Source organism: Dryobates pubescens, chromosome Z (genome assembly GCF_014839835.1).
Source record: "Dryobates pubescens isolate bDryPub1 chromosome Z, bDryPub1.pri, whole genome shotgun sequence".
Classification (NCBI taxonomy): Eukaryota; Metazoa; Chordata; class Aves; order Piciformes; family Picidae; genus Dryobates; species Dryobates pubescens.
Genome location: NC_071657.1, coordinates 91,028,940 through 91,150,786, shown reverse-complemented (window position 1 = coordinate 91,150,786; position 121,847 = coordinate 91,028,940). Strand labels below are relative to the sequence as shown.

Sequence of the window (121,847 nt, the reverse complement as noted above, 5' to 3'; positions counted from 1 at the left end):
AAAGTTTAAAACTTTTTTTTTTTTTTCCTTAGAATGCTGTATTGCACTAATGCATTTTCTATTTTGTAGCTTCAGCTCCAGATCTTCTGCTTCAAAGTGGTACAACACTCCTTTCTTCCCAGCCTTCAGCTGTCTTTGCACTATACAATAATGTATACCATGGGGATATCTCTTTCTACTAAACACTAAATGTCCAAGCAGTTTGGCATGTGAAATTAGAGGTAGTAATTCTAACTCCTTGAGAACAAATTACTCTTTTAATAGTCTTTATTGTGTTATCCTGCTGCCTGTCTATTCTTCAGAATCCACCCAACAGGACCTTCTCTACAAATCCCACCTGGGAGTACAAGGTGGGGTTTCTTTGGTGGCAAAGAGAAACCCAAGGAGTTTTTAGTGCCGCTAATTCTACCTCTCCTTTATCAGACATGTGATGCAAAGAAAGCTTAAATGTGCTTCAAGGAGTATTTAGAACAATCATCTTTGAAAAGCCTTGTTTTCACATATGTATCTTTAGGCAGCTGTAATTGTAACATTTCACTGTGTAAACTTCAGACTGTGGAACTCGTTAATTTCACTGGCTTATAGAAAAAAAAAAGTGCTTTCTAACTTACCTGTTCTGTAATGTAAACCACATTGTTGAGAAGTCAGATGTTAAAAACCTTGATCAAAAAGTGTGTCTGTAAAGTCCTAACTGACTCTTTTTAAAGTTCCAAATTGCTTACCTACTTTGTGGTTTTTTGAATAATTAGGATAGGGGAGAGGTTGTTTTAAAAAAGACCCAAAACCAGATACAGAGGCTGAATTGGCTAAGCTGCTAGTTGTAGAGGTGTGAGAGCAGACCAGGAGGATGGCTCATTTGGCAGACATTTGGTCTCCAAAACATGTCATCTGGCCATCATCCAAGCATTTGGTTAATTGCACTCACCAATGGCGCAGTTTCAGATGTTGGTATCTCTCTCCCATCTCTGTAGAATGAGTATACAGAGGGATTTCAAAACTGACAAAAAGACAGAACACTAAATGGCATCCAAATAATTTTCATTAACAACTGCCACTGTGTGCCCCCTGGAAGAGTAAACTGTGAAGACAGTATAATGGATCTGATTGCAGACCTGATAGAGTGCAAGGTGTGTCTGAAAGACCTGGCAGAGCTGCAAGTGAGAATACAGACAGGCAGTGCAAAGAAATGGTGTCTGTCACCAGCCACCACTTCAACTTTCATGCCTAATCCATGACTGCCTATTATTCAGAACACTAAAACAATACAGAAAAGGATGCAGTTCTGCCCTTTGTGCTCAGAAGCTGTGAACTGGCTAAATCCTAAGAGTAAAACCCTTTCTCACAGTATCTCTTTTAGAGCAGATTTCTTTTCACTAGTGCAGATTTGGCTTAATGTGTTTATTGCCTAAAATGAATTCTAGATTGTGCTGCCTTTTTTTTTTTTCTTCTAATTAAAAACAGATGTCATGGCCAGAGGTTCTGGGTAGTGGTTTGGGGGTTTTTGTGAAGCAGTTTCTCAGTGCAGAGGAGCAATCAGTATTGTATGGTTATCCAAACAAAAAAAAGCCTCTGCAGCCGAACAGCTGCTCATGAAGGGCAAGCATACTTTCATATGTCTGTGTATTGCAAGAAACAAAACTGAACTGAGGTTGGAGAGTACTAGTAATTTTTAATCTGCCAGACTGGAAGCTAGGGCAGCTACAGAGAGCACACAGAAGTCACAGTGAGCAGGCTAAAATCCATCAAATGCTTAGAAAACCATTTAAACACAAGCATGACATACTCAGGTTATCTTTTATGCTGCTCCTTCTATTCAGTAAAGGCAACAGCATTTTTAATTACTTCATTTCTTAGTGATTAAGTAGGGAAAAGGTCCAGAACTACAGGGTCTGCCTCGATGTTGTTAAAGCACTCTCATCTAATTACCCATCCTTTTTTTCAAAACAAACAAAACAAAACCCAAACAAACAAAACCAAACAAACAGCTTTGACCATATCTTTTGTTTGACTGGTGTTCTGACTTTCAGGATGCAGGGCAAAAGAGTCTTACTAATAGCAATGGCTCACTATACATATCATCTTGTATCAGTAGCAGAAGAGTGGGACAAACAGGGGAGTGACACAGGCTCATGCAGTACATGTAGCATCATTAATTTTTGTTCACTGATTATGAAGCAGTAAGCAGCTTTTGTGCCAGCACTTACAAGCTCAGCTGCTTCACCTGTGTGGTTTTGTTTGAGCTATCCATTGCTGCCATTGAGGACTCCTTACAGATGCTTATCTTCCATCTTCAGCAGCAAATCCAAAATCAGTATGGGGTAGCGAGAGGTTGTGTGCTAATTTAGCGATCATATGGAAGACACCCTTATGTGCATGGAGCAGAACAAGTGAGTGACAGGGACCGTCCAATGGGATGGACTTGCTTTCTGAGTCCAAGTGCCATGTTAAACCAGTGACACATCTTTAGGAATGTCTTCATATCAAATTAACTTTCAAAGTACGGTGCTTGTTTAGCCTCTAAATTCATTCATAACAATTCCAAGACTGAAACTTTAGGCTTCAGAGGAGATCAGACTCCTTGTACTAGTGCCTTTGGGCTTCTTGGTGAGCCTCTTTAGCAAAACTGTTTCTGAAAAATGTCTTGGGAAACCTTAACTATTACATTTTCTAAGCATCATTTTTTGAAAGATCTTACTCCTTTACTGAGTATCTATTTTGTTTTAGTTCTTTCAGTGGTTTTATTTTTTTTTTCTCTCTGGAAGACTAGAAAGTTCATCTTTTTTTTTAAAAAAAAGCAAAAACACAAACCAACCAAAACAGCTTCCAGAAAGGATATTACCAGAAAGGGATTGCGTCCAAGACACTGTTAATCCTAACTCAGTGTTTCAGTCCCCCAGCTGGATCAGTGTTCAGAGATGCAAGGTGTTAGTGCCAAGCAATTTCTTCCTAAAGTGAATCATCAGTGCTGCTGCGTTTTATTTTTGAGCCATGCCTGTCATATGTGACACTTTGGGGTTTGTAATAGATTTTTGCACTGTTCACTGTGTGCATGGAACGTCAGTCACGTTTCATCTAAGTTTGTGCATATTCATTATTTGACACATCCATCGGTTTTGTTTTCTGACATGTGGAGGCATCTGGGATCTTGGGTTTGTGTGTTAAATTTTGGGATGGTAGAGCTCCATGTGATATACCTCACAGAAGTACTAGTTAATATATCAGCAAAACAGTAAGCTAATATGACAGGCTGGCAGTGAACTGCCTCCCTTCCTGCACAGTGGCTGCATAGGCAGACTTGGGACCTAGTGACTGATGTTTGCTCTGGTAGCTATCTTTATTCTCTGTAGTTGCTGCTTTTGTGGGAAAACCATTTTTAAAGGGAACCAGTAGCCATGTTGTCTGTTAAAACACAGATGGCAAATATGCTGTTTCTTAGTCTTTGGTTTACGTGGAGGACAATAACTTTCCTCTGCTGGGAACTCGGCAGCAGCAAGCTGCTGCTGATCCTGAGTTTTGGGCTGCTCTGAATAGACAGTGCCAAGTACACTTGCCTTTTTTTTTTTTTTTTTTGGGTGGGGGCTGGGGCAGGGTATAGTGTTTTGGTTTTGTGTGTTTGGGTTGGGGTTTTTTTCATATGTTGATCTGGGTAGGGCTTAGAGCTGCAGTGTTTCCTGTGATCGTGTTCTCTGGGATGCTCAGATGAACATGAATAGAAGCAAAATGAAGGCAATTGGATACTTTGGAGGGAGAAGGTATTTAGACGTTGTTCTGCAAAGGCAGTGAGAAATTGTGTGCTCTTTATTTTTAGACATACTGCTTTGTAAATAGAGTATTTGTATACACCTACAAGCAGATAGAAATACAGCAAAGGAATTTGAAATACATAAGAAAACATTTCGTATTTAAAGAATCAGCTTGCTAACAGGGCACCACATACCATAACTCTAGCAAGAGCTTCCCATGTAAGTAGCAGCCCCTGATCTGCCACAGACTTTGACAAAGCCTTCAAACCAAATGACATTTTTTTAGCACTAAGCACGTATGTGCTTTCATTATGTACCTAGGTGCACACTGCAGAAGAAATTTGCTTGCAGTTTCCAGTGTGATTTTTTTTTTTGAGAGCCCTATACTTGAATAAATGACTTCTGAAACAGCTTCCATCTGCACTTCTGCCAACACACTACACGGAGTTTGGGCCACAGTGCATTAAGCAGTGCCCTGTAGGTAGTTCACAAGTTTTGTGTTAGGTTTTTTCCCTTTAGCAAGCCTGGAAAAAGAGTCCCAGACCTCATATGCCAGACACAGATTCAGAAAAGTTGGAAAAGTTAATTTCCTCATGCTTAGGGCTGTCTTAAATTAAGTCTCACTTTAGAAGCTGTAAAGCAGTTTCTTCCATAACAATTGCTCTTCCTCTCCTCCCCCATTTATATAACTCTGGATTTTCCCCAGTGTTTCTAAGATAGCCAGTATTTCTTTCCTTTTTTTGCATGTTATGCAACCTCAGATGATATTGGCAGAGGTTTCTGTTACTTCACAACTTGTCCCAGGGTGCATGACCATACTTTTTTTTTCCCCCACAAAAACATCTATTAATTCCTTCTGCTTTTACAAGAGTCTCCAGAGAACTTTGCTATTTCAGAGGGCAGGGTCTCTGTGCAGGTGAGCTGGTCTAATGTCAGGGAGCTTCATGAGAGGATGGGGTTAAGCCATCCCCAGTCCTCAGTCTCTCCTTGCACCAGAGCTGCCCAGGTGACTGTGGTGCAGTAGAGCAGATGACATTATTATTTTTTAACGTGATGCCAAACAGAATCCCTAGGTGAGTTTTTGGACAGTCCCAAGTCTTTGCCTTGTTACATGAAAGCAAGCTCCAGTGGAAGTGTGTGCATGGCTTCCATGAGAGGGTTCCAATATCTATGCAACACATTTAGTCTCATGATGTGCTATATATATAGTAAGTAAAACTTAGCCAGTGACAAAGCAAAAAATTAAATGTGTTCATTTTCATTATTTGGGCTGGAAAAAAAGAAATTAAAGAGAAATAGCTTGATCAGTGTAAAAGAGAAAAGGGCAAGATCTCACTTTCTGTAGTAGGAATACAATAAAAAAGAATCACTATGTCAATGTTGCCTAATGTAATTCAAGAGTGGCTTAGGATGAATGACATTTTATGCTTCATAGCATATCAGAAAAGTTTATCAAACAGGGAATAACAAGAAAAAAAGAAAACTGAATTGACTTGTGTTTGAAATCCCACTCAAAGCTAACAGTAATTTGGACTTTGATCCTGTTGTGGCACACAAAACAGCGGAGTTGGTGGAGTCATACAGATCACCTGAAAAAAATATGTTGTACTATAATGCTGTAACTTCTAAAACATATACTGTGAACAGGTTCAGTGGGGTTTTTTTAGCTCTTTTTATACCATATTTTTTACAGCATAAGTAATTTGTTTAGAGATGGTTTTATGTTCTGTTTTTACAAATATTAATGGACTTATGTTTTATACTAGTGAAAATACTGTTTGCCAGTTTGAAATAGCCATCTATAGAGATTGAGAATAAATCAATAAATCAATCTGACAAAACAGTCTTCCTAACACACTAAATCTATCAGTCATTTAATACATTTCTGTTGCTGAATGATTCTGAAGTTTTCCCATGCCAAATCCGCTATGAAATTTCACAGCTTAAGCAAAATCATCACAAAGCACTTTAGTGAAGTTGTAGCATACCACCTAAAATACTGATTCAACATGAAAATGTATTAGCTAAGCAGTTAAACAAATGCATGCTTGAAAAAGGAAGCGTAGGATCATGTTGGGAAAATAATATTCCAGGGTGGCAGATGACATTTAAGACTAACCTAACACTAAGATACCAATTTTGCATAAGCTTTAAAACTAGTTTGCTTGGCTGTTGTAACTCCTGTTGTATTGCTTGGGTGTCTAAAAATAAGCATGTATTTAACAATTTTACCATAATACTACCGTGGAGTTTAATAAATATATTTTCTTACACTCTTACATGTTTTCATATTCCTTGCTTGCATGTTTGTTTGGTTTTTTAAGAGTTAAATTCTGCTCATGCTACAGTACAGAGTTGTTATCATTTTGTGCCAGAGTAAATAACCACAGGATCTGGCAAGCACAGCCTTGACTGCTTGATTGGCAGGATGGATAGCAGCACTTGGTAACACAGATACTGTCTGAGCAGCTTCTAAGCACAGCATGCTGTAGCACATATGTATGTGGCTCACTGAAGCCTTCCTGTTCCTGCCTTGCGATATGATGATAGGAGGAAGGCTAGTTGAGTTAACAATGTCCTCCTTTGCTTGGGCTCTAACACAGCTGAGGATTTGTTACTTCCCTGACAGCTTGGGCTGAGAGCTTGCAGAGATGAGCAACTGGGGGCTGTCCACAGTGCACAGGTCTGTGTGGTGGACGTTCATATTCTAGGATGAAGTAGCAGGAAGGGACTCAGGCTTCAAACTGTGGGGTTAGTTTGAGTGGCTAAGGACAATTCCTCAGTGTGTTTTGGTGGAATGGAGTTGATCAGCTTCCTTATGTTTATGAACATATGTTGCAGCATTAAGTTGTCCTAGTGGCAGCCAAGGAACTTCGTGGCTCATCCAACCATGGCATCTGAATTAGGGAGTGACACATAGGCTTAGTAGCGTGTGGATAGACAGGTGCCGTAACTCAGCACAACACATGAAGCATGGTGTCACTGTGATCTTCCCGTCTGTTTGGAGGCAATCTCAAAAGTCAGAGAGTTGGTTCCCTGTCTTGAAATAGAAGATCAGTGCAGCTTTTTGGTAGGGTAGCAACTAGACAGGATGTGAGAGCTCCACTGTGCACTGAGGATGTGTGGGATGAAGGGTACTAAGTCCTTTAAGCAGGGCTGAAGAGTGCTGCTTTGATAAGATTGACATGCATAAAGCTGTGGAAATGAGGAAAGGCTTTGCTTGTTCCACAGGTAAAATCCCACAGGTGTGCTATCAATCCCTACAACTGGCCAGTGCACAAACAGCAGGGATGAGTTCAAGACATGTTTCATGTCATCATCTGTGCCTAAAAGAAGTAGAAGGATAATGGTGTGGCAATGTCCTCTGAAGATACGGTAAGTTGTTCAGACACAGCTTGTTCAAGCCCTGGCAAAACCAAACTAACCCTCTTGGGTTTGGTATTTAACACAGCTCAGAAAGAGCTGTGGCCCCTAATCCACTGGCATAGAAGTATTCATACTCTGGCAGCATCAGAGAAGCACAAAAGTAGTGGGTTTCTTTGCAGATGCAGAGCCAGGTCATATACACAGTGGGTGCAGAGCAGTTAGCTGGGGGAGCTCTGGCAGTTGGAGAGGTGAAGTGAATCTGACCTCTCAATGCACACCATCAACCTTGTCCTGGTGCAGGATGCTCAGCTGTGGCAAACATCCCTGCAGCATACATTGCCTACATGCAACCTCTCACCTGTGCTGGTTTACCCCCATGGCCAACCAGGGCAAGGATCTCCAGTAACAAAGACAGCCCAGAAAGCGGTAGCTGACCTTATCCTGCCATGTCGTGTTTACAGTTCACAAACACTATACATGAAATACCCTAAGCCAGTTGTGAGCTGGAGCTTTAAATTTTGGGTACATATATGAGGCACTCCTACAACAAGAGAAAATCACAGTCTGAGCTTCATGTAGCATTGCAGACAATCCAAGAAAATACGCTGTGCTACAAAATCACAGCAGTTGAGCTTAAAGATTGGGTAACAATGACACTTGTGGACTGCCCTTTTTCTCAACATAGGGGTGGGAGAGGGAGTCACACCATCCATGTTTCCTGCCTCTGTTCCAGCACACATCCTTCTGCTTCACTCTCCTTGTGTTGCTCCTAACATGCCACAGGCTGCAGCATTAGCATCCATCAACCACATAAAGTTACTTCCAACACATAAAGGTTACACAGTGCCTCTATATGAGACATTTGTTAGTTCTTAAAACCAAGCCAACCAACCAACCTCCCCCCCCACCCCAAGACCCCTGTCTTTTGGTAAGAGTAATCAGTTCAAATGAAAACTGCCCAAACATTATGATAAATTGGTGATTGCTTCTTTGCTCACACCAACATTAAAAGCTCTATCAAGGAAGACCGAAGGAAAAGAAAGGGCACTAGAAACTATTTAAGGATCTACAAAACAAAAGGTTGCAAAGCTGCTGGGTTCTGAGCTTGAATGTCATGCTTGTGGCTCCATTTCTTCTAGGACATTCGCATACCCCACAGTAACCTGTGGTGCTGAAAGACACAACCTGTAGGGATGGGTGTTGAAAGAACTGTCACCATTGTTTTCCTAGAAAGACTGAAAGAAGCTTTAAAAAGAAATAGCTGGGGGAAGAGGAACAGTGGTGTCTTTGTCCTGTGCACAATAAGCAAAGGAAAAGGCTCTGACAGTGAATGGATAGTGGAGAGAAATGGCAGCTGACACTAGCACTGCCAGGCAGCCTCCATCACAGGGAGGCTGAGAAGGTACTCACAGCAAAGTTGACTCCCGTCCATGGGGATGCAAAGTGAGGACCTTACAGAGCTGCAGCAACTGCAAATGCTAGCACCAGCCTGTTGATCATGTGTGAAGTGCCTGAGTGCAGGGTCGGGGACATATGATCGGCTGAGCAGGGAACAAGTCAGGCTTGTGGTGCCTCAGACCAGTAGAAAAGGCAGCCAGTACCAGAACAAGAGGACACAGTCTCAGGCTGCACCAGGGGAGGTTTAGGCTGGATGTCTGGAACAAGTTCTATACAAAGAGAGTGATTGTCCATTGGAATGGGCTGCCTGAGGAGGTGATGGAGTCACCATCATTGGAGGTTTTCAGGAGACTTGATGGGGTGCTTGGTGCCATGGGTTAGTTGTTTAGGTGGGTTGGATTGGTTGATGGGTTGGATGCGGTGATCTGGAAGGTCTCTTCCAACCTGGATTATTCTATTCTGTTCTATTTCTAGTCTATTCTAAAAATGCTGTGGGAGCGAGGGATGTGCTTGCTGGAGCAGGCGATGCCTTAGAATACATAGAATAAACCAGGTTGGAAGAGACCTTCAAGATCATCGCGTCCCACTCAGGTGTCACAGAATCACAGAATGTTAGGGGCTGGAAGGGACTTTGAATGATCATCTAATCTAGTCCAACCCCCATCTTTGCCAGAGCAGTATCACCTACAGCAGATCACACTGGAATGCATCCAGACAGGTCTTGGTCTCTTCCAGAGAGGGAGTAAGGTGTTGCTTTGGAGAAGAGAAAACCCCACTGCCTGCACACCAAGAAATAATATGCTGATAGAAAGACACACCTGACTGATGGGCTGTGTCTGTAGCTCTCTATGAGTAAACCACATCTGCATTTTATCTAGACCTTTGCAGTGAGATTTACCTGATGAGGGGCAATGCTGCCATGCAGGGAGATGCATGTGCAGACCTATAATGATGCATTTCTGTAATAAAATCTATCTTTTTACATGTTTTACTACTTAATATCTTGGGCGGTGGAATCTTCAAACACCGCCATAACTTATTTACAAAATGAATTTACAGGTTCTGTTACTCAGTTGTGAGTGATACATTTCGCATATGAAGACAGTTAAATGATTCAGACACTGATCTAAGAATTTCCAATAGAGCAATTCAAACAGGAAATACAGGTGCTGCGGTCTGCAGTTTCCCACACATGGGATTCTGTGGCAGATTAGCTGAGTGCTCACAACTTGCTCCTCTGTCTGGTGTCTTCCCAGATGCTGTGACTATCATTCGAGTGGCTCTTGGATTGGAGAGGGCTAGGGGCCTCTTTTGCTCCATCACTGGGCTGTAGCCTTTCCATGACTCCTCTGGAATTCAGTTCTCTTGGAGCTTTTCCCCTTTATGCCTTGGTCCAGGTGCAAGGCCCAGATGTAGTTCTTGCCTGTTAGGACAAGCTCTTCAGCTGCTACTCTCACAGCATTTGGCTCTTGCCTCCTTCGTGGTAAGAACAAGGCCCAGGTTGCTCTGCTAGGGCAGGCCTTTCGGCTGTCACTCCAGCAGCATTTGGCTCTTGTTGCTGTCTGGGGGAGAACAAGGCAGAGGCCTCCCTTCTCAGCTGGTTTAAATGCTGTCCCAAGACAGCCAATGCCCTTTGGTAACAGAGAAACCTGGTAACTGGACCTCCAGGATGGGGCATATCCAAACATGGCCAGGGGCACACACAGTTCACAGCTGTGTTACAAAGTTAATTACAAGTGCTACATGTTTATATGGACCCCAGGAAGTGTCCAGATTTGCACATTTATGGGTGCTTACAAGGTTAATTACATGTACTACACATTTGCCTTGACCATCTGTACCCCAGGAACTGACCAGGTTAACACGTTCGCAGGTGTTTAGCCCATTGCCTGAGCTAGGGCATGTTTTGGGGACTGACCCTTCAGGACAATTTCCTCCTTGGTTTATTTTGCTTTAGCAACAGAATGAAACTATTTTTGCAAAAGCAAATCCTGGCTGTCAAAAGAGTAACTTTTATCAGGCACCTGTGACAGGCTAATGTGCTACAGGGGACAGGACAGCTTCCCAGCCCCGTTAATCCCTCCTCCTCTTTGCTGTTTTGCTCCCTGGGGACATGCTGGGAGCACTGGAATGGAAAAGAGCTCCCAGGCGCCACCTCTGTGCACTCAGGGCACACCAGTGCAGGAAGAATTTGCCTATCACAAGGACCAGCACTCTTATCTGTGTTTAGATCCCTTTGACATCTCTTTTACTTTCTTTTTTGGTTTTGTTTTGCTTTGCTTGGTTTTGGTTGGTTGTTTTTTTTATTTTGTTTTTTTACTTTAGGATGACTTAAGTAAACTTCAACCCAGGAAGATGGAGGAATGGTGGAGAGCAGCAAGATAAGCTGTGACCTGGGAAGGGCAAGGGGCAGGCATAAAGCAGCTCTGCCCAAAAGCCAGTGCCTAGCACAAAGTCTGACCCAGATTATCCAAGGTTGGCAGTGAAGGGAATATTTAGTCCTGGAAAGTGGAAGGAAATGTCTTACAGGATTAGTGTGGAAAATTAGGAAGAAAGCTAAGAACATCAATTTTAGGAAAGGGGTTAAATATCAGTAAGAGGCACTGGTGATTTGCAGAGGTACCCATGGCAAAAAAAGGACACAGCTCTGTCAACAGGAAAGAGCTCATCCTGTAGCACCACCAGGGTCGTGACGAGCATCTAATAAGGCCTTAGCAATAAATAACATGATTAATAAACAACCTTGAAGACAGTAAGCAGCACATCCAGGCCAGTTCCTGGGAAAATGACTAAGCACTCTGCCATGCACTGCCTGCCTTTCCCTTCTCCTTTCCTGGCCCAGCATCAGGGGGTGGGGTGCCGGAGGTGGCATTGCCTTCACATCTGGTCAGATGTGCCTGAGATTCTGGCACCTACTTCCTGATCAGGCACTTGAGTGGAAGCCCCTGACTCTCACCCAGCCCCAAACCTCATCAGGTAGAGTCAAGATGTGGATGCAGGATGCTTTCCTCTTTGGAAGTTTCTCAGACTTTCTTTTAGAAGATGCAGAAAGGATTTTTTTTTCCTTTATTTTTTTTTCTTTTTAAAGCCTCAAACCCCACAACATCTTTGCTATTCCCCCCCGCCTGGACGGCACCATGCAGCTGTGCTGCTCGTGCTCCATATACGCTGCAGCAGGGTGATGCTGCCAGCTCTGAATTCCTGCGTGGTGATACACACAGTTGGAAAGAGACATTTGGGGAGCTGCTGTTTGTTGCTCTTCTTTTTCCACAACAACAACGGAGGTATTTCCTACCCACTCCCCTCCTCCCTTGCCCTGCATTTCAAAGGGCAGCTTTTGTTCTTAAGAAACAGTGCCTTGTACCAAAACACCTGTTATTCTGCAGTAAATTATCTTAAAATAGAGACCTCTCCCACCAGATGTTTGTCTTGGAGCCACTCTCCAATTCTTGTGACAGAAATGAAAGGATGGGAAAGGCGAGACATATGTGACAGAGTGTAGGCTGATGCCATTTCTGGAGCAGTGCTGTGCCCGCATCACTGGCAGAATGGCAGGTCCCCATGACTAGAGGTACAGCCAGCCAGGCTGTCCCTACCCTGTACCAGGTCAGGACAGGTCACTGGCATCTGGGAAACCCCTCAAGCTCATAAAACATGAGCCTAACCTTGCCAGCAGCCAGCAGCTGAGACACAGCCCAGTCATCACTGCCGGGCTGCTGCAGTGGGCAGCCTGCAAGACCTTTGGCTTCCAAAGATTTTAGTTTTTCCCCGTTAAAATTCTGCACATTTCTCTTTTACATCACATGGCATTAATTTATATTAAATTTAATTAATTAAAGCCACATCCTAATCACATATACTTTATCCTGCTTTGTTACAACTATGTGCAGATTTCTCTCTCACCATGAGGTTCCCCAAGCTTAGCTTCACCTGGAAGGACATTTGTGAGTACCTCCAGCTCCTCCACAACCTGATCATATCTCTTACAGACAGTTTTTCTGAAGTGTGATTGAAACAGTGGGCAGAATGCAGGTGTATATTTCAGGGTAGTACCACCATGTTTTTTCAGTTTCTTTCTACTTTTAACAAGCATTTGGTTTTGACCACTGCTGCAATACCTACAAGGAAGGAAAGATCTTTCACCTAAATGATCAAGGTGTGCCCTCTAGAGTGTACAAGAGGTCTCTTTGGCAGTTATTTGCACATGCCATTACCTAGTACCACCCATTACTTTTTCCATTCAAGCCTGCAGCTGCTCACAGTCAGCTGTAGCTGGGACAAGTCTCAGGACCATGTTTTAGCTCCTAGAGAGCCAGGAACACTCTGGGCACAATGAAAATGCAGCAGAAACCTCTTAAACATCATTGCTTTTGCCATATCAGGTCCTTTTAACTCGTTCAGAGGAGCCTGTGCTGCTGAGGTTTGTGCCTTTCCTGATGCCAACACATTGTGAACCATGGGGTGCCATGCTGCATGGTGGGTCTCTCTTCTTTCTGTAATGGTTCATTGGTCTGCTTTGAACAAAGAGTTAAGGAAGAAAAGACTTTATGAAATTCTGAACCATTTCCTTAGTGTCTCGGCAGCACTCTGTTTGCCTGCTTAAATCACAGTTTGGCAATCAAGATTGCATAAGTGTTGGTCCAGTGCCTAAAAACCATCTTATTATAAGAGGACTGTGGCCCACCAAGACCTCTTGCACATCCATTTTCTCATTTTTCAGAAAAAGAAAAAAGGAAAAAAAAATAATTATTTGCAACACCACAGTAGAAAGCTTTTGCTCTATTTTTTTTCCCCTTAATCTTTTAATCTGTTTAAGACAGGAAAACACAATAATGTACAATTTTGAACTGTCAAAATTTACAAAACAAAAAGATTAAGATTAAAAACTGGTCATAACTCACAAATATCCCCATCAAGACTGTAAAATACAGACATTGAGCTTCTCATATAACAAATTTAAACCACAGGTCACTGCTATTTTTAGGAAAGTGTGCAAAGGGCTAACTGTATAGGAGGTCTAAATGTTAAAAGTGATACCACTTAAGCAGGTCTGCTTCTGCTATAAAAAATATACAAGTATAAAATTACTTCTACAAAATTGGTTCATTGATTTTGTTGCTTGTAATACAAAAGTAGACTTCAAGATCTTTCCTTCTCAACAAACAACAGTATTTTTAAACCAGTCACTGTAGCTGTTATTTACACCAGACAAAACATAATTTAGCTAAATCAGAGAGTGGCATAGAGAACTACACACCCCAGCACATAAATCTGAATGCATAGATGCACTGCCTGATGGTGTATGTGCTGAAACAGTACAGTCATTGTACTACTGTAGGCTGGGATGAACACAGGTGTTAAGACTGCTTTCTTTGGTACTACAAAAGATAACCTAAATACCACAATACAGTCATTGAGCTACCCATAATGTCACACATTTTTTTTTGCCATTTGCATCAATGCACAACCTTTAGCATTTCTTAAACATTAAAGGGTAGAGGGGACACGTCCTACACAAAATACTCAGTTTAGTTTGGCCAGGAAAGGAGAGGAAAGGAGATATTTTGGGGTTTTTTTTGGTGTTTCCCTTTGGCTTTGCCATCTTCCCATATGGGAAACATGGGCTCATCATAGAGGGCTGTGAAGCCAGCTTGCACTCAGCCACACACACAAGCACAAGATGGGTCCTCAGCACCAGGATTCCTCTCTTGTCACTTGGTCCCACATGTGTTGATGTTCTTCCCGTCGGTGGCATCCTCCACAAGTGAGATGTGGTAGTCGGTTGAAAGTGTGAGGTGGGAGATGCAGCCCACCAGGCCCCTCATGTACTGCCTGTTCGTGTGCAGGGCTATTTCCTTCATGCCACCTGGGAGAAAGGCAGTGATGAGAAACTCTTCACCAGCATAGGTGTCTGCTCCTGCTTGGCAGACTGCACAGCCAGGAAAACTATTAGCATTCCCAGTGCACCTCAGAAGTGAATCTTAATTTACAGGTTGCTCCATGGTTTGTTTTTGTGTGTTGTTTTTTTTTTTTTAATACATCTTTTAAGGACTCAGAATTGCAGAGGGGAAAAAGCATGAGGTAATCATAGAATCACAAAATGGTCCAGGCTGGAAGGGACCTCCAAAGGTCATCTAGTCTGACCTCCCCACAGTCAGCAGGGACATCGCAACTAGATCAGGCTGCCCAGGGCTTTGTGGAGCCTCACCTTTGCTATCTCCAGGGAAGGGGCCTCAACCACCTCCCTGGGCAACCTGTTCCAGTGTTCCACTACCCTCATAGTAAACAACTTGTTCCTAACATCAATCTAAATCTGCCCTTCCCCAGCTGAAAGCCATTGCCCCTTATCCTGTCACTGCAGACCTTTGTAAACAGACTCTCCCCATCCTTCCTTCCTCTCCCCATCCCCCTTCAGGTAGTGGAAGGCTGCTGGTCCTCCTGTCCTCCTCTTCAGGCTGAACAACCCCAGATCTCTAAGGCTGTCTTCATAGCAGAGGTGCTCCAACCCCTTGGTCATTCTCATGGCCTGTTTTGGACACACTCCACAGGTCCATGTCCTTCCTATATTAAGGGCTCCAGACCTGCACACAGTACTCCAGATGAGGTCTCCCCAGAGCAAAGTGGCAGAACCACCTCTCTGGATCTGCTGGCAACATTTCTTTTGATGCAGCCCAGGATGTGAATGGCTTTCCGGGCTGCAAGCGCACACTGCCTGCTCATGCCCAGCACCATCGGCACCCCCAAGTCCTCTTCCTCAGGGCTGCTTTCTAACACTGTCTCCTCTAGTCTGTACTGATATCGAGGATTGTTCCGGCCCAGGTCCAGACCTCTGCACTTGCTCTTATCGAACCACATGAGGTTCACCAGGGCCCACCTCTCCAGTTTGCCCAGGTCCCTCTGGATGACATCTCATCCCTCTGGTGTATTGACAACACCACTCAGCTTGGTGATATAGTAGGATAGTAATTATTTATTCCAGAAAACGTAGCATCAGTAAAACCTGATAAAGCTTGTGCCCAGAGACCCAAAAAGGTGCAGGGTTTGTGGCTACCACTCACTTTATACAACTGCTGAATGTGCCACAGTGCACCCCAGGGTGCTGGTTCTTTCTCATACCAGTTCAGCCCAGTTTCACCAACAGAGGCCTCCCCACAGAAATCAAGCTCTAATGGACCAGAGGCTGCCCTCTGAAGTCTTCACCTTGAGATGGGACAGAGCAGGGATGCCCTGTCTTGCAGCCAGCATCACAAACACAGAAATATATCCGGGTCCTGACTATGAACGGTGAGCACTCACCTACATAGAGATCTCCATTGATGTTTAACTGCCTCATCTTTCCCGGGGATTTACCAGTCCTAGCACCATAATCATCCACAGTTACTTTGCCAGACTGTCCATCCCTGAAACAAAAAACGAATCACTCTCATGCATCCAGCATACAGTTAGGTTGGAGGAGGAGTAGCAGCAGCATCTCCCTCTCACTAGGACAGCAGGGCAACTCAATGCTCTGCAGGTTCACAGCAGACATTTGGGTCTGATGTTGAGAAGCCTCACAAACACCACTGTACTACAGCATTCCAGACCCTTCAAGGTGGGAGTTTTCAGGGCCTAAGGTGTCAGAGACTTGTGAAGGCCATGGAACACAATCATAGAAGAGAAAAAATGGGGGGGAAATTACATTGCACATCTAGGATAGAGGAGAGGATGAGCAGTTCTGATATGCTGCTAAAAATCAAATATAATATAAAAAGTAAGAAGCAAAAGCTTCCTTGTAAGGGAAGAAGCAGGCAAGCTAAGGTAAAACATATTTACAAGCAGTTTTGTTTTTTACCAGAGCTTTTAGAACACTGCCATTTCATACATGGTCAACAACTGCACTGAGAGAAGAGCTATTTGATGGTCATCTGCTTTCACTGAAATTTTGTAACAAGTTGTGCTAATATCAGACTGTGATTTCCAGGGAACCAACATCTCATCAGGAGAGGGACGTGTACTTTCTCTTCTGGGCACACTTGCCTCCCATGAGGTAATAAGTTATAAATAAGAGTTATATATTCAGTGCAAGATGTCTGCACCTCCTCCAAATAGAAAAAGTAGGCATACCCTGTTGGTGCTCCAGTGTTTGTGCCAACCCACAAAATGCTCAGTAGGGAATTTCAAAATGCAGACATTAAAGAAAATACTCTTAACCCCAATGGTATGGGTTTAATAGAATGTCTGTCATAGCCCCAGAATAGCCCTGCATGACTTTGGCAGCCTGCCTTGGGCTGTTCAGAGTTGGCACTGTCACCTCTAATACAGAAATCTTTGTTGTCCTGAAACAGTCAAGCTGCTAACTTAGGGAGTGCAACTCCTAAACAATGTCAGAGCATGAAGCCACAGTGATTCACACCTGACCACCATCAAGACACTCTAGTCAGCACCTTTAACAGCAAGGGTAGCTCTGAAACACCTCCCAGATGAAGCATGGGTGCTTACCGAACAGCCTTGACTCTGTGCCAGCGGCCGTCACTGAAAGAGCCATTCACCATGATGGAAGCAATGCCACTGCCCAAATTGTAGCTACAATTGGGAAAAAAAAATATTAGATTGTTACTGCCTCCCTTGGAAAGATCAGATGCATGCCAAATTGTTCAGATGCTCTTACTCTGAGGCACTCTGGGCCTCACTTGCTCAGTCCCCAAATCTCCCCTTATGGCTCAAATTCTGAGGTGACTGGTGGTATCATTTGGAAGCCCAGCAGCAATACACTTATTTTGCAAAGTCAGACTTATGGAGCTATGGGCAAAACTCCCTCCTTCCCAGATCAGTGAGCACCATCACTACCAACCCATGGGAGCAAGAAAAGGACTTCTGCATAGCAGTTCCGCTCTGAAACAGGAGGTTATGAAGGTCAGTGACTAAGAAATGCCTAATGCAAGAAAGAAATACGAGGACACAAATGCAGTTAATAAATAATTACAAGAGCAGATCTACAAATCATCTGAGTTATAGGAAAGCTAGAGACCTGTTATGTTAGAAAGGACAAAGTCTATTAAATAAATGCAGAAATGAGCATGACACTGCTTCTGTTGCAGCTCAGTTTATTTCTTTGTGTTCGATGCTACAAATATTACTCAGTAGACACAGCATCATCATATTTAAATTTTAGGCACCTTAATATCTGCGTCCCAGAAATTTGGGCTGACCTTCATGAAGGTGAAGTAATGCTACAACAAAGAGAGTCACTGGGTACACAGCTGCCTAAGTAAGCATAATGAATTAACTTAAGCTATCTTGCTGGCCTTCAGCCTCTACCGAGCTAGATAGATTAAAACAAACACTATTACTTCTTCAAATACAGCTGAACCTGGAATTAAGCTCCTGGCCAGGGCTAAGTACTTAAGAACAGCATGCTAAGTCATGAGCTGGCCAGAGCAATATGGTTGACTTAAATCTGATTCCTCCCTAGAGGTTTAAGTGAGTCTCAAACAAGCATTACCTTATACTCAGGATGCAGACACCAGTCTAGATCAAGAGATACAGGGGAATTCAGGTGTTTGGGATTGCACCTAAGTGTTAGATCTTTGGTTATAAAAATGAGATTTATATCCCTAATGACAGAGGATCCCCCACAACAGTGAGGTCATCTTTTACAGAAGCAGAGTGCAACAGAGAGTATTTACAGCAGCAGTTACAGTGTCCAGGGAACCTACTCTGCAAGGCCAGAGAAAATGGAGACGAAAAAAGTATGTTTTGAATTTCAAACTGGACCAGAGCACAGATACCTAATTTTGGGTTGCAGGAAAGTACTTCTGACCATTTCACAGCCTTGATACAATCCTGAGCTCACTTCTCAAAAGGTGGAAAAGTAGCATGAGAAATAGTCTTTCTGAAAGAAGATTTTTTGCTCTTTTCACCATCTTCTTCAGTGCTCTCTTTTCAGTACACAGGGATCTATGACAGTGTTACTTTGGGATCTTAATTTCCCACCTTCCTAAATGCATATGGAAGGTACAGATATTTCACTAAAAGTCATCTGTTTCAGACTAAAACCTATGTGTATTTTAATTTCTGGGGAAAGTAATAACCCTATTAAAAAGTCAGTGTGTCTAGAAAATCAACAGAATAGAACAGTGGCCACTTACTACCAGCCTCTCCCAAAGACATTTTAAACTAAGGAATTTTGCAAAGTTAATCACACAAACTCACATGGAGGGAAAAAAGCTTAAAAAAACCCCAACAAAACAAAACAACAAACAAACCAACCCCAGCCAACCAAATAAAAAACCCAAACAAAACAACAAACCACCAAAAAAAACACAAAACCAAAACACCAAAACAGCAACAATGCTTACAATACTGTAATTTAAACAGAAGTGTGTAACCTGTCTATGTGTCCACAGCAGCAAACAACAACCAGGTACATCAAGTAAAAGGTAGCTTCAAATTAGCACAAATTATTTAAAAAATCATTGTTATTTAATCAATATCATGTTATGCCTCAATCAATATGATGTTGTGTTTCACAACAATCCATAATAATGATGGAATTTCTAGTTTGTTGTTTCAGTATTTGTCTACCACAACCCAAAAGGGGATTGTGAGGAATGATAGGGCTTTCAAAAGTAAAAAGTTGCATGGAGTCTACCTAAGAATCTGCAAGGGAGAAAGAGATTCTGGAAAAAGAACCAAAGTTCTGCTTAATGTTTTCCAACACTTCTCAATTTCAGCTCTTCAACAGTTATATTACTTGTTTCTTGTTGTAAGTATACTGGTGATTCTGTGATTTCTCAAATAAGTAGTTCTGTTGATGGTGGCAGTAACAAAGCTTGAAAACAGCTAGGTGTGTGACCCTCAGTTTAGGAAGGATGTTGACTTACTGGAGTGTGTCCAAAGAAGGGCAACAAAGTTGGGGAGAGGCCTCGGAAACAAGCCCTATAAGGAAAGACTGAGGGAGCTGGGGTTACTTAGCCTGGAGAAGCGGAGACTCAGGGGTGACCTCATTGCTCTCCACAACTACTTTAAGGGAGGTTGTAGACAGGCAGAGGTTGGTCTCCTCTCTTGGGCAACCAGCACCAGAACAAGAGGACACCGTCTCAAGCTGTACCAGGGGAGCTTTAGGCTGGAGGTTAGGAAGAAGTTCTACACAGAGAGAGTGATTGCCCACTGGAATGGGCTGCCTGAGGAGGTGGTGGAGTCGCCATCACTGGAGGTGTTCAGGAGCAGACTTGATAGGGTGCTTGGTTGCATGGTTTAGTTGATTAGGTGGTGTTGGATGATAGGTTGGATGCAATGATCTTGAAGGTCTCTCCCAACCTGGTCTATTCTATTCTATTCTATTCTATTCTATTCTATTCTATTCTATTCTATTCTATTCTATTCTATTCTATTCTATTCTATTCCTATTCTACAGGATTGACTATTTCAGGGTTTGAGAAGGCAGGAGCCCTCCTCCCACATGCAATCTCCTTTGAAGAATGAGCCTGCAGTGAGAACAGAATTTAGCAGAGCTTTTCCTTGATCCATGCTCTCTCTGAGAAACCCTTCACCCATTCTGCTTAACTGAAATCACAAGTGTTTCAAAAATCATGGAGGGGAGTTACTGACAGTACTTTTACCCTCATAAGGTGACCGAGAAAATCACAGATTTCTTAAAAATGGTAGGGGGAGGGAGGAAGAGAGGGAGTGAGCAGGAGCAATGTAAAGCTTGGTTCACATTTACCTCTTCAAATCCCATCCTTTCCTGGACAACAATGGGTCCCATGCACAAAGTCTTGAGAATATAGCTGTCTCACACTATATCAAAGGATAAACATGCAGCAAGTGTTGTGGCAATTTCCTTGAGCCCTGTCTGTGCTGTCTGCAAGAAAAATAAAGGAGAAAAAGTTTACCTGAATATTAATGCTCCTTCTTGAAGGCCAAGAGAAATGAAATCACTGTTGTGTCGCATGGGACTGTCTCCCCTCCAAATCAAAAGGCCTTCCTTCATTGTGGTTTTGAACCTCATGAACACATTTGTTCTTGATCCTGACACCCTGTTTAAAGGTATAAAAAGGAAATAATAGTAAGCTTTTGAACTAGGACAGGCTTCATCAAAACAGAACAAAACAAAAAAATCCCAACATAAAAGATGATGCAGCGTTTCTTCTCCCTGGTCTTCTGGGCTATTGTCTTGCAACTCTGTTCTATTCTATGATAACTCTCTTGAATGATAAAACATGAGGAACTCTGGTTAGCATTCCCATTTCCAGCATTTTGGAGTAGCAGAATTGAACTTCTTCCAGAATCTTAAACACTATAGCTACTCAGTCACTCTACACAAATAAGAGAAAACCCAGTCTAACAAGCAAATTTTGAGAACATCCAGTAGATCTGGTGCTCACAGAAACACAAGCAGGGCAAATCAGAAAGTTCTGTTAGATGAGAGGTACTGAGCTGTATGTGAGGGTATTTGTGAATCCTCCTCTAAGCTAGTAGCTTAGTATTGAAACAACACACAATTCACTGGAATTTGTGCATCTTCAAGGGGTACAGAGCAGTAAAAGAAAAAAAAAAGGTGAGGACAACAATTTTAGTCTAAAGCAAGAACTAAAATCCTTCGTTTCCTTACAGATACAGGTCCTGTATTACTGTTCTTTGCTCTCTGAATGTGCCTACCTGTCCTCCACCACACCAGATATACAGTGTGCATTCTATTTCTCTACAAGTTGCAATATGGTCAGATATCATAACAAACTGAGCCATAAGAGTATGTGTAGAAAACACACTTTTCCCTGAAATTTAGAAATATGGCAAGTACAGTTTAAAACATCTAAATACAACAGCCTCATGCATAAGGCTCCTAGCACTATAATGGCTAACAGAGTATTCATATTCACAGGAGAAACATTACCTTTTTAATATATCTGGATTATCATATGTGAGGTAACTACGACCAATAAATTGTGGGACTTCAATGGCTTCTGTAATGGCTGAAAAGTAAATAAAGATGAGGTCAGATAGCAGACACAGAAATAGATGCAAAGGTAAAACCAGACAAAGCTGTTTTGTTGATTTATTTCCTGCATTGACAGATGCTTGTTGGTGGCACAAGACTGAGCTGGACTCACACTGGTTTACAAAAAGGCATCACCAGTTGCTACTTAGATGCAGGGGCAGTAGCTGAGATAGTTTAAGCTGTGGTCAGCTGCTCTTCTTCCAGCCTTCATGTCACATGCCTAATGTACTTCTCCACATAAATGTTAGCGCTGGAAAATATGAAGTACTGGCAAAAAAACATTGCACGTTTTATTTTTATGTCTGTTTCCACATTCTCTGATTCTCCATGTGGTTCAAGGCAACTCCTGCCAAAGCTTATGCATTATCCACCTTTTGCTCTTAAGTTTAAGGAACTCCTCCCTGGTTCCTAATGCAGCATCATGTGCTAGGACCTCTGACTCCTGCAAAGCAAAGCTGGGAGGAAGCACATGTGGCCTCCCCACTTTCTCTTCTTTTATATGTGACTTCACACATAGAGTCTACTGCTCAATCAGGGCTCATCTCTGGGGTGCAGTGTCAGGGGAGGCTATCTCCAGAGAGGACATACAAGGGTGCACCTATTAGTCCATATGGACTATCAAAAGCAACTGAAACTACACTGAAGACTGTAGGACAGAGGCTGCAAAATCTTTTGGTGTGTGCATTCAACATGCTACAGTCCTGCCTTGAAAGGTGTTTTGCTTGGCGGTCATCAATATCCCCCCCACAGCATTTCTTATTTCTCCAGGGAAAGCCTCTGGTACAACTGTGGTATACTGCTGCTGGGACAACAGCAGCACAGATTGCAGCTAGGCCTGGAGTTGCTGTACTGCTGGCCACGGAGAAAATTTTGGCGAAATAGCTCTTGTGTGTGATATACATTACTGAACATCCCTCATACACAGGCTTTGGATGGCCATGAGCACTGGCCTTAACAGATTTTATTTCAAGTGAACATCTTAAAGTTTGCTGATGATCTCTTATAACTGACAGATACCTTAATACAAGCCAGTTTTACAAATTCCTTTACATAGCTGCCTTCATCCTATTTTCCTCCTGAGAATTAGTTCCTTCAACCTACAGCTAATCCTATCCATGTCAACTTCAGTCTTTTCAGAGCAGGGCTGCTTGACTTCTTTAAGCAAAGCAGAGACTGGCTGCACTTTAAGAGCTCACTGTAATATATATATATATATAACAATTGGCAGCCAACGACAGCAATGTGAAATTTAGCTTTAAGTGCCAAGACTGAGAATTTTAGGTAGTGAGAAACACCTATTTTCATCTGTAGTGAAATCAGGAAAGTTGCCTAATGTGTCTAAAGAAACAACCACAGTTAGTCACAGACTGTGACCTGCCATCATTGTTGGAAGATTGCAAAAGACAGACTCCTTGCCAGGTCTGACTCTTTCTGCACTGGGCTGCCTCTAGCATGGTGGATGGCAGCAGAGTGTGAAAGAAGCCCATATTTCCCCATCACATCCCATTCTGGCAATAGAGCCCTGTTCTTGCCTTGAACAGGGGAATGTGCCCATACCATGCAGCAGCCCTTACTCTTGTGCTCTGATTTCCTCTACAGAGATTTATGAGCATTTACCTCTTGCTCTTCGGTATGCTTTTCACCTGCTGCACTGAATCTGACCACAGAAAATCAAGGGAATATTAGCAGTACCCTTGGATGCATGGAGGATCTTTGCAACTGCAACAAGGCCATTAATGTGATCTAGGACCAAATACCTTCACTATCTGCTCATCACAAGCTGGCAAACATGGACCAAAGCTCTCATGACAAGTAGGAGTGAGCTCTGACCTGCAGTACAGCCTAAAGTAGCACCTGCACCAAAGTGCTCAGTTGGCTTCCTGTCCCTGACGCTTTGTGGATACAGCAACACTGTACAGACACTGCTTCACACTTGGCAGGTGCTATGGATGCATTTATAGTAAAACAGGACAAGTTTTAAGGAAGTACTATATAATCCCAGAAAATGTCTTGGCTTATTGACAGAAGCTTGCCCGGCTTAATGGAAATCCAGCGATCAGCTTGCTAGAGCAGATAAAGATGCACAATGACAGAGCAGTTTTCACATCATTTGCAGTACTTACTGTTTAGGCAGTAGCTTCCACACTCTGCAGTGAGTCAGCACAAAACAAAACAAGAACATTCTGGTTTTATTTTGCTATAGCATTAAAAAAAAATCTCTCCTTTATCCAATTTCACGCCCACCTTTCTGCAAATGCATTATCTGTGCTTCCCATTTGCATAAGCAACTACAATCACCTATGAAGGCAGCAGACTTGTATTATTGCTTTGCCCGAAGTATTTATATTTGCCTGCTCAAAATACACAAAGGTGCAAGACAGGCACAGGCAGGACCAGGACCAAGCCCCTCTGCTAGCTTCAGTTTTCAAATCCCAGTGACTCATCATGGGTTACCCAAGGATCAGCTCTAATCAGAGGAAAGCAACAGCTTGCTATTCTAAATCATCTTGTGATTAAGTACAAAAATATCTTTAACATTCCCCATATCTTGGACAGAAGGTGTAACACCTAGCAATGCCACCAGAAACTACTGAATCCTCAGTGAATGACCCATTACAATATAAATTAATATCTCATATACCTCATAACAGCATAATTTGAATTTTATAAGTCTCATGTACAGTTCTGGAGAATCAGATGCAGGACCTTACAAGAACTTTGTTTCTTTGGGGTGTGGAGTTACAGCAGCCCACCATCAAGCAGTATGGAGATGGCACCTTCAGCCTCTCACATACCAGCTGAGTGCACTAACAAAAGCACTGTTCTGAAATAGAACACACGGGAGCATCTTGTCTTAGTTCTGCCTACACCCTGCTGAGCAGGCACAGGTAAGGATTATTTTGAGAAATCTATTCCAGGTTTAATAAGGATGTCGTGGACTGAGGTTCAGGAGGGATCTCCATGTTCCCTGCACATCCATCAGGAAAAACGTGAATCTGCACGAGCGCAGAGGGTCTGAGCAGCACCTGAACTGCAGCCACAGGAAGCAAGAATGGAAGCAAGCATCTTGTGCTTTAGGACATCCTTAAACATGAATTAAGGTTGGATACACATGGGAAATTACACCCAGAATCCAGCCTAAATCAAAGGCACAAGTCACTTCAAACTGTCCCTGGAAGGCTGGATGCACATTCAGGTTACAAGGAGGAAAATGGTGGTATGCCAGCCAAGCAGCTGCACTGCCCATGCCACTAGGCAGGTGTACTGGCAGGCTGCCAGGCACACTGCTTTCAGAGCTTAGCATAGGTCAGAAATAGATGAGTGGTGAGGAATTGTGGCCTGGGCTATGCCCAGAAGCTCACTGAATGAGCAGTCACACACCCAAGGTGCACAGCATTCACTTGCCTTGGCTCTCCCTGGAGACCTAGGTACTGCTACAGATGCTATCTTGAAGTCAGGAGTTTAACAACCTGCACATGCCTAGAAAACCAAAATCACAGTTCCCCCTCCTTCCCACAGAGAATGACATTGCTTCAATTATTAGTTAGACCACAACAATTTAAGAGAAGGGGTTTCTTGCATTGTATTTTAATTTTTTATGTTCTGAGATACTGCCATTTTTGGAAGAAAAGGCCAATTACTCACAATTTAGCCAAAACCAGTGACTTTGAAGTTTGTGCTTGTGAGAAATGAAAGAATGGGTGAAGGTAATAACGTCAGTCAGCTCTTTTGAACTGAGATTGTTGTTACATTTCTAAACCTTAGGAATGTTTCGAGATCAGGCATGACAAAAGGGAAACATCTCCATCTAGTGGAATAACCCTGCGCACATGTTCACTTTCATGCAATTTGAACACTTCCCCAAATCTAAGGTTTGAACTATTAAGAGTCGCTTGGTGGAAGGAAGAAAAATGTGCATCTGGGCAGATTTTCCTCCGTTGCGGTACTCATTGCCATAATAAGGTAGAGCTTGTACAGATGGTGGAACTATCATCAGAGTTGTCAGTGTCTGAAAAAGGGCTGGACCCTTCTGTACACAAGCACTGCATTTCTTGTGAGGCCTAGGGAGGATAAAATTACAAGTGTTATCAGTATTTGTGCTTCATGATGCAACAGGGAGCACGTTAGCAGAAATTCCCCCTTTATATAGCGTTGCATTATCAGGGAGGTGTATGAAGTGTTCCGTATTGACCATCACAAGCAATCAGATACAAGGCTGCTATCTAAGGATCATAGCTCTCTGCTGAGACAACAGTTACCACGGTCCTAAATAACAAAACAAATCCTTCCCTGGGTACACGAAATGTGCTTGGATGCAAAAGGAACTCTGGCTTTCAGGGTTTCTATTTCAAGGGATGTGTACAACAGCTGCTGTAGGTTCTAAATCTCTCTTAGTTTTTGTGATCAACTCCAAATGTCTGGATTGCAATGCAGCCATTGTTACCTTTTTGGCAATGCTGCCCATCAAAGCCCAGAGGACAGTCACATTCATAACTGTCCTTCTTGGGAACACAGGTGCCTCCATTTGCACATGGTGAGCTCACACAGGGGTGGGCAGCATTCACTAGGTTGATTCCAAAAGTGAAATCCCGTTTCACATCAATTGCTCGATCATTCAAGATAATCTGTGTATTAAAAAAGAGGGAAAGAGAGAAACATATGTTAAAAAATTCCACACTCCCAGTACTGCACTGCAGTCAGAAGACTTCTCTAAGAGACTTCAGAAAAAAGTAACCTTCAAAACTTGGCCAAGACTCTACTTCTAATGTGTGTTTTCCAGACACAGTGGAACAACTTACTCTGCTGCACACTCTGAGCCACTGAAGAAGAATTTCTTTTGTGTTTTGTGACACAACCTGAGGTAACCCCTATATGACATGAAACTGTGTGGACTTCACCAGTCTTGTGTTTGAACACTGCTGCAATGCTTTGCAGATGAGCTGTGAGCTCGGACAGTAAAATCAGACAAACACTGCTGAGGAAAAGCATTGCTGAGATGAGGAAGCTTCCAAGGAAATGAGTGTTGACAACAGAAATATTAAGCAGAACACTTTGATTTTCACATTTTCTGTTGCTTTTCAGTATTTCATCTTGCCTGAAAGATGATGAAGTAAAATGGATGAAAAGCATAATTAACAATTTCACAATTTCACAAAATTATTTGCATGTATACAAACTGTTAGAGATTTTTCCAGTGTGTCAGCAACATACGATCTCCAATATAAACAGACATTTGAATAATCTTAGCTGGGAGATGACATGATGGGTACAGCTTCTGATCACAGCTACATCAAAATAAGAAGTTCATTTACCCCCAAAAAATAAAAAATAAAAAATAAGACCAGAAGTGTTAACAGTGACACTTACTCTGGCTCCTGCAGAACTTAGATGATGGACATTAGGGGGTCCTAAGAGGAGATGGGGTTGCATCAAGCATATTTATTCTGTTTGAAAACTACAACATAAAAATATCCAGTCCTGTTGTAAAAAGAGACCATGGAAAACACCACTACCTTTTCAGTTTCTTTCTGACTGCACTCTTAAAAATATGCCTCTTATTTCTGTGCTTAAACTTACACTTAGCTTTCAGACACTGCTTCTCATTGTGTCTTTTTCTGCACCATTTCAGAGAATTCAAAGAAACCTCACCCTTATGTAGGAACTAGTAAACCACAATAAAAGCACTTCATAATGTTATCTGAGTAAATAAAATAGATTGAGATCTTAGGTCCTTTTATACACTGCATATTTTCTAGTATTTGGTGATGTTTGTAGCTCTAGTTCTTTACAACTCTCCAAAACCCTGCTATGTGTAAACACAGTAGTCAATACCATTCCAGTGTCAAAAAAACTGTCGATACTCTTCCTTAATATCCTATTCAGGCCTCAGAAGAGGCAAAACCACCTCCCAGACTGAATCACAGAAGTAAAGGCTTACACTCAGCATTTCCTAATCCTTATCAGTGCCTCTGTGCTTTGGGATACAACCCTCAACTTGTAAATTGTTAACTGCCAATAGGCTCCTTATCTTGTACTCTGTAATATCTGTATTTGGCCAAGCCCACCTTTCCAGTGATGTTTGTGACCAACCTGTTCCCATCACTATTGCACACTTCCCCAGTTTTCTTGAACTCCCATGTTCCCTCAGACAGCTGACAAAGATAGTTAAAAATGTTGGACCAAGTGACAAAGGCATTTACACTGAATTGTAATTACCTTTCTGTTCCTGAGCCATTGCATTACTAGAGATTTTTCCCTTATTAAGTAAATTGGATGCAATAATTCACTAATTTAAAACTCTGAGGATTCAGCACCAGCCTTTCAGCTTATCCAGATTACTTAAGTATGCCTAGGGAGAGAAACGCTGTTTCTGATTGAACTAAGACTTACCTACTAACACTTACCAAGAATTCACAGATCTATTCTCCAGAAGAGAAGTACACCCATGCACAGCTGACCCCACTGAAACATCATCCCTGGTATCTGCCCACAATGAAAAATACCTCCTCCATTCATATGCCCCATATAAAACTAAGTGGGAAAGGTAGTGAGTTAGGTAACTGCTGTGTGATGTAAGAATACACTGGCTGGACTCACTGGCTTAGCAATAAGGTCTTGACCATGGGGGTAGTGGAACACTGGAACAAGTTGCCCAGGGAGGTAGTGGAGACCACATTCCTGGAGATATTCAAGATGAGGCTCAGCAAGGCTCTGGCCAACCTGGTCTTGTTGAGGATGCCCCTGCTTACAGCAGAGAAGGCTGGACAAAACAACCTTTGGAGGTGCCTTCCAAACCATTCTATGATTCTACAATTCTATCCACTTTAATTTCCACCTCCTTTATCACTCATTGTATTGGTTAAATCGGATTTTTATCTGCCTCATTGTGCAAACACTGAAGTATTTGAGCATTTCTTCTGTTCATTTATTCGTATATGATGCTACAGGGCACTAGCAGGAATCTACTCTTGACATAGCTTTGTGCATCATTCTGAACTTAGAAACACAGAATCATTTAAGCCAGAAATTACTTGTCAAATCATCAAGTCCAACCATTATCTAACTATACCAAGTGTGGTTTAAAACTGTTTCCCTTAGCACCACATTTATGCATCTTTTAAACACCTCCAGGGATTTTGACACAAACAAATTTGGACACAATCCCAGGGGTGCCTATTACAGCATTTGACAACCCTTTCAGTGAAGAAATTTCTTACAATATCCAATCTAAACCTCCCATGGTGCAACTTGAGACCATTTAATCTTGTCCTAATGTTAGTTACTTGGGAGACCAACCTCTTTCTCACTACAACCTTCTTTCAGGTAGTTTTAGAGAGCAATTATGTCTCCCCTTAGTCTCCTCTTCTCCAGACTAATACCAGTTCTCTCAGCTGCTCATCATAAGATTTGTTCTCCAGACCTCACACCAGATTTGTTGTCTTTCTCTGGACTCGCTCCAGAAAGCCAGTGCATTCCTTGTAGTAAGTGCTCCCAAAACAGAGTGAACTGTCAGCAAGTTTGCCAATGACACAAAACTGGGTGGACTGGGTGACACACCTGAGGGCTGTGCTGCCATTCGGCAAGACCTGGACAGGTTGGAGAGTTGGTCAGGGAGAAATTTAATTAACAAGGGCATGCATAGAGTCTTGCATCTGAGAAAGAACAGCCCTAGGTACCAGTATAGGCTGGGGGCTGATCTGTTGGAGAGCAGCTCTGGGAAAAAGGGCCTGGGAGTTCTGGTGGACAAAAGAGTATCATTAGCCAGCAATGTGCCCTCGTGGCCAAGAAGGTAACAGCATTCTGGGGTGTTTAAGAAGAGGTGTGGACAGTATGTAAAGAGAGGTTCTCCTCCTCCTCTACTCTGCCCTAGTGAGGCCACATCTGGAATATTGTGTCCAGTTCAGAGCTCCTCAGTGCAAGGACAGGGAACTGCTTGAAAGAGTCCAGCACAGATTCACAAAGATAATAAAAGGAGTGGAACATCTTCCTTATGAGGAAAGGCTGAAGGAGCTGAGTTTGTCTAGCTCGGAGGAGACTGGGAGGTGAACTCATTAGTGTTTATAAATTGGTGAAGGGCAAGTGTCAGGAGGATAGAGTCAGCCTCCTCTCAGTGATGTCAATGATAGGACAAAGGGCAATGGGTGCAAGCTGGAGCATAGGTGATTCCATGAGAACACATGGAAAAACTTTTTCACTGGGAGGGTGACAAAACACTGTATCAGGCTGCCTAGAGAGGTTGTGGAATCCCTTCACTGGAGACTTTCAAAACCTGCCTGATTGTGTGACCTGCTATAGGTGATCCTGCTCCAGCAGTGGGGTTGGACTGGATGATCTTTAGAGGTCCCTTCCAACTCCTAACCTTCCATGATTCTGTGAAAACTGATCATACCACTCAAGAGGTGGCCTCCCCAGTGCTGAATACTGGGGAACAATCATTTCCCTCATCCTGATTGTCACACTATTCCTGAGACAGGCCAGGATGCTGTTGGCTTTCTTGGCCATCTGAGTACACTGCTGGCTCACAGTCACCTGGCTGTCCACCAAGACTCCCAGGTCCTTTTCCACCAGGCAGCTTCCCAGTCATTCTTCCCCAAACCTCTAGTGTTGCATTGGGTTGGTGTGACCCATACAGCAGGACCTGGCACTTGGTCTTGTTGAATTTCATACAGCTGGCTTCAGCCTATCAATCCAGGCTGTCCAGGTCCTTCTACAAAGCAATCCTCTCCTCAAGGAGATCAGCAGTCCCTCCCAGTTTAATGTTTGCAAACTTACTGAAAGTGCACCCAATCTCTTCATCAGATCATTGATAAAGCTATTAAAGAGGGCTGACCCCAGTACTGAGCCCTGGTGACTGGTCATGAACTAGATAACTCCATTCACCATCATTCTTTGACACCAGCCATCCAATCAGTGTTTGACTCAATGATGTGCCATAGAATCACAGAATCATTAAGGTTGGGAAAGACTTGTCAGATCATAGAATCATATAATTGTGAGGGTTGGAAGGGATCTCAAGGATCTTCCAGTTCCAACCCCACAGCCATGGGCAACGACACCTCCACACTGCTGCTCAGAGCCACATCCAGCCTGGCTTTAAGAAACCTCCAAGGATCATAAAGTCCAACCATCAACCCAACACTACCATGCCCACTAAAACATGTCCCAAAGTGAAATGCCTACACATTTTTTTAACACCTCCAGGGATGGTGACTCAGGTAGATGCAGAGAGCAATAAGGTCTCCCCTTAGAATCCTCTTCTCCAGACTAAACAATCCCAGTTGTCTCAGTCGCTCCTCATCAGACTTGTTTTCCAGACACCTCAACAGCTTTGCTGCCTTTCTCTGGACCTGCTCCAGCACTTCAATGTCCTTTTAGCGAGAAGCTCAAAACTCAACACAGTACTCAAGGTGTGGCTTCAATAGCACTGAGTACAAGGGGACTATCACTTCTCTGGTCCTACTGGCCGCACTATTAACGACAGAGGCCAGGATGCTGCTGGCCTTCTTGGCCACCTGAGCACATTGCTGGCTTATGTTCAACTGGACATTAACCACTACCCCAGTACTTTTCTGCTGGGCAGTTTTCCAGCCAAGCTTCTATAAGCCTGTAGCATTATGTGGAGTTGTTGTCACCCAAGTGCAGGATTCAGAACCTGGCTTTGCTGAACCTCATACAATTGCCTTTGGCCCACTGATACAGCCTGCCCAGATTCAATCCCACCCAAGCCACTTTCTCCAGGAGTATGCTGTGTCAAACACTTTAATAAAGTTCAGGTAAACACTCACAGCCTTTCTCTCATGCACTAAGCAGATCATCTTGTCATAGAAGGAGATCAGGATCATCACTAAGGCCCTGTCCTTCATGGACCAGTGCTGACTGGGCCTGATCTCCTGGCTGTCCTGCACCTGCTACACAATGGCACTCAGTATGACCTGCTCCACGACCTTCCCTGGCACTGTGGTCAGACTGACAGGTCCTCCTTCTGGATCTTTTTGTAGATGGACATCACATTTACCAAACACCAGTGAACTGGAACCTCCCCAGTTAGCCAGGACTGCTGGTAAATGATCTCATGTGGTTTCTGATCACTTACTGGTATAGTATGGAATGTAACAGGGAGACTGGTAGTGATAATACATAATGGTATTAAAGTCAGAATGGCTTGTGACTGTGAAATATGTTTAAGAACTTTGCCATGAGTTGTAGGATTCTTTCAAAAACTGCCAGTGCTATAACAACAGGTTTGCACCTACAGCATGCACAGGATGAGAGGAAAACATCTGCTTCCAGTGTATTTCTCTGGGCATGTACCTTTTGGATGCTCCCGCTGAAGGGTCTCAGGATCCCAGAATTCTTCTTCACAGCATCATAACTAGGGACTCCACCAATAAATATTTCAGAGCTGCACTTAATTTGAGTGAAAGCCCCCTGTGACAATCATAAGAATAATATTTTATTAGAGTAGCTGGAACCATGCTTATATCTTCTCGTTAGCCAATACTAAATATTATATCTTACTTTAATGTCTTTTTACTTCTGTTAATTAGATTTCTTTGCAAAACTCTCTCAAAAATGCCAGTGTAAGACACTTTCTCCTGACTGTGCTTTATCTTAATCAGAATTAGCTGAAAATTTTCAAACATTTTGAAATAGAGATACTGAAGAGAGAGAGAAAGGTGACAGACTTGTGATTTCTAACTGTCCGTCTAGTAATATTTTAATGACTTGAGGGACACTGATGTAAATATAGCACAAGAATGAGGTTCACAAAGTTTACATCATAACAAACCACACAACAGAGACTCATTTAATGTTTTCAACATCTGAAAAAGATAACCCACAGCAAGTTAAGGGGCTAAATGAAAGAAAGATTGAGTTAGTATTAATCAATTAGTAGCAGTAGCAGTTGTTCAGGGTACCTGATGGGACTAGTTAGGATCCTGGAGTGACCTGAAAGATGTTTACCACCTAAGGACAGGATAACCCTGTAATTCCAGTTCAGCAGACACTCCTGTAATTATTTTTATTTTCATTTTTTGGTATTTCACAGCCAATCTCCTTTTGCAGCTGCACTGCAGCACTTTTAGAGAAAAAATGAGTCTTCATCTTGACCCATAGGTCTAAAGAAGTCTCAACTGCTCTGTTTCCCTCTCAATCTGTTTCTTGACAGAGATCTGCAATTTCAATGTATTTACATTTTTGAAGAAAGGTCTAAGCTTTAAATAGTTTCCCAGTTTACAGAAAAATCTGCACATACTTCTGCTAACTGAATATGGAGTCTGGTTTTCTGGGTATTCTTTGCCACTAGGAAATAATAGAAGACATTGTCTAAACAGTTCTTGCCTCGGGTTCTTGGGATAAAAAAATACCAGTGAATGCATTTGAGTGCTTAGAGTGACTACCCAGCCCAGTACAGGCAAAATTTCACCTTATTACAATTGACTCACCATGACCTCTTGGTGATTGAAGGACAAAATGCAAGTCATCAACTGTCTGAGTATTCCAGGCCTTGATATGTCCTGAAAATTACTTTTGTGAGGAGTAGACAAAGAAACAATTCTCCTTTGGCCTACTTTTCCAGTACAATATTCAGAGCAAGGAAAACGTGAGCCTCTGTGCGCATAATACTCAGTATCATGCTTCTCCAGATGATGCAGTGCACATGCTCATCTGACTTAGCCACAATCCCTAAGTACCAAGAAAGGAACCTCAAGAACGTGTGTGAACCAAGCACAAAACTGTGAGTCTAGTTACACAGCAAAAGCAGATAAGGTTGTACTTCAGCTGCCTTTGCAAGAATCATTGTCTTCAGAGGGATGAATTCACATGTGAATTCCCAGTTCCAAAGTTAAGGAAAGCACATCCCTAACACATATACTGTTTTAAGCTTACAAGAACTTTGAGAGCACCCTGTGTAGTTTACCATGCAAACATTTCATAATTTAACAGCTCTATTCATGACAGGCCATGTTGTGTGCTTACCTCTGCCATCCCTTCCACTGGCTTTTGTTTGTCCACTTGTAGGATACCATTCTTTGCTGTGCGAGACACTCGCAACTCATGCCATTGACCCAGACTGACAGGTTCTTCACTCCTGTTTCAAAAGGAACAAAAACTGCAAGTATTTTATGCTTCTGCCTTTCTGATATTTTTTAATACTGTGATGTTGAAAAAATCATATCCTCTGGGATGATTTGCTAAAACAAAACTAAAAATAACTCACTGTTTCTTTCTTTATAAGCACTCTACTTCTATTTATAAATTAAATGTTTCTGTGATTGGCATGCGTTTCATCTACCTCTGAGCTAACTTTTATGCTCAGCCATTTATAACACATGAAGACAAATTTTTGTCTCAGGTGTACATCCTCATTTCACAATGACATCAGCCTTGAGATAAAGCTTCCCACTTAATGCTCAATCTAGTCCCACATTCTTTGTCATCTTCTAAAACAAAACTGCTTTGTGTTGGCTTGTCAGGTCTATTTATGCAGCCTGTTACAGTGACGCATATTTGGCCTGTCTGCCATACATTAAGGGGAAGTAACTAAAATGTGATCTTAATGATGTGATGAGATCCTGCCTAGGAACAATTATCCCCAGTTGTGCAAAGAATCTACCAGTCTCAAAGGAAGCATTTAAAAATTTCTCATGCAATCTATATTAGTTGAGCACTAACACAAATGGCAGCCTATATAAAGGGCAAAACCACAACTGCCTTTATAAGTTCCACAGAAATTTGTATCTTTATTTCAAATGTCACTTGACACTAGTTAAAGTAGTTTATGTCTAAATGCTATCTTGCAGCCTGTCCTCTAGGAACAACAAAAACCTGTGTTTGATTCAATGGTCAATCAGAAATTGTGTTATCTAGGACACCTGAATACCTTCTAATTTTCAGTGAAAAAATACCAAATTGTCTGAGTGAAATAATGTTTTGCATTTTTATGATACTTACATATAAAAATGAAAGAAAGTTGCATTTAAAAATGAAGGAACTGGAAAAAAAAATTATTTTAAATAGTAATCAACAATGACTCAATGCTAATTTAAAAATGTGAAAACAACAGTTCACTGTTTTGGTTTTTTCCTAAACAGTCAACTATTTGGACAATGTTGGTAATATTACTTTGATTTGAGTCAGGAAATCTCCATTAGAAATATATAACTTTTCTTACATAATAGCATTTAGGGTTTAACTGCTTCAGGTAAATCAATAAGTAACAAAACATGATCACCTTGAATAAGTCAGTTTATACATATATAGAAACCAGATAGGTTTAGGTAACTACTAAGTGGCAATATATGCATTTTATCTCCTCTTCTGATTAGCTTATCTTCCTGCTCTTGCTAGCTTTAACTACAATTAAGGATGATTAGGCTTTATAGAGTCATCACTTTAGAGCTGCCACCCGTTTCTTGGATCCACAGGCTTTTAGAAACCAGTACGTTTGCTGCAGCCATTTTGAGTACTTCTGGCTCTTCATATGCTGTGGGGTTAACAATTACTTTTCCTCATGTAAACTAAACCTTAAAAAAAACCCAAATGATGATGATCCCAGTCCTGCAAATAACAAATCCTCACCAGAGATATCCTGATAAATAGCTCCAGTTCTGCATCCACCTGCCCACTTGACATCCCTGATCACTCCTGTGCACATTGTGCTTCTTCCACCCCAGGACACCACTGACAAAACTCAAGCTTCAATAGTGTTAACTTTTCAACTGGTCTCCTGATATACATAAATGAGCTTGGCTCATCCTGTTCTATGGAAGAGATAGGCAGGATGAGCAGAGCTGAATGCCTGTTTAGGAAAAAGGATAGGTATGAACTGGTATAATGAAGATCAAGAAGGCTATTAATTAAGCAGACATGAAAAACAGGGAATCTATTTATCTTATTTAATCATTGACAGAGCTGGTGATAGGGTGCAAGTTGCACATGTTATCTAAAAAAGGAGCTGAACAGGACATACTGATGGCTTTCTACAAAGCCTGCTGAGTCTCTGCCATCACCTAGATAGCTCACTACACCCTTTTTTCTGTATTTCAAGTGACCCAAATACTCTCTTCTGCTTTCTAATAGAAAAGACCAGTTGCCAATTCAGGCACACGGCTGTGGCTCTTACCACATTTTACAAGCCTATATCTCAGTTAAACTTCAGCCCAAGGTGTTTTGAGGCACTACAGTATTCTTGGGTGGGAGAGGTGGAAATTATGCAACTATGTCTTATGTTTGCCAGTAATAGGAATTAGATGACTGTCATCAGCAAAAGATTGAGCGCTATTGTAAGAAGGGCCACTTTGGGTTGGAGCAAAGGTCTCTGACATCAGCTATTTCTGCCACTTTTCAGAAAGAGAATGAACAGGGCAAGTATGGAGTGATTCTTCCCTTGATATATCCTCTCAGCTTCTGGCAACTTGTTATTTAGCAATTTCCTGAGTCAAAGGCTGCATCTGTACAATTGTGTTTGATCTCTCTCAATGGAGCTTTATTCAAATATATCTTTTTTTTCTTTTTTTTAAATCTATTTATAGTTCTGGCATCTGCAACATGCTGTGACAATTAGTTTCCATAACTTATTTATATGCCATCTGAAAAAGAAAAAAGAGTCTTATTTTCTACTTTTGCTACATTCTGGGTTGCAGTTTCACTGGGCTCCTTCTAATTCTTCCATCTATTAAAAAAATACAGATTTACCACTCCTGATTTGTCTCCACGTCATTTGCAATTTAAAGATCTTTATCATACTTCTGAGTCTTGGTTTTCCAGTGTGAAGAGTCTCGACGTATTTATGGAAGCAGTTTCTTTCCCTCCCCTAGATACCAACACTACTCTTCATTTATTAATTTTTCCTAATTTATTCTGAAATTAAGTGACCAGAATGGCAGCAATTTTTCAAGGGTGCATTGTGTATTTTTGCAGAGACATTGTTCCTTATTCTGTTCTTAATAATTCTCTGCATTGTATTTACAGTCCTGTATTTGTCTCTAAGCAGTCAGCTGTGGCTTTCACAGAACTATCCATGATGACTCCAGCATCCTTTTCTGACAACACTAACTGTATCACCACAGCTGTGCATTGTTAGATTTGTGCATTATCTTGCTTCCCATGCAATTTCATCTCTTACTTTGTCATCTGAATGGGTTTGTTTGCCCGAGTCCTCATTCAGTGGAAATCAGTACATTTCTCCTAATTGCTCCATAGCCAAAATTCCTGATGTCCAGCTACAAGTAACATATAGTATACAAGACCTGCAGGCAGTGTACACATTTCGCCTAAGCTTTGTATAGATTATTTCTACATATGAGGTCAGACTGCCAGACTCTTGGGTCACTTGTAAGGTACTGAGTGCCTCTCTTTGGCCCGTTACCTTTTCAGAAGAACCCAGTGAACAGTTGCCCAGAGACCGGGAACTCAGTTACACAGACAGACAGAGAGCAGCCTTTTCTGAGGCATTTATTTCATTGATCCTATCCTAGACTTAATTTTAGGATGAGATTAATTATTTTCAGAAGGTCTGTCTTTGGGAGCCTGAGAGACCCATTTAGATCACATATTCATCTTTCAAAGTGCTTAAGTTAGGTATGTTGGGCATTAGCCTCAGATCCCCCAAAACCCAGAACTCTAAGGGAAGAGCTTGTATCTTCTTGTAACACCCCCAGCCCAACACTTACTCATTGAAACTGCAGAGCTGGGGGAAGGATGCCCACAAAAGGTCCAATATTGTGCTATCCAGCAACTAGATTTTTTGTAGCTACGTTTTTTTTTTTAATGTTAATGCATAAAATGTTTACAGAGCCCCTAATTAGCTATGGCACAATGTCATGAAGGCAGGAATGACATTCCAATACAGAAACAAAAGTAACATCTGCAATGAGATGATGGTGTGACACGGTAACACTGAAGCATAAACCTATGTAGGAAGAAAATCCTGTCCCCTTGAACGCAATTTTAGAGTTTCTGTGCTTTTATTTGAAGAAGAAGGCACTAGAGACTGGTGGGTTCCCACACTTTTTTATAGGCTATTACTCTTTCCAGCACTTCTTCTCTTGGGTGGCATTGCTGGAAGGGAAACACAAGGGGCACTGTTTACCTGATAACAGCTGTTCCTGAGCCACAGTCGAACCTGAACTCCACGTAACTAGCCACCATGATAATGGAGAGGAAGTCTTTGCTGTCTGTGTCATAACTGTACAAAAGGACACCAGTGTCTAAATCTGGACGAAAAGTCATCTCAAACTCCATGAAGGAAAGGTAATTCTGTGGTTCCAAGGGCCAGAATGTGCTAGCAAATGACTTTAAGGACTCGTTGAACTGAGGTATGGCCAACGTGAATGCTGGAAATTCAGAACACACAAGAAGGTAACTTGAGACTTGAAAGTAAGGGACTGACTCCTACCAAACAGTATCAATTTCCTTTGTCAGGTACTTATAGCTCACATTAAGAAAATCAACCTAAGAATTTAATTTGCCAATTTACTTTTTTTTTTTTTTTTAATCTGAGCCAAAATTGCATCCCTCCTTAATCCCTTCCATTTCCAGGGATATATTTGTATTATCAAGCTTTGTCCTTCTTTTCTTTAGTGACTCACTATCGAGGTTTTCAAGGCATCAACCATGCACACAATAGGTGGTGGCATAAAAAGTTCTGCAGCTCAGAAAATACTTCTGTATGACTGTTTGTTTGTACCTCTGAGATTTCAATAGGAAATTGATACTGAGTTTTTACATTTCAGAACATACAACTGACACCAGTGTTAAGAGAATAATTGGGAATTTTGGGGGCGTTCTTGTGCACCTGGGGAGTGTTGGTTATTTCAACTTTTGAAAAGTAAGCCTGAGATGCTTCATTATAATTAGTTTAAATAAGCAAAGTCTTTGAGAATTTCTGACTACATCGGAGCTGGATGTAGCCCCCAAGTGAATGGTGGCAGAAGGTTTCATCATGTGATTTTAAAAAGATTAAGTAACAGGTACTCTTTCCTACCAGTGTAACAGCATAAGGCCTCCTTGGGTATCCCTATATGGAAAACATGTTGAACACTACATCATAGAATTGTTTGGGTTGGAAGAGACTTTTAAGGTCATCGCATTCAATTGTTAACCTAACATTGCCAGGTCACCACAAAACCGTGTCCCTCAGCACATGTACGCATCTTTTAAGTATTTCCAGGGATGGTGACTCCACTGCTCCTTGGGCAATGCATACAAATAAAAAACACATACAAATAAATATAAGCAGCCCAGCTTCTTCTCACCTTCTTCACAATGATGACCTTTAAATCCAAGGGGGCAAAGGCAAATGTATGAATCTGCTTTGCTTGCAGTACAGGTACCACTGTTGACGCAGGATGCTTCGTCACAGATGCCACTGCTACACTCACCTAAACACAGAGGCAGAACATAGATTAAACAGAGCAGACTGTCAAAGAAGGTTGATCATTGCTATTAACTTATAAAATTTTCTCTTCTCTCTAGGTTCTTTCCCAGTTTGTCACATGCTGCACAATTCAGAGAAGGTGATGCTATTTTTAGCACCAGACCAGCAAGAGACCTTAAAAATAGTAAAAAAATATTGCCCTTACTAGCAAAACATGACAGTTGTAGCTTTCAGTCATCCCCTGGATTCCTTTTCTTTGACTCTTCTCCGTATCTTTATTTCCTCACAACACAGAAATCTCTTTAGACTGTTTACAAGCACTGTGACTTACTTAATTTCCACTACCTTATGTGGTTCTTTGGTCACTGTGAACTCACAACATGGTAAGCATGGAAGGTGTTAATCATCATAAGCTAATCTTATTTACTAAAATAATGTTGTCAACCCTCTTGTCTGCACTAAAAGGGATCCTTACCATCAGCATATGGGCTTTTTAAGAGGCATCAGCTAAAATGACAAGATTATTTTTTCTTGCTGGAATTAAGATGAAGTTGTTGTAGATGAAATATAATTTACTTTTTTACTTTTAAAGACTAATATCAATAAAGTTGGATTATGCAACAGTCAAATGTACATCTGATGGAAATGCTTGTTGATTTTGTTTACTTTCTCATTTATATTAGTTGCTGATTAAGCAATTCTATCCTCATTGATAGTAACTGATTTTACACATTAAGAAAGCCCAAATAAGACAGTTGTGGTGTACAAGTGTAAGTATGGCATTTGGAGATACAAACTGTTTCTGGTAAACTAATAACTGCACATTTATTTTGAGGCACATTGAAATGTCACCTCTAAGATGACACAGGTTAGAGCTGCTCTAACAATAAAAGCTGGAGAACAGCTTTGTTATTTGAGATAACTGATAGAAATCTTGCAAAACTACTGCAAGAAGTAGTTATGCCTTTTCTGTTCGTTTAAATACAGCACTCTGATTGTAAGTCCAGACCAGGACTCAATAATTCATCAGTAAAGTACTGGTGTTAGTACAGCACCGACTTTAATGGTTTGATTTCCCATCCCACAGCCAGAAAGAAAAGCACAAAGAGGTGTAAATGGCTGATGTGCTGGTTCATCCCAATCACACTGCTGTCCATGGTAGAAAATAGCTTTTTGTCTTCAACTCAGAACTGAGACAGTAAAACCTCTCAGGTCATCAGGTACAATTACCTGTCAGACCAGACTACCTTGTATTGCACATCTACAGATCTCCTGCAAACCCTATTTTCAAGAAATCAGGCCCAGCCAGCATGAGTTTAGGAAGGGCAGGTCCTGCCTGACCAACCTGATCTCCTTCTATGATCAGGTGACCCGCCTGGTGGATGTGGGGAGGCCTGTGGATGTAGTCTACCTGGACCTCAGCAAGGCCTTTGACACTGTTCCCCATAGAAAACTCCTGGCCAAGCTGTCAGCCCATGGCTTGGATGGGAGCACACTGCGATGGGTTAGGAACTGGCTGGAGGGGCCGAGCCCAGAGAGTGGTGGTGAATGGTGCCACATCCAGCTGGCAGCCAGTCACTAGTGGTGTGCCCCAGGGATCAGTGCTGGGCCCCATGCTCTTTAACATCTTTATTGATGATCTGGACGAGGACATTGAGTCCATCATCAGTAAATTTGCTGATGACACCAAGCTGGGGGCAGGAGTTGATCTGCTGGAGGGTAGAGAGGCTCTGCAGAGGGACCTCGACAGGCTGGAGAGATGGGCGAAGTCCAAAGGCATGAGATTGAACACATCCAAGTGCCGGGTTCTGCACATTGGCCACAACAACCCCATGCAGAGCTACAGGCTGGGGTCAGAGTGGCTGGAGAGCAGTCAGGCAGAGAGGGACCTGGGGGTGCTGGTTGATGGTAGACTGAACATGAGCCTGCAGTGTGCCCAGGCAGCCAAGAGGGCCAAGGGCATCCTGGCCTGCATCAGGAACAGTGTGGCCAGCAGGAGCAGGGAGGTCATTCTGCCCCTGTACACTGCACTGGTTAGGCCGCACCTCGAGTACTGTGTCCAGTTCTGGGCCCCTCAGTTTAGGAAGGATGTTGACTTGCTGGAGCGTGTCCAGAGAAGGGCAACAAAGTTGGTGAGGGGTTTGGAACATAAGCCCTACGAGGAGAGGCTGAGGGAGCTGGGGTTGCTTAGCCTGGAGAAGAGGAGACTCAGGGGTGACCTTATTACTCTCTACAACTACCTGAAGGGAGGTTGTAGACAGACGGATGTTGGTCTCTTCTCCCAGGCAGCCAGTACCAGCACAAGAGGACACAGTCTCAGGCTGCGCCAGGGGAGGTTCAGGCTGGATATTAGGAAAAAGTTCTATACAAAAAGAGTGATTGCCCATTGGAATGGGCTGCCTGGGGAGGTGGTGGAGTCGCCATCACTGGAGGTTTTCAGGAGAAGACTTGATGGGGTGCTTGGTGCCGTGGGTTAGTTATTTAGGTGGTGTTGGATTGGTTGATGTGTTGGACGCGATGATCTTGAAGGTCTCTTCCAACCTGGTTTATTCTATGTATTCTATGTATTCTATGTATTCATTATAGAGAGGGAATGTCTGAGTACAGCAGCCATAAAGCAGGGTTCCTGGGCTAACCCAACAAGCAGAAGGAAAATATATGAGTCCCTTAGAAAGTATCAAATTTTACTTCTCCATGGAAGGGGACAACTACCCCTTCAAATGGCTGCCTCATGCCCAGCAATGGGAACAGGGGATGTTCACAGTACTCACTGAGACATCTTTTGCTGTTCTGGACTACATAGCAGTGGTCATGATGAACCAGAGCAGGACAGGTAGCTAGTTTCTGAGATCCCTCACATACTCATCAACTACTGCAAGAGTGACAGAAATGCATAGCAATAGCTCTGTTTTATAGATGATGAAGCAGGCAAGACATCTGGGTAAACAAGGCTCTAGATGTATTGAGTTTGAGACACAAAGAGAAAACTAAGACAATGCTCATCTTTACTGCATCTGCTAGACTTAGCCAGCACTGGCAGTATATTCAAACAGATCAAAGTTAAGCAAAGTCCTTCAGAAAGAGAAAAGGACAAGGAAGATAACGATAATGGGACAAGTGGCAGGCTCAGTGGTTTGAGCAAAACTTGAACTGGAGCAGTATTAGTACTTAAGGACAGGCTGCTCTCACACAGTCTTAGTAACTTATCACAGCCCTTGGGTCAGCACAGGTGACTACACCGAAAAGGTAAGCCATGGGGATGATGGCTGCATCTCTTGGCTGCAGTGGAAGGAGATAAGCGCAGTGGGAATATAGTATCTTGCTGTACCTGCTCTGAACAATGAGCATTGTATTTCCCACCAGTCTCTTAGCTCCCAGTCTCGTGGGACTTCCAATGAAACAAACAGAGATGGGGCAGGGGCAGGATGGATGCCTGTCCTTCTCACCTTTGAAGTGCAGTCCATGTACCACAGCACCCCTGATGTACACACTGCGCCAGTCAAAAAGAAACAAGTGACTGCATATAAAAAATCATCCTTAAACTGTTATGAGTTTCACTTGTAATTTGTTTTAAACTTAACTCATACAGCATATTCTTTGCAAGTCTCTCCTGGTGCAGTTTCATGTAAGTATGTACACTCATATAAGGATAGTAAGGCTCTCATTCAGTTTCAAGTCACACATGACAGAAGTCAGCATTTATTTTCATTGACGTTGATTGTTAATACAGTAGTATGTGGAGCACTCATGGATGTGAATGATGCTAGATGCAACCCAAAAGGCAACAGAGATTAGGGCTCAGAGAACTTCAGCAGGGTTTTCATCAATCTAGCTAAACCTCACAAATTCTCACTCTATCGTGAAATTGCTCTCTGCAAAGTCTTATTCTTTTCAGCATCTGTTTCTTGGGTCATTCTGTTATCTTCCTATATTGCACAGAAGTTGGGTCATGATATCTAGAGAATACAGAGCAATTGTTAGAAAGCCTCTCATTAATCACTCCCTCCTTGGGATGTCAATACACAGCTACAGAGAGAAGAAAGATGACTTTGTGGCTGAAAGCATGGCATGAAGAGTTCAGTGACATGGGCTCTATTTACTGCTTTTACCACTTGTTTCTGAAATGGGTTTACTGTTGTCTCAACTATTTAGCCTGGGAGTTCATTAAACCAAGATTTTGTTGCCTTGACTTAAAGTGCCCAAAGACACAGAGATGAATAAATAAGACAGAACTAGTTAATTAAGTTCCCTACTTCTCCATCTTTTAATTTGTGAAGGAGAGATAATGTTATAATACTACTTCATAAAACTGTTGAAAGCATTTCTTACATGGTATTTTTAAAACATACTGTCACTCTTTAAATGAAAACAAGAGATGATTGACAGGAAAGCCTATTTGCCTCAGCAGTAATGGAGTTTAATGGGGAAAAGCCTTCTGTAATAGCCACAGTATTCCTATGGATCTGAAATATCCCTGCTGTTGCTTTGGACAAGTGCTACGATGCCTTTAGGCAAAGCACGTTTTGTTGAGTCCATGGCACTTAAAATACAAACACAGTGTACATACTATTGATTTCAGATTCTACGACTGTGTCAAGAGCATAAAGAGGCATCTGGAGAGACGCTGGCAGAAATACTGGTGCCAGCGTAATTATATCTGCAACACTGAGTTCTCTGTTTGCCCATGAGAATTGTTTTCACTATTTATTGTGCAGGATAACTCTGTTCACAAGGGGTGCTAGTATACTAAACAGTGATGTTTAGTTACACAGTATGATAAACTCTCCCACTGCAGACCCAGCAGAAACAATATGCAAAGACACAGAGAAATACTATGCCAAAAATGAAGACTGCACTCTCCATCTCTCAAATCTGGACAGATTTTAAACAGGCAAAAAGGCAAGCCCTGGTTTATCACTGATTAAAGACCTCATACCATTACACTTACCAACATCAGCACCACTGAGAGCTTTCCCTAATGGCCAGGGTCTCATATCAATTATCTTTCCGTTGATGCTGAGCGACTGAACACAGCCCTGAAACCCACGGTTAGTGCCTGTGGCTCTGACTAGCCAGTAGATGCTGGGGGCACCACCAACGTAGAAGGGAGTCCGGAATGTAATTTTACTATACTGGCCCTGAAGGGAAAACAGAGTGTGACATGATATAGAGCAGACATAACACAGGCAAACTAATTAAGCCATGCTGGGTTTAATCAATTTTTTTTTTTTTCTTCACAAAGAATTGTGTCACAGAATATGTAGGTTGCTCACTGGTAATTCCTTGCCATTAGTCGTTCCTCCAATCAGTCTACCATTTTAAATTACATTTTGTACCCACATCCATCATGATAACATGGATTATTAGAAGCCCAATAAAAAACTTAAAATTCACTGTATTCTGAGGAGGGACTGTGAGCTGTCTTTTGCTTCATTTACTTTTGCCAAAATAGTTTACCTTCTGCACTCTTAAGCACTGGGGGACATACACCAGTGCAATAGTGCCTTTAGGGCAGAGCCCAGCAAGCACTTAGTGTTGACAAATAATGAAATTACAACTGGGAAAAAAAAAATAAAATAACCCACAGTAATAGCAAAGACAAGGCAAAGGCCAATAAAATTATGACTTCAGTAGGGTTCCAGTCACTTTGCTCATGCTAAGCTTATTCCCTTTTAAATCTTTCTCCTTTTTATTAACCTGTCTATATAAATGTACATATACAAGTTCACTAACATTCCTATGATACACAGGAAACAACAATAAACTCAAACAAAAGCAATAAAACCCCAAAGCAACAAAAGACAGAAATGAAAAAAAAAAACCACCAAAATAAAACAGCCCCCCCACCCTCAAAATAGACTGACCAACCAAAAAGCCCCAAAATCAAACCAACAGAACTTTGTGACCATTTAATCAAATTCCATCCTATTAACTGACAAGAATATATGTCTTTTACCACCTGCTTAAAGGTTGTTTCAAACCTCTCTGTCATTTAGAAGAAACACTCAAAATAATCATGTTTGTTCATAGCTAGTTGTTTCCAATATGTCCCGTTGACAGCACTGACTTTGAGCCTAAAAGTTTTCTGCCTTTTTTCACCCCTGCAATGACTCCATAATGTTTTTAACAATGAATTACATCCCAGTGGCCTAAATTTTTCCAGGCTAACTAAGAGAAGGCTACCAAGTCTATAGGTGTTCGCTGCATAGTGCACTGCAGAAACACATCAAATAGATCTGTTTCAGCAGGGAAAATAATTCAGATGGAGTGTGTGGTTGAAGAGAGTTCAGATGTCCACAAGGTTTCATGGTATGTCAGGGCATACAGCTCTCCACCCTGCCTCCAACCACTAGCCATTACTTAGTGAATTTGATGCTCCTGCACCCCTTGGTGTCTCAAGCTCCACTTCTCCTGTAGGTACTCTTATAGACTATTCAAGTCAAAAAGAACCAGATCAGAAAACACTAGCACTCTGCTGACTAATGAATGACAAATCCAGGTCATTCTAAGTAGGAAGGACTGAAAAGGACTCACTGGAGCAATAACAGAATCACAGAACCATAAATAGGTTTGGATTGGAAGGGAACTTAAAGATCATCTCTACGATCCAAAGCCCCTGCCATGAGCAGGGACACTGTCCAGTAGATCAGGTTGCTTAAAGTTCCAGCCAACCAGCCCAGACTTATAGGGATGGGATATCCAGAGCCTCTCTGGACAACCTGTGTCAGTGTCTCACTGCTCTCACAGTGAAGAACATTTTCCTCACATCTAAGGTAAGCAAGTACTGTGGATGCCTCTGGGTAGAGGCTTGTTAGACAAAACGGGTACATTGCTGGAAAAATTCAGTGTCTGGTTTAGTACAAAGTAAGGACTTCTGCCATAGACTGACTTGGATGCCCAACATCTATTAAATTTGACTAGACTTCTGCTGGCAATAAAAAATGTCATCAGAAACTTGAGAGAGCCCAAGGTCAAACTGCAGGTACAGGATTACTTACCTGAGATTTTCCTGTCACTGGAGCATCGTTGTCCATCCTGAGCCAGCCATTCATCCCATCTCTGAACAACGTAACGCTGTGCCAGTTTCCAAGTTTGATTTTGTTTTCACTTGTTATGACTGCAACCCCAGTGCCACAGTTAAATCTGGGAGTGCAAGATAGAGAGGACAAGATGACAATCTTAAATTAACCAGGTATCTTTAAGGTGGTTTTAGATTTAAAATACTCCCTTTACTCCTGAGAAACTCTCTATTTTACACTGCATAGTAGCCCACAGGAAAATTAGATGGCATGTCTACCTACAATCTAGTCTAAGTTTCAAAATTCATTATCTATGTCTCTCAAATAGAGAAGATTATGAATTCTCTGGCCATGGCAAGTGAATTGCAAAGCTTGCCAATAGCTGGAATTGTTTCAAGATGAAGGGTATTGCAATCTGAGTTCCTGCTACCACAGTAATTTCTCCTGGGAATTTTTCTAGCTCCCTGGTGAAAAGCAGTACAACATTAGTAACTCTGCAGTTCTATGTGAAACTCAGTGCTGACTGACAACGAGAGCTCCAGGAGAGTCTCTGTGGTGCTGAATGTACACAAAACATGCCATTTTCTCTGACTGCAGTTCAGTGCAGGTGAAGAGAAACACAGGTAAGTTACATCACCCACTCTGTTATTTCCCACTTTCAGAGGATTCACACACCCAAGTAAGGACATCCTTGAGATACTCTTTAAAATGCTTTCCATTCATGAGACTGCAAAAGACCCTCTCCATCTTCATTTGAAAAATCTGAAACTCTCATCTAAACAAGGAATGCAAGATGAAGAAAACTGATCATTTTGCCTTTGTATCAAGGTCTGAGGAAAAAAAAATCATCAGGGCACATGTCCACATATTAAAATAATATGTGAGAAAAAAGTACTTAAGGATACAGAAGAACTGTTAAATAAAGTAATGCTGTCAGTTCTATGCACTTAATGGGGCAGAAGGTGAAGACACAGCGTATATTCACAGAATCACAAAACAGGGCCCACTGCCAGAGCACATTCACCTGGAGCAAGTTGCACAGGACAGTTCTGAAACAGTCCAGAAACAGAGACTCCACCACCTCTATGGGCAGTCTGGTGTAGTGCTCTTCTACCCTCAACATAAAGGACTTCTCCTCATGTTTACATGGAACCTCCTATGCTCAAGTTTGTGCCTGTTACCTCTTGTCCTGTCACTGGGCACCACTGAAAAAAGACTGGCTCCACTCTCTTCACATCTCCACTTGAACTATTTATAAGCATTGATAAGATTTACCCTCAATCTTCTCTTTTCCAGACTAAAAAGCCACAAGTCCCTCAGTCTTTCTTCATTACACAGATGTTCTGGTTCCCTGATCATCTTTGCAGCCCTTTGCGGTATCCTTGCAGACAGTTCCCAGTCCTTCTTGAACTTGGGAGCCCAGAACTGGACACAGTACTCCAGAGGAAGCCCCAGCAGGGCAGAGTAGAGGGGGAGGATAGCCTCCCTCAACCTGCTGGCCACACTCTTCTTGATGCACCCCAGGATGCTATTGGCCTTCTTGGCCATAAGGGCACATTGCTATCTCATGGCAATCCAGTTGTCCACCAGGACTCCCAGCTGGTTGTCCACACAGCTGCTTTCCAGCAGGTCAGTTCCTAATCTGTACTGGTGCATGGAGTTATTCCTCCCCAGGTGCAGCACCCTACACTTGCCCTTGCTGCATTTCACAGGGCTCTGCTCAGCTCTCCAACCTGTCCTGGTCACACTGAATGGCAGCACAGCTTTCTGGTGTGTCAGCCACCCCTCCCAGTTTTGTGTCAACCTGCTGAGCAGGTCATTGATGAATATACTGAACAGGACTGGACCCAGTAGTCACCCCAGGGGAACACCATTTCTTAAGGACTGCCACAGACCACAACCATCTAAGCTCTGTCTTTCAGCCAGTTTTAAATTCACTCCACTGTCCATTCATTTAACACATTTCCTAATCTTGCCTATGAGGATGATGTGGGAAACAGTGTGAAAAGACTTGCTGAAGTCAAGGTAGACAACATTCGCTGCCTTCCCTTTATCTATCCACCTAGTCATGCTCTTGTAGAAGGCTATCACATTAGTCAGATGTGGCTCCTCCTTGGTGGATCCATTTTGACTACTTCTGATAACTCCATTTCCTCCACATGCTTTGAGATGATGTCCAAAACAAGCTGTTCCATCATTTTTCCAGGGATGGATGCAAGGCTGACTGATTAGCAGTTTCCTGGGCCTTTCTTCTTTTCCTTTTTGAAGATTGGAGTAACATTGCCTTTCCGCCAGTTCTCAGGCACCTTGCCTGCTAGAAGTCTCATGCAGAAGAAATGGCCCCTTCTCTTAACATCAGATTTAGGGTGGAGTATTTACCTGAACTGGATGCTACGTCGGATGACTGCCAATGACATAAAATCGCCACGACCATGTTCATTTTCTCCACAGTACAGCAGCAAACCATCTTCTGATTCAGCCTGCAAAAATCAAAGTCTAAGCCTCACAGCAACAGATGTATGTAAGCCACACTGGAGGACTTTTCTCCAGAAAAGGGACAGCATTTTTCAGATGGAGTTTTTAACTTGCAAAATCAGAAAGGAGTTGATCAATTTTGTATCTTGCCTTAATGCTTACATGGTCTAAGAAAATCTCTTCCACTTACAGCATGATCAGATCTAAAGACAAGCATGTAAGCACAAAAGGATGTCAGACATTCCACTCTGAGAACAAAGTCTAGCAAAGATGTCCTAGAAAGCCTGTTAAGTGTAGACACATCAGACTTACTGTACATTAGTATCATATAAACAAAAACACACCATGCTTCACATATTCAGTGAGCCCAACACTTTTCAAGCCAAACAGCCTGTGCAAGCAGGATTTCCACATATATGGACAGGAGCTGGCAGTGTCCTTTTGCAGCCATCCTGCATTTAAAGCTGACAAATTGCCAGAAAATAGTTAGATCACCAAGTGACGACAGAGAGGCTTCTCTACTGACAGTCTTAGGCTGTGAGGCTGGCAAGTCTGCCTTACATGGGAGTAGGGCTGCACCCAAGAACTCAGTCACCCTCCTTAGAAGCAGTCCTACCAGTCACTGTGGGATGTACACCATCACTTCACACCTGTAGTTTAAGTAGTTCAGTACCTTGCATGCACTAGCAGCTAGTGTTCCAGACATCAGAGGTGGAAAATAAGGCCTACTTAAATTCCACAGGGTAGGGCAGTATTTTGCTCAGTACAAGAAGATCACAGCTGCTTATATGCAAAGGTACTGCATGCCATTTCCAAAGTGCAATTCCCCAAAAGGTCTGGGTGTACTTCAGCCTGTAGCTCATTCACATGACTATAACCTTGCCAGCAAACGTCTCTGCTAGTTTGTAATACTGGTCCAACTAGTCCCAGGGATTCTCTCATGCACTGCCTATCAGTAATGCATACAAATATTTCAGCTCAGTTTAACAACATCATTTGCATTCACTGAAGGTGAAGCCAGACCCTTGGAGATGAAGATTATGTATAGTTTCACCACAAATACATTACAAGTTATACTGAAGCTAAGTTATTGTTCCATTGCCCACTGTCCCAGTTTGAGGCATCCCACTGGGGCAGAAAAAAAAGAGGCTCAGACAAATGGATTGCAGAAGTGACGGGAAATGTAAATGGGAAAGCAGTGAGTGCTTTACAGAGAGTTACAAGCACAGTGACAAAAGAGAACCCAAAGCATACAGAGTCCCAAAGCATATGGAGTGATTGCCCATTGGAATGTGCTGCCCGGGGAGGTGGTGGAGTCACCATCATTGGAGGTGTTTAGGGGGAGACTTGATAGGATGCTTGGTTGCACGGTTTAGTTGATTAGGTGGTGTTGGATGATAGGTTGGACATGATGATCTTGAAGGTCTCTTCTAACCTGGTCTATTCTATTCTATTCTATTCTAATCTATTCTAGCCTAGCCTAGCCTAGCCTATTCTATTCCCTTGCAGCATACCCAGAAAGCCTCCCAGCATTCCCTTTCTCCCTACCTGGGCTATACCCAAAACCCCCAGGGCTCCTTCTTTCCCTTTTCCACTGTTAGGCTAATTTCAGCTGGCCAGATCTGAGATTGCCCTTCCCCCTTCTCCTCCTGGCATTAGGCCCAGCCAGGCCCAAGAGGCCTTGAGATAACTCCCCTTCCATTACCAGATAGGGAGCATCTCCCATGGGAGCAGCGAGGGAAGAAAGAGGAAGTGTGAGACCTTGCTGATAGATTTATAGGGAGCAGGACATTATGGGTATGAAATACACAGCTTCCTGCATCCACCCACTGGACTGGACAGCCAGGGCACCAGAGGTGCACCCGGTGTGGCAGCAGCTGGAGGCACCCAGCCTAAACTGCCACACCCACATTATCAGAATAAGCACAGAAAATTTAAAACTCATGTGTCTGAGCTTGGAATTGCTGAAACTTACCTTGAATTCAAGGGTAATTTGAAACATCTGATAGGAGTTTTTCAGTGGTTCAAAGGTGATGTATGAGTAGCCAGAGAACTGAGGATACTGGATAATAATATCTGAGAAGCAAAGACAGAAGCATGTTGTTTAGCAGTTTTCTCCCATACAAAAATTGATACATCCCTTAGCACTAGATAAAACCAGGTGAAAACAAAAGGTAGAGTTCTTCCAGAGACAACCATTAGTCAGTGGCAGTCAACCTGTCGCCTTGTCCTCTCCCACCCTTCACAACTAATTCCTTTATTCCCAAGGACCTGGTGAAGTTGGAAAGAAATAGGATACTGAGGGCCAAATATTACTCAACAGAGTGATCACTGGCTTCAGTGCAAATTTCTCCAGACTTTCATCCTTGTTACAGGGGATAGAACCTATCAAATTTATACCTATCTGCTTTTAAGAATTCATTTAACAGAGAGACATCAAAAGAAATTTCGTTTTGCAAGACTGTAAGAACATATGCAGGAAATGTGGTCAGACTCCAGGCCGCGTTAGTAAGCGCTGCTCCACAGCTGCTGTGTCTATCATCTGCAGAATCCTTGGATGTCTCTTAAGAGCGCAGCAGCATTCAGCACTTCCCTCAGGTCATCTCAGAACAGAAGTTAGAGGGAGTAATGGGTAGAAGAGAGTCCTTGCAGGCATCTCTTTATCCCTGGCTGCAACAATGGCCCTTCAAATTGCTTTTGATAGCTGGCACTGTCAGTTCACATGCTTTGTTATCCAATGTTAGAGGTCCATCCTGGCTTCAGAACAGAAAAATTCAGAAAGACATCTTACTACTACCTTTGCAGCTCAGTTTCCTAAGAAAGCACTGAGGGCAAAGAGAATTTCAGTCTTGAATTGGCAGTCCATAGCTTGGACAGCAGCACTCTGTGCTGGGTTAGGAAGTGTCTGGAGGGCCGAGCCCAGAGAGTGGTGGTGAATGGTGCCACATCCAGCTGGCAGCCAGTCACCAGTGGCATCCCCCAGGGATCAGTGCTGGGCCCCATCCTGTTCAATATCTTTACTGATGATCTGGATGAAGGGATTGAGTCCATCATCAGTAAATTTGAAGATGACACCAAGTTGGGAGCAGGTGTTGATCTGTTAGAAGGTAGAAGGGCTCTCCAGAGGGACCTTGACAAGCTGGACAGATGGGCAGAGTCCAACATGATGGCATTCAACAAGTCCAAGTGCCAGGTGCCGCACATTGGCCACAACAACCCCATGCAGTGCTACAGGCTGGGGTCAGAGTGGCTGGAGAGCAGCCAAACAGAAAGGGACCTGGGGGTACTGGTTGATAGTAGGCAGAACACATGGCAGCAGTGTTCCCAGAAGGCAAATGGCATCCAGGCCTGCATCAGGAATAGTACATCCAGCAGGAGCAGGGAGGTCATTGCACCCCTGTACTCAGGACTGGTTAGGCCACACTTTGAGTACTGTGTCCAGTTCTGGGCCCCTCAGATTAAGAAGGACACTGAGACACTTGAATGTGTCCAGAGAAGGGCAATGAGGCTGGTTAGAGGCCTTGAGCACAAGCCCTGTGAGGAGAAGCTGAGGGGGCTGGGGTTGTTTAGCCTGGAGAAGAGGAGGCTCAGGGGAGACCTTCTTGCTGTTTACAACTCCCTGAAGGGAGGTTGTAGCCAGGTGGGGGTTGGTCTCTTCTCCTGAACCTGCAGAAGAAATGTTGGTTGCTGATGCTCTGCTGCGTGGCAGGGCCTTGGCAGATCAGATCATGATGCAAGGAGATGGATCACCGCTTCTTAGCTGGTGGCATAGCATCACTACAAGCAACAGGACACCTTCTTTGCATGAATCTGGCATTTACGTCATACCCTGGTCACCAAACCAGAAGAAAAATCATTCCACAGTCAAAACCAAGTGACCTGCTTATAGCCTGGTGAGAGAGCTGTGCTGGCTTACTAGGTGATCAGCTCAACATCAGACCCAATAAAAGGCAAGGTTAGGTCTGCAGAGGGAGAGGACAGGAAAGTGATAAGGGGGAAAGAAGCAGGACAGCCTCCTTCAGTTCAGTAAACTCCTTCCTGGCTCAGCCACGTTACAGAGAAATGAGAGGGTGAAAGTCAAGACCTAACTGGGACAGCTACACCTCCTCACATTGACCCAGGCTTCAGGAAATGCATTCTGTACTGAGGATGGATCTATGTTCCTGCCTTGCCCCAGATTGCTCAACAGGAGTGCTGGGGCTACAACTCCAGCAATTCTGCCCTGTAGACCATAGGGAAAGCATCCTCTGGAGATAGTTTTACAATGGGGGATCTGTGTCATATTCCTACTGCAGGATTAGCATCATTTAATGGACCACAATGGAAATGTAGGTGGTTCCGGGCTACAGCTGCAAATTAAAGGCAAGGGTCAAAGCAGGACTGAATGCCCCTGCTGGAGGCTGTGGATGCTGTGGCTAGGCCCTGCCCAGCCTGGATGAACAACCAACATACTCAGCTCCATAACCATCTCACTTCTAGGTGGGCAAAGGAGGATAAATCTTCCCCATACAGGGTGACAGGGTGGTCACATGGGGTCTGCATGCAGCTTTGTTAAAGAATAACTTCTTCACACCTAGTTAAGGAAAGAGAAGCAAAGGGGTCTATGTCTGAATTGGGATGTGAAATCTGTTGCTGTCCTCAGGGATTCGTAAGTCTAGCCAGATAGTTCCAAAGTGCAGTTTTGTTAGTTTATTGAAGAGCTGCTCCCTGTCCCAGACAAAGACAGGCCAGCAGCATCAGGCATGCAGAAACCTACCTTCCTCACATGTCTCTCCTCCTTTTCCCAAGTTGCAGTGACAGCGTGAGCCACCTCGATCATAGTCATTGATACAAAAGCTGTCTGCAGAACAGACAGCCTCATCACAGGAGAGATCAAAGAGGCGTCCGGCAGAAGGCATGACACTCCTCCTCACTGCCTGAGTTGTAGTCACTCTTGCTGTGGTTGATGGCCTGCTGGTGGTGGGAGTGGATGTAGTAAGTTCAGAAGGAGTTGTAAGGACTCTTGACAGGAGCCTGGAACTAGACCCTGGTGTGACCTTAGTTTTGACTAGAAATTTTCTGTTCCCTCCTTTGATAGCAGGAAGAGGCCTGAGCTGAAAGGAAACAAAGACAGACAAATTTAGTAAAATCTAAAATGTTACTTGGAAATGAAAAAAAAAATCTTCAAAGTTACAAAACTTCGGCAACAAACTTGTCACAGTATCACAGAATCACAGCATCACCAAGGTTGGAAGAGACCTCAAAGATCAAGTCCAACCCGTCACTACAGACCTCATGACTAGATCATGGCACCAAGTGCCACGTCCAATCCCCTCTTGAACCCCACCAGGGATGGTGACTCCACCACTTCCCTGGGCAGCCCATTCCATTGTCCTGACTGAAGGAAAAGAAACAACCATATTATTGCACCTCAGCACATAATATTGAATATTAAACTTCCTGACAAGCCTGGACTATTGAAATTATCAATACTATAAAGAAAACAGAAATGCTGAAGTGAAATCTTGAAATTTACCTCTTCTATGTAAATGTCGTAGTCTGAGTCATCGATATCAAATCCATCATCATCACCAGTCACTGTCTCTGTGATATACCGATGCCCATAACTTCCACTTCCTAACTCTTCAGAGCCTAAAAAGACACAGTTGGCACATTCAGTTCATTAATTATTTTTTTTTCTTCTGTTTAGACACAGGAACTCAGATCTTACCACTCCCTAACTGGCCACGTTGAAACCCGAAGTGGTATTAATGCTCATCCTGTACACACAATGTAAGTGGTCAGACTGAAGACGGGAGGCACTCTCCATGCAACTTAAGTGAAAACCTTCATTCAGTCACTTATTAATCAAAGCAGGCAAAGCTCAGTTCTCCCACTGCAAACTGACTTTTATTAGTTTTCCAGGAGAACAGCTCTAAACATTTTTGGAATGGTAAACATTTTGATAACTGCATTGGGTTTAGATCAAACTTTTCTCTTTTATATCTGCCTTACTGGTAGCCAAATAACTGGGACAGCAAAAGAAATGCCTCGAGGTAAGGCTTTTCTGGTACACACTACTTAGGACTTTGCCTCCACTGGTTCCAATGTCCCTGAAATGAACATTGTCATAATATTTTTAGGATTTTTTTTTTTTAATGCAATTTAGTATCTCAAGAAAAGAAAGGTAGACAGATACTATGTGTTTTTCATGTGCATAATCTGCTCGTGCCTCTCCCTGGAGCAGTGAACTGTGCTGTGAAGGATTCCAGGCTGGGAATAGACATTTCAAACAGTAAGAAGGTCCTCATAGGAAATAATGGTGCTTCTCTGCACTTTAAATAACAAATGCTGCTTGAACAATGGCTTATGGGGTTTAGCTATGAACATTTACCAGATATCACAAAGAAAGATAATAGACATAACTGCATCACTATTGTTGCTTGTCCATTCAGTAAAGTTAAGGACAGACATTGACCAACCATTAAAACAACTGACTTCATATGCTTGCCTATTGCATAAAATATTTTACAGTCACTTAAAATTAGTATAGGTAGAAAGCCTCCATCCAAGCTGGTCATGTGTGCTTGTTTATTTTAACAGCAATCGGATGTCCTGTATTCTCCTAATGAAGCTGGTCCTTCACTTTGCAGAGACACAAAGTCTCACTGGCAGTATCTGGCTGTGGAAAGGAGACCTCACAACCCAGAAAATGGTACTTCATGGTATTGAGAGCTTCATTACAACCACTGAACCATCCGATGGAACTGGCAAAAGCTATCGAGGTTCTGCAGCTTTTCAGAGGAAGAATTGTGGGCACAGTGCTATCAAGCTGTTTAGTATCAGTCAGGGTTGGAAGGGACCACAAGGATCATCTAGTTCCAGCCCCCCTGCCATGGGCAGGGACACCCCACACTAGATCAGGCTGGACAGAGCCTCATCCAGCCTGGTCTTAAAACACCTGCAGGGACGGCGCCCCAACCACCTCCCTGGACAACCCATTCCAGGGCTTCACCACTCTCATGCTGAAGAACTTCCTCCTCACAACCAGCCTGAATCTCCCCACCTCCAGCTTCATTCCATTCCCCCTAGTCCTGAGATCCTAAGAAGTCCTTCCCCAGCCTTCTTGTAGGCCCCCTTCAGATACTGGAAGGCCACAATTAGGTCACCTTGGAGCCTTCAGACTGAACAGCCCCAACTCCTGCAGTCTGTCCTCATAGGAGAGGTGCTCCAGCCCTCTGATCATCCTCGTGGCCCTTCTCTGGACACCTTCCAGCATGTCCATATCTCTCTTGTAATAGGGGCTCCAGAACTGGACACAGTACTGCAGGTGGGGTCTCACCAGAGCTGAGTAGAGGGGGAGAATCACCTCCCTCGACCTGCTGGCCACACTTCTCTTGATGCAGCCCAGGATCTGATTGGCTTTCCAGGCTGCAAGGGCACATTGAGAGCTCATGTTGAGCTTCTTGTTCACCAGCACCCCCAAGTCTCTCTCCTCAGGGTTGCTTTCCAGCCAGTCACTGCCCAGCCTGGAGTTGTGCCTGGGATTGCCTCGACCCAGATGCAGGGCCCTGCACTTGGTCTTCTTGAACCTCATGAGTTTGGCTTGTGCCCACCTCTCCAGCCTGTCAAGGTGCCTCTGGATGGCATCCCTTCCCTCCAGCATGTCTGTTGCACCACACAGCTTGGTGTCATCAGCAAACTTGCTGAGGGTGCACTCAATGCCACTGTCCATGTCACCCACAAAGATGTTGAACAAGACTGGTCCCAGGACTGAAACCTGAGGGACTCAGTTCTTTGGGAGTTACTTACCAATGGGCTTTAGATGTTACATCAGTATAGAGAAAAAACAGAAGTAAATGAGTAGAGCTAATGAGGCATACACACTTGCAAGAGCATGCTAGACCAGGAGAGAATGGGCATAATCCTTTCCACTCCAGCATGTATACCTAATCATCTGTCAATAACACAATTTAACTGTGTATGAAATTGGATCACTCACCCCCAAGTTCTACCAAGACAAGCAGAGAACTCATAGCTTTATGACTGGTAATGAGATGAGGCCAACTGGACAAACTAAATCCAGATTATTTCCATTAGTGACTGGAAAAATGGGCTGCATGTTTATGAACTGGTCTCAGCGTTGCATTCATTATGGAAAACGATACTGTCAAAATATAGGCAAAATCTCTTATTCCTAGTATTAACTTGTGCAGTGACTCGGGTTAATCACCATCACAGGATGCTCCAGGTAGCAAGGTAGGAAGACAAGAGCAGAAACAAATCAATTCGAATAGTTCAGTTGTAAGGGACCTACAATGATCTCCAAACACAAGGCTGACATCTTCCACTTTCCTTGCCAACTGATTTTTGAAGACATGCACTTCTAAAAAGGAATTTTGGTATGCAAAACCTCAAACATAATCATTGCAGTTAACAGAAACTGTATGAATGAAGCAGAACCCAACACTAACTCAGCTCCCAGCAGATTCATCAGTTTTGAGCTAACTGGAATACTGTTGCTTGTAAGTCAAACCTGTAATATTACTTATTGCCTTTATTTTGTGTGTCTGAAAATACTTCAGACTTTATTCAGTTCTTCTAATGGATGAAACAGTAATCTACCTAAGAGTAACAGAAGCCATAAAGGTAAACTGAGAAAGAGAGAGGTAACATCACAACCATGTGTCAGGAAAAACAATCTGCGACACACAAATTCTACTTTCTAATTAAGAAACCACAGGCTACAAAACAAACATTTGTTGTAGTCCAAATTCTGCCACATTTTTTTTTTCTCTTTCCAAGCAAACCTCCTAGTGGTTTAATGGGATTTAAGTTCAATAAGGACTGCAGGGGAAAAAACAATGCAGAGACTGAGGTACCTTTTAAAACCATTGTCCCTGGTCCTAGTGCTACAGGCACTTTGTAAATAGCCCCTCCCCAGCTTTCTTGCGTGTTCCCTTCAGGTACTGGAAGGCCACTACAAGGTCTCCCCAGACCCTTCTCTTCTCCAGGCTGAACCACTCCAGCTCTCTCAGCCTGAACTCACAGGAGAGGGGTTCCAGCCCTTTATCATCTTTGTGTCCCCCCACTGCATCCTTCTCATCAGGTCCATGCCCTTCTTGTGTTGAAGGCTCCAGAGCTGGGCACAATACTCCAGATGGGGGCTCACCAAAGCAGAGTAGAGTGGCAGAATCACTCCTCTTGATCTGCAGGCCATGTCTAGGATGCAGTTGACCTTCTGGGCTACAAGTGTGTATTGTTGACTCATGTCCAGCTTTTCACCCACCAGTACCCCCAAAGTCATTCTCTGAAAGGCTGCTCTCTATCACATCTTCTCCCAGACTGTATTGATTATGAGGATTCTCTTGACTCACATCCAAGACCCTGCACTTGGCCTTGTTGGGCCTCATGAGGTTCACCTGGGCACACTTCATGATGAGATCATCTAATAGCTCACTGGCTTCTCAGTTGCCTTGCTCTTCCCTACATTTGGTGTTTGCTCAGTGGATGTGACATGACTGTCAGATGAGACATAATGAAATAAAATTAACTGAAAGTAGAAAGCCTAGAACAACTTTTTGGAGAGAAACCCCCAACACTAAAATAACGACTGCAGAGATTATAAGTGTGCTGCATTTCATTAAATCAGTGTTTCAATGTACAGGAAGATGAATCCTGTTTAAGACCCCCTACCAGGTCCTATAATCCCAGTTTATAATCAATTAGAAAACCAAAGTGGGGGCACGGTATGTGTGTGTCATGATCTTCAGGCAGGTTTTTTCCACATAATCAGGGATTAAGTTATACCTAAGAAATCTTTCTCAAAACAAATAGAAACCCACAAGCTTTAGTCTTCCTGGTTAGGTGGCCACCAGCTTACTGATCAGGAGACACAGAAGAGCATAGAAGACAGACCACTGGGCACTGCAATACAGACAGATTAAATAGGAGTCTTTATAGTCTGACTGCCTTCATGTAGAACCCTTCACAGGTCTAAGCCCAAAAAGACATCAGGGATGTTTTAATTTGAGTTTTATTCTTGTAAGTGACTCACAGTGAGGCACTGCACACTGCTCGCCCTGTCTCCTGCCTTTTGTCCCTGTCCCTGAAAATGTAACTACCGTCTTTGTAAAGCTTTTAGAGATCTGAAGGAAATAGTTCTGCGGAAAACCTTCTCCATTTGCTATCTCCAGAACACATCACCATCATTTACACCAAGGTTTGGGCCTGAGGAATTGTACTTTTCCTGTGCCTAAACCTTAGATGACACATTCAAGAACCAGGTGGAATATTTACGCATCTGTGCCAGTGTCTTCCTCAGTATGAGCCAGAGCATACAGATAACTCCATTTGTGACAAGTCAGGTGGTGACAGCCAGGACCAGAGGAAGGGATGTACCCAGATTACACAGCCACTTTTATCATGTTTGCTGTGGAGACAAGCAGTAGGGTATTTTTAACAGAAGATGCTTCCTTTGTTGGTGTGGCAAAGTCAAGGCTGTTGACCTTCTAGGCACAGTGCAAATCCCATCTGTTTCCCTAGGAGTTGAAGGGTAGTTAAGTGAAGTAGGTAATAATAATTTTTTTTGTTTGATTCTTTGGGACGTTTTATTCTGTTGCTACTAAACTGGATACGTGCAATCTTTTGCTTTCAAGTAAATAGTCTGTGACACATTTAAAGATTCGGTATAGCAAAACCACAGCAACCATGTAAGTGAAATATCCATAGCCTGCATCTGCAATTAAAAAAGTTAACAGAAATTGATTTATTACATCATTTCCCTCTAGAAAAAGAAATTGATTCAAATCAAAATTAAATGAGAACCCTTGGGGAAACTTACCCAATACAACACAAACCCAAAATGCACTTTTTACTAGGTATGGGGCTTACTGCTTATAATCAAGATGACATGTTCTACTTGCAAGGACCTTGGGAGCTCTGTCACATTAGGTGATACCAGCAGCACCTCTTCAGAGGAACATTTTAGGAAAGACAGTAACTCCCTTGGCTGACCTAAAACAATGCAGTCAAGGGTGGCTGCAAATCCAGCCACCTTTTTGAACTAAAATGAGTGAATTACATGTGAGAATGAGACAAAACCCCAGAAGAAAACCTCTTCAAGTAGCATGGAGTAGTCATCTGCAGGACTTACCTCCATCTCAGCCTGCCTAGAAGACTTGTAGGAGACTACTCAATGCAACATGGACCCTGAAGGTTCCCTGCATTCAAGGCAAAGCTGGGAAATTTGTTCTTCAGTTAATATAAGCATCAGAAAAGCACCAATTATTACAAAACAAGCACAAAAATTCAGGAGATAAAAGCATAAAGATAATTATTTTTTTTTTTTAATTCCAAATGCACTAAGGCCTTAGAGTCAGGACTATATGGATAAAATGCAATGCAAAGGAGCCAGATATTGTATGAATTTCTGCCAGCTTCCTAAGATATTACAGCTAATTCTGAGCAATATACAGGAAGTCAGATAATTGCATCAAATATCTGTGGCATGTTTCGCTGTTCACATAGGACAAGGATCCATGGCAAAAACGATAACAGTAATTCCTAGGATGAGCACTCTGATGAACAAAGATGCTTGTCTGACATCCTTCCAGCAACAACAAATGACCAAGGTCACTGGAACTTTAGGAGAGTTGAGCACCTGGTGCCATCTGAGATACATAATAGTGACATCCATATGACATCCACACAGGACTGTCTAAGAGATGCTTGGGAGACACATGCCCTCCTGCAGTGACAGCTGAAAACCTCAGGTCCTAAAGGACCTAAATTCTACTGAATGGTTATACCTGAGCAACTGAAGTGAATGATTAACTGGCTAAAGAAGATAACTATTGGCTTTCTAGGTACCTGCAAATACATAACATGAACTAGGATTGCCCTTGACCTTTGTGTGCATTTTTTGTTACATGAACCTTGTCAATGCTTTAAATAACTCTTCAGGGTTTATTGGGGTTTTTTAGTGTTTCAAGGCAAAACAAATGTCCAGGCTATGCACAGCTTTAATCCAGAACTCTTTTTTTTTTTCCATAGCAGAAGTTTAGTTCTTCTACTAATGCACCATGTACTTGTGCATCTGGTTAACATCAAACCAGTTTCTTACTCAGACATCACAACTAAATCCAAGTGAGAGCTAATATACTCAATTAGACTTCTGTTTCCAGAAAGCTGCAGAGCTCATTTCTAAAGGCATGTCTTCTCCATAGCCTCTGAACAGCAATCTTTGCTCTGCATGTAATGGGTTGAAGATTTATTACAACATTTGCCTCTAGAAAAAGCCATGTATCCACAAGATAACACAAGCTCTCATGCAGTTTTCAAGCCTATTTGAAAAATTCACCCTGGACACTAAGAGCAGACTGGCAAATTAACCCCATTCACATTTGCCAAAGGGCACAGAGCCAAAGTAGCCCTAAATACAAATGACCTCAGGCAGCGCCGGAGCACACCACAGACACAATGTGGCCTCAGGCTCTGTGGAGCTCTGTCTGCTCATGAGGGTATCCCCCAAGCACTACCAGCCCTGGCTGCAGGGAGACCCAGCTCTCAACCATAGCAACACCCATGTGTGTACCACGAACAAGCATAGGGTTTTGAGTCTTTTTTGGACAGCAGTGCAACATTCCTAACACAATAACTGTTTGAATCTCATCTGGGCACAGAGAATTAAGTTAATGTCCTCTATTAACGTCTCCAGAAATCGGTGCTTCTATGTACCAGGTGTGAAATTGATTCCCAACTCTAGGGACTAAAGTCCATGTTTGAGGGCCATCTTGGCAGGTCTCTGCAGAGCATGCAATTTCCAAAGGCAAAGTACCTTTCATTGAGTACCACAGTAATAAGTGCAGCATGAAGACTACTCCAGCCTTATTAACAGAGCTAAACATTTTATCTTTTCTGTCCAAAGAATGCAGCCACTCACATCCAAAAGTAAACAGGATACTGAGGAGCACACAAGCATGCCTGAGGCAGTATAAGCTAACGCTTGAAGATCCAGGGGCCAAGGAACCCCAGAGAACAGAGCTGTACCTTCATGGTTTTCACAAAGACTTGCTTCAGAAATTAAACTTACAAGTTTAGTAGCCACAACAAACTTCATGCAAACTGTTCAGGGGATCAAATTTATGACAGGCAGGAAAAAGAATGGAAATTGCTGTACAAGAGTCAGTGAAAACAAGGGATTCCAAAGCTGGGAGGCATTTCAGAAACAGAAGCTTACCAGGTTAAAATGGTGGATCACTAAGCATGTGGTCCACATTTCTGCAGCATGCAAATTCTTGTTGCAGAGCTCATATTCCTACCTGAATACCAGATGCTCACTTTCTACTAGTTAATTAAAGATGATTTGCAATTGGGCATGTGGGTGAGAAAAGACAGAAAGTCAGTTTTGTTGATATTTTTTATAGTTCATTAATCTGCTAAAAAAAAAAAAAAAATCCAGGTCTTTTCTTTCATGGTATTCTGTCCCCTAAAAAGCTTTCAAAACTGCCACAGAAAACACTGAGGCCTTTTAAACACAATAAAAAGTTTGAAGCACTAAGGATGTATTTCTGTTAGTTCCCATATCCTGGCAGCCTTGGCTCTGCTTCCTGCATTGACTCTTTTTATGAGATTGGGGTTTTTCCTGTGTGAGAGACATGATTTGTATGATTCCTACCATGCTCTGTGTCCGCCTGGCTGGGATTCTTACATGCAGCTATGACTTTGAAGGTAGCAGGGCACAGCAGGACTACAGAGCACTGACAAGAGGATTAAATACTGAGGAGCGCCATGAGCAGATATGAGCAGGGCCTAGTCCTTACTACAACATGCATGGCCTACATTGCTATTGAAGTGTGAATATAATAGTTAATAAGTTGTGATTACTCAAGTATGTTTGAATGCATTTTTACCTAGTATTTTTGTAATACAGCTTCTGATCAAAAAGGGATTCTTAATTCTTTATATTACTATTTTCATGATCGTGCTTAGTGTTTAAGAGCCTTATTCCTCAGAAAATAGTGTTTTGCTTTGGTCTTACAGAGCTGTTTGAATTCTAAATGCAATACATAAAGTTCAGTTTCAAATAACAGAAAAAAAAAAAAAGAACAAGAGGCTTGTCTCTCTTATTTGTCCCCATGATATTCACTTAACAGTTCTGCAGGAAGCAGCACAAAACTCAGTAAGCACCAATCCAAAAATATCTGACAACAACTTCCAGAGAAGTGCCTGGCACTTTTCAAATCTTTGCATGTGGCTTGACTTTCACAGGTTGCTACAAGCTCCGCAGACAGGACAGAAAAGTGTCAGACCAGCGGTGCTTGTGCTTTGAGAGTAACTCTTTCCACCAACAGCTCTCCACAGGTATCAAAGACACATTTCATTTACAGATATACCTTATTTTTGTATAGCTTTAATTATAAAAAGGTAATTCTACTCACTGAATGTTCGGATGATGTCACTCAGTGTACTGGCAGGGCTGAATCCATAGGAGTTTGCTGCTCGGACGGCAAACTGATACTTGGTGTTGGGGAGAAGTCCTTTGAGAACCATGGACTCCATCTGGATCTGCTCTCTTATTACTGTCCAATTGCTGTCAAGGTCTGGCCTTCAGGATCACACAAAGCCAAGATCATAAATAATTAAAGCTGTCTGTATAAATTAAATGCCTTTAAACTTTCCTGGGAAATACACAAAATAAATTAGATATAAGCCTGTTAAATTATCACTGAAATTCTTCTTTTTTAAGGAGCCAGACTGTGCAAGCACCTCTAAGCTGAGAAATCTGTGATATCAAAACTATACAGTGATACAACATCAATATTCAGATTTTGCTTATAAAGCCATGGAGGTTGTTTAGAGGACAGTTTGACAAATCAAGACCTGTTTACAAGACTTGTTTATCTGTTTTCATGGATTTTGGGTTCACAGTTTTCAAGTGGAGGCATATTAGCTGCATTCCCTAATCCCCTATTTGCTTGTGTAAAGCAGTATTTCACAATAGAGGGAAAGATCCAGATTTATTTATAAGTTTGTACACTAACGTTACTAAGTCCTTTCAAATATATACTAGCAGGATGAGAATCTAACCTTAGATGTTGCAGACAATCAGGTTAACCCATTGACAATGGAAAATCTGGATCCAAAGTCTTCTTTTCAGACTAAAAACCCCTACAAAACCAAACACAAGTGCAGAGAACCTGGCCTATGTATATGGATTTTGCAACAAAATTCCTATGCCTGCATTTGGATAATACCTGATTAACTCCCAGTTTATACTGGAAGGCAGTTGTCAATAAATGCTTGGTCTAAATGCCAATATAATCCATCTGAAATCAGTACAACTATTCACATGTTGGTTTGGTCTCAAATGTTTAAGTTCATACACAGAGGGACATCAGAAAAGACAGGGCTACTTTACACACTATGAAAGAGTGTTCTTAGGCTTTCAAACCATTTTTACTTTCCATAAAAGCTGTCTTTTATGAAACAGAATGCAATGAGAAATTACACAAAGAAAATAAAAATGTAAATATTTAGTCTAGGCTACCAAAAATATTCACATTGAAGCCTATGAAAGTATAACAGGGACAGAAATTACTTTCACATAAAATTATTCTAATGCCTTTTTTTAAGATGTCCTTGAGATATTTATTACAGCTAATAACTTTCAACTGCTCCCTGAATCTACTGATGTTTACACAAGATTGGCGGCAAATATCTCCAGCAGTCTTCCAATGAAAATTATAGCACAAGGCAGGCATTTAGTATTTCTTTATTTGCATCTAGAAGGAAACATATGTTTCCTTTTACCAGTCAATACAACATTTATTGATCACTGAGGTTCTAATGCTTTGTGCCGACAGGGCAAATGCAGTGACAAAGCAGCAGCTCAGAGCTGCCTAGCCCCTGTGTGCAACGGCACACAGGATGCAAATACTTCATTGTCTCACTAAAAATAAAATCAGACAAATGTACAAGATGTAATGACAGCTAAACAGACCATCTTAAGTCACCCTCCACCACTATTTCCTGGTAGACAGAAGGGCATTTATTTTGGCTACTCTTCCATTGTTTCACTTCTGTGAGCTTTTGATGCCTGGGCCAAAATGAAAATGTATAGTGTTTTCCAAATGAAATCTGTTAACATCGCTTCCTTCCACATGCTCTCTTAGTAGTGTTTTCAATTTTCCTGTACACATCTTTTTTTGGCTCTAATTCCAGTCCAAGGAATTCCTGTGAGCTCAAGAGCTGTCTCTTTGTACCAGACCCTGCCAATATCTATGACCAAATGGAAACATGCCTCTGATGAAGACACCCAAAGGGGCACTGCACCCTATGAAGGTACAGGAGAGGACACAAACCACAGTGTAGCCTTCAACTTTGCTGACCATCTCTAGCAAGACTTCCTTCTGAAAAAGTGAATAATAAAACAAACGACTGCAAGTGTTTAAGCATCTAAAGCTGAATGAGAGAGATTTATCACTTGACCTTTGCTACTTCTCCAGAACATTCCCTGTGTGAACAATTCAGTACAGGATGAAAAAATGGCAAACAGATGGTGAGAGGAACACAACAAACTCATCTGGTAACCGAATCCAGGGCCAGCCAGCTCCCATGTTTTCCAAGCTGGAAATATTTTGTAACTGCCTCCATAATCCCTTTTTTTTTTGCATCAAACTTCATTTTGCATCAACATTTACACTTGGAAGGGCTTATTTTTAGGTCATATTTCCCATCTTTCTGCAGTGTTATATTCTGTAGACCAGCATAGATCTTTGTCTCCAGCTGAGACCTAACAAGCCTGTTCCAGATGCTGTATCTATGCGTAGGGAAATCAGGCCACTTCCATGGGCATTTTCTGCCCCTGAAGCTACAGCTGTGCATCTCCAACACAGAAATGCCATGCAGTAAGAATCTGGCCAGTGACCCAGACAGCATTTTTAAGATGATAAACAGAGGGGTAAACCCAATGGGACTATATGGATAAATACCAAGACCAGAATTTTGTCCCAAACATACCCAAAATATTCGGATTATTGCCTTACACTGTACTCTTGGGATTGATCCATCTTAAGAAAGCCAGTCTTTCTGATGCAGACAGCAGCAATTCTACACCTACTCTGAAAATTGCCTGGAAACAATTCAACAGAGAGAAGTCCCTGCTAGATATCCAATTTTTATATGGTTCTAAATTTTCTTTGGCGCCATGTTTGTACTCAAGTTGCAAATCAGTTTCTACAGATTTTTAAATTTTTTTAATATACATGGTAACAAATATAATAATATTTTGTTATGGAAAATACGAATTGTAGCAAATAGCATCCTTTAGGATATTATTTTTAGCAATTATTATCTATCTGTACTGTGGCACCTTCTACAAAACAGACCAACCAATATGCCAGGTCACCTCTGAGGAAAGTAGAAGCAGGAAATTTTCTAACCTCATTTTTTAAAAAATATTACTCTGATGTAGTCTAACATTATTAAGCAACTCCTCCTTAATTTCTACATCTTCCACTTCTCCTTTTTGATTACTTACTTTTTCAAGAATTTAACCCTCTAACAGTGAGGTAAATGTTGAGATACACAGATCTGTTTCATGAATGAATCAGGAAAACAGTAATAAAGGTATTTTTGCTGGGCATTAGGAGGTGTCTCCCTGGTTTGGGGTTCTTTGCAAATAAAAGCAAGTATGACTGCCCAGTTCAGTGAAGTGCCTGGGACAGATAGTTCAACATGGAATAGATTCATGCACACATCTTTTTTGGGGGGAAGGCTTAAAACTTATCAAGACATCTGCTTGCAACACTATGCAGAATATGAAGCCAGGAGCAGGTGATTGGAGCTCTCCTCAGCCACTTGGATCCCCACAAGTCCAGAGGACCAGATGGGATCCATCCTAGGGTTCTGAGAGAGCTGGCAGAAGAGATGGCCAAGCCACTCTCCATCATTTTTCATCAGTCCTGGCTAACTGGAGAGGTCCCAGAAGACTGGAAGCTGGCCAACGTGGTGCCCATCCACAAGAAGGGCCGGTTGGATGAGCCAGGGAATTATAGACCTGTCAGCCTGACCTCAGTGCCAGGCAAGATTATGGAACAGGTCATCCTGAGTGCAATCACACAGCACTTAGAGGATGGCCAAGGGATCAGGCCCAGCCAGCATGGATTTAGGAAGGGCAGGTCCTGCCTGACCAACCTGATCTCCTTCTATGATCAGGTGACCCACCTGGTGGATGTGGGGAGGCCTGTGGATGTAGTCTGCCGGGACCTCAGCAAGGCCTTTGACACTGTTCCCCATAGCAAACTCCTGGCCAAGCTGTCAGTCCATGGCTTGGATGGGAGCACACTACATTGGGTTAGGAACTGGCTGGAGGGCCGAGCCCAGAGAGTGGTGGTGAATGGTGCCACATCCAGCTGGCAGTCAGTCACTAGTGGTGTGCCCCAGGGATCAGTGCTGGGCCCCATACTCTTTAACATCTTTATTGATGATCTGGATGAGGGCATTGAGTCCATCATCAGTAAACTTGCTGATGACACCAAGCTGGGGGCAGGAGTTGATCTGCTGGAGGGTAGAGAGGCTCTGCAGAGGGACCTCGACAGGCTGGACAGATGGGCAGAGTCCAACGGCATGAGATTTAACACATCCAAGTGCCGGGTTCTGCACATTGGCCACAGCAACCCCATGCAGAGCTACAAGCTGGGGTCAGAGTGGCTGGAGAGCAGCCAGGTAGAGAGGGACCTGGGGGTGCTGGTTGATGGTAGGCTGAACATGAGCCTGCAGTGTGCCCAGGCAGCCAAGAGGGCCAAGGGCATCCTGGCCTTAGGAACAGTGTGGCCAGCAGGAGCAGGGAGGTCATTCTGCCCCTGTACACTGCACTGGTTAGGCTGCACCTCGAGTACTGTGTCCATTTCTGGGCCCCTCAGTTTAGGAAGGATGTTGACTTGCTGGAACGAGTCCAGAGAAGGGCAATGAAGTTGGTGAGGGGTTTGGAATACAGGCCCTATGAGGAGAGGCTGAGGGAGCTGGGGTTGTTAGCCTGGAGAAGAGGAGACTCAGGGGTGACATTATTGCTCTCTACAACTACCTGAAGGGAGGTTGTAGTGAGGTGGAGGTTGGTCTCTTCTCCCAGGCAGCCAGCACCAGAACAAGAAGACACAGTCTCAGGCTGTGCCAGGGGTTTAGGCTGGATGTTAGGAAGAAGTTCTATACAGAGAGAGTGATTGCCCATTGGAATGGGTGGCCCATGGAGGTGGTGGAGTCACCATCATTGGACATGTTCAGGAGGAGACTTAATGGGGTGCTTGGTGCCATGGTTTAGTTGATTAGGTGGGTTGGATTGGTTGATAGGTTGGACGCAATGATCTTGAAGGTCTCTTCCAACCTGGTTTATTCTGTTCTATTCTGTTCTATCAGAATATCTGTATAGTGGTAAATCTCTCCAGTTTTATTGACAGAACCTGCCTAGTTCATTGATGTAGAAGTTTCATGCCACTACTGAGATACTGCAAAATCTCTCTCATATGTCAGATTAATATTGAAAGCTGTTGACTCCATCTATGTACCAAGGAGATAAAAAAAGTGACCCGATCCTTTTAGTGGATGTGCTTCTGAAACGCTTGTGTTTCTGTAGATGATAGTTGGCTATAAAACACCGGTAAATTAGTCTCCAAGTTTAGAAGATTGGGTAAGCATTCAACAGATTAAAAGTTTGGACTATTTGGAGTAATTTACTGAGAATATAAAATATATTTTTAAGAATTAAGTGTTTATAGTATCTTTAGGGAAAACACCCAAACTAGGATGTTGAGCCCAGAGTTTCACTTTAGGTACTTTCACAAGAATGCCATTTGTCATAAAATATGTCTTGGTATAAATCAACAGACTATTTACCCTGAGTCTGCAAGCTTCCACAGACACCACTGGCTATTTTGGCTTTAACCCATTCCTTTACACATTCCCCATGAACTGTGCAGTGAGCTGTGAGACCCACATTTGCCCTCCTCAACTTTAGCATTCAGCCAAGTTGAGTTTATGGTCTCTTTAGCACCCTCTTATAGTCAGCAGCAGAGCAGAGCCAGAGTTAGCCCAGCTCATCCCACACCTGAAGCTGGCTGCAACCTTCCACTGCCAACAGTGAACCAAAAGGTCCCAAGGGACAACCATGCACGTGCCTAAATGAAGGCCCAGATTTAGACTTGCAGCAGGAACAGTCTGGAGGTTAGCTCTAGTTTCCACATACCAGAATCTCATCGGAACAATTAATGTATTGAATTTTTGTGAGGTTTTAATCATCATTTTAACAGTTAACGATTGAAAAGAATGTCTCATAACACATTTTTTCTAGGGTTAAAGTCATCAAATTAGTTCCAAGGGCATGGAAATACCTTAAACAATGTCATTGGATTTAGATACTGGTGCTGTATCCAAGTGAAATCATAGATTTGCATAACAAAATAATTTGTTTTGTAAAAGCACAGGATAATATTGTATTTCTTTGCAATAAGAGGACATTGAGACACTTGAGCATGTCCAGAGAAGGGCAACAAGGCTGGTGAGAGGCCTTGAGCACAAACCCTATGAGGAGAGGCTGAGGGAGCTGGGATTGTTTAGCCTGGAGAAGAGAAGGATCAGGGGTGACCTCATTGCCCTCTACAACTACCTGAAAGGTGGTTGTAGACAGGAAGGGGTTGGTCTCTTCTCCCACGCAACCAGCACCAGAACAAGGGGACACAGTCTCAAGCTGTGCCAGGGGAGGTTTAGACTCGAGGTGAGGAAAAAGTTCTTCACTGAGCGAGTCATTCGTCATTGGAATGTGCTGCCCAGGGAAGTGGTGGAGTCGCCGTCCCTGGAGGTGTTCAAGGGGAGATTGGACGTGGCGCTTGGTGCCATGGTCTAGTTGTGGGGTCTGTTGGGACAGGTTGGACTTGATGATCCTTGGGGTCTCTTCCAACCTTGGTTATACTGTGACTAAATTTTAAATTTAGGTGCACTGCTTTGATTTGGTTTTACATGGATTTAACAGATTTCATTCACATTAATACATTTTATAGTAATTAAAACTATATGCAGCAAGAAACAATGAAGCTTAAAGTTAAACCTTTACCTCCAACAGCCACTAGAGCTTATGGCTCATTGAACTTTCTCCAATAGGTTATCAAGCTTCCAAGTCTAAGAGAACATAATCCCTAAATTATCAAATACACTTTGTCTTAGCTTTAAACCCCAAACTAAACAGTCTGATCAAAACATTGTGCTGTTAGCAAATTCTTTCCCAAAGTCTTTCAAAACACTGATGTTTAAATTACTCTCCTCTTTTGACTTAACCAGTGAAGGCAGCTTTCCACTTCCTGGCTGAACATAAACATTAAAACATGCACTTTAAATGCATCACATAGACACAATGGTGTCCACTTCTTCCAACAGCAGGCCACTGGTGTTATGAAGAGATGTACATAAATACACTTCCTAGCAAAAGCATAGAGGCAATAGAAGTGCAGTCAATCAGAACCCAACAAAATGCCTTCCCCATTCACCAAGCAAATGAGGTATCATATGGAGAAAAGAGAGAAAGGTTCAAATAATAATTGCATTTAAATAAAATACATACTGGAGAAATTTCATTGTAATGCTACAACAGAGATTACATGATTGAGAGCCTGTGGGAAAATCAGAGGGAGGCCTAACAATTCTGACATCCTGGTTGGAGTTTGTTATAGACCACCCAACCAGGATGAGGAGGCAGATGAAATATTCTATAAGCAACTGGAGGCTGTCTCAAGATCATCAGATCTTGTCCTTGTGGGTGACTTCAACCTGCCAGATATCTTCTGGGAACTTAATTCAGCAGAGAGGAGGCAGTCCAGAAGATTCCTGGAGCGCATGGAGGACAGATTCCTGATGCAGCTGTTAAGTGAGCCTTCCAGGGGACAGGCTCTGCTTGACCTGCTGCTCTCCAATAGGGAAGGGCTGGCGGGAGATTTGATGGTGGGAGGCTGTCTAGGGTGCAGTGACCATGAGATAGTGAAGTTGTCAATATGCAGGGAGATAGGGAAGAGCACCAACAGAACCTTCACCTTGGACTTCCAGAGGGCAAACTTCAGCCTGTTTAAGAAACTTATTTGTAAAGTTCCCTGGGCAGCAGCCCTCAAGAACCAAGGGGGCCAGGATGGTTGGACCTACTTCAAACAGGAGCTCTTGAAGGCACAGGAACTGGCAGTTCCCACATGCCAAAGGATGAGTTGTTGGGGAAGGCGACAGGCCTGGATGAGCAAGCAGCTCCTGAAGGAATTAAGGGAAAAAAAGAGGCTGTATCACCTTTGGAAGGAGGGGAAGGCTTCTCGAGGTATGTTCAAGGATGTTGTTAGATTATGCAGGAGAAAAATCAGAGAGGCAAAGGCCCAGTTGGAACTGAAGCTGGCCACCTCTGTGAAAGATAATAAAAAGCATTTTTATAAATACATTAACACTAAAAAGAGGGGCAAGAAGAACCTCCAGTCCTTATTGGACCTGGAGGGGAACACTGTAACTGAAGATGAGGAAAAGGCTGAGGTCCTGAATACCTTCTTTGCCTCAATTTGTAACAGTAAGGCAGGAGGAGTTCATGACAAGTGGCCTCCTGAGCTGGGCAATAGGGTCGGGGAGCAGTGTGATGCCCTGGAAATCCATGAGGAATTAGTTCGGGACCTGCTGAGCCACTTGGACACCCACAAGTCCATGGGACCAGATGGGATCCATCCTAGGGTGCTGAGAGAGCTGGCAGATGAGCTGGCCAAGCCACTCTCCATCATTTTCCACCATTCCTGGCTCACAGGAGAGGTTCCAGATGACTGGAAACTGGCCAGTGTGGTCCCCATTCACAAGAAGGGTCGGATGGAGGAACCTGGAAACTCCAGGCCAGTCAGCCTGACCTCAGTGCCAGGGAAAGTGATGGCACAGATTATCCTGGAGGCAATAACTGCACACCTGAAAGATGACCAAGGGCTCAGGTCCAGCCAACATGGATTTAGGAAGGGCAGGTCCTGCCTCTCCAACCTGATCTCCTTCTATGATCAGGTGACCCGTCTGGTGGACGTGGGGAGGCTGTGGATGTAGTCTATCTGGACTTCAGCAACGCCTTTGTCACCATCCCTCACAGCAAACTCCTGGCCAAGCTGTCAGCTCGTGGCTTGAACCTCAACACTCTGTGCTGGGTTAGGAACTGGCTGAAGGGCCGAGCCCAGAGAGTGGTGGTGAATGGTGCCACATCCAGCTGACAGCCAGTCATTAGTGGTGTCCCCCAGGGATCAGTGCTGGGCCCCATCCTCTTTAATATCTTCATTGATGATCTGGATGAGGAGATTGAGTCAGTCATCAGCAAATTTGCAGATGACACCAAGTTGGGAGCAGATGCTGATCTGTTACAGTGTAGAAGGGCTCTGCAGAGGGACCTCGACCAACTGGACAGATGGGCGGAGTCCAACAAGATGACATTTAACAAATCCAAGTGCCAGGTGCTGAACTTTGGCCACAACAACCCCATGCAGAGCTACAGGCTGGGGTCAGAGTGGCTGGAGAGCTGCCAAACAGAAAGGGACCTGGGGGTGCTGATTGATAGCTGGCAGAACATGAGGCAGCAGTGTGCCCAGGTGGCCAAGAAGGCCAACGGCATCCTGGCCTGCATCAGGAACAGTGTAGCCAGCAGGAGCAGGGAGGTCATTGTGCCCCTGTACTCTGCATTGGTTAGGCCACACCTTGAGTACTGTGTCCAGTTCTGGGCCCCTCAGTTTAAGAAGGACATCGAGACACTTGAACGTGTCCAGAGAAGGGCAACAAGGCTGGGGAGAGGCCTTGAGCACAAGCCCTATGAGGAGAGGCTGAGGGAGCTGGGGTTTAGCCTGGAGAAGAGGAGGCTCAGGGGAGACCTTATTGCTGTCTACAGCTACGTGAAGGGTGGTTGTAGCCAGGTGGGGGTTGGTCTCTTCTCTCTAGCAACCAGCACCAGAACAAGAGGACACAGTCTCAAGCTGCACCAGGGGAAGTTTAGCCTCAAGGTGAGGAGAAAATTCTTTCCTGAGAGAGTTGTTAGCCATTGGAATGGGCTGCCCAGGGAGGTGGTGGAGTCACCATCCCTGGAGGTGTTCAAGAGGGGATTGGACATGGCACTTGGTGCCATGGTTTAGTCATGAGGTCTGTGGTGACAGGTTGGACTCGATGATCTTTGAGGTCTCTTCCAGCCTTGGTGATTCTGTGATTCTGTGTGATAGCAGTAATGCATTTTCAGCTCTTTATGTGCTGCTTGCCAGTGATGGCTTCCCACTAAATATGGAGAATTTGGATTCAAACACGAAGTGCAATGTAAGTCCTCAAATAGGCTTCAGTCTGATAATTCTTTTCAGTGCATTTGTGTCTTTGAGATGGTAACCATCCTTGGAGCACTGAAAACCAAGTTCTTTCTGCCTAACAACAACAATTCTTTTCCAAAAAGGGAACTTCTTTTTCCCCTTCTTTTTTGACCTTTGTACCTCAGAGTAGCTAAAGAAGAAATTCCCTCTTATCCATGAACCTCAACAAAAACTTGTTATCACGTGTTCACCTGAAGGATTATACTTCCAAAGGTTGAATTTTGCATTCACTATAAGGGTAAACATAGAGGGAAGCAAATGAAAATGGACAGCTCTGTATAGAAATATTGACTTACATGAGCATATGAATAGTGTGGTATGAATACTTGTGTGTGTATGCAGAAAGAGCCACCTCCTCCTGACCCTTTATGTGCATCTTATAAAAGCAACTTGACTGGCAGCTTTTCACAGTTCAGTTCTACCAGTGCAAATATTACAGAGTTCAACATGAAAGAAAATAAATAATTAAAAGCCCTACTTCCCCCAACCCTGAAATCTAACCAGTAAGGCCAACATTTCACATAAACTTGATTACCATAAGGATAACAAAACAAGTCTGAGTCTTGCAAGCTCAAAACCCAGAAGACTTTCATCAGGTAAAAATGCTCAACTAACAAGAGTTCACAATCCTTTTATTGTTTCCTATGGCAGCCCAGGCTACTCCTGCTCAGGGGAACTAGTTTTCCACATGCTCTTTTCTCAGTGTGTTTTAGCAGCATTTGATGACAGGAGGTAACTCAAAATTTCATCCACCCAGGCCTTTATTAGAGAAGGCAGATCAACTTAGACCTTTTGTTCTTGACTCAAAAGATATGACTCTTTGGTGACTTTATAACTAATAAGGTTATTTACGGTTTTGTCTTTAAATTAATTTGACATACATCAGGAGGAATACTAAGTATACTAGAAAATAAATCATGAGAAGAACCTATATGCAGTTTAATAGTGCAATTTAGATAAAATAACCCTGTAGTGCACAAACACTGAAATTCAGACTCCACTGTCAAACTTGCCTGATAAACTCCACCATGTAGTACTGGATAGGAGAACTTCCTTCACTCGCTCCCGGCTTCCAGGATAACGCAACCTCTGAATCAGAAACTACCATGATCTGTGGCTGATAGGGTGCTGCAGGGGGCATGCACTTATCTAAGCCAGAAGAAACGCAAGGGAATAGTATTAGAGAGGTGGACAGGGTAATTAGATATCACAACCAACACCCACAGACTTGGTAATCAAATTCATAGGCTTGCCTCACCTGTTGCCCCTCTAAAACCCCACATTTGTTCAAAAATAATTGCACAATATTGTGATACTGCACATCACAGAGACCTAAGTGTCAATGACCTGCTGCGTGTACAGAGAGACACGTGCTCTGCCAGCTTTGCAACAGAAAGACATGTATGCAGTGTTACCTTGGGATAAGGTTGTCACATCTCTGGGCATGCTGGGTCGTCCTTTCCCTGCCCAGCCGTATGCTCCAACACTAACACGATGTGGAGTGCCTGGCTTTAGATCACCAATAACAACTTCCTACCAGAGTTAAGAGAAGACAAGACAAGAATATTGTGAAAGCTTTTCCTTGTAACTGGGAACAGTGCTGTGAGCTGATTCTGGGATCTTGCCTGTCATTTTCTATGTAACTCCCTAGGGAGGATTGTTGCCAGCCCAGCTCAGAGTATAAACAGCACCACGTGTTTCCTCTCAAGCTGCAGCTTCACCCTAGGGGAATTCACAGGGATGACCTGGACCCATTTCTCAGCATAACTCACATGGTTGTAGATTGCTTGTATTCATTGTCTGGATCTTTTGTTGGTGAATGCAAAGCCACATACTACCCCCGCCCTTGAGCCAGTTGCTGGCATTCAGGACCAGGCTGCTGCATTTTTTAAAATCTTTTTTTCTTCTTTTAAAAAATTATATTATTATTATTGTTGTTGTTGTTATTATTACTATTATTATTGTTATTGTTGTTGTTATTATTGTTATTGTTATTATTATTACTGGGTTTGGTGTTCATTTTTTTAATTTTATTGGGGTTTCCTGTTTTTCTTTTCAATCGAGAGACCATAGAAGCCCCCAAGAACAAAGCAAGTTGCTGCAATGTGAACTTTAATTTCTCATGAAGCAGAGACTATTTCAACTGACTCTCACAATTTTCAGAGACCAGCTGTCAGCCTTGACCCTACTTTCAAGAATTTCCCTTATTTGTCCAGAAACAGACAAGTACTGTAAGGGAGGCAATGCTAACCTCCACATGAAGAGCTTGTGCTGAAGAATACTGCTCAGAGAAGCCTGCTCAAATCTCCCACAAATTAGCAAATGTCACCAAAAAATTACTTTGTTGTTTTTTTTTTTTTTCACTTGGGGCATATAGCTTGGACCAGCTTCAGATACTTAGATCTGTTCTTCAATGGAACACACATGAGAGGTGGAGTCGAGAGGTGGAGTCAAGAGGTGTTCAAGAAATGTGTAGATGTGGCACTTCAAGATATAGTTTAATGGTTGTGGCAGCTGAGTTACAGTTGGACTTGATGATCTTAAAGGTCTTTTCCAACCTAAATAATGTTATGATTCTATATAGATGTGTGTATAAAAATTATTTGCCTGGAGTCTATCTGTAGACAGATGCGAATCCTATAGTTATGAGTTTTGACCACAGCTACAAGTAAACAGAAACACCAGGTTTTACACCACAGACTGTTTTGGTGTAGGGGAAAAAAAAGGGGGAAGAAAAAAAAAAGGTAGTTATTAGAAAATTGGTTTATAGAGATTTTTCTTTTGTTTTTCATTCCCAGATATCAAAAATAATGTTCACAGTGCATGAGAAAACGCAGAGATATCCTTTCTATTCAAGCTGAAATAGACCTTAAATCTACATTTCCAGTTGCAAGTAGGAAACAAACCCAAGATTTTATTAACTGCTATATTTTGTTATGACAGTCTTTTTGGGCAAACTCTCCTCTCTATTCTTTGGGGAAATTATGTTATTACTACAACATTGTTTGACCACACCCTGCCATCTGTCATTTCTCTAGCTGTGGTTTTAGAGCTCCATCACTGATTTCCTATTAACATGGCCACCTGAACATTATCTTGTTTTTCCATCACTTACCCTGATCTGCTTGAGTGATTTGGATTCATCTGAAAGAGATGATGACAATGCTGGAAAAAATAACTGCCCAGAAACAAGCAGCAAGAACACTCACACTGAAATACATATGAGAGTCTTCCAGTCTTGTAGCCAAAGGGACTTGAGATCTTCCAAAATGAAAGAAAACCCAGCACCTCCTCCCAATGACAACACTGATGACCCTCCTGCTGCTATTCCATCCGTCATGCCATACACACTGTCCATCTGTACTTAAAATGCATGCATTTGTTCCTGCCAGCATTAATCTTTATTGCATTCATTCTTATGAGAAAAAAATTCTTTACTACATCTTATTGGGTTCATACTATTCATGAACTTGCCCTCTGCAGAGAGTGAGATATTGATGTACTTGCATCATATTATTACCTCCAGACACACCTCTACAATAAAATAATCACTGACTCCAAGATAAATCAAGAACAAACTTACATTTTTAACTTCAACACGTGTTGACCACAGTACCACAACAGTACCCTTAAAACCTCAGCAAGATGATCTCTTGCCTTACACATATGGCTACCTCTCTCCTTCCTTCCTCTGGCAATGTCCTCTCCAGGAACACAGGTCTTGGACATATAGTGGATATCTTTCAGACTGCGTATCTTCTAATCTTCTACGATCAAGACATTACCGTAAAGGTTAAGGTTCAGGACATCATCAAACTACCCTGACCAGTGGAATCTCAAGGATTCCCCACCTCATGCTAGAACACTTTCAAATGAGATTCTGGATAATAAACAAATTTCCTTATACATCACTGTCCAGGAGCCTGGGACTCATATTTATGGTAAGTTTTTGCCATCCTGGAAGAGACACAGTGGACTTACAGAGAGAGGCAGTGGAAGCAATAGCTCCCCGTGATTTTTTGTAGTCTTTCTCTCCACTTGAGAGTGCCTGTATATTTGCATGCATGATATCTCAAACTGGACATTACATTGCCAACGAAGCTTTATTAGGCACCAATCTGATAGTCTTGTCTTATCCAAAACTCTCAGTACAACACCACAAAATGACGATTGGTATTTTCATTACAGTCTCACATTCTTGAATGGGGTGAAGCAAAAAGGTGTCTTTTCTGTGGCAGAGGAATGTGCTGTATGTAAGATCCATGGATTCTTCTCTGCCTGGCCATACAGCTTGTCCCTCCAAATGTCTTGAAAACTGTTTGCACAGTAAGGCTCACAGAAACCAGGATTACACATTATTTTCCAAAGAAAATTCAATTTCTGTTTTGTTTCAATCTCCCCACCCCCCCAAACAATCAGACCTGTATTACAGCTGCAGAAATTTAGCTGGGTTTAATGACACTTGATCCCCTGACAACTCCTTCCCTGTGTTACTGGTCTCAGATGGTCTCTCTCCATTTCAGAGTGGTGTGTTTGGTGATTTGATAGGGAGCACTACTGCTCTCCATGGCTCTGTGACTGACCTAAACCCTCCACCTTCTAATTTTTTCTTGCCCTTTTTTTTCTTTCTTTCTTTTTAAATACTTTGATTCAACAGTAGAAAAACAGGCTTAAATTGCACTGCATCTGCAGTTCTCCTGGCTGCTCTCAGTTACATGTGCTGTATTATAAGATGATCTAATACAGCTATAATATGTTATTCACTTTGCTAACGCACAGGCGCATGCACACATGCACACACAGGAACAGGTGGCACAGTTCAAGTTGTGCTATGGCTATACTGTTGTCCAGCAAAGCCTCTGAGAAAGCTACAGTGTCATATATGGGCATTAAGAGAGGAAACTTAGTGACAGAAACATGAACTATGCAGACTTAACCACAAAACTATTGCAGATTTCTGTTGAGTTGGGTCTGAGTATAATAGGAAGTATTTCAGAGAGAACACCACTTCCTGGGGAATAATGACAACTGAGAGATGATTAATCCCAGTCAGTCGTACTTCTGTCCAAGTACCTCTCAGAAGCTTTATTTTTATCAAGCAGGATAAAAAAGGGCCCAATGTGGAACCTCAATTCTGAAATGCCATAATCCAGACTCAGTTCAGCTGGGACTGAACCAGACAGTCCTGGTTCAAGCACATCCTGAGGTCTACAGAATCAAACGTCCCTTAATTCAGATCATGACAATTGTGTGAGATCCACCAACTTTGTGGGATTTCTCCATTCCTAGAAAAAAATGTCCACATTACTCAGGGAAAAAAAAAAAAAAAAAAGAAAAAAAAAAAGAAAAAAAAAGAAAAGAAAAGGAAAAAAAGGGAAAAAAAAAGAAAAAAAAAGAAAAAGAAAAAAGAAAAAGAAAAAAAGAAAAAGAAAAAAAAAAAAGAAAAAAAAAAGAAAAAAAAAAAAAAGGGCTTGCAGGATGTTATTGATGTTAGGGATTTCATTTAAACACTGAAATAACTGCCTCTATACTTCCTAAACCTGAGCACCTCATGATTTTCCTTCCCCCCTCACAATAAACCAAATCCATTTACTGCTCACAGGAAGCAGACTGGACTAAGTGCAGGACTGGAAATAATTAATCTGAATAACTCACCAGCTGCAGCACCATTAAGTGCACTGGTATTTCTTTCAAACTTGTTTTATACCAGTTGTTATTCTCCCACTCCTTCCTTCTAGGCATTGCATAGCTAGCATCTTCCCGCACTCCTCCTCCTCGACTCTCACTAGACTGGCTCAGGTTTTTCCCTCTCTGCCTCTTCCACTGCCAGGCTTTGTTTTTCCCTGCAATTGTGTGTCTGATCAGCTGACTGCGCCTGTCCCCTGTTAGTCTTCACTACCTAAATATAGCTCCTTTTTTACACAAATTTACTCCATCAAAAGAAGACATCCATCAATACTTCTGATGGTTGAGGGAAAAGTTTATCCATTGCTAAAAAGACAGATAGTTTACCTACAGGTGTCCACCTTCTTCAGCTCTGGATTTTGAGCTTTAACTACTATTTGTAACAGTTTGACTACAATATGTCCTGTAAAAGTGCTATATAAAATCAACATCTGAAATCAACTTGTGTGTGTGAATCTGTGGAGAGACCAGAACATTCATTTTCATTCTAAATCACAGCTGTGACCAACTTTCATGAGAAACAATACTTACAAAAATTGCTTGTCCTTCAAGTTGACCCTGGGGGGGAAAAAAAACCCTATTAATGAAGTAACATACTGAAAAATAATGTCAAAACCATAAATAATGGGTTAGCGAAGTATAACAAAGACAACGCTGCAGCATGTTGTAGTCTATGTGGCTGTTATTTATCTGCATGGGATATAGACTCCATTCCCCAACTGAGTAAGAATTACTGCTGTTAGGATTAAGATGAAAAACAATGTGCTGTTTGATCTTTGTTGGCACTCCCAGCAAGAATGTATTTTGAGGGAAAAATACGCAAGTGAGGAATACAGGGATAAAGATCAGAGGGGAGAAAACAATGCATAAATAAAGAAATAACATATCATGGCAACAATATTCTTTCATTTGCTGTGATCTCAGGAGTCAGAACTGACAACCAGAGTGACAGAAAATGCCAGGAAGCCTGAAGATCACCCTCATTCATGCTTCTCACAAGGAAGGCTTCTGAGCACTGCTCAGCAGGAATCAAGAAATATCAGTGAATACATTGCGCTGAACATCAGGTGAGGAGGTGGAAGGAAGAGAGGTGAGGGAGTAAAAGAGAATGTAGCCATGTGGAAGAGAAAAGGGGAAATATTCAGTGGGAAGAAGGATCACCAAATAAATATTGGAAAGGCTGCAGTGCTCCTCTGTGTGCACATGAAAGCCTTTGATTTCTGTGCTGCTAATGTTGCTGCCTCACAAAGAGACTGCCCTTTGCAGAGTGTGTTATCAAAATGCTTCCTCACAGCACCCAACCTGCAACACTCCTTCAGTCTCTATCCAAGGCTTCTGCCTTGCTGAACTCAAACAGCAGCTTCTCTGCACTGAGAAAGCACTGGCAGGTGTTGAGAATATCCTTTAAACAGACAATATTAAAACCATCCAGAAGTACATGGGAATACATCTTTGCACTAATTTCTCAGCTGTGTAGCCACAGAGGGTGGATGACATTCATTCACAAACAGAAAAGGAAGGGGAAATTGGACTAAAAAGGGGAGGAGTAAAAAGCACTGTAGAGTGATATAAGAGAGAGAAAATGACAAATAGTACTGAAGGACAAGGAGGAAGTGGGATGCAAGGAGAAAACTAGTGCTTCCAAGAACAACAACAAAACCAAAAGCAGCACTATTAAATTTTAAATTCTGCATTTCACACACAAAAAATATGCTGAGAAGTCTGTCTCCTTTAACTCACATACTTACCTGTGTCAGACACTGTAATTAATACTGGCTGATAACACAACTCTGACATAGATAGTCATGCAATTCCCCTCTACTAGTGGAAGGACACAGAAAATGCATATTCAAAATTGGAAGTTCTACTTCAGTAGGTGCTAAAAGTCAGTAATAATAAAACACAAGCAAGTTCCAATAGTTTTACATGTTAGACAAAGAGTGAGGAACAAAAGCATATCACTCTGTCTGGATTACAGAAATCACCATGATTTCTTTTTGCTCAATGGCCAAAGTAGATCTGGACCTTGGATCCTCAGTCTAATTCAAAAAACAGGAACGAGTAGACAGCTGCACTTGCAAACTCCACTCCAGTGCTCTGACTGCTGACAGAAGAAATACTCACCATGCTGAGCATATCCAAACTCAGGGGGACATCATGTGAGAATTGTTTAACTGCCTTATCATCTTCAACTTCTGAGTAAAAGACCTTAGGAAGAAGATACAGTCAAGATCGTTAAAGCAATACCTTAATGCTTCAGAATGTCTTTTTAAAACTGCATTGCTTATCACACTGTGAGCAGCATTTGAGCCTATGATCACAGTGTTTCAAATGCATGAAAAACTCACCTGTCTGGATGCATTCCAGTGCAGACTACCCTAGGAGATCCTACTTTTGGCAGGGGGGAGGTGGACTCAATGACCTCTGGAAGTCCCTTCCAACCTCTAACATTCTGTGATTCTGTAACACCTTCCCTTCCTATTTGCTATAAGTTGTCAGTATGACCAGAGAACACCATTTTTCACTGTATATGCTGAACTGACAGGAAGCACACCCTAGCTTTTAGGGCAAACTTGAAACAACAAATTTAATTGTGCAGCATTTGGCCATGGTCAGCATGGACAGCTAAAGATGTGCAGGACTGCTCTGCACAAGTTAGACATTCCACTTCCTGTAAGAAAGCTAGTTTATTATGTTATTATAAAAATTCTTGTATCATAAATGTTCCTCCATTTCTGTTACTGTGTACAAGAGACTAATGAGCCAGGGTGAATTTGCTTTCCTAAGCAGAGACCCTGAGATACCCCAGGGTGAAAAGCTAACATGAAAATAATATGGTTTGGGGACAGTAATATCAATGCTGTTTGTCATTGTTTTTATTATCATGCCACACATGAGTTCAAGGCTCAAAAATAAACTGAGGCTTAGATACTTGATCTACTGCATAAACAGTGAAAACTATTTATGGTATGTGATTAGAAGGTGTCCCAACTATTTGAAAAACATCATGACTTACAGAAAAGCCGCTTACTCGTTGCACCTCTTTTTTTAATGCAGAAGAATGGACACAGCTACACACAGAGCCTGTCTGAGGCAGGTTTTGGCCAAAGTGTTTTAGGCTACAGGCACTTTTGTAACAATAAAAAAAAAAAATAAACTTTGCAGCTGAGCTGTGTAAGTGTCATTTCAAAGAAACATGTGTACAAGAAAGAAACCTACTGCAGGGAAGGCTGGCCATCCCGTTTTGTTCAATAGGCAGAAAAATAGTGGAGGCTAGCAGGGTGTCAGAGCCTGTTCTATAAAATTGCTGGATAAAATGGGAAAATCACTCATGTTCTTTAAAGGAAAATCACCACCAAGGCAGTGGGGAATACAACAAAGTCCCCTTTGATATTTAAGGCTGTGGCTGGACATCCAGGCTGGAAGGACAAGTCAAAGGATCTCAATGGCCCTGAAAGGACCAGTCATCTCTGCTCACTGTCAGTGTAATATTGAACTGCTCTGCTCTACTTCACTATCAGCTACTAAGAGCACTGAGATCCTTGCATGAAAACCACAACGAAAGCAATCTCTGTCCAGCACACTGTGTTTGCATACAAACCAAATTCCCACCATAGCTCACTTCTAAAACATGAACTCCTTGTTGCTTAAAGCTACAGCTCAATCTTTTCAGGCCTTCTATCTCCTGAACACCTTTTGTGCAGTGGCACTATTTGTTAGGAGACTGAGCTTTCCTGCTTGCTGTACTGTGCTGCACAAGCAGCCTGAGGCCATTCAGAGGATTGCAATCCTCCACTACCAACACAGAGGATCACTTACCGTATATCCTGTGATGGTGTTTGCATGCTGCTTTGGCATCCTCCATTGCACACTGAAGGCTGTGCAGTTCAGTGAATCCAGCAATATATCGAGAGGAGGCCCCAGCCTGTCTGCTCAAAACAAAAATATGTATAAGATGTAAGATATAAAACTTTTCCTTTAGCCAACTGGTAGGTATGGCTTTGAAGAACAGACCTGTACTGAATAGAATGGAATGGAATGGAATGGAATGGAATGGAATGGAATGGAATAGAATAGAATAGACCAGACCAGGTTGGAAAAGACCTTTGACATCAAGTCCAACCTATCACCCAACACCATCTAATCAACTAAACCATGGCACCAAGTGCCTCATCCAATCTCTTCTTAAAAATCTCCAGTGATGGTGACTCCACCGCCTCCTTGGGCAGCCCATTCCAATGGGCAATCACTCTTTCTATGAAGAACTTCTTCATAACACCCAGACTAAACCTCCCCTGGCACAGCTTGAGACTGTGTCCTCTTGTTCTGGTACTGGTTGCTAGAGATAAGAGACCAATCCCTTCCTGGCTACAACCACTCTTCAGGTAGTTTTAGAGAGCAATAAGGTCACCCCTGAGTCTCCTATTCTCCAGGCTAAACAACCCCAGCTCCCTCAGCCTCTCCTTATAGGGCTTGTGCTCCAAACCCCTCCCCAGCTTTGCTGCCCTTCTCTGGAAATGTTCCAGCAAGTCAACATCCTTCCTAAACTGAGGGGCCCAGAACTGGACACAGGACTCAAGGTGTGGTCTAACCAGTGCTGAGGACAGGGGCAGAATGACCTGCCTGTTCCTGCTGGCTACACTATTCCTGATCCAGGACAGGATGCCATTGGCATTCTTGGCCACCTGGGAACAATGCTGTCTCATGTTCAGCCTACTACCAACGAGTACCCCCAGGTCTCTTTCTGTTTGGCCGCTCTCCAGCCACTCTGACCACAGCCTGTAGCACTGCAAGGGGTTGTTGTGGCCAATGTGCAGAACCTGGCACTGAGATGTGTTAAATCTCATGCCATTAGACTTTGCCCATCTGTCCAGCCTGTTGAGGTCCCTCTGCAGAGCTCTCCTAACCTCTAACAGATCAACACCTGCACCCAGCTTGGTGTCATCTGCAAATTTACTGATGATGGACTCAATGCCCTCATCCAAATCATTAATAAAAGATATTGAACAGGATGGGGCCCAGAACTGATCCCTGGGGCACACCACTGGTGACTGGCTGCCAGCTGGATGTAGCCCCATTCACCACCACTCTCTGGGCTCAGCCCTCCAGCCAGTTCCTAACCCAGAGCAGAGTGCTGCTGTTCAAGCCAGGGGCTGACAGCTTGGCCAGGGTCAGATCTACACTTCCTGTGAGGGTCAGCGTCAAAGGCCTTGCTGATGTCCAGGTAGACTACATCCACAGCCTTCCCCACATCCACCAGGCGGGTCACCTGATCCTAGAAGGAGATCAGGTTGGTCAGGCAGGACCTGCCCTTTGTAGATCCATGCTGGCTGGGCCTGATCCCTTGGCCATCCTGGAAGTGCTGTGTGATTGCACTCAAGATGACCTCTTCCGTAATCTCGCCTGGCACTGAGGTCAGGCTGACAGGTCTGGAATTCCCTGGCTCCTCCAACAGGCCCTTCTTGCATCACATTCCAAGCTGTCAAACATAGCCCACTATGCAGATTTTACTTTGTTGTACTTCTTCCTCTCTGCCTCTGCCTTCCAAGACAGTGGTGGAGAGAAGAACCAGAAGTCATCATCCTTCTCTCAGTGGCAAGTGATCTCAAGCTGCTGATCAGCTCAGGACACTTCATGTACAGCCTTTAACCTCACTGTCATGCCCCCTATCTCGGGCTTTACACCCTACAGCAACACCCTAGTGTTCGTAAAACCAAACTGAAGTCAAAACATGCCTCCCCTTCGTGGACCATCTATAGGTCTCCCAATCACAATTAGTGAATTCCTTCACTATGTTTGGGAAGGACAATGATTTAAATAAGAAGGAAGTTTAGACTGATGAGAAGAGCACAAATGATCTCTCAGTTCCTGCCAGCTCCTCTCCAGAAGCATGTTACAGCAATGGGAACTCTTGCCATCACAGTTTCAGCCTTGTCTCTCAGCAGCTGCAGTGGGAGGAGGGCATTTTTACACAGCTATAGTGGTCTCACAGCACCTCTCCATCTCCTCTTCCCATTGTACAGGCTGTTGTGTCAATACAATGCCTAATTCAACTACTGCAAAAAAAAAAAATAAGGCTGCAGGGAAACTCTGAGCTCCATATCTAGTAACAAGTTAGCAACTGCATTTGCTGCCTAAGAAAGGACAGGTGCTGTGGAATCCAAACAGGACTTTTAACACAGCTTCTCCGTATTACCATCATCCATGCTCTTGAAACCAAATCTTGATAACAAAAAAATGTAAAAGCAAACTGATTGAGACACTGTAACCACAACTTCATTTTTTCCAGGTGGCAGTTTTACTATACTTTTTTGCATGCTCTTACCTAAGAAAAATTTAAGTACAGGCCAAAGAAATCCTTCCCCCCACACACCTTTTTTTTTTTCACTAGCTCTAACAAAATATCAAGTAAAATAAACTGGTCTAAAGGTTACTTTAAGAGGTGAAGCAAGCCTATGTCAGATTTACACTTATCACTTCCACCAACATATTTGATTTGAAGCTAAACACAAAACAACTAACAAAACGCACAGTATCAATCAGCATCGATACCCAAGTCACTAAGACATGAGCAGAACTGATATTCTGGTCCTTTTCACACTGGCCTTGCATTTTCCTAGGAAAACATTCTGGTTTATGTTTCTTAATTTGAGTGAGCGAGTGTGTCCAGACAGAGTCCATACCTCCTGGTTAACAGCAGTGACTTCTTGTTTTCCTGGCCCTTTTATCTATTTATTTCTCTTCAGTACTAAATGAAATCTTAGACAGTGCTAGATACAATCATGAAAGGATAAATATATAAATGAGGTTTAAAAGACCCTAACTTCCCTCACCCTATGCATGAAGCTTCACCCATTCTTACCTAAAAATATTCCCAGCAGACTGTCTCCCAGGCAAGGCTGCACAAGGACTCCGTGCAATGGGCTCCTCACCAACAACTTTTTTCCCTCCTTTTATTGATGAAACTACACAGCAGGGTATAAAAAGATCAATACATTTTCAGGGAAAAAAGTCTACTTTTTCATTTTCTACATACCTCAAGGACCTTTCTTACCAGTTCAAGTTGAAAGAAATTCTGAAGACTAATGCACTGTTGTAACATCCCCAAGAAGTTCACGTCGCTATAACAGGACAGGGCTGTACTTACACAGCAGGGAGGGAAAACAGACTTAGGGTTCTACCTCCATGGATCATCCTGATTGCCTGCAGTGAACTAACCTGAATTAATGGAGGCATAAACAAGAATTACAGTCTGCCCTAACATGCTCCTACTCCATAAACACAAGCCACCAGCAAGATTCCCAGTTTCTCTTCCAGCCTGCTTAATTTCCCAGACAGTCAAATAAGGAGCTGCCATCCCCTCCCAGTCATTTTCCATGGACACAACCAGCACATCTCTTCCCCTAGCTCCAAGGGGCACTGGAAACCAAGCACATCCTAAATGGATATTCAAATAAACAAATAATTACCCAGTGTTTGAAGTAATGTCAGTGAGCAAACTGCAGACTTTTAAATGCATACCTGAGATGATGGAAACTACTCAGGACTCAAAGGCAACACACATTCATACTGCCTATACAGTCTGTGGCATATTTTCAGCATCCTAGGAGTCTTCCAGCATGGTTTGGAGGATAGCACAATTTGACAACCACGGTTACAAGTTAGTATGGACATCTTATGGGAAGGAAAGAAGTGCAACCATAGGGATGAGAGCCAAATCATGCCATGCTACTTGCTCTCTAGGCCCTCACCCATTTTTCTTATTAGTACAGACTTAGCCCCATGGATCCAATGGTTTTGCCTCTGTCTACACTAGCAAAGCCTTTCCTCATGGCTCTCGTGTTGATGGACCAAAAGTCAGAGACCAGGGAGACAAAATCCCTCCCACTGTAAGTGAAGACAGGCTGCATGATCATCTGATAAACCTGAAGATATACAAGTCCATGGGGCCTAATGAAATGCACCTCAGAGTCTTGAGGGACAGAAGGGCTGGAAAGCAGCCAGGCAGAAAGGGACCTGGGGTTACTGGTTGATAGTAGGCTGAACGTGAACCAGGAGTGTGCCCAGGTGGCCAAGAAGGCCAATGGCATCCTGGCCTGTATCAGGAACAGTGTGGCCAGCAGGAGCAGGGAGGTCATTCTGCCCCTGTACACTGCACTGGTTAGGCCGCACCTCGAGTACTGTGTCCAGTTCTGGGCCCCTCAGTTTAGGAAAGATGTTGAGTTGCTGGAACGAGTCCAGAGAAGGGCAACAAAGCTGGGGAGGGGTTTGGAGCACAAGCCCTGTGAGGAGAGGCTGAGGGAGCTGGGGTGGTTTAGCCTGAAGAGGAGACTCAGGGCAGACCTTATTGCCCTCTACAACTACCTGAAGGGAGGCTGTACCTAGGTGGGGGTTGGTCTCTTCTCCCAGGCAACCAGCACCAGAACAAGAGAACACAGTCTCAAGCTGTGCCAGGGGAGGTTTAGTCTGGATGTTATGAAGAAGTTCTTCATAGAAAGAGTGATTGACCATTGGAATGGGCTGCCCAAGGAGGTGGTGGAGTCACCATCACTGGAGGTGTTTAAGAAGAGACTGGATGAGGCACTTGGTGCTATGGTTTAGTTGATTAGATGGTGTTGGGTGGTAGATTGGACTTGATGATGTCAAAGGTCTTTTCCAACATGGTTAATTCTGTGATTCTGTGAATTAGTTTGTGTAGTTCCTAAGACTGTCCATGATATTTGAAAAGTCCTGGCAGTCAGGTGAAGTCCCTGGGGACTGGAAAAAAGGAAGCATTACACCCATTGTAAAAAAGGGTAAAAAGGAAGACCCTGAGAACTACTGAATTGTCAGCCTCACCTGCTTGCCTGGGAAAATCGTGGGACAGATGCTCCTACATGCCATGCTAAGGCACAGGGAGGTGATCCAAGACAGCCAGCATGTCTTTACTAGGGGCAGGTCCTACCTCACTAACCTTGTGGCTTTCTATGATAAGGTGACTTTGTCAGTGGGTAACACACATCCTGTCGATGTGATCTATCTGGACTTCTGAAACACCTTTAACACAGTGCCCCACAACTTCCTACTTGTTAAACTAGAGATCTATGGGTTTGATGGGTAGACTGTGCAGAGGATAATGAGCTGGCTGGATGGTCACATCCAGAGGGAAGTGCTCATTGGCTTGAAGTCCAGACGGAGAGCGGTGACCAGTGGTGTCACTCAGGGGTCCATGCTGGGACCTGAACTGTTTAATATTTTTATCAATGACATAGTGAGATTGAGAGCACCATCAGCACATTTGCAAATGACACCAAGCTGAGTGGTGCTGTCAATAGTACAGAGGTACAGGATGTCATCCAGAGGGACCTGGACAAGCTGGAGAGGTGGGACCAGGTGAGCCTAATCAAGCTCAACAAGAGCAAGTGCAAGGTTCTGCACCTGGGCTGGAACAATCCTCACTATCAATACAGACTGGGGGATGAGGTGTTAGAAAGCAGCCCTGTGGAGAAGGATTTGGGGATGCTGATGGATGAGAAGCTGGACATGAGCAGACAGTTTGTGCTTGCAGCCCAGAAGGCCAATCCCATCCTGGGCTGCATCAAAAGATGTATTGCCAGCAGATCCAGAGAGGTGATTCTGCCACTTTGCTCTGATGAGACCTCACCAGCAGTACTGAGTCCAGCTCTGGAGCCCTCAGTATAGGGAGGACAGGGACCTGGTGGAGGGCCACAAAGGGGACTGGAGCTACAAGGACAGGCTGAGAGAGCTGGGGTTGTTCAGCCTGGAAAAGAGGAGACTCTGGGGAGACCTAATAGCAGCCTTCCAGTACCTGAAGGGGGCCTACAGGAAGAATGGGGAGAGACTGTGTACAAGGGCCTGTGGTGACAGGACAAGGGGCAGTGGCTTCAAACTAGAGAAGGGCATATTTAGAATGGATATCAGGAAGAAGTTCTTTACTATGAAGGTGGTGGAACACTGGAACAGGTTGCCCAGGGAGGTGTTTGAGGCCCCATCCCTGGAGATATTCATGGAGAGGCTTGACAAGTCCCTGGGCAGCCTGGTCTAGTTGGGGCTGTCTCTGCTGACTGTGGGGAGGTCAGACTAGATGACCTTTGAAGGTGTCTTCCAGCATGAACCGTTCTATGATTCTATGATCAGTTCATACATCTATAAACAATAACTGTGCTACAAAAAAAAGTTTCTACTGACCACATCTGTACCAGATCATAGAATCATTGAATGGCTTAGTTTGGAAGGGCTGTCAGAGGTATCTACTCCAATCTCTCAACTAGACTCAACTGCTCAACTGCTACAACAGGCTGAGGGAGCTGGGGTTGTTCAGCCTGGAGAAGAGGAGGCTCGGGGGAGACCTTATAGTGGCCTTCTAGTACATGAAGGGGATCTACAAGAAGGATGAAAAGAGACTGTTCACAAAGGCCTTCAGTGATAGGATGAGAGGCAAAGGCTTCAAACTAGAGAAGAGCAGGTTTAGATTGATGTTAGGAACAGGTTACTTGCCAAGGAGGTAGTGGAACACTGGAACAGGTTGCCCAGGGATGTGGTTGGGGCCCCATCCCTGGAGATACTCAAAGTGAAGCTTGACAGGTCTCTGGGCAACCTTATCTAGTTGAGGATGCCCCTGCTTACTGCAGAGGGAGTTGAACTAGATGATCTTCAGAGGTCCCTTCCTAACCAGACCATTCTACGATTCTGTGAATAATTTGGAAGAACAAATAAATCTGGGGGAAAAAAATAAAAACAAAAAAGCAATCAATTTGCAGACTATTTGCAATCAAAATGGCAATATCTATTAAATAAGGATCCAGAGTCCTACTAAGCATTACAACCTTCAGTTCGCACGTGATGAAAGGACACAGACAGTCAAATACTGATCTCAGTTGCACTAGCCTATAAATTGTCTCTAGAGGAGTAAACACAAACTAAAGCTAGGGGAAATGCAAGTAAAGAGCCAGAAGGTCTATATTTCCATCCTCATTGATTAATTCTCCTTAGAAGTTGGAAATTCCACTAAGACAACAAAGATGGTTGCAGAAGGTGTTCTTGGGAACCAGGTATAAGCAGCACTAGCACCTAGCATTGTCTTTGGAAGCATCATCAGATGATGCTCAGCCATCAAACAACAGTTTGGGTAGTGTGTAGGATCTGCTCACCGCAACACTGCATCCTACTCTCCCTGTGACAAAACTGTGCTACAAGTAGGCATGTGGTGCTCACCCTGCCATGGACCACACTGCCTCCTGGTTAATCTGCGAGCAAGGAGGAAAATGAAAACCTGGGCCAGTATTGCTTCTTCCAGTCACAGAATTATTTCTTGAGGAGAATAGCTGGCAAGGCAGAGAGGAGCATCTGATGCAGGGTGGGGGTCCTCACAGCCCTCTGCTGTCATTACTCCTGACCTTACAGGCTATATATATCCAAGGATTCACAGTCACTTCTGGTTATGAGAGTGTAACTACACAACCCATCAGAAAGTAAAGGATGCCCAACTGCCTTTGCACCCACAAGAAAGTGACCATGTGACCCGACAGAAGAAATATTTATGCCACTGAGATGCAGGATATGTCATGGCTTTAAAACAGTCATGGTGAGACACTGTATCAAAGCAGTCTGTCAGCTGATCAGAACTGTTGCAACACGTATCTCTGGTTTACCAACACATCATTTCCAGCTAAATGTATGCTTGAGGTATTCTCCAAGATTTTACAGAACATCATGTGTTATACACCCTACAAATGGGTATTAAAACTGGTCTAAACACTTATGTCTTTATGTCAAAGGTCATGTTTAGACTATAAAACATAAAAACAGCTTTCAGGGTAAAACTCCACGTATTTGTAGTTCCTCCTACAGTTTAGGTCAGAAATACCTCTCTTCTCAAAATTCAGCATGAAATTTTTGTTAATCTGGTAGCAACATGCACAGCGCAAAACCACAGCAGAGCCTACTCCCCTCCACAGCCTGATGGATAGAAACCTGCAGATGAGGGAAGCACAGTACACCTACTATTTGTACACAGTCTGAACATTTGCCCCTGCAAATTACTCCATAGTTCACAAAATCACAGCATGTTAGGGGTTGGAAGGGACCTCGAAAGGTCATCCAGTCCAACCCACCTGTCAGGGCAGGATCACCCATACCTGATCACACAGGAATGCATCTAGGTGGGTTTTGAGCATCCCCAGAGAATGAGATATTCAATGCCCCTGGGCAGCCTGTTCCAGTGTTCCATCACCCTCACAGTGAAATTTTTTTCCTCATGTTTCCATGGAACTTACTACACCTCAACTTCCACCGATTGCCCCTTGTCCTGTCATTGGGCATCACTGAGAAGAGCCTGGCTCCATCCTCTTGGCACTCACCCTTTATGTATTTATAAACATTAATGAGGTCACTCCTTGGTCTCCTCCTTAGTCCTCCTCCTGGGATTCACTGAATACCTAAGAAGGCATGGAGATCAGCTCTGATCATAAAGAACAAGCAACCAATTTATATAAAAATAAAATTAAACACATGTTGTACAAACACGTCATTCTCCTTCCCAGCCCATCAAGCAGGGGCAGTTCTATGTTGTTCCAAACGCCTTGATGAAACTGGTAATGGCAGCACTGACTTTGATCCCTTGCAAAGAAGATATTAATCAAGGGAGACCACTCTTACACATACGACTATACTTTGTAAAATCATACCAAATACAAGAAGTTAAAAAGTATTTGGCTGCAGATGCACAATGTCAAGCTGATAACATTGCACTTATTTTCTGTTTACAGTTATTCTGTTCTAAAAATATACAAGAACTTCTAAACCAAAGTCATCCCCAAAAACTATCTCCAAGTGAGCAGATGAAGGCATAAGCCCTCTTCCTAAGATGGAGTTAATTTTCACCATTTTTACCATTATTTGATGTTTGCTTCACAAAAGCAACTCAGATTGAAAATGGTAAAAATGCTTATTCCATTGATACAAGTCTCATTTCCATTGCAGCTCCCATTGCCACAGACAACAGCCCCTGCCCACAAATAAAACAGCCATAGGCTGCCATCAGACTGGTTAGAGCCAAAGTGCCTTCTGGGAACAATCCCTAGCCTGGACCAGTCACAGTATCACAGTATCACAGTATCACCAAGGTTGGAAGAGACCTCGAGGATCATCGAGTCCAACCTGTCACCACAGACCTCATGACTAGACCATGGCACCAAGTGCCACATCCAATCCCCTCTTGAACACCTTGAGGGATGGTGACTCCACCACCTCCCTGGGCAGCCCATTCCAATGGCTAACAGCTCTCTCTGTGAAGAACTTTCTCCTCACCTCAAGCCTAAACTCCCCCTGGCACAGCTTGAGACTGTGTCCTCTTGTTCTGGTGCTGGTTGCTTGAGAGAAGAAACCAACTCCCTCCTGGCTACAACCACCCTTCAGGTAGTTGTAGAGAGCAGTAAGGTCTCTGAGCCTCCTCTTCTCCAGGATGAACAACCCCAGTTCCCTCAGCCTCTCCTCATAGGGCTTGTGCTTGAGGCCTCTCACCAGCCTCGTTGCCCTTCTCTGGACATGTTCAGTCGATGTATCAGTGCTCTGGGATGCCCCCTGCCATCACTGAAATCACTGAATCCACCATCAGAGATGTCACTTCCATGTCTGTCCACCTTTGTGATTTTAAGCAGAGTTAGCTTGGGAAAAATCCAAAACTGATTTAAATTTCAAATTATATTTAAACAATACTACTGAAAGCAGTATTTTTTTAAATATTTGTGAATGGAATATCTAAAAAGTTGGAGTTAGAAAATTCTCTTCTACAATTTCAATTATATTTTATATTTAATCTTTTCTCTTTTAAGTTCTTTATGCTGTTTCAAGGCATGCAATAAAAACATTAGAAAATAATATACAAATAACTCACTCATAATCCATATGCAAACATATGGTAATCCATTTAAGGGAAAACAAACAGTTTATTTCATCACTACTGGAACAACTTATCCTCAGCACTGTCCTTAAGCACATCAAGGACAAGGGAGTGATTAGAGCAGTCAACACGGTTTTACCAAGGGGAAGTCATGTAGTCATGTTTGACCAACCTGATAGCCTTTTATGAGGACATAACCAGGTAGAGAGATGATAGTAGAACAGTGGATGTGGTTTATCTTGATTTCAGTAAAGCATGTGACACCATCTCCAACAGCATCCTTGCAGCTAAACTGAGGAAGTGTGGTCTGGATGGTCAGGTAGTGAGGTGGATTGGGAACTGGCTGAAGGAAAGAACCTGTGGAAAGAGCTGTGGCCAATGGGATGGTGTCTACTTGGAGGCCTGTATCTAGTGGAATCCCTCAGGGGTCAGTACTCGGACCAGCACTACTCAATATACTCATCAACATCCTGGATGAGGGCAAAAAGTGCACTGTCAGCAAATTTGCTGATGACACAAAACAGGGTGGAGAAGCTGACACACCAGAGGATTGTGCTGCCATTCAGTGAGACTTAGGCTGGAGAGTTAGGTAGGGAGAAATTTAATTAAATCCAACAAGGGCAAGTGTAGAGTCTTGCACCTGGGAAAGAACAACCTCATGTATCAGTATAGGTTGGGGACTGACCTGCTAGAGGGCAGTAAAGGGGAAAAGGACCTGGGGGTCCTAGTGGATGGGAAGTTGACCATGAACCAGCAATGTGCTCCTGTGGCCAAGAAGGCCAATGCCATTCCAGGGTGTATTAGAAGGGGTGTGGTTAGTAGGTCGAGAGAGGTTCTCCTCCCCCTTTACTCTGCTCTGATGAAGCTGCATCTGGAATATTGCATCCAGTTCCATGTCACTCAGATCAGAAAGGACAAGGAACTGTTTGAAAGAGTCCAGCACAGAGCCACAAAGATGATTAAGGCAGTGGAACATCTTCTTTTTGAGGAAAGACTGAGGGAGCTGGGGCTCTTCAGGTTGGAGAACAGGAGACTAAGGGTGACCTCATTAATGTTTACAAATATGTAAAGGGTGAGCGCCAAGAGGATGGAGCCAGGCTCTTCTCAGCAGTGCCCAATGACAGGACAAGGGGCAATGAGTGGAAGTTGAGGCACAGGAAATTCCATGGAAACGTGAGGAAGAATTTTTTACTGTGAGGGTGATTGAACACTGGAACAGGCTGCCCAGGGGGGCTGTGGAGTCTCCCTCTCTGGAGATTTTCAAAACCCACCTGGATGCACTCCTATGTGATCTGCTCTAGGTGATCCTGCTCTGGCAGGGGACTTGGACTGGATGATCTTTCAAGGTCCCTTCCAAGCCCCAACATTTTGTGATTCTGTGATTATGTAGTTTGTGGTTTGGCAAAGTAAAATCCTCATACTATATACTCTGCAGTACTATCAGTGATAGGGGAATAGGCCAGTGAAATGAGATGACTATTTCATTCTTTTATCTGTGGGTAACAGCTAAGAGGTACTTACAGTAGGACAGTTGTTATTGTGCCTCCTATTTGTGTCCCAAGAAAGAAAGAGAAGTTTGTGGATGAAATGCCAGTCATCACCACTGACAAGTCAAAATAGAAATAAATAAATAACCTCACCAAAGACAATTCTAACTAATTCTAAATTGAAGTTTTCAGAACAAAGCATATCCAGAAAGAGAAAATCCTTCAGATTTCTTTCATTTTAATCATTATTTAATTCAGTTCAGTAATTCTTCAAAAAATAGAAGAGTTTTACTGAAATAGTGTTTTATCATGAAAAATCTGGCTTTAAGAAAAAACGTCTGTCCACTGCTAAAAGTGACACAAGTTGTATTACAGCTCATTCAGTCTCTGAAACATTGTTGAAACTCTCATTTGTAGAACAATAAACAGCACTAGGGTTTTTTCTATTTTCTTTTTACAGTCTGAGCAAGGTTATGCAAACATCACAAAGGAATGAAGACAGCAGGATCACCAAAAAAAAAAATAAAAAAAAAGGTCAGGAAAGACTAAATGAAAAAAATGTGCCGATTTTTCAACTCTTTGAAGCAACTTCCAACTCCCATTGTCCAGCAGTGGTATGTAAGAGAGCAAAAACCACACAGTCACAACAACCACAAACGATGACCACTTGAAACTGGAAAATCTCAGATGGTGTCTCCTGGCCCTGCATGCTCAGTAGCAGCATCAATGTGGAAAACATGAAAAAATAGATAAATCTTCATAATCATTGTTCAGAATAAGTTACCTACCACTGCTAGTGCACCAGATCCTAACAAGAAGAAATCCACTTTATCACCTGCATGCTGCCACTGTGAGCACTGACACAGAGACCTCTGATAGTCTGTCCCCATAAAAACATCACAGCTCTTGACCTGGACCATGGTACAAAAACCTTTGGAGAGACTAATCCAATTTTTGGTCCTTTAAAAAGATTGTAACGAACAAACAGCATGGTAGGAAAAAAACCCACAAAACCACCACCAACAACAACAAAAAACCCCACTTCAACATTACAATAACAGCAGGCTTGGACTCACGTGATGTTTTTCTGATGCAGTATATAGCATCTGTTATCTGCCCCTTGTACATCTGAGGTCACAGTCCTTGGGGTATTTATAGACCAAGGAAGAGGAATGAAAGAGGCAAAGATCAGAACTTAAGCTACACACAACACAGTGAATCCCATTAAAAACAAACAGGCACAATGCCAGTGGAGACTTTGTCACAGCTTTTCCTGCTTTGCTTCGACCCTACAGATCACAGAAGAGAAGGGCAGAGGTGGGAAGCCCCATTCCTCTCCCTGCACACCTCCTCAGAGCAAGGCTTTGCTTCCAGATAGGCTCTAACTCTGCAGAGAAGGGAAGGAGAGTGGAGAACTCTGCACAGTGTTCAGTGACTTACAGGTGTGAGAAGGAATAACAGAAACTGATCTTTTAAGTGCTTTTTTAAAAGTGATAGATACAGATCGATGGTTATGTAGTGGAATCGCTTTGGGGTAATTTCTGGTGCTGAAGGTTAGTGAATGCAGAGGACAGCATTACCTCTGAGCAAAGTTCTAACTTATACCTGTGCTGCTTATGTCAAGAAGAACAATCTATGGACAACTCTTAGAGGTTTGCATTTGTAATAATTACAGATTGGAAGCCAGTCTGACTAACACAAGTGCACACCTGCATGCACTGTACTTGCATCTGAGAAAACTTGGTGAAATGTTTTTCCTAACAGAAGTGCTTACCACTTCCATTATAAATGTAGTATAGATGTTTGTAAAAAGCCCCAGCATGCCACTCCAGTTGCATAAGCACTGGTGTATTCTTGGAAGCCTGAGTCAAAATCTAGTTCTTGCACCTCTAAAACCAGACTTGTACTTCAGCTGTCAAAAACCCAGTGTTGGGACATAGCTGAACTAATTCCTGATGTCTCCACAGCACCTTGGCCTGGCAAAGAAAAAGGGTAGCCAGGTCCCCATTCCACAGAAGGGAGTATCACTGATGATCACCTCTTCCTGCTCCACTATACAGACTGCTTGAATGCAAAGCACAACATTTTTCCTGGCTTGAGATTACCTGGTTGCTCTTAGCCCTGCTTTGTCCCTGCAGATACTCCTAGGGGCTAGCAGGCACTGGTGTGCAGCTGGTCCTGTCTGCTGCTGGAGCCCTGCATACCCTGCTATTGCCTGCTTTCTCCTCAGCTGCTTCACCAATTTTCAAGTAACTTTTTAAAAAATTGTCCCAGAGGTTTAACTGAAGCATTAGATATAAGTTGAAATCAATAAACAGCATGATAGCACATCTATGCAACAGACTTTAATAGGTTGGGCTGGATAAGAACCAGCATGCCAGTAGCATTCCCTAGCATCCACTCAAAACCCATTTTGCTTCATGGTTTTCCATACCTGGACTACACTGGGAACGGCAATCAATTAAAAAGCCATTGAGCTGAGAGGCAGCAGCAGCAAATGCAGTGGCTTTCCAGACGTGGTCCTCAGAAGGCCTGCAATTGCTGCTTGGGTGAGACAGACTCAGTGGCTCAAAAGAGAAGCTCTGCGTCCAAGGAAAACTGTGTCATCCAGAAGTGCAGTTTCATCCTACCACTGAGCAAAAGCTGCAGCTCACTAAAAGTGGCAAGGGTAACTCACACCTTCTCGTGCCCTGCCACCTCTGCACTGCTCCATCCCTCTCCCTCCAGGCATTTCTCTTCATCTTCCCACCCTAAGACTTCTCCTTCCCCTTTTACACTGATTTGAGTATCATCTAAGAGAATTCAACCCATTTCCACCAGAAAAAGAAAAGGCTTTTCTCTTTTCTCCTTCAGTTATACATCTGGGGTGCTAGGAAGTGAACGCTAGAGGAGGTCCAGAAAACACTGGCATTCCAAACATTATGGGAAGCAGAAACTGGAAAACATTAACAAACACAGTTAATTTCATAATTGAATCCTAGACACTGTTGGTGAAAATAAACACTACTAAGCAGGCTATTACTGTTCTGAAATGAAATTATAAAAATAAGGATAAAGGTCAGCCCACTATATTTTGTGGACATTTATAACACACGTAAAGAATTCTATGTATTCTATGTATTCTAAAATACATAAGAAAATCACATATAAAAGACACTGTCTTCATCAGCAAAAATACATCTTCATTACATATATGTTATATATATATAAATAAAATGGTCAGTTAAACTGTAAAAATGTCAAATAACTTGTAAATTTCTTTTTCCATCAACCAATAGTACTTTAGGGTATAGTTTTCAGGTGTTTGCTATTCCAAGCTTATTATCTTCAATAGGAACCATGGCAAAACTGTTTATGCTGTTTGAAAAATGGTGTCCTTGATGTCTCTTAATCTATTTGCTTTATCTGCTACAAATTTCTCTCTCACTGATGCACAACATGAAATGGAGCTCTTGGAGAAATAGCTTACTTGGTATAAGAAACAAAATTCAAGGGGAGCTTCTAAACGCAGGAAAGCTAAGCTGCACAACCACCATTGGCAAGAGAGCTCCTCGGGACCGGCACCGGGACCGGTGTGCTCGAGCTGAGAGGCACTCTAGTTTGGTTTCTTTTGGGGGCTTTTCAGGGTGAGAGGACTTCGGCAGACAGCGAGGACCAGCAGGGTCATCTTCTCACGTGCCTGCTCAGGAGGGTGATGTCAGCCAACTTAAACACGGGAGAGCTGAGCTGCGCAGCTGCCATTGGGCAAGAGAGCCTTCCCGCTCGGCTGCAGCCAGCGGCACGTGCCGCGTCAGCCCACAGAGTGCGGAAACCTCTGTGTTAGCTTGGGCAAAATACAGCAGTCAGGTGGAATATATATATTTAACAACAAACAATAAAAAAACCCAAACTTAAATTCACCTACATGAAGAGATCCAGCCATGGTAATGACTCGGCCAAAGACTACTAGAAAAACGGTAGGTAGCCAGCCAGAGCCAGCACACAAGCATGCAGGTATCCAGGCTGCTAGCTGCAGAGAGTGCTGGAGCTTGGTGCTTGGAATGGAGGGTGAAGGAGACAACACCTGTGTGAGGTGTGACCAACTGAATTACCTTCTCAATCTGGTGGCTGAGCTAAAGGATGATGTATCAAGACTCAGGACTCTAAGTGAATGCAAAAGGGAGTTAGATATGTGGGAGCAGTCTTTGCAGACCCCCCCATTTGAGGGAGGTGACCTTGGAAACAGAAGGGGATGGGTACAGGTCCCTGTTAGGAGAAGCACAGGGAATCCATCCTGGCCCTCTTCACCTTCCCCATTGCCCCTGCACAATAAGTATGAGACCCTGCAGGTTGAGGGCAATGTGGATGAGAAGGAAGAAGAGGAACCTTTTAAGGGGGTGCCTAAAGCAAATCACTCCCCACCAACCATCAGGACTAGCACCATAAAATAAAAGAGGAGGGTAACTGTTGTTGATGACTCTCTCCTGAGGGGAACAGAGGGTCCTATATGTTGTCCTGACACATTCCTCAGGGAAGTCTGCTGCTTACCTGGGGCCTGGATGAGACATCACCAGGAGACTACCCAACCTAATCCAACCCTCTGACTAATACCCATTGCTGGTAAACCTAGCTGGAAGCAATGAGATTGATAAGAACAGCATCAGGACAAACAAAAAGGAATTCAAGGCCCTAGGACAATAGGTTCATGGGGCAGGAGCTCAAGTGGTATTCTGCTCAGTTCCCTCAGTGGCAGGGGTGTACACTGAGAGGAACAGGAGAACCCATGCCATCAACAATTGGCTCAAGGAATGGTGCCAGCAATGGAATTTTGGGTTCTTTGATCCAGGGACAACTTTTACTGCACCTGACCTGCTGGACCTAGGATGGGGTGAATCTATCTAGAAAAGGCAAGAGGGCTCTAGCACTAGAGTTGGCAGGGCACATAGGGAAGGCTTTAAACAAGGTTTGAAGGGGGTGGGTGAGGAAACCAGTGTTTCTGGAGAGGAAAGAGAGGGACATAAACTAGAGTTAGATGAGAAATCAGCAGCCCAGCTGAAGTGTGTGTACACCAACGCATGCAGTATGGGTAACAAACAAGAGGAACTGGAAGTCTTGGTTCACCACAAAACTATGATGCAGCTGCCGTTACAGAAACATGGTGGGACAATTCACACAATTGGAGTACTGCACTGGGGTGTTACAAGCTCTTTAGGAGAGACAAGTGAGGGAGAAGAAGAGGAGGGGTGTTCCTGTATATTAGAGAATCTCTTGATGCCACAGAACTTGATGGATGCGGATGAAAGGATTGAAGAGTGCCTGTGGGTTAAAATCAGAGGCAGGGCTAACAAGGCTGACATCCTGATTGGAGTCTGTTACAGACCACCCAACCAGGATGAAGAGGTTGATGAAATATTCTATAAGCAACTGGAGGATGTCTCAAAATCATCAGACCTTGTCCTTGTAGGCAACTTTAACCTGCCAGACATCTGCTGGGAACTTAACTCAGCTGAGAGGAGGCAGTCCAGAAGGTTCTTAGAGTGTATGGAGGACAGCTTCCTGATGCATCTGGTCAGTGAGCCTACTGTTCATTGACCTGCTGTTTTCAAATAGAGAAGGGCTGGTGGGAGATGTGACGGTGGGAGGCTGTCTAGGGTGCAGCAACGATGAGATAGGGAAGTTTTCAATATGCAGGGAAATAAGGAGGAGCAATAACAAAACCCTCACTTTGGACTGCTGGAGGGCAGACTTCAGCTTATTTAAGCAACTAATTCAGAGAGTACCCTGGGTAGCAGCCCTTAAGAACAAAGGGGTCCAGGATGGTTGGACCTACTTCAAGCAGGAACTCTTTAAGGTGCAGGAACTCTTGAAGGCACAGGAACTCTTGAAGGCACAGGAACAGGCTCTGTCCATGTGGTGAAAGATCACAGAATCACAGAATCACCAAGGTTGGAAGAAACCTCAAAGATCATCAAGTCCAACCTATCCGGTGGGGAAGGCGACCGGCCTGGATGGGCAAGCAGCTCTTGAAGGAATTAAGGGGAAAAAAGAGGATGTATTGCCTTTGGAAAAGGGGGAGGCAACTCATGATACATTTAAGGGTGTTGTTAGATCATGTAGGAGAAAAATTAGAGAGGCAAAAGCCCAGTTAGAACTCAAGCTGGCCCCTTCTGTGAAAGACAATAAAAAGCATTTTTATAAATATATTAACGCTAAAGAGAGGGGTGAGAAGAACCTGCACTCCTTATTGAACTTGGAGGGGAATGTTGTAACTAAAGATGACAAAAAGGCTGAGGTACTAAATACCTTTTTTGCCTCCATTTTCAACAGTAAGGCAGGAGGACTTCAGGATAACTGGCCTCCTGAACTGGTAGATGGGGTCAGTGAGCAGTATAATCCCCCTGAAATCTGTGAGAAATTAATTAGAGATTTGCTGAGCCACTTGGATACTCACAAGTCCATTGGACCAGATGGGATCCATCCTAGGGTGCTGAGAGACCTGGAAGATGAGCTCACCAAGGCAGTGTCCATCATTTACCACCAGTCCTCGCTCACCAGAGAGGTCCCGATGACTGGAAACTGGCCAATATGATTCCCTTCCACAAGAAGGGTTGGGTGGAGGAACCTGGAAACTACAGGCCAGTCAGCCTGACCTCAGTGCCAGGCAAGATTATGGAACAGGTCATCTTGGGGACAATCACAGCACATCTGAAGGATGGCCAGGGGATCAGGCCCAGCCAACATGGATGTAGGAAGGGCAGGTCCTGCCTGACCAACCTGATTTCCTTTTATGATCAGGTGACCCACCTGGTGGACGTGGGCAAGGCTGTGGATGTAGTCTACCTGGACTTCAGCAACGCCTTTGACACAGTCCTCCACAGCTAACTACTGGCCGCACCTTGAATACTGTGTCCAGCTCTGGGCCCCTCAATTTAAGAAGGATATTGAGACACTTGAACACGTCCACAGAAGGGCAACAAAGCTGGTGAGAGGTCTCAAGCAGAAGCCCTTTCAGGAGAGGCTGAGGGAGATGGGGTTGCTTAGAGGGAGAAGAGGGAGCTAGTGAAGTCACCATCCCTGGAGGTGTTCAAGAAAGGAGTGGATATGGCGCTTGAAGCCATGGTTTAGTTAGTCATGAGGTTTGGGTGATGGGTTGGACTTGATCTCTGAGGTCTTTTCCAACCTTGTTGATCCTATGATTCTGGAAAAGTGGGCACAGAAAAACCTGACAATCATAATGTTTTATGGACTCACAGACAAAGATTTAAATATAAAATGGACAAAGGTGACCATGTAACAAGCAACAAATGCAGGGTGAGGACAGAACAGAGAATATGAGTTTCCCACAGTCCCCACAAGTCCCAGGTAATTGTTTTGAAGCTATTATTGCTGGACATACACGATCTGGTAATGCACCAGAAAACACCACAGAAACAGACACAAGGGTTGGTTACCCCTGAGGTTTTGGCATGGGTCTCATACAGCTACACCACCTCAAATGGTAGTGACATCCTACCGAATATCTTTGTATTGATCATAACTAAAGTAAACAATCACTTCTCTGTAGAAATCAGAGCAGTTGGTCTAGTTAGAATTTTCAGCAGAGATGAAAATCAGTGGAGCTAGGATGGAGAACAGCTCAAAAGCAGCTAAACACAAGAGCTGAAATAGACATTTTCAAGTGACACTTGTGATATCCTGCAAAACCTCAGAGATGATGAGGTTGGAAGACACCTCTGGAGATCACCTAGTGCAAACCACTGCTCAGAGCATACCCAGCTGTAGCAGGTTGCTCAAGATTTTGCTGAATGGGTTTCCATCTCCAAGGATGGAAACTCCACAACCTCTCTGGGCAAGTGCTCAGTCACCCTCACAATGAAAGTTTCTCCTTATATTTAAAAGGCATGTATTTGTGTTCTTTGCCTCCAGTTCTGCCACAGGGCACCACTGAGAAGAGCCTGACTCTATTTCCATTACTTCCTTCATCAGATATTTATATACATTGATATGATCCTCCTGAGTCCTGTGCTCTGGGAGATGAACTGTTCCCCTCGGCATCTGTCCATACCAGAACAGTTCCAGTCCTTTAATCATCTTCATGGCCCTTTGCTGGACTCACTCCAGTATGTTCACATCTCCTCTTGTACTGGGTAGCTCAGAACTGCAGACACATTTCACCAGTGCTCATTAGATATGAAGGAATACCTTCCTAAAACCTGCTGGTAACACTTCTTCTGATACAACCCAGGACGCTGCTGGCCTTTTTGCAGCAAAAGCACATACATGAGGGCTGCCACTGCACAGTGATCCTAACATGGCTGAAGAAACCAGCTCAGCTGCAACTGTAATTTTATTAAAAGCTACTGAAGTATAGGTCAGGAAGGAAATCTGGCATCTTCTCAAGAAGCAGGAATTTTTTCTCCAGCACAGTTCTTTGATAAGAAATGGGATAATTTAACACTTCTGCAGTCAGCAAGCCTTTCCATTCACCAGCAGTATTAGAAAAAAACAGAGGAAATTCTTTGTCTCTACTAAGTGACTGAAATAGGTGTGTGTTTTCTAAACCTGAATGTCTGCACTAATTTAGTGTGGGATACAGCTGTTTATCCAACAAGCCAGTAACACACAGTGGGATGTGAAAGCTGGGAAAATGACTGGGAGAGATGAAACCTTCTCTGCTACAAGAGACCATGAGATATGGAAATACATCTCAGTGTAGTATCATAGTATCAGTCAGGGTTGGAAGGGACCACAAGGGTCATCTACTTCCAATCCCCATGCCATGAGCAGGGACACCTCACAGTCAGAGCCTCATCCAGCCTGGTCTTAAACACCTCCAGAGACGGCACCCCAACCACCTCCCTGGACAACCCACTCCAGGGCTTCACCACTCTCATGGTGAAGAACTTCTTCCTCACATCCAGCCTGAATCTCCCCACCTCCAGTTTCATTCCATTCCCCCTAGTCCTATCACTACCTGATATCCTGAGAAGTCCCTCCCCAGCATTCTTGTAGGCCCCCTTCAGATACTGGAAGGCCACAATTAGGTCACCTCGGAGCCTTCTCTTCTCCAGACTGAACAGCCCCAACTCCTGCAGTCTGTCCTCATAGGAGAGGTGCTCCAGCCCTCTGATCATCCTTTTGGCCCTTCCCTGGACACATTCCAGCACGTCCATATCTCTCTTGTAATAGGGGCTCCAGAACTGGACGCAGTACTGCAGGTGGGGTCTCACCAGAGCTGAGTAGAGGGGGAGAATCACCTCCCTTGACCTGCTGGCCACTCTTCTCTTGATGCAGCCCAGGATCTGATTGGCTTTCCAGGCTGCAAGTGCACACTGAGAGCTCATCTTGACAGGATGCTTGGTTGCATGGTTTAGTTGATTGGGTGATGTTGGATGATAGGTTGGACATGATGATCTCGAAGGTCTCTTCCAACCTGGTTTATTCTATTCTATTCTATTCTATTCTATTCTATTCTATTCTATTCTATTCTATTCTATTCTATTCTATTCTATTCTTGTCCACCAGCACCCCCAAGTCTCTCTCCTCAGGGCTGCTTTCCAGCCAGTCACTGCCCAGCCTGTATTTGTGCCTGGGATTGCCTCGACCCAGATGCAGGACCCTGTACTTTGTGTAAAGACCAAGTACACAAGAGAACAAACAGCAAATGTCCCAGGTATATTTATGATGTCCACAAAGCCAGTATCTAATACTCCCTAACCCTCTCAAATTGTTGTCTGGTCCACCAGCATGTGGCTTCTGCATCGCCCAGAGTCCAACCCACTACCAGGGCTACCTCAATATGCAAGCCATACCCTTCTCCAGGCATCAGGTGGTTTAAATGGCTCATTCTTTTCCCCTTTCTGTCCATATTAAGTACTGTCCTGTCCTTTGTCCAGAAGTGAGTGGAAGGACCCTTTATATTCTGAAGGGGGTTTGTTCCATCCTCTCAATGATCACTTTCTTTTACAGCTCCACAAAGGTAAACAGATTGAGCCCTCTCACCTCAGCCTACTAAAACCTTTAGCAGATATGGTGTGAGCTGCAATTCTTAACTGCATTGCTCAACATACCATAGCACTGCCATTACAGCTGTTCAATAAATGTGGGAAGAGTAGCAACCAGCATGCAACAGATTCATGAGGGGACAGGAATCTCATGAAATGGGAACTGGAACTAAAAATGCCATGAGGATGTTGGTCCTGTACACAGCTTAGTACCAGCTGCAATGCCACCACCTGTGCAAACAGTCATTGTCATATAAAGCTTGCTTATTTTTAGAAACATGTTGCCTTCTCCTGTGATTATCTAGAAAGCAAAATATGAAACAGAGATCACATTTCTGTTCCAATTCACAACTTTTGGCTTCTCGTATCTAGTTAAACAGCAAAAGTTTGGGTCCTAGATACTTATTTTCCATCTTCTGCAGTTTCACAGGTTTTGTTTGTGGTTTTTTAATTAAAATGATCTTCCAGCTGAAATTCTTCACACATGAATGGATTTGACTTGAGTGAAATTCTCTGTAATCTTTGCTCTTAGGATTACCATTCTTAGATTTTTGAGCTCAGCAACATAAAGCCAGTCTTGGTTTGAAACTTTGTATGTAAAATAATGCCTTTGAAACATCAGAAGAATTAGAATGATTTTTGCATTTGAAATCATCATGCTTGACACTCCCAAGATGCTCCATTCTCCTCATTTTAGAAGGAGAACTCAAACCTGAAGTTCCAAATGTACACATCTCTCAATATTTGACTGTACTATAATTTTCACAGGTGCCAGCAACTTTCACTTACTGATAAAATCAATTAAAAGTGTAAAGAATAAGCTGGTTTGGGATTCTTCCAGCCTCAAAGGTCTTTTTGTGGGAGTCACATCAGTCTGCCTATCCTATGAGAACACAGAGAAACTCTGAACCACTCAGCGTCCACTTCTCTGGTTACACTACACACCTCTCACCTGGAGAATTTTACGGATCATCTCACAACATATCATTATCTAAGTTCAAGTTAGTTACTTTGTTGTGATGGAGCTTTCCCTTAAGCTTCCAATTTTCAGCGGCTTATGCCCTCCAGAAGCAGTAACTTTCAAAGATGAATTTGGCTGTGATTGTTCTCAGCTCAGTGACTCTGAGAAGTCTGAAAAAATAATGCTCCACTTTTGCTGAGCTTTCGACGTTCATGTTACATGAAATAACTAATTTAGTTTTCATGTGCAAGCATCTTCACTAAAAAATAAAAGGAAATCAAATTTTGCCTATGCTTACGCAAAAGTATTTCCTTTCAGTTGGAATTAATTATGAAGACCAGATTTTGAGTTTTGTTGGGTTTGTGGGGCTTTTTTAGATGGATCATTTGTTTGCACAGAAAGCAATTAGGAAAGTTTATTCAAGAACACATAGCTAGCATAGTCTCCTGTGTGCCTGTGGTTTAGAAAGCCTCCTATGATGTGATCACAGACCACTGTTGCATATTCACCAATCAATATGGCACCAAATTGTACACTTCTTAATATAGGAAAAAAATTAAGTTTGCAAAGACCTCTTCATTGCAATTTACTCAGTCATCTTTGATATAGTTTAATACCCTTTTAATATGAGAACAACTTTCTATAACCATTCACTGTAGTGTTTCACTGCATTGTGGCAGAGAAGCTGTGAAAAGATCCTATGACTCCTCATGAAGCAAAAATATTAGCTACTTTTTTATTTTTTTAATTTTCAGTAAGACCACATTAAAGGGATATAAGCAGAATCAGGCATTAGGTTGAGTCCCAATACAAGAATGATTTAAGGAACAGGAAACTGACAAGTATACTCTCAGCTAACTGATGAGTTTGTGGGGCACAAAAGAGAACTCATCTACTGAAATTTTCTGTTTAAAGACAACCAGGTATTTTCCTGCACTGCAGGATGTCTTTTGGGTAGCTGATGCTCAAAATCTCTGACATTAAGTTTGAGAAGATGAATCTGATCATAAGATATGTTCACTCAAAGTGAGCTGTATGCAAGTACACATTGCTGTGCCTTGTCTAGTCCAGTACCCCTGCGTATCTGTCAGAGAAAAAGGTGGTGTGTTTTTTTTTCCTGCAAGGCATATTACTAAGGTAATGCCTAGCAGCCTTGGCTACAACTGAGGTACGGCTGTGCTGTGCACCCTACAGAAGTCCTATTACTCTCCCATGAGGCATGATTGGAAAACAAAAACAAAACACCACAAAACCACTCTAATTCCATTTTCAAAAGTGAAAATTCAGCCTGGAAAGGACTGGTAAACCTGCAAAGCAAATCTGTGGCTGGCTACAGCCTCAGCACAGAAAGATTTTCCAATACTCAATCCAGCACCTCAACTCCGAAACATCACATCTTCTCCAAGTCATCACTGAGGAACCCCAATATCCAGTATAATTGCATTAATTTAAAAAAAAAAAAAATCCTTCATTAATTTTACCTTTTTTAACATTGGTGGAAGTTTGTATATTAGTTTTAGAGGGGTTCTTGGCAAAAGGGTGCCCATGAAAAACATTTACCAGAGTTTTTCTTTTGTAGAGGAAGATTAGCCTGAAGAAGAGGAGGCTCAGGGCAGACCATATTGCTGTCTACAACTACCTGAAGGGAGGTTGAAGCCAGGTGGGGGTTGGTCTCTTCTCCCAGGCAACCAGCACCAGAACAAGAGGACACAGTCTCAAGCTGTGCCAGGGGAAGTTTAGGTTGGAGGTGAGGAGAAAGTTCTTCCAGAGAGAGTTGCTGGCCATTGGAATGGGCTGCCCAGGGAGGTGGTAGAGTCACTATCCCTGGAGGTGTTCAAGAAGGAACTGGATATGGCACTTGGTGCCATGGTTTAGTAGTCATGAGGTGTTGGGTGACAGCTTGGACTTGATCTTTGAGGTCTTTTCCAACCTTATTGATTCTGTGATTCTAAGATAACAATTTCTGTATGTAAAGGACAAAACACATTTTGCTATGACTAAGAGTAACTAAAATCAGAAAAAAATACTTCAGAATGAGTGATTAATAGTGACATACTAAGTAACATGCTCTAGTGAAATAAATCTGTGTATTCCCATTGCTTCTGCCGAGGGCATCATGAGAATGCTTGTATCTGGGTGAGGTAGTAATGGGACTGAACAGTGCTAGCAGAATTTGCTAGAGTGTGGATCCCAGAGGTATGTTGAGCAAGTCCAATCAAAATGAAAACGTCACACAACATTGTGACACAACTTACACCCAAATGTGATAAGATACAAATGGAGCCATTTGGAAAGAGAGCTGCTCAGCACTGGCACCAGCACTGGTGTGCTCAAGCCAAGAGGCACTCTATTTTGGTATCTTTTGGGGGGGCTTTTCGGGGCAGGAGGACCTCAGCAGACAGTGAGGACCGGCAGGGTCGTCTTCTTGCATGCCTGCTCAGGAGGGTGATGTCAGCCGCGGCAAATTTAAACACAGGCGAGCTGAGCCGCGCGATTGCCATTGGGCAAGAGAGCCCTCCCGCTCAATTCGAGCTAGCAGCATGTGCCGTGTCAGCCGAGAGAGTGCAGAAGCCTCTGTGGTAGCTTGGACAAAATATAGTAGTAAGGTCCCCTCATCCCCTGCGCCCGCTTTTCTCTCCCAAGAGGCCGGCGCAGCATGGGTGGAGACTGCTGCAGCAGAGGTGCTTCCACCAGAGGGAGGGAGGTGCTGAGTCAGGTGGGCTCATTCGTGGCCAGGGATAGGGATGGTGGCAACTCGCCACAAAGCTGTTTTCAAAAGATCTGTGTCGACCCAGACTGAGGTCGAACTTAAGCAGGCAGGTGTCCAGGCAACTGGCTGCAGAGAGTGCTGGAGCCTGGCACCTGAAATGGAGGGCAATGGAGATAACACCTGCATTAGGTGTGAGCGGCTCAATTATCTGCTTAATCTAGGGGCTGAACTGAAGGAAGAAATTGCAAGACCTAGGAACCAGTCTCTGCAGGCTCCCCTAGCAGAGGGCGGTGACCTAAGATGCAGCAGGAAATGGATACAGGTCCCTGTTAGAAGTCACAAAGTAAAACCCTCACAGCTCCCCTCACCTTCCCAGCTGCCCTTGCAAAACAAATATGGGGCACTGGAAGCTGAAGGTGAGGTGAATGAGAAGACAGAAGAAACACCATCTGAGGTATTGCCTAAAGCAAAACAGATTTCCCCACACATCAGGACTTGTTCCCTTAAAAAAAAGAGGAGGGTAATTGTTATTGGTGATTCCCTCCTGAGGGGAACAGAGGGCCACATATGTCAGCCGGATCCTTCCCACAGAGAAGACTGCTGCCTCCCGGGGGCCCAGGTCAGAGATGTTACCAGAAGTATGCCTAGTCTGGTACAGCCCTCTGATTACTCTCCTGGAGGGGGAGAAAGATACTGGCACATGAGAATGGCCTATCCCACAGAGGGAAAAGGGTTCTAGGAGGGAGTTGGCAGGTCTCATTGAAAGGGCTTTACACTAGATTTGAAGGGGGAAGGGAATGAAACCAGTCCCCCCCAGACAGGAGTCTGAGGGTGGTAAGCTGGAGTCGGGGGTGAAACCAGCAGCGCAGATGAAGTGCATGTACACTAATGCACAAAGTATGGGTAACAAACAAGAGGAGCTGGAAGCCTTGTTACAGCAGGAAAGTTATGATGTAGTTGCCATCACAGAAATGTGGTGGGATGACTCACATGACTGGAGCACTGTAATTGATGGCTACAGACTCTTCAGGAGAGACAGGTGAGGAAGAAGGGGTGGAGGGGTGGCCCTGTACATCAGGGAGGCACTAGATGCCATGGAACTAGAGACTAAGGATGATCAAGTTGAGTGCCTATGGGTGAGAATTAGAGGGATGGACAACAAGGCAGACATCCTGGTTGGAGTGTCTTATAGACCACTCAACCAGGATGAAGAGGTTGATGGATTATTCTATAGGCAGCTAGAGGCTGTCTCAAGATCACCAGACCTTGTTCTTATGGGCAATTTTAACCTGCCTGATATCTGCTGGGAACTTAACACAGCAGAGAGGAGGCAGTCGAGAAGGTTCTTAGAGTGTATGGAGGATAATGTCTTATCACAGCTGCTGCATGAGCCTAGCAGGGGTAAGGCTTTGCTTGAGCTCCTTTTTACCAATAGGGAAGGGCTGGTGGGAGATGTGGTGGTTAGAGGCTGTGTGGGGTTCAGTGACCATGAAATAGTTGAGTTTTCAATATGCAGTCAAGATAAGAGGGGCAGCAACAAAACCTCCACTCTGGACTTCCGGAGGGCAGATTCAGGTTACTCAAGAAACTAACTCAGAAGGTACCTTCAGAAACAGCCCTTAAAAACAAAGGGGTCCAGGAGGGCTGGACCTACTTCAAGAAAGAACTCTTGAAGGGGCAGGAACAGGCTGTGCCAATGTGCCGGAAGATGAGCCGCCGGGGCAGACAGCGGACTGGATGGGCAATGAGCTTCTGAATGAATTAAGGGGAAAAAAGAGGTTGTATCATCTTTGGAAGGAAGGAGAGGTAACCCATGGAATGTTTAAGGCTGTTGCTAGGTCATGTAGGAAAAAAATTAGAGAGGCAAAAGCCCATTTAGAGCTTAGACTGGCCTCTGCTGTGAAGGACACCACTCATTGGTGGACATAGAAAGATGCTGAGTTGCTGGAACGTGTTCAGAGAAGGGCAAGGTTGGTGAGGGGTTTGGAGCACATCCCTATGAGGAGAGGCTGAGGGAGCTGGGGTTGCTTAGCCTAGAGAAGAGGAGGCTCAGAGGAGACCTTATTGCTCTCTACAACTACCTGAAGGGAGGTTGTAGCCAGGTGGGGGCTGGTCTACTCTCCCAGGCAACCACCTGGGTTGGACACGATGATCTTGAAGGTCTCTTCCAACCTGGTCTATTCTATTCTATTCTATTCTATTCTATTCCATTCCATTCCATTCCATTCCATTCCATTCCACTCCACTCTACTCTACTCTACTCTAAACACCAACAGAACAAGAGAACATAGTCTCAAGCTGTGCCAGGGGAGGTTTTGGCTGGCTGTTAGGAAGAAGTTTTTCCCAGAGAGAGTGATTGGCCATTGGAATGGGCTGCCCAGGGAGGTGGTGGAGTCACCATCATTGGAGGTGTTTAGGAAGACACTGGATGAGGCACTTGGTGCCGTCATTTAGTTGATTACATAGTGTTGGGTGATGGGTTGGACTTGATGATCTCAAAGGTATTTTCTGACCTGGTTCGGTTCTGTTCTATTCTATTCTATTCCATTCCATTCCATTCCTTATTTAGTGCTTGGTTGATTTTACTGGGACTCAAAACACCGAACAGTGCAGTCTGATAGCCCATCTTTGGTCTATGTCTGAAACAATAAAAGAATTATATTAATCTTCCCCAAAATAAATTATTCATGTAAACATTATTAGTTCTAGCTCACAGACACATACAGTATCTGCTATGTCTGCAGTCCTTATGTTAGGAATCATTCAGCTTCAGACTCATTCTCCCTCTTAGACACTTCACATTCAGCAACAGATCAACCTCACCCTTGTACACTTTATGTACATAAGTTATTATGTCCACAAATTACAACTTGGTCCACTGTTGTTCCAAAAACCCTATAATATGTTAAAAACTCAAATACACAGCTTCCTTCCTAAAGAGTGCTATATTTTCCCTATCTGGACTATTCTGTTACCTAAGTAGGACTAGACTTTCAAAAGTGCTTCATATCCAGTAGCTCTTTTTGTACCCAGATTTTCTAAAGAATTCAATAATCACAGTGCCAACTTCTTTGGAAAAATGTAATTGACTACACTGCTGACCAGGGAACTGGGTACTTTTGAAACTCTGGCCCTGATATTGAGTGCTAAAGTCCGATCCCTCCAGCATTTACACACAAAGACAGTGAGGTCTACTGTTGTGCACATCTGGGAAACAGACAAAATAAAAGCCCAATTATCTGTTTATGTAAGTTGGCAAGCATAATAAGTAAATAAAAATAAAATAATTTTTAAAATATTCAGATAGAAATATTTTATTTTCTTCATGCAGATGAGCAGTTTTAATATCTTCCAGGGCATTGGAACTTTGCATTCTGATACTAAAAATGCAACAATGCAATATAATGCAACAAGTTCATGCCATGAACACCCATGGAAAATCAGCTAAGCTGCCAGCTCCTTCCCCTATAATCCTCTAAATTATAGAACCATTAAAACCCAGTATTATTGTGTTTATCTTAGTAGTAGTATCACACATCAGGGGCTAGATTTAGGCTTTCCAGCTTTCAAACAGTTGACTGAAACTTGAAACAGAAGCAGTGAAAATCTCTGTCTCTGTAGAAGGCAAAAGCAAGAAAACAATGTGAAAGCAGCAGCATGAGTGCCAACTTCTGGAAGTACAAGATTTAGAGAATCCTAGCTTAATCTGTTCCCAACTACACTACTCACCACATGGTGTCTAAGGATTTGTTTTAAGCCTTTCCCAAAGTGTCTGTCATGCCATTTCCTTGTCTCCAGCAAATATATCATGTAACTGTAAATAAACGCTCAAATGAGTTTAGCAGTCATCAGGCTGCTTGGAATTTGAGTACAACAGTTTTTTCCCCTGGAGTTTAATTTAAGAAGTTGCCTTTGGTTTTTTTATATACTTTATTTTTAACATCACAGACAGATTTCTCACTCTTCTGCCTTCTTCGAATTACAAAATTGACCTCTGTAAAGCAAGCCCTGAACTTGGAAAAATAGAGATGCGTTTTACTTTTTTCCTTTTGAGCCACAGGACTTCCCAGCCAGCTTCCATTATTGAAGATGAACTGGCTTTAACACTTCTTTCTCAATAAAACCTCTTGCTTTCACTTCAGTCACAATTCCTGTACAAGTCTCATTTCTATTGCTATTAAAAGGAGAAAATGGAAGTGAAAAAAAAATCTTAAAGCACTTTGTACTATCCTATCTCTTCTTCACCCACTGCTTTTGGGTGTGCAAGTAAATGACAGTTCCCTCTCAGTCTTAACTACACAGCATGTGATCTACCTGGAACTATACCTGTCTCAGTATTTTAACAGCAACATTTCACCATAGGGACCTATCCACAGGATTCTCAGAAGCCCACAGTTCGAAGAGTTCTTGACCGAATGCAGGTGGGAATGAAATCATATACTACTGCACACAAACAGTCAGAGAGCTTGCCCTCTTCAAATCTTGCTACAAGTGGATTCTCAAATGTTTGCACAGATCTTGAAAAAAATTGTCCCCATAGTTAACTGGCTACTTATGCAGCAGAAAAAGTAGGGAGAAAATAACTGAAAGAATCCATGAATCTGAAATAACATGTTATAAAAAAAACCCACATAAAATATGTAACTAACAAAAGTAACATACACACAACATTATCAAATTAATTCATCTCGTCCACAGTACTATAAATAATTTGTTTCCAAGTTTTAAGTTGTTTAATTGTTTTAACACATTTCCACTAGGCCAATCATTCTCCTGTGACTGGGGAAAATAAGTATGTCAGAGGAATCTTTTAAAATGTTTACACATTTCTATCCCCAGCTTCACAAACCTACTATTTTAATGAAAACCACTAATAATCTCATTCACAACTAGCATCTACCTAATTTCCTCAAGTACTTAATGGTTGCTCTTATGATAACCAAGTATCATGGGACTAGATCCCTAAGAGACAAGGTCAAACCATTAAATTAGCCATCTGTCCAGTAAGGGCTTTAAGCTGAGGCTGTATTTAACTATTAAGTATCCAACTGTACAGGAATTTGGTTATATGTCACAAGAGCAAAACAGTGATTCTAAGAAACGGCAGTAAAAATCTTGTAACACAATGTAGTACATACAAAAAGGATTCAAAGCTGCAAACACTTTGTGAGACAAGGCAGAATTTACCGAACTTGTATTTTCCATTGATCTAATCCAGTGAATTTACTGATAAAAATAAGTGTTGAACCTCAAAGATTTCAGGGAAGTCCAAGCACTTGACAGAAGCTTGGGCATCTGTACTTCCTTTTAGCATCACAATGTTTTAAGTATCCAAAATGTCAAACGTTACCGTGCACTGTGTCCCATCTCAGTCTACATATTTTGTTTCAGACACTGCAGACTGTAGGGGCTGTAAAAGCTGTGCGGAGTTCAGGTTTTTAACTTTCAACTACTAAGTACCACATACCACCACCCTGATCAATGTGCAAAACCCCACAACTACCATGGGAACTCTCTTGCAGGTCACAGTTAACATTGAGCCGGAAACAGGACCTTGACGCTTGGCACACAGTAATTACAGTTTTACAAAATTATTGTTTTCCTAGGCATTTTTATTTCCACATTTACTACCCTGTGTCTTAAGTTATTCACATACATAAATGTTACAGCTAAAGCACAGCCTTGCTGACAGGAAACTTGTGACTAGCACAAATGTTCACCTGGCTCTTCACTCTGCTCATGCAGCACCACAAGTTAAGAGCTCCAGTGGAGAACGGATACAATTTTTGTCAATTCCGTTTGGAGCAGCAGCAGTTGGGTCCCGGTTTGTAACCCGAGTGAACGCGCCCGCATTCGGCCTAAAACGCCAGAACATGGATTACACACCGATTCTGCAACTTCACTGCCCATTGCCTTGGCATCCTCTCCGACCCGCGGGTGAGGCGACAAAGCAGAGGCTTTGTCAGAGCAGGGGACAGGCGGGGAGCAGCGCCCTCACTGCCGGGCACTCGAGCTACCCCGCTGCGCGTTCAGCCTGCCCGGAGCTGCCGGGCGAGTTCATTCTGGCTGGTACAGCCGCGACCTGGCCCCGAGCACCAGCACCCGCTCTAGGAGTGGTCGGCGGCTAGCAATGCCCCGGCACAGCTGCCCGGTCGGCGGAGCAACAGCCCGGACCCGCTGGTCTCCCCACTCTCTGCGGCAAAAGGCAGTTTTAAAGGGACATGAAACTTTTCAGGGTGCAAGCGCGGCGGTGAAAGGGCATCTCCCCATCTCAGCACAGCCTTCCGCCCTACCTTGACGGCGGGGGATGCTCCTCCGCGGCGCTGCCGTGCACCCGATGCTCGAAGCCAGGAGCAGCAGCAAGGCGAGGCAGCGGCCCGGCACCTCCATGTGCGTCGCGTTCCCCCGCCGCCGCCCAGGACGGACCGGTGGGGCTGCAGGCCGCGGGCGGGAGGCGCCGCGCCGCGCGTCCCCTCTGGGCAGCAGCCGGGAGGGGAGCTGGGCTGGGGCCGGCAAGGAGCGGAGCGATGAAGCTTGTACCCGCGCCGGGCAGCGACGAGGAGAGAGGAAGGGAAGCGGGGGAGGAGGCTGGGTCCGGCCCTTTGATGGGATTACCGCCGCCCGTGGGGCGGCCGTGGCGGCGCTGGGCACAGCTCAGCACCTCCCCTGTGGGGCGCCGCTGCCCCCTGCCCTGGCAGAGCCGTCGTGACGCACCCCGCCGGGTGACCCCCGATGCTGGCGGTGTCCCCTCGGCAGGCCAGCCCTGCCCGTAGGGTGGACACTGAGGACCTGCCCTGGGGCCGGAGGGCGGTGGCGGTATCACCCCTTCCTCAGCGGGGACACCCTACCCTTCCCTGAGCGAGGATGTTCCTGTCCCCAGGGGGCATTAGCATTGGCACTGGCATATGTGTTCACTGTTTCTTGTGGTTTTACCCTGGTTTCCCTGGTAGGGGCGGTGCTCAAGTTGCAGCCAAGTGCTGAGACGAAGGTGAAGCTGGGGGGAGGATTCGATGAGGAAGTTGTTGCTGATTTAAGAGGATAAATGAAGTTTAATCCTTCCAGATGGAGGCTGAGTCCTATCCAGCCACTCAGACTAATATAGAAACCTCTGTGGAGATTATAGAGAGGATGGGGACGGCTGGGGGTGCAAGCCAGGGGGAAGCAACAGAGTTCGAGAATCACACACACACACAAAAGAAAAATTAAAGGAAAGGGGAGCATGCAGTAAAAAAAATTCCTCCAGAGTAATATAGCGTTGGTAGGACAAAAGTCCAAATCCATTTTGTGTAGCATCACACCTTTGACATTTAGCAGACAGAAAGGTGCAAGAAACTTTGTATTAGGCAGACACAGGATTATCTGCCCTCTGCTTTGAATTTCATCCTAATCTCAGTTAGTTAGAGATCGATTTAAACCCTGAAAAAAGTTGTTATGTCTAGAGGGCTTCTGTGGGTTTTGTTTTGGAAATTAGCTTAATTTGTTTTGCTGCTCAGTGATAACTTTGAGGGAGTTTGATGTTCATATAAATTATACATGTTTTATACAGTCAGTCTTTGAATTTTGTTAAATTTGTAACACTGATACTTTGATAAGTCCCAGGCTGAAATTTTATGACATGTGAGGGAAAAGCCAGGAGGAGATCAGAAGAAAAGGTATCTCTCTATGACAACAATGCTGAGAGAGAAAAATGCGGAGCACTATAGTCTTTTGGGGTATGAGAGGAGACAAGGAAATGGTGATGAAGTCCTTTTGGACAGAAGATTAGAGGAAGGGAGCTGGAGCCCATATCCTGTAGAAGAAGAAATCAAAGTCCTCACAGGAGACAAGAGAGGATAGCCCTTGTATTCCTCAGGAACAAGGCAAGGAGTCAGAAATCTGGTCCCCTTACAAAGGGCAGCATGTGAGACAGAGAGCATAGGAGAGCATGCTTGAGGCTGCAGGAATTGGAGAGGAGGAGTAGTTGTGTTAGTCTATTTGAGATGTCGGTGGTGTCTCTTTCAGACTCTTATCAGCATGCCTTTGCAGAGTCAGAGGAATTGCAGTGTTTGTGGCAGAAATGCAGGGCCCATGGCAGGAATTCCCAGTAGTGTTAGGAACTGCAGCACATTATGAAACTGCAATTCGCAAGGCTGAGAATAAACCCTGGACTCCATATTTGCCCACAAGTCACATAGGTCTGCTCACTCATAGGTAAATGATGGCAGAAAGATCACAGCCAGGGATGGAGAAAATCTAAGTCTGGCCTTTGTTTATGGTCCAGGCAATCCTTATTTGTACAGCATGCTGTCAGCAAGTATTTTCCTCCTTTCACTCCTCTATCTTTCTTTCCTCTGACTTTCTTTTCTGGCAGCACTTATACTAGACACTGTAGTATATTCCTTGCTACTAACTGATGGTAAGACAAGTGCAGTGTACCACATGCCTCTGACAGCCTTGAGTTTTGGGAGGGATTCATTTGCCAGTCTCAGACCAGCTTCTGAGATACATTGTCCTTTACAAATAAATATATTACCTTTATTGTGGAGGACTCAGCTGTGTCAGAGGAGCACAGCTGTTACTAATTACATGCCATGGCTGCATATTCATCTACCTGCTTTCCCTTGTTCTCACCTGAAACTTGTTTTGCCTGAGTTCATCTTTAATCAGTGGTCTGTGATTGGATCCAGCCTCAGAACAATTGCTATGCCAGTGATGATATTTCTTTGCCTTTGAGAGTACATAGATCTATAAACTATCTGTGATGTGCCTATTTCACCAGTGGTTGTATAAAGTTGTTGATAAGGACTGAGACAAAATCTGTCAGAAGTCAGTAAGCCTAGAAGTCTAGGTGGTGGAGGCACTGCCTGGAAGTTTTGGTGACAGAGGCACTGCCTAGAAGGGGGTGGAGGCAGTTTTCCAGCATCATCTGCTGAATGTCCTCCCTCAGGGAAGGCAATAACTATGACAGCACACAAATTCAGATGGACCTGACTCCTTTGGTTCATCTTTTCTCCCATACTGGAGCTATGGGACAGCATGGGCATCCAGTCCACATAGTTTCTTACTCTGGGAAGCAAAGGGATACAACACAGAGCACAGAGTTTTACCCTTGTATCTCTTTTCTAAGAGGCAACACATGTGCATACAGGAACAGGAATGCAAAGAATGATGTCCTGGACAGGCAAAAGAAACGCTCTCTTATACTTCTGTATACCCAGAACACTCTAAAAGATCTGCATCTGGAAAGATTGACTCGATTCAGCTTGCAAAAGCATTATGCTGCTGTAGCACGTGATCTTCTTCTTTTTTTAAATATGAAAATAGATACAAACAAAGGAACCAAATGCTCAAGCATGGCTATAGCCTCCCTTTCAGGTTTTGGAAGTCCAGCGTGTTTTGGAAAATTTCAGGTCTCATGATGAAACAAAGTGTTTTTAGCAGCTACTATTCATAGTAAAAAATAGATTCTACAATTAGTTTCAACACCTGATTTTACAATCAGGAAGCAGTTTGTTGTGGAAGGAGCTAAAACAGGATGTTTAGCCTAAAATGGTTTGGTAAAAGAGAGGAAGCCTTTCTCTGTGGACAGTCCAGTGAGCAGACAGGCTGAAGAGCATAGTAGTCAGCACTGTGGGGTTGGCAGGCTTTTCCACTGTGATTCATGGTGGGAGGGAAAGCCGCATCTTTGCCTTCGGGCTTGTATTCACTTGAAAGACATTTGAGGTAAAAGAAGAGTGTAAATTTGTAGTGTATATATATATATATATATATATATATATATATATATATACTCTATATATATATTCTCTCTCTCTCTCTCTCTCTATATATATATATATCCATATGTGGACACATTTCTTCCATAATAAGATTAAAAGAAAACCAGTGAAGAAGTCTGCTGAAGAAGAAGTATACAACTGAATACATAGAATAAACCAGGTTGGAAGAGACCTTCAAGATCATCGCGTCCAACCCATCAACCAATCCAACACCACCTAAACAACTAAACTGTGGCACCAAGCACCCTGTCAAGTCTCCTCCTGAACACCTCCAATGATGGCGACTCCACCACCTCCCCAGGCAGCCCATTAAAGTGGGCAATCACTCTCTCTGTATAGAACTTTAAACTGGAGGCATCTATGATGAAATGGGATATTTTACAGCTTTATAGTTCTCATTTTTTAGATGACAGTGTAGGGCTCAGTTTAGGAAATTAGGAATTTCTACATTTTCACAATTATGAAGAATAGATTTTTGTCTTCAAAGCTTCAAAAAATTGTTGTTCTCAATTTTAGTAACTTCGTAAATTTATGAAAAATGCAAGAACCATTACTTACCAGTTTTCCAACTCAAACCCCATAAATCTAAATGTCACTTAGAAGAAGCAATCTCTATTTTGGCAGATCACATTTAGTTTTCTAGCAATAACAAATAAATGACAGTGTCCAGTTCTGGGCCCCTCAGTTTAGGAAGGAGGTTGACTTGCTGGAGCGTGTCCAGAGAAGGGCAACAAAGTTGGTGAGGGGTTTGGAGCACAAGCCCTATGAGGAAAGACTGAGGGAGCTGGGGTTGCTGAGCCTGGAGAGGAGGAGACTCAGGGGTGACCTTATTGCTCTCTACAACTACCTGAAGGGGGGTTGTAGTGAGGCAGAGGTTGGTCTCGTCTCCCAGGCAACCAGTACCAGAACAAGAGGACACAGTCTCAGGCTGCATCAGGGGAGGTTTAGGCTGGAGGTTAGGAGGAAGTTTTACACAGAGAGAGTGATTGCCCACTGGAATGGGCTGCCCGAGGAGGTGGTGGGGTCGCCGTCGCTGGGGGTGTTTAGGGCGAGGCTTGACAGGATGCTTGGTTGCATGGTTTAGTTGATTGGGTGGTGTTGGATGATAGGTTGGGCACGATGACCTCGAAGGTCTCTTCCAACCTGGTTTATTCTATTCTAATTTGTATCTTATTATAATTTAAGCCCAGTAATGTTTAATGAATGTACATATTTGTTGCTTCTATTAATCGTTATGAGAAATAATTGTCTAACTGGTTACAAACCAAAGAATTAATTACCTTGCAATATTGTAGCTGTTTACATTTATTATTTCATTTATAATTTACAGATTGTCACAGATGTGCATGGACTGTGTATTACAATATGTCCAGGCACAAATCCAGGCTGGGCAGTGACTGGCTGGAAAGCAGTCCTGAGGAGAGGGACCTGGGAGTGCTGATGTACGAGAAGCTCAAGATGAGCTCTCAGTGTGCACTTGCAGCCCGGAAAGCCAATCAGATCCTTGGCTGCATCAAGAGAAGTGTGGTCAGCAGGTCAAGGGAGGTGATTCTCCCCCTCTACTCAGCTCTGGTGAGATCCCACCTGCAGTACTACATCTAGTTCTGGAGCCCCTATTACAAGAGGGATAAGGACGTGCTGGAACGTGTCCAGGAAAGGGTCATGAGGATGATCAGAGGGCTGGAGCACCTCTCCTATGAGAACAGACTGAAAGAGTTGGGGCTGTTCAGTCTGGAGAAAAGAAGGCTCCAAGATGACCTAATTGTGGCCTTCCAGTATCTGAAGGGGGCCTACAAGAAGGCTGAGGAGGGACTTCTCAGGATCTCAGGTAGTGATAGGACTAGGGGGAATGGAATGAAGCTGGAGGTGGGGAGATTCAGGCTGGATGTGAGGAGGAAGTTCTTCACCATGAGAGTGATGAAGCCCTGGAATGGGTTGTCCAGGGAGGTGGTTGGGGTGCCGTCCCTGGAGGTGTTTAAGCCCAGGCTGGATGAGGCTCTGGCCAGCCTGATCTGCTGTGAGGTGTCCCTGCCCAGGGCAGGGGGGTTGGAACTAGATGATCCTTGTGGTCCCTTCCTACCCTGACTGATTGTATGATTCTATCTAAAGTTAACTCTTCTGCACATGCTGCTTCCCTCTGGCTTCACTAAGCAAAATGTCTTAGAAAGGCCTGTCTCTCATTGCACAAAGGACAGTAGTTGAGAGTATTTAAGAGTATTTTAGCACCTAGAGAAGCACCAGAGAAGTCTACAACATATACTTAGAGCAACTTTATCCCCACCAAAATGTGGCCTTACAGCCAGCCTATATCTGAACAGAAAATACAAAGCCAAACCAACATTGGGTTTCAGTCTTGTCCCATCAATAAACATTCAGTACACATTTATTCACCAAACTGACAGTTTAAGCCCATTACACTTTCCAAGGACTCAGTCTTTTTCACCTTCTTTGTGCTCATATGGATTGGCTGTGGCCTAGCCAGAAAGTCAATACACTAGGCTCAGAGGAGGAGGGGATTAAAAAAACATGCACTGGAGAGGAGCCTAGGGCTAATCTTCAGTCTGCCATTTCATTTGAGGTGGGAGATCACGACAATATCAAAACTGTGATGTAAGGGCCTCCAAACTGTTGCACTGAAGCGTGCTGTGAACACTGCAGCAAGGTCTTACAGAGTTGAACCAAGGGTCTCTGAGGTAATAGGAGACAGGAGGGTAGCTGCCATGAAGCACCTTGGGGCAACAGGGGAGTACCCTTCTAATAAAGTGACATAGCTGACAGAAAGGCTGAGGTGCCTCTACAGCAATGCATGCAGCAGGGGCAACAAACAGGAGGAGTTGGAAGCCACCCTGCTACAGGAAAGCTATGGTAGAGTGGCAATTACAGAAACCTGATGGGATGAATCCTATGACTGGGAGTGGAGCTATCAATGGCTACAAGCTGTTCAGAAGGGACAGGAGAGGAAGAAGAGTGGAGGTGTTGCACTCTATATAAAGAAGTGGATAGAGTGTGAAGAGTTGTCACTAAAGAATGGCCACGAGCAGGTCGAAAGTTTGTGAGTAGGTATTAGGGATAGCAACAACAAAGGGAGCCTTGTGATAGGAGTCTACTATAGGCCACCCAACCAAGCAGTTCCTATCGATGAAGCATTCTTACTGCAGCATGAGGAGACATCACAGTCATAGGCTGTCATCCTGCTGGGGTATTTTAACCACGCTGACATCTGTTGGAAAAGCAACATGGCTGGCTGCAGGCAATCCAGGAGGCTCCTAGAGTGCCTAGATGCCAGTTTCTTGAGACAAGAAATTAACAGCCCTACACAAGGGGATGCATTATTGGACCTGTTGGTCACAAATGGTAGTGAAGTCATCAGGGATGTCAAAGGCAGCCTGAGCTGCAGTGATCATGCACTAGTGCAATTCACTGTCTTAAGGGGTATGAGGCCCATGAGAAGCACAGTTAGGCAAAATTTTAGGAAAGCAAACTTCCAATTTTTCAAGGAATCAGTAAATATGACCACATGGAAAACAGCCCTCAGGGGCAAAGGAGCAAAACAGAGCTGGCAGATCTTTAAGGATGCTCTCTGTAGAGAACAAAAGATCTCAATCCCCACATGTAAGAAATCTGCAAGGAAGGCAAGAAACCACCATGGCTGAGTTGTGACCTGCTGGTCAAACTAAAGCAAAAGTTGTGGTTTCACAGGAAATGGAAGAAGGGACAGGCATCCTGGGATCCTGGGAAGAGTATAGGGATGTTGCCCAGTTGTGTAGGGATGAGGTCAGGAAGGCCAAGGCACAGCTGGAAGGGAACCTGGCCAGGGATGCAAAGATGAGGTAGTTTTAGGTCTTAGTGTCTTATAGACCACCCAACCAGGATGAAGAGGTTGATGAATTATTCTATAGGCAGCTAGAGGCTGTCTCAAGATCACCAGACCTTGTTCTTATGGGCAATTTTAACCTGCCTGATATCTGCTGGGAACTTAACACAGCAGAGAGGAGGCAGTCGAGAAGGTTCTTAGAGTGTATGGAGGGTAACGTCTTATCACAGCTGCTGCATGAGCCTAGCAGGGGTAAGGCTTTGCTTGAGCTCCTTTTTACCAATAGGGAAGGGCTGGTGGGAGATGTGGTGGTTGGAGGCTGTCTGGGGTCCAGTGACCATGAAATAATTGAGTTTTCAATATGCAGTCAAGCTAAGAGGGGCAGCAACAAAACCTCCACTCTGGACTTCCGGAGGACAGACTTCAGGTTACTCAAGGAACTAATTCAGAAGGCACCTTGGGAAACAGCCCTTAAAAACAAAGGGGTCCAGGAGGGCTGGACCTGCTTCAAGAAAGAACTCTTGAAGGGGCAGGAACAGGCCGTGCCAATGTGCCGGAAGATGAGCCGCCGGGGCAGACGGCCAGCCTGGATGGGCAATGAACTTCTGAGTGGATTAAGAGAAAAAAAGAGGGTGTATCATCTTTGGAAGAAAGGTGAGGTAACCCATGAACTGTTTAAGGGTGTTGCTAGTTATGCAGGAAAAAAAAATAGGGAGGCAAAAGCCCATTTAGAGCTTAGACTGGCCTCTGCTGTGAAGGATGACAACAAAAAATCCTTCTATAAACATACTAATAGCAAGAGCAGGGGCAAGGACAACCTCCAC

The 121,847-nt window shown here is 43.4% G+C and overlaps 1 protein-coding gene across 2 annotated transcripts; it reads right to left on the bottom strand.

The window, feature by feature from the left end:
• Nucleotides 1–13,275: 13,275 nt before the first annotated feature.
• On the bottom strand, nucleotides 13,276–114,136 carry EGFLAM (EGF like, fibronectin type III and laminin G domains). 2 transcript variants are annotated; one of them, XM_054178567.1, is made up of 24 exons: nucleotides 113,745–114,135; nucleotides 82,230–82,339; nucleotides 80,535–80,618; nucleotides 78,942–78,968; nucleotides 74,141–74,258; nucleotides 73,739–73,874; nucleotides 62,784–62,950; nucleotides 53,879–53,994; nucleotides 53,120–53,456; nucleotides 50,339–50,439; nucleotides 48,268–48,368; nucleotides 45,868–46,012; nucleotides 43,818–44,007; nucleotides 38,748–38,873; nucleotides 37,583–37,826; nucleotides 33,469–33,580; nucleotides 31,798–31,914; nucleotides 25,931–26,111; nucleotides 23,610–23,633; nucleotides 21,382–21,460; nucleotides 20,381–20,524; nucleotides 16,986–17,069; nucleotides 15,804–15,907; nucleotides 13,276–14,373 (listed from the first exon to the last, which is right to left on the bottom strand). In XM_054178567.1, exons 1-24 carry the CDS (start codon nucleotides 113,839–113,841, stop codon nucleotides 14,219–14,221), a joined length of 3,099 nt encoding a protein of 1,032 aa, XP_054034542.1. In that variant the 5' UTR covers nucleotides 113,842–114,135; the 3' UTR covers nucleotides 13,276–14,218. The 2 variants fall into 2 exon arrangements, with proteins under 2 accessions (XP_054034542.1, XP_054034543.1); XM_054178568.1 differs by lacking the exon at nucleotides 23,610–23,633 and having other exon boundaries at nucleotides 113,745–114,136.
• Nucleotides 114,137–121,847: the final 7,711 nt, after the last annotated feature.

Coding starts and splice junctions, on each gene's coding strand:
- EGFLAM (XM_054178567.1), bottom strand. CDS start 113,841: ATGGAGGTGCCGGGCCGCTGCCTCGCCTTGCTGCTGCTCCTGGCTTCG. Junction 73,875..74,140: donor TGTGACAACCTTATCCCAAG/GTAACACTGCAT, acceptor CTTCTGGCTTAG/ATAAGTGCATGCCCCCTGCA. Junction 23,634..25,930: donor TGGGCAGCATTGCCAAAAAG/GTAACAATGGCT, acceptor GACTCACTGCAG/AGTGTGGAAGCTACTGCCTA.